Source organism: Sinohyriopsis cumingii, chromosome 2, assembly GCF_028554795.1.
Source record: "Sinohyriopsis cumingii isolate HCF-2022 chromosome 2, ASM2855479v2, whole genome shotgun sequence".
In the NCBI taxonomy this organism is placed as follows: domain Eukaryota; kingdom Metazoa; phylum Mollusca; class Bivalvia; order Unionida; family Unionidae; genus Sinohyriopsis; species Sinohyriopsis cumingii.
In genome coordinates, this window is record NC_142962.1 from 52,876,878 (window position 1) to 53,021,056 (window position 144,179).

Below are 144,179 nucleotides of genomic sequence, written 5' to 3' on the forward strand. Positions count from 1 at the left end.
CATATAAATCTGTTTTGGTTTATGAGTATGAAACCTAGTGTCCATTGTTTCAATTTGATTGCACTTACTCTGTCTTAGAAGACTGAAAAAACTTCTTGTTTGTGACCACTGCTTTAGAAATATATATATTTGAAGAAAGTTCTAAGAATCCAAACAGACAGAATCTTTTCTTTTCTATCAGATAGATTTGTTGTAGTATCGTACTAAGAAGAAGTATTGCTATCTGTGGTGTTCAGAACCTAGTGAATCATACTAGTCATGATCTGTCAATATTGATGACTCGTCTTCCAGCAAATCTATAGTTTTAGACCCAACATGATTGTTCAAACTATTTGAGTTTAAGTAGTGGAACTTGTTATTTATATCATATTGGACTATTTGAATTTAAGTCCTGGAAAGTTTTATTTATATCATTTGGACTATTTGAATTTTAGTTATGGAACTTGATATTTATATAATTTGGACTATTTTTGACTCTAAGTCCAGGAACTTCTCATTTATATCATATTGGACTATCTTTTTAAGTCCGGGCTTCTGTACTGTTTCTTTGCCATTGATCCTTCTGTGTAACTTTTCAGTTTCTCCGACATACTAAAGGTTACAGATTTTAAAAACCGCTCGTCTTCTTCAATCGCCGCCTTCTTACCTCTGTTCACGTGAGTTTAAGTCTCGGACTCGGCAAATGTGGGTATGTGATAAAGCTTGCCGCATAGCTTCCTGTGGGTCGGTGATTCGCACAGGGATTTTCCTTGGTTCTTCCTCCATCAGTTATACTAGCCGTTATGTATAGCTATCGTGCGCTGAAAAATGGCGTTAAACTCATAACACCAATAACTCTTTAAGTAAATTATTATTATTATTAGTAGTAGTAGTAGTAGTAGTAATAGTATTAGTAGTAGTTCCTCAATTGCTTTCTTTGTTTCCTGAATTACATGTGATTGCTTTTTTGCGAATATTTTAAAGAGATATTTTCTGTCTACTACATTCTGCAGTGGGGGGGGGGGGGGGGGATCAGTTGAAGAAACTTCAAGTCCCTTCATTGAATCCGTAACGTTGATTAATCCTCATTGCCAAATATATGTATCATCAATACTGTGATACATAGTTTACTGATGTTGCTATTCAATAAACATTGCTTAAAGTAAACTAGTTTATCCACCAGTTCACCTCCATCTTCGCTAGCAGCTTCCTTTAAAATATTTTCAAACTTGTCGAAGAGTCTTGTCTTATCTTGCTACTGTTTAAAGCGAACGTTGACACCGTCCGTCTCTCCATCTGCTCTTCACAGGGATTCGGTATAAATATCTTGTAAAGTTTTTATTGTTCTTCGATTGCTTAAATATCATTTCCATTTTGTTTATTATTTCCTTTTTTATATGTCTCTTTTAGTGTTCTTTTCGTGATTTGTTTGCTTGTCTTACCTGCGTCTGATGACTGCTGGATTCCTTGTCTTTCCTGTTTATTCAACCATAATAAGAGTTTCTTGGACAGAACATATACACCAGCCCTTCATAACTATTGCCATCTGATCAACAACAAATGAATACAAAGAATGTATCTATTATTTTGAAACATTTAAAGAAAGGTAAAACACACAATAAACACCCAGAAATCGATATTTGACCGTACTCCCTGCGTAACCAGTGAGAAGAATTATCAAGCTTAACGAAATATTAAAATATTGATTGGACATGGCAACAAAACACCCTGGAAACAATTGAAACTACTCTGCAACGGTCATATCTAATTTTAAGTCATTGTAACAGTTGCTTGTTGATGTATATGAAGGGAAACGTTTTTATGAAATATGGAATTTTATTAAGCTTCACGCAATCCCAACTCCATGAAGTATTTATTACAGATATTTCATTGTTCTGAGACCAGATCGATTGTAGTGTTCCACGGGCTACAACCTATGGACGAACCACGTGTTTGGCAAAAAAAATATCCGAATAATTTAAACGTATTCTGTTAGCAATCATGCATATGCAACATCTTCAGAACAATATCTCCTTATTTGTTGGAGTTTCAGCCACAAAATTTTTAATGTAATTACGCAAACAGCTAGAAACAGGATTATATTACATTTGTGCTCATTTCAAATGAAATTTATCAAACGAGTTTATTAACACGACATCTGGATATCAAAAGATTATAATTATTCAAGAAGTTTTAAAACTTTTAATATAGCACAGATATACGTTTTATCGTTAACGCATAAAAATTTACGTTGGCAAAAAAAAAGAACTTTAAATCTGAAGTGTGCAATTTTACGCTTCATTTTGTCTTCTCCAGAAGCATATAAATAAACTTTCAGCTCCTTTAAAGGTCACCTACATTCTTGTAATGCATTATGCTATGTGGAATCAGTCAAATTACTTTTCGTAAAATGGATAATAAAAATTGTGTGTTTTGTAGTTTATAGTTATAATAATGTACTTGACGATTGGTTTTATATTTTTAGTTACCAATGTATTCCTACATTTGCATATTGTACGTAAAAGTCAGCATATCTCAGTGTAGACAGCCTCTTAGTTCAGACATCAGTACGGACAACCTTTCAGTGTAGACTTTAATGCGGACAACCTCTCAGTTCAGACATCAGTACGGACATCATTTCAGTGCAGACATCAGTGCGGACAACCTTTCAGTTCAGACGTAATTGCGGACAACCTCTCAGTTCAGATATCGGTATTGACAACCTCTCAGTTCAGACAAATGATCATAACTTATTGAATAATGCTCATGGGGCCGCGAGTGGCCGAGTGGTCTAAAGCACTCGCCGTTATGGATCACTGCCTTCTCACCTCTGTCTGCGTGAGTTCGAGTCTCAGCCTCGGCACGTGAGAAAGCCTGCCAGTAGCTTGTCGTGGGTCGGTGGTTCTTCCCGGGGTTTTCCAGGGTTCTTGCTCCACCAATTATACTGGCCGCCATGTATAGCCTATCTTGTGCTGAAAAATGGCGTCAAACCCTACAACAACAACAACAACATTGCATTGTCTATACATTTGTAATGGAATGGAGTTGATGCAGATGGAAGTGTGTGTGTTCGTGTGTGTGCGTATGTGTGAATCTGATAGAGGTTTTTCTGCAAAGAACAAAATAAAAACACGGCACTCAGAATTCTCGAAAAACCAACACTATGAGAACATAAAGCAGCATGGGCTTTAAGACCGCACTCATCTGGTCCTATTTGCGAGTTCTCCCAGAATTCAGTGTGCTGTTTGTCACGTGTTTCGTCTTTCTTCCAAGACCTATGTGTATCATTTTTAAGAGAGAGAGAGAGAGAGAGCTTGTGTATGTGTGTGTGTGTGTGTGTGTGTGTGAGTGTGTGTGCGCGCGCGTGTAGAGAGAGAGATATATATATCACAACTATTGTTTACTTTTGAAAAAATATATATAATTTAGGAAACAATTAGTTGAAATGACGCTTTAACAATATCACAGATTTTTTTTATTTGCCAATTGGATTTTGGGGGTTAAACAAATTAAATGACAAAGAGTTGAACTTGTCTGGGTCGAAACCGCTGCTTGCGCCACCGCTCTGACCGAGCTTGGAACTGGATGGATCTGTGAGGCTTGCTTGGATCTGATTGACGTTGTTACCGTTGTAGTTCGGGGCCTGAGAATCCTTTTGTGATGACTGCAGGTTTTGTTGGGCCATTGCTGACTGCTGCTGATAAAGTGAGTTGGGGTCAAAACTTGAGGCACCACCCGCTCCGCCACTTGACCCGGAGGAGGCACTAGATGCACCTGTCCCGGAGGAAGCACTTGATCCACCTGTCCCGGAGGAGGCACTAGATGCACCTGTCCCGGAGGAAGCACTTGATCCACCTGTCCCGGAGGAGGCACTAGATGATGAACCTCCACCACTGCTCCCGCCGCTTCCTTGACCATCACCCATCTTTGGCTGGGTTTGACTCAGGTAGCTCTGCATCTGGGAGCTTTGTTGGTTGTACAGAGCGTTTGGATCAAAGGAACCAAAGTTAGCTTGACGCTTGAATTCAAAATGTAGAACTCCATCACCTAACGAAATGTAAAATATAGGAAAGATTTACACGCGTGTTTCGACAATATCTCGCATTATTTTCCTCTCATTATTTTTCAGCAGAATGTTTTTGTATTTTGACACTCGTCAAGACTCAGGCCATTTTTATTAAATGCTAGTATATTGATAAAGATATATTAGCGTTAATTATTTTCTTATTTTATTTATCTTCGAATGTTCCGAACAGGTCACTGGAAGGTTACAGAGTATTACACTGTGCCGGGTTCCTATTTCATTTCACACTGAGTATCTAATCATGACACAGCCAATAGTACATGACTATCTTTTACACCCCTCCACTTCACCATTTTTCTCAAAATGAGCGAATGCTGTTACCCATGTTCACCCGACCGACACAAATTTGTTTAGCTCTTTTGGATGCAAGATATATATATATATATATATATATATATATATATATATATATATATATATATATATATATATATATATATATATATATCATGGTTTCCTAAAAACGACTCAGCGGCCTGGTCTTGAAGATTGTGGGAAAGACAAATCCAAGAACAACAGCTGACTGCATTAAGTTAATACCCTTTTTCACGTCATTCAGAGATCTTTACTCGATCATGTATATACTCAATATGGTGACTTCAATGATGTCCACATGCCTTGACTCGAAAGAAAAACTTGTATGAAAAGTTTGAATTGGAGAAATTTATACGAGACGCGTTGTCTTTGTGTACGGACGCTGCAGTGATTATTCCCAACTAAATTCCCGGGTACAGTTTTCCTCAAACTGCATCTAACCAGATACCAGAGCAGCAGATATTGTTTCGGCTACGTTTATATGCCAAGGATCAAAGTGGAACAAAGTAGCCCCACAACTAATGGCTAGAAAATATCAAACAGACGGAGAGAAAAGGGAGAGGTGGTGCAGTTGCACTTTCGTGTCGAGAAAGTGTACAGAGTTCAGTAGTGTTGGTCTCAATGGTTTCCAGGTTATGATCCATGGTTTAGATCCAAAGAGTAAGGATAACCATAGGGGTATGATCCAGTGACAATGTTTGTTAAGAAGTTCAGCGTTAACTTACGCGACATTTCAATGATGGAAGCATACTTCATGACAATGTACAATGAATTTTATAGAAATTAGGGAATGGTCTTTGAATCTCACACTCCTAAATGTGTGAATGATATTGTTTTACAGTGTGGAACGCCATTGCAGGATAGTTCTGTCCTACCTCACGCGTGACCTTTATTCTTGCTCTTGGACTACTTTGACCATCTAATACGAGCATTGCGCACATAAAGTAGCAACTAATTCCCGATTTCCATCGTCACTTGAACATTTCTTTCACAATAATCAATATAAACATTATTACAAAGGTTGTTGAAGTTAAGTGTCCTGCACTGATCGACCTAGCTACATGTACTGCGTCTTTAGTTCAATTTCGAGTGGAAAAAAAGATGTTTTTGTAATTAAAAAAAATTAAATTGCTATAATCGTTATTGTTACTGAAGGAAAAATTAAATTCTAGACCAAAACTGTTTCGAGGACTATTTCATTTTTATGTATGTCTCGGTTTATCTTATGAACATGAGCGGACTTTATTTTTTGATCTGCTCACATTTGCTATCATTGCGCAAGCTATTTGTAAGTACACATTTGTTATCATTATACAAGCAATCTGGAATACACATATGGGACGCAGTGTATTGACATCACAAAAACCATTTCAACTGTTCTTTGAAAGCTAAAATGTGTTTAAACGTCATTTAAAGTTTATATTGTATAGCTGACTTTCTACGCTCCATCGTACGAAAAGGAATTTGCAATTGGTGTTTGGTTGTTTCAAAGTAACACGAGTATTTACAAGAGGTAATTTTTATTTCGACCATCAGTCTTCATTCAGAAATGTGAGAAAAATAATCTTTCCTCATACTACAGTGTAGGATTGGAAAAATTTCAATCATGGGATCAAATTTTGCACCAGACACTTGGCAAAGCTTCGTGTCTGACGCAAAATACTGACTCTTGGGTGGAATTTTTCCTATCCTGCACCGATGCATATCCCATGTGGGAGGGAAGTAACTTTGACAATGAAAGTAAAGCAGCTTTTCAACTCCCTACATATTCAGTATAGCAAGTTTCATAAAAAGCCTATGTGCTATAGGTAGTTTTAGAGTTATGGTCGTGCATTCGTCATTCAAGACTGGGTTAAACACTATCACCATGTGTAGAAATTAGAGGGAGACCTTTGAACTCCCTCCCAACTTCCTCCTTTCTTAGCGGGGTTGGGGATACCGAGATAGTAATAAAATCTACTTTGTTGCCACTCCCTAATTAATTCGGCATGGCAAGTTTCAACGAATTCTTTTGGGTAGGTTTAGGGTTATGTGCATGCATAACAAGTTTAAAATTGAGTTGAAGCCGCTACGGGCAATTGTTCTCGCTTAATTTGTTATTATCAAAACAAGTTTTGTTTAAGTTCTTGTTTCAATATTTCACGATAAAAGAACTGCAGAGTTTCGTCATGTATTCATATAAGAAAAATAAAATTAAAGTTCCACAAACCTGTTTGTACTGAAGGGAATCCTTGAGATAAATTCACTGCTAAGAAGAGGAAAGCGATCAAGATTTTCATGATGTATTTTCTGGAATGGAAGAAGTGAAGACAAATAATCAGAGGGTTTAAATTACCGATTGACGACCACGCAAGAACATGCAACCTGTCATCGACCTGATATGGAATATAATCACCTGTGACTGTTTAACGATTTGTCCACAACTCTCAAGGTCGTAGGCGTTAAAGTTCGCTAACAATTCCATACGAATGCCAAACATATGACATTGCATAGTATGGTTGAGGACCGTTTCAAACAACTAAAGTCTGTAAAGCGTTGAAACAATAATATGTTTAATTGTTTGGTATGTTTTGCAAAATAAAGCATGTTGGAAATAATACTGGTTTTTAAGAAGGTTAATGATTAGGTATGTATGGTACAGGCACCTGAACATTGGCTGATAAGAACAGTGTTATCTATGGTTTTAACCTTTTGGTCTTCAAAGTGCGGAGGTCATCAACGCTCATTTACGCAATCCGCCCATACCCATTTGCAGATCAATGGAAGTTGAAGATACATGTACTTAATTTTGACTCTGTCATGTTTTTCGCCTTGTGCCATATGTTTAGCTCATTATTAACCAGCGCATGTTGCTATGCTGGGATATCATTTTAAGTTCTTACATTTTTAAAGTTATAGCAGTGAATTCTTCTCTTTTGGTACAAGATTTAAAATTTTATAAAAAATAAAAAAATTTAATTAATTAAAATAAAACTAGTCTTGTTCCCAGAAAAGGAATGCCGCTCCAGAGTTACTTACACGCTGAATTAACCGTTCAAGGATAATTCTATATTCACTTCCACACTCGTGACTGGACATGAAATGGCAGTTACCAATTTAGATTTGAGACGTTTGCGATTCGAGCGAACTAAAATTAGGTAGACTCGTGATAAACACGAGTTCGATGCATTTTTCTATGCTTTCCTTTCTTTGTGTTTTCTAACAATTTAATTACACATACATACATACATACATACATACATACCCACGCACTCACGCACATATACATACATACATACGCACGCACGCACATATACATACATACATACATTAAAAATAACATGGCTTTTAAAGTGTTCGTATAAAGCAATTTGATATATCAGTACTATTGGTACATCAAATTGTGATCCGCCCATGGCGTATTAATATACGCATGTATAAATATTGTTTCAACATTATAATATATTGCAACAGTATGTTATCGCTTCTATATATTCTCTAAATCTGTCATGAATTTCCACTGATTACTCATTAGCGTTGTAATATAATAACGTGTAATATAATAACAATAAAAGAAATAATCCCCGTCTTCTAAATGAATTAAACATGGTGCAGATTTTCATAGAAATCCTGTCCCCCACCCCACCCCACCCCCGCCCATAAAGGAGAGAATACGAGGAAGAATGTGGAATGAGAGAAAACAATATGTAAACTGAACTTGCACCAAGTACGTACTTGGAACAATTTACTACCTCTTTACAAACTTAAAGTTTTTCTTTCATACACCTTTTGTTGATTGGTAAAGTGGGCCATTTATTTGCATTTTAGGACCCTAAAATTATTTGTAAATATCATCTTTAATACCTTTAACTTATTCTTAAAATTTGTATTAAAGTTAAGTAAAGGTCAAGCAAAGTTTGTCTTTCTTTATCTTTTAAGTACTAGTAAAAATATTTTTTCAAGCAGTGTACCTTGCAAGAACTTTTGACCAGGGCCGGATTTAAATGCGGTGAGGCACTATACCTATGGGAGCTGTAGAGACCCTGTTTGGTTAACTGTTAACAGAGAAGAAGGATGTGTAACAACTGAACTTGACAATTTTTTTCTAATTATTACAATGTAAATTATGTTATTTATATAAAATATATTGCATAGATAATAACAGTGAACATATTATGCAAAAAAAATCATGGGTTAAATTATTACTTAAATATAAATTATAACAAAACTGTATCAAATTAAAAAAACAAATTCTGAAATTTTGAGAGGCCCCTCCAGACTGTACGCTGTAGCTTGTTTAGCTTAGGCCTAAATCCGGCCCTGCCTTTGACTTAGTAACGGTTAGTAAATGTCTAGGCATATACTCCACATTTAATTTTGTTACGAGGAATATAAAATACTGTACACTATTTAATGCTTTGTTTGTTTTCATTTCTTCACGTTCGATGAAACATATAAATATGGCTCTAGAAACATTATTTACTATTAAAATGTCCGAAGGCCGCTCTACCTACTCTATTACTGTGTGGATTGGTGAGGCGTCAGACGAATCGACCAATAAAGAGACGCAGGAATGGGCCATGAATAAACTTATTTATGGTAAGTCTCTCCAACCCTGCCACTCGGGACCTATGATTGATGGGAAGATGTAGTCACACGAAGCAACGAATATGGGAAAGAAACGGAAGATAAAATCATTTGTATGGTCGATAGCAATGTTAATTAAATAATAATCATTATTTTGATGAACTGTAAATGCATTTAAATGTTTTAACTACCTTCGCTGAGTCCTCATTTCGCTTTGCTTATATTTCCAACCCGTTTCAATCTGCTAGCCATTATGTGAAAGCCTGCGCGTTCAATGTTCAAGTATTTATCCATGTTGTGTTTGTAGTGCTCTACGTTCTTCATTTAAACCATCTTTCTTATTTAAATCACAAGTGTGTCTTATATTCATCTAATCAATATGAATGAAATTAGAAGTTCAAAAACCCAATGAAACAAAGAATCAATTTGCAAATGAGACTGCGATTACTCGCAAAAGGTTAAAACTTACATTTTGTAACGGACACACTGGCCAGTTTTTTGTGTGCATTAATTCCATCAAAATCATCAATAAACAGTTGCTGGTAGCTAGTCTTAACTGCGTTGGAAATGCAAGTAAGCCTATTTAAATGTGATATAAATAAAATATATGTATAGTATGTACGTTGTATCTTTGATATACCACTCGTTGTATAAATTTTTCTATTTCCCTATTAATGAGCATTTATACATCTAGTGGTATATGAATGATACAGCGTGCATACTATATATATATATATATATATATATATATATATATATATATATATATATATATATATATATATATATATATATATATATATATATGTATGTATGTATGTATGTATTTACAAATAACATGGCATTTAAAGTGTTGATATGAAGCAGATTCATCCGCCCATGGCGCAATAATACGAATATATAAGCATTCTTTCAACTGCAGGCTATAGATCAATGATGAATTTGCACTCATTAATCATTAATGATGTATGGAAATAGCGATAAAAAGTATTAATAGTCCCCGTTTTCTAAATGAATTTAACATTATTTTAGAGTTGATAAATCTTCATTTTTGATTAATTGAAGTAGTTTGTACATCCTTGGTTTCTGCCAAAAATAAGGATCAATAAAAGACTTTCTAAGAGAGCGGTATAGAGGGCAGATTAATACAAATTGTATTCCTCTTTGATCTCATTTTCACAAAGTGCACATATCCTTTCATTTCGTTCTTTTCGTACATGTCTACCAGTCTCAGTATATAATGGGTATAATGAATCCCTTAATTTACTTAAAGCCTCTCTATTGCTGGCATTAACAATCGTTCTAGGATAAGTAGTGGTGTCCAACACATCTGTTACATTTTGATATCCGTATAACATTGCCGAGGCAACTGCTGAACGCCAGTTAGAATGAAATACGTCTTTTAGTTTTTCGGTAAAAAATGCGACAAGAAGGAACGTATATGGACTGAATTAGGGTAATACCAGAGTTTTCCAAATCATGAACCCAAATAGAATAGTTCTCATACTATAAACCCAGTTTTTATAATTCTTTCTTTCACATACGGTAAGCTTCAGTACGTCAATAAGTGGATACCTGCCAAACTCCCCATATATAAATATATTGTTGGTAGAAAGTGTCCCATCGAGTAACCAATAACCACTTGAAATATTTTCTATGCACCCGTCCAATATTGTCTGTTTTTCAAAAATTCCCAAATTTCACAACCACAAGACACAAATGGAGAAACAAAAGAATCAAATAAATCACACATTATATTCACTGGACATTGTAGATTGGTAGTATTATTCTGGATCATGTTGATTGACACCTTCTCCAGAACAGTCTCTGTAGCACATCAAAACGACCCTAGGTTTCTAAAACACTAGTCCTAACTAATTAAAATTATCTACAAAGTCCAAAATTACATATCCGTATGTGTATTGTCTACCACGTACAGTTCCTGAAATGGAGGGCAACTGACAGCATAGACGTTTGAACATTGTTTGACGATATTACCTTAAGGAGGTCTTTTGAAAGTTATCAGCAACTTTGTACGAGAACAGTACATTTTTAATCAGCCGTTTATAAAAGACGTGCGAATTTTAATTGTATTCTTTCAAAATCAACATAATCAACTGTAATACATTTTCTTTCAGAGGGTATAACTTAGCTGGCAGAGCCTCTGACTTTAGCCGCTGGACCACGAGTTCGAGTTTCTGATGCAAGTAGCCTTTTCTAGTATCTTTAAGCATAGTACCTTGTCTCGCCGCAGTTTGTTAAATCTGCCCTTGTCGCCAAAAAAGGCTGATGACAGCTGATTGTTGTTTTTGGAAAAAGAAACATCCGCACTCTATAACGACGACGACGATGATGGTGATGATTATTGTTATTATTCAATGGAAATTGTATTTTAAGTAATTTAATAATATATACTCAAAGATACTATTTTTTAGAGCACATGTATATTTAAACTTCTCACATACCTAACCTGACTACTATGAATTCTTGTTCAATCCAAACCAAAATTAATGATGGCAAAAATCATGTTCATTTATAACCTTCTTCAACCTTAATTCTTTACTATATAGTCTGTGCCGCCAGATAAAAACATAATGTAAAATATTTTTCCACGAACTTTATTTCCATTTCTTTTCAACGGAAATGATAGTTAGTTGATAATAGTATGTTGAATTAAACAACTTGTTTCGACAATCTTGAGCCTGATGTATGTGTGCGAGCGTTTTTTTATGGTGTGTGTGTGTGTGTGTGTAATTTTAATTTTTTATAGTATGAACTAGTAACAGAGTGGTTATTTTTTTCTTGAAGGCAGTACAATATATCAAAATTTTGCTCAGCAACCACTGCGCGTTTCACCCATATCCGATGATAATTTTATCCCATCTACTTACCCACACAGTAATTCATTTTAAAGCTAGTTATTATGGAGGATGTATATATAGATTCGTAATAAAATATTGGCGATAAGTGAAAATAATTAGTCATGTAGTGAAACGCAAACACACATTCATTATAGATTTACAAGATGAACTCTGATTTATATGGTTTAAGTGTCCTCAAAAATAATTTAATCTTATATGACATTGTTTGTTAATGAGTTGGCTTGGTTATCTTTGCTTTTTTAGCGTACAAGTCAGATTCTATGAGAACACGGCAGGGAATCTCCAGTAATGATAACAACTGGCTATATATATATATATATATATATATATATATATATATATATATATATATATATATATATATATATATATATATATATATATATATATATATATATATATATATATTGTTGCTGTGTTTGTGAAGACAAGAGAGGCGAATTTAGGAAAAGCTTGGGGGGGGGGGAGCGTTGTTCCTTAGGAGTGAGTAAAATCTTCAGGGCTTCTATTCTCGGCAAGTTTGGTGTGTGTGTGTGTGTGTGTGATTTGGATTTTTAACTAGCTTTAACAATTTTTCAGTCATATCGCTACGATGTCTGCAGTCTGGCAGTTTAAAGTGATGTCTCGCACTGGTATTTACGCTGGAAAAGCAAACTGTTTTCTATTTAATGCCATACTTGCCGACTCTAATGAGTCAGATAACGGTGCCGCAGACATGTAGCATTATATTCTAGCACTAACCTCTTAATGCCGAGCGCCAAGCGAGGCAGCTGTTAAGTACCATTTTGAATGTTTTCGGTATGACTATGTCGGGGATCGAACCCACGACCTCCCGTATCCGAGGCGGACGCTCTAACCACTAGGCCACCGGAGCGGTCGGCAAGTATGGCATTAAATAGAAAACAGTTTGCTTTTCCAGCGTAAATACCAGATATATGTCATCTTGTTAAAATATCACCTTTTTGTGGGGGTAACACGCTATGGAATATATCCGGTATTAACGTAGGAAAAGAAAATATCCTGTGTATCTTTACTTTTTATTAAATTATTCCTTTTTATTATTTAATAATGTGTGAAACACAGAAAATTATTGGTGAAAAATGTTCAAATGTTTCCATTCCTGTATTTTTACAGGTGAAAAACATGTCCTTATTGATAATTTCGAACTGACGTCATCATTGGTGTTCAACCAATCAATACACGGTTATCTGACTCATTAGAGTAGGTTTTTGACTGTTTTAATCCTTTTAGACCCTTGTCTTTAATAGCGAAGAAAACTATTCTAGGTTGCAGTTTTTGTTTTAAAGCTATATATTTATCACCAATAACATTTAAAAATGTATTCCCAAGATTTTCCCAGATTCATTTTGAGAAACTCTATGATGACGAAATTAAACTCTTGTTTGGCAAGATAAAGGAAAAAGCGTGAGAAAACCAAATGTTTTTTCATACCACATACGGCATAAAGCCTGTTGTAACTCGTGCGGAAAATTAATTAATATTACCATATGTGATAATACAAGCTTTCGCATAATGCCATGAAACGCCTGAATGAGGGTGCCATTTGGAAGTTATACCTGCAGCATCAAAATGAGCACTTTGTGCGCTAGAACCAAATAAATTGAAACTGCATTACATTTCAGGAATGAGAAGTTGTTTGCTGAAGAAATCTAATTCTATACTGTTAGCGTATTTACTTCTTTTTTTAAGTTATTTCCCCTCAGTCTATATATATATGTATGTATGTGTGTGTGTCTGTGTGTGTGTGTCTGTATAAAATTGTACTTTACTGCAAGAATTTATATATTTGTATGTATGTATATATGTATGTATGTATGTATGTGTCTGTGTGTGTGTGTGTGTGTGTGTGTGTGTGTATAAAATTGTACTTTACTGCAAGAATTTAGGTTATCCTAATCCTATCACCCTCTTAAATCGCGGATATTTATATCATCAACCAAAGAAAGTGAGATAAAATTACGTAAATAGGGGTGGGGGTGATGTACCAAAAACTACGTTTAATCTTTTAAGCTTTCATTTAGAAGCACGTCGGTATATAATAAAATGAAACGTACATCACTTAATAAACGCCGGATATATTTCGTCTTGTTTTAAAAAATCTCGTTAAAATTTCACTTTAGTAGTATGATAATAGAGGTGTTGCATTTTGCTTTTGAGACCTAGGTTCAAGTCTTCCAATCCCGATGCATTTCTCCTTCTATTACGAACACGTGATCACGTGTGTACAGTACCCACATATGCTTATGGAAGAGGAAAGTCACGTAGGGTAGAACACTTTAACCTAGGTCAGTACTCAGTAAAGTCAATATTATCATACTAATCTACTCGATCACTCTGTAACTGTGCTTGGAGTCGCCGGAGGCTTTTCATTTCCGCCAACACGTTGTCGACCTCAGCCATGCTAATGTTTTTTTTAAAATATATTTTGAAAGTCCACATTGGGTGTTAGCAAATTTCTAGTTTGATCTTAGAAAATCACAAGCTCGTTCAAGTCAACATCAACAACAACGCTGCTGATGAATTCAGTGTAATCCGCTTTGGTGGAAACCTGATTATATAAACATCAGCGCCACGTGGTATTTTGTATCGGTACGCCAAGAAAGGGACAAATACGTTCAAACAAGTTGTTGCGTACACGAGGGTCTACTTGGAAGCCACATGGGCGTGGCGAAGACCAGAGATAGGTTGGTGTGGAAGTTCTACGGGTCAGGAGTGTACGGGGATGTTCGGAGGTTTTGTTTGTTGTGCGACAAGTATTAGTGGGTGACACCGAAAAAAAAACCTCCCCCCATCGCCCGGTGCCACTAGTAACCACACCACTGATTGACGAACCTTTCTCGAGGGTGGCGACGGACATAGTAGATCAGATAAAGCCGGCGGCAGAAAGTTGTAATCGTTATATACTAACGATAGTAGATTATGCCACCCGGTACCTTGAAGAACATTGACTCAGTCACGGTGAGTGAGGCCTTGTCATGAGTTTGGTCGAGAGTTGGTGTCCCTGAGGAGATCCTGACTGACCAGGGGATGCAGTTCTTGAGCAAGGTGATGGAAGATGTAAGTAGATTACTGTCCATTAGACACCTGACGACTATCCCGTATCATCCGCTGTGTAATGGTTTTGTGGAGCGTTTCGATGGAACATTGAAACATGCTCTGAAAAATCCCTGTGTGGGTCGACCCAGGGATTGGAATCGATACCTTCCCGCGATACGTTTTGCGTATCGATATGTACTATAGGCTAGTTTGGGGTTTTCGCCTTTTGAGTTAGTCAATGGAAGGACAGTCAGGGGACCCATGGATGTATTAAAGCAATTATGGACGAATGAACAAACATCTGAGGAAGTGCGGACAACCTACCAATATGTTGTTGATCTCCGCAACAAGCTGGAAGAGGTTTCTAAATTGTCTCAGGAGAATCTCCGCTAGGCAAAGGGGCGTCAAGCCAAATATTACAATAAAATGAAGAAGGAAAGTCACTTCGAAGTGGGTGACAATGCGTTGTTGTTGTTGCCGTTAGAGCACAACAAACTTCAAGCCTCATGGAGGGGAACATTCGTTGTAACAGAGAAAAAGGGTAGACCGAACCAAGGTATATGGGTAGCAAACAAGGTGAAGTTGTACCACGTAAATCTCTCGAAACGTTACCTTGGACGAGGGAAGAAATCTACGTCGACGATGTCCTTGACGGGACTTTAACGTCAGAGCAACGTAAGGAGGTGGAGTCGTTATCCCAAGATTACCCAAGTGTCTTGCCAAAACAACATGGCAAGATGGAGCTGGAGGAGTTCATCCTGAAGTTACTGGATAAGAAGCCAGTGAAGTTAAAACCATATACTCTACCCTATGCGAAATTAGAAGCTGTCCGGAATGAAATTCAAGCTATGATAGACTTGCTAGTTATGCCAGTTTAGTCGGCATATAGTTTAACTGTGGCGTTAATACAGAAGAAAGACGGTACGTCGATTACAGGAAGTTGAACAGGATCACGGAATTCCAAGTAGAACTTTTACCTGACTCTGAATCCGTATTTGCCGGGGTGGCCAGTGCGAAGTATTTTTCGAAAATCGATCTGTCCAAGAAATGCTGGCAAATTCCAGTTCGAAGTGAAGATATAGCAAAACCTGCTTTCGCATCTCCAGATGGGACCAACCAGTGGGTAGTCATACCATTCGGGGTCTAGAATGCGCCGAGCGTCTTCACGCGTATGATGAGAAAGTTACTTGAACCGTTAAGGGGGACTGGAGTTTTAAACTTCATGGGCGATTTACCCTTAGCGACAGCTACATGGGACGATCATATAATTTTCCTTAGGAAAACATTTTAGAACGACTTCGACAATCGAGACTGACCGCACGACCATCTAAGTGCCATATAGGGTTTAGAAAACTAACTTACATAGGTCATACCCTCAGCGAAGTCACGTTAACCCCAGATGGTTCAAAGGTCGACTAACTTAGGGACACAGTACGACCGACAACTAAGACGAAGTTCGATCTTTCTTGGGACTGGCAGTGTACTATCGTCGATATGTTGCTAACTTAGTGCTATTGCTAGCCCATTGACTGACTTGAATCGGGAAAAGGCTCTGACGAAAGTTATATGGACAGACTCATGTGAACGAGCATTTCAGACGTTGAAGGACAGACTGACGTCGGAGGCAGTAGTGAAATTACCTGATGTGACACGAGATTTTGTCTTACCTACTGACGCTTGTGATAGAGGTTTAAGGGCAGTGTTATTACAAGAGCACGACATAAACCTATTCCCAGTTACATACTGTAGCAGGAAATTGTCAACTGCAGAACGCAATTTTTCAATCTCTGAGAAAGAATGCTTGGCAATTATCTTTGGCCCATATAAATTCCAACGTTACCTGTATGGACGAAAATTTATTTTAGAAACTGACCACCAGCCACTCGCTTATTTAGCTCACGTTAAGCTAACTAATGGACGATTAATGAGATGGTCATTACTTCTGAAACAGTACCAAGTCCAGGTACGGTATATAAAGGACAACGAGAATGTAGGGGCTGACTGCTTCAGTAGACTTAGGACGTCTGAGGTGAAGGATTCACATGAGGACGTGTAAATGAATAAGATTAGATCTCCAAACTTTGGAGAGTAAAATCCCTGAATTTACTTTTCAAGGAAATGACTATGTGATGGGGCAAATTTATGTCGATCTACAAAAAGCATATTAGTTTGGACCAGAGAACCAATAATTAGATGTATGGGTACAGGCGATTGTTAAATCGCTATACTGCAGTGATTTCTAATGTCTGGTCGGATAGAGGTAGAGATTTTTAAATTAAGCATTCGTTTACTTAACCGCGAGACGGACTATTAGGGACACGGCTAACTTCGATTTCATAGTGGAACTATCAAACTTAGAAAATTCTAGAAACAGTTATTCGAAGACCTAGGTCAAGTTGACCCCAATTTTGACGCCTAGAGGAAAAGGCGGTAAATGTATTTCATCCTGATTGGTTACGCTAAATAAGGGGCGTGTTTAAAACACGAAATTTTCTAGCTGTAAATATCCCCCCCCCCCATTGAAAAATCTGATTAGTCTAAGTTTTGCTGCAAGAGTAAGGGTACAAAGGACTCTGTTAGTCAATTCGGAAGACATTCTCTCATATAACATTTGTACAATGGACCGGTCGACGGACACAATTTTGGCGGTATAAACGAACAAGGCTTGAAAGCAAAACAGGTATTTGCGTCAAATTCATGAGATTCGTAGATATTAATATAATGTTTTGCTTGAATTATTTGATAAAATGTGCATGAATTTAGTTGTTTCAATTTATAGATCAATTCCCTTAATATAACTATAAATGTGTTGAGTATATATATATATATATATATATATATATATATATATATATATATATATATATATATATATGAAATAGGATCTAAGAATTTCATGTCTTACTTTAGTTAATATGAGTTACGAGAAGCTGTGTAAATTCATCGATCTTAGATAATTTCATATATGCTAAAGATTTGAATGTGTGTATTCGCTGAACATAAGGTACTTCAGCTATGTAGTGAATTTCATTCATTTATTTGTTTAATTCAGACGAGAGCGGAACTGTTATATTTTGTGTATGTTAATGCGAAGTGGTGAATAAGCCATCAGGAAGTACATTAATCTTATGAAACTAGGTTTGTCTAGGTTTGCCATGCTTGGCCCGATGAAATAGCCTGATAACGAGAGGGGAGTAATGATCTATTTCCAGTAGGATAACCGACAGAAAATTTAGGTTGTTCTCAGTCTGTGTTAAAAGGAGGGAAATAGCTCTTCAGACGTATTCCCAGAAGTATTCTCAAATGTACCTGCGCACTGATGTATTCAAGTATCTGTGTATCTACATGCTTACATATCCACCTACCCACACACAGTTTGAGGGCCGAAAGGAGGCAAGACAGTAGGGAGGTTGGGAGAGAAAAAGAAAGGAAAAAGGCGAAAGGACAGAGAACAGCTACAGTGAAATTGGAGTGAACCAGAAATAAGCAGGTTATGCAATTGTACAATGCAACGACTGCGATTGTTCACTCGATCGTATGATGAACTAATCCTATCAGTAAAACAGATCAGCTATTTTTGTAAATATATTTGTGTTTTGAAATTCGGTGAAAACTTAATTCCAAAAGAAGTGTATCTTCCTTATGTATTACCACCATCGTTTATGTAATTGATTAAACTTTGATTTTTAATGTACGGGGGCTCGAGTCGTTCTGTTCTATATATCTGCTCAGATCACTATTTATTCTACCTATAAGTTTACTCCATCCGGGCAATAACACCAAGGGCGATCATCTCCTAGATAACGAGAACCGAATGGGGCGGACACCTTGAAAGAAGGTACAATCCGCCAATCAACCCTCACCCTTCACAAAGATTGGGGGTGGGGAGCATTTACAAGAACCTAAGGCAGCTGGCAGCTCAAAGGTCAGGAGAAAATTACCAGTGCTTGTCAAATCCGTTTATTATATGCAATTCTTGGGTTTTATCAGATTAGCCCAGAAAACTTCACAAGATACACGTCTTAATATTGTTTTTATGAATTGCCTTCAGCTAGTATTTTTTTTTTTTTTTTTTTTTTTTGGCGAACACGAACGCTACAACCTTAATAATGACTTTATTATGTTTCAGACGGATATATTTGCATGCTGTTTTTATTCGTTGAAATTAGATTTGTAAATTTCGTCTCTCATTTCTAATGCGATCCTTCGAGTCTCGGATTCAGCGAGTGTGGGTATGTGAGAAAGCTTGCCGGTAGCTTCTCGTGGGTCGGTGGTTCTTTCCAGAGTTTTCCAGGGTTCTTCCTCCACCATTAATACTGGCCGCCATGTATAGCATATCGTGTGTTGAAAAATGGCATTAAACCCCACAGCAATAACAACAACTAATTCGATCCGTAAAGTTTTGAGATACTCGGTTAGGGTTAATCCAGATGTTGCCACCGTACTTGTTTCACGACATTTTTCAAATATATGTTAAAGAACATTTGTCCATTCTTGAATACACTGAATTTGAACACTGTCGTTCACAGTCACTAATCGCCACTCATCCATATGCACGGTCATTGACAAGATCTGTGTCAGTATCTAGGTCATCGTTGATGTCCTTATCAGGCACTTTTTCTGGCAAGACAATTTTTGATTTGCGAACAGCGTTCTGTTGTTTCTTTTCACCCTAACACAAAGAACATTGTTCGCGAACGTTATTGACGGAATAAGAACTTACACCACCTCATAATACGAATGACAAGAAAAGAAGATGGAAGAACACACCGAGTATAATTTGCCATGTTTGTTGTTCTGAGAATAACTCTAGTCGTTACCGCGTTTTTGGACGCGCGCTACCAAGAACATCAGAGAACGTACATTTGGCGTTAACCAGAAATCTGCAAAACAGGTCGCAAAGTGATGATAGTTGATGGTTCTTTCACAATATTCGCACGATTCGGAACCCATAGGATCTTCAGATTGCTTCTTTGTGACATCTCTTCCAAGTAATCAACCTCCAAATATCCATATATAGTTTCGTAACCAAGAATTTCACTATTTCAAACTAAATTCACGACCATCTTTGTGCATTGTTGGTGGCGTATGTATGTATGTATGTATGTATGTATGTATGTATGTATGTCTAAAATATGTTTAAGTATCCGTTTGTTTTTTCCTGCGTGCCTCTCACGAACTTGTGAGTGCAGTATATCCTTCCGACAAAATGAGTTCATATTTTCCCATACAAATGCAGTAACCTTTTTATTATATGCTCATTTTTTTATTCTACCTAAGGTTTAATTATATAAACAAAATACACTACAAGGAACAACGTAAATGAATGAATGCCGTATTCCAAACTAAATACACAAGCGCAGATTTGACATTACACAGTGACATCATTATTAATGCGCACATAACTCCGCCCAGATAAATTTGAACTTAGTCGCGCGGTCGACATAACTTTCGAAAGAAAATGGCGTGTCCAGTTAAAATTGAAATTTGCAGTCATATTGTGAATGAATGCGCATTGCAACAACTTTTCCATTTGATCTGGAATGAATATATTTTGGTATTTTGTTTCGATTCGACGAAAGGTTGTGATTTTGAACTGGATTCATCTGTGCAAATTATACATGAAATACATCGGATTGAAGTGGCGCGGGAGAAGCAAGTTTACGTCTGCAAATGTGTTTCTGTTTCTGTCATTGAATGTTTGAAATCATAACGTGGGAAAAATATGAAGTCTTTCAATTGCAATTATCAAAAAGACGCTATGGAATTTAATGTTCATTTCATTTTGAGTGCAGTAAGGAGGATGCAGTTGCACTTACCATCGAAATTACAGCACACTTTCGAAATGTGTAATCCAGATTGAAAACCTATGATATGGCTCATGTAATTCGGATTTGCAGAATTAAGAAAAAATATTTTAAGGAAATTCAGGATGTAAAACTGTAAGTATATTTTATTTTGCCATTCTTATCACCAGATAAAGAAGAATGTATATGCCTTGTCACTTGTATGTTATTTGTAAGGACATAATCTTCCGTCTTTTATATAATGTAGCTAGCCTAAATCTGTAAAATTGTGTCAACGCGGAATGTGCCTAAACAGCTGGGTTATTTAGCAGTCCACGAAACATGTTTTAGTTCATTCAGAAACAAATTTAAATAACCACAACGTAAAGAGCCTCTACGCGAGTGTATATGATTTGTTTACAAATCAAAAGTGCTGGTGTCTGCGTCATTGTTTGTTTACAATAGAAAGTAGTTCCTTTATTCACGTGAATGCTATATGTGTATTGTCGCGCGCGTTCAGTATCGGGAAATATTGAACGATTCTGACAATGTAAAGTTAACGGGGAAAAAAAATGAGCATATAATAAGTCCAGATATGCAACTTTTTCACACATATGTCGTGCCCATGAGTATTAGAAGATTCATTCTCTTATCTTGTATATAATGTTTTTGATGAAAGGAATTTAATTTCAAGTAAATATTTCATTTACCTATAACATAACATGGAACTTTCTTGACGTTACAAATGAAGAAAATACAATTTTGGTTTGCGGGGTGTCTTATATTAAAACTATTCCAACTTAATGCGTGCAGACGGGAATTTTCTTTTTTCATTGTGAAGGATATTAATTGACACATTCAAAAACGTTTAAATTAAAGGCAAAGCATGCATAAAATCTGACCTCGTTTATTTGCTTACGACTCATTTATTTACCTAACTGATTTTGTGGATTGAAAAAGTTGAATGTTGCAGAGTTGAAAGTGTCCGGGTTGAATCCGTTTCCTCCTCCGCCGCTAGTTCCTAGCTTGGACTGAGAGGGATCAAGGAAGTTTGTTTTTAACTGGTTGACCTGGTTGGCGTCAAATTTTGGTGCAGACCCACTACTACCACCGCCGCCGCCGCCGCCGCCGCCACCGCCGCCACCACCGCCACTCTGGGCGCTTGGGTTGAAGAAATTGAAACTCACTGAGTTGAATGTGTCCGGGTTGAATCCGCCTCCTCCTCCTCCGCTAGTTCCCAGCTTTGACTGAGAAGGGTCAAGCATGTTGGTTTGAAGTTGATTCACTGCATTAGGATCAAAGTTAGGTGGAGACCCGCCACTACCACCTCCACCGCCACCTCCACTGCTACTACTGCTGCTGCTGCTGGCTGCCTGTCTGCGCCAGTTGAAGGGGGCTGAAAATATATAAAAACAGTTTGGTAAATGAGAGAGAGAGAGAGATGACGCTTATTTAACTATCAGAAGGAAATAATTTGTTTATGTTGGGAAGATAACAGTAATTGTAAAGTGTATTAGCTTATTCCTCTGTGCAAATTGTGTTCAATCTTATCTAGGTTTTATGACTGTTTAGAATTTATGAATCGTTCAGTGTGCATAAATAGAACAGTTTCAATTCGACGGAAAACAGATTCTGTAGCTATTGCACTGATATCCATTATGAAATCTACTCTGTGTTTGTTGCCTTTGTGCATACCATGCAAAAACACACTATATTTAGAATAAATTTTCTTCCATTTACATTTTGAATACTATTTCGAAAAATGGCATAACTAACAAGAATACAGTTGATACTTTCTTGTGAAAAATCGCTACAATCATGAAATCAATTCAAATCAAAGATTTTTCTACAACCGATTCCAATGTTCTCAGATCAAACAGGCTTAGTACATGTATGTCGTGATGGATCTGAGCATTGTGATGTATGTATGTATGTATGTATGTATGTATGTATGTATGTATGTATGTATGTAATTATGTATGTTAACATATCAAATTCCTTATATTTACTTTTGTCATATTTTAGTCCGCACATTTCTAACATTTATTCTACCTACCCTCTGCCCCGTCCTGGATTCCATACTACCCTCTGGCTAATTCTGGATACCCCCCTCCCCCCTCCCTCTTGTCTGTCCTGAGGCTCGAGAAACTTCATATACCCACCATTTCATCAAAATAATTTTTACTAGGGTGAATAATTTTTACTAGGGTGAACAACAAGATGGAAACTAGGACAGGCCAAAATGCTGATGGTGAAAAATGATCTTTTTTAATGTAATTACTATAATATTTTTAGATTACAAAAAATGCACTATCCAATAATATCTCAAGTAGTCGCCATATTGTGTCTGACTTGTAATACATGTATGACTATCTAATGTTCTAGAAAACTAACTCATTTTCGACATTTCCATTCCTGATTTGTCTCTCATTCAATTTTAGTCATGACCAACTTGTATTTTCTTCTGTAATTCCTCTCTTTCTCTCTTAAAAAACAAATAAAAAAACAGAAGAAGAAAAACCAACCAACCAACAACAACAAAATAATTGAAGATGCTGAACTATAGAGTTTTAATCATTTTGGTCATTAAATATAAGCTGTAAAGTACTATACAACAGCTGCTGGTAGTGAGATCAGGGTGAAAATCTGCATTCGAGAGCAAATATATAATGTTCCATGTTGTTTTTAAAGAATAAAATCGCCATCTGAGAATTTTGATCGCTATTGGACATTGCAATGAAGAACGTAGAGTGTCTTGACGTACATAATTACAACGTTCTGGGTGGGAGTAAAAAGAGGAGTAAAATGTATTAATGTAGATGAATACAGGAAAACATAATTTAACTTTTCGGTCTCTTCTCTCCTCTCCCTCACACATCAACGCTTGGTAAATTGTTAATAATTATAAGATCTAACTTGCTCAGGAAATCGAAGATTAAACTCACTCATAAGAACAAGACGTTTACCCCCACCCAATTTTCGTAGATTCACCTCACTTTCATAGCCTGGTCTTATAAATATACATGACTTTATAAAGCTGTAGGATTTTGTTGGCCTGTTGCGATAAATTAATTTGTGTCATTTTGTAAACTATTTGACCCTCTCTGAAAGCAATGAGTGTCCGATTCAGCAAAGCACCACAGCCGGATTATAAGGGGAAATAACTTCAGAAAGTGTGTGTGTGTGTGTGTGTAATTTAGATTTTTAACATAGCTTTAACAATTTTCTAGTCATATCGCTACGATGTTTGCAGTGTGACAGTTTAAAGTGACGTCTTGCACTGGGACATCATGCCGCAGACATGTAGCATGATGTCCCACCCAGTCACATTATCCTGACACCAGGCCGACCATTCCTAACACTAACCTCTTAATGCTGAGCGCCTAGCGAGGCAGCTGTTAGTACCATTTTAGAAGTCTTTGGTATGATTCGGCCGGGGTTCGAACCCACTACCTCCCGCATCCGGGGCGGACGGTCTAACCACTAAGCCACCGGAGCGGTCAACTTCAGGAAGACGCTAACGGCGTATGGTCAAATTTCTTTATCAAATATTAATTTCCATGTCTGAAATGTAAGACAGTTTATATTTATTTATTCTAGCTCACAAAGTGCTCGTTTCTGTTCTTATGGGTACAACTTTTGTAAGCACACACTATCAAGCGTTGCATGGCATGATAGGAAATCTTACATTTTCAAATGTGACAACAAGAATATATTTTTCACATCTGAAAATATAAAGTTATATACTTTTATTATGTGAAACTAAATGAATAAAACAAATTGCAATTATTTCGATAATGCATCTCTATATGTCACATTTAAGCTTATAATAAATGATTTTTTTAAAAAATGAAATTGTAATTTTAGCCAGTGATTATTTATAATTTTAGATGACGGGTTTAATGTTATGTGCTGTTTGTGGTTTTTAAGCATTAACAGCAAAAAAATCCACAAAAAAATAAGATGACTTGAAAAATTACACTTTCCTACAAATTGAAACATTGAAAATGAGCATAATTACATTATTGATGATAATATTAAATGAGTATATATGAATAAACGTTTAGGTTCATTTGGGAAATTGCTTATTAGACAAAAGCAAAGGCAAATTGAAGCCCATGTATACAGGACCAAAAGTCCGAAGTGTTGTAGACTATGATGTTCTAAAGAAACGATATGCCAGTACTTGATTGTTCTGGTCATGATACTATGGAATATATCGATCTTTCACCATTGGAAATAACTTTTGAAAATATTGCTTCAAGTAATATGCGTAGAGTATTCAATGCAGTAATTTGTATATGAATGACAATAATGAAAGTTTCAGATTGTACTATTATATTCTATGGAATAGGTGTCCCCCAGTTAAAAAACCAAACAATTTGTATAAGTGATTATTGTACTGACTGATTATACACAAAATATGATCAAACCAAAGTTTGAGCCAAGACTGCTCTTAAAAATCACACACACACACACACACACACACACACACACACACACATATATATATATATATATATATATATATATATATATATATATATATATATATATATATATATATATATATATATATATATATATATATATATATACAGAGAGAGAGAGAGAGAGAGAGAGAGAGGAACCAAAGCTGTCTGCATAAACTAATAGTTTTTTCATGCCTAGTAGATATATGTATTATTTGTCTTTTCTTTAATGTAAACAGAACAGCGCTGACAAAATAAAATGTATCAGCTGACTAAATGAGATTTGTGACCGGTAGATGTAGGAATTGTCAGATAAAAACAAACTTAGTATACGTTTAATGTCTGATAAAAATGAAGCTTCGGACGAATATCATTTTCATTGTTTTGTAGCAAGTATTCTTTGCTGAGAACATATCTTATTGAAATATATTATTTGAAATATATTATTTGAGACACCCATTGGTGAAAAAAAAAACAACAGTAAAGAGCTGATGATCCGTATTCGAAAGAAAATGTTATGCAATTTAGCAAAATATGTGCATTTAACATTGGAGTTGAGAAAATAAGTTTTGTCATGGCATTACAAGCGCAACTGTAAGTTGCCATTGGAATCTGAGCGCAATCGTGTTTCAGCATTTCCTCCGTTGAATAATTATTTCAATTGTTCCTACCTTATGCTGAATACGTATGTAATGCTGAAAAGGAAATAAAAAATCTCTTCTTCTTCTATTATTATTATTATTATTATTATTATTATTATCGCCTTGACTTGTTTGATGAGTAGTATTACTTTAAATACATGTTAAAGCCCAGATGACCACACCCATAATTAAATATGGATAAAGAAATTTCTATGGAACCATTTTATCTGGATTTTGCATGAAAACACCACAGCGTGGAGAAAATATGACATTAAGTAAAGACAAACCTGCGTGTGCGCTGAATACCACAACGCAGAGGAAAACAATCAGGGTTCTCATCGTGTCTTGCCAAATTCACCAAGTAAAGTCAAACGGTTCAGCCTGGCTAAATTATATGGGGAGTTATTACTTATCTTGACGACATACTTGAACAAACTTGAGTTTTCGTATCTATGCAGCATTTCTATTGGCCCATCTTCGCGTGTAGGCTGGAACAGGTGTACCAATCAAAAGCAAAGTATCTCCGTAACAAAGGTAGTATGCAATTGTTCGAACATAGAATTGGGAGTTGATTTATTTACAAATTGGTTTTAGATACAGGATTGGAAAAAATAACCTCTAGTTCTTTTAATCATATATGCATAGATAATGCTAGTGGATCTGGGTCTGCATAAACGATGGCATCAAAGTAGACTGACACACTATTAAGAATGGAATCTCGACATTCTTACACGTGGCCTGATAAGAACGTCGTGCACGTGACTTGTGTCCATTTGCTATCTAGTTAATGACTAAGGAGTAGCTTAAGGATTGACCAGTCCTGTGGCTTTAGTTTGTCTGATGCAACCTTACTTCGATTTGTGGCATAGGCTTGCAGGAAAAGTTTTTATATATAGCAAGGTTTTAAATTCGGAGAGTTAGTTGACCTGTGCCTTAAGTATATAGGGTAATAAGCCATAATTAAAACAATCATAAAGGGATTTAATTTTATAATTGACAAGTATATTGGATGCTAGTAGGTAAAATAAATGTAACTAGAATGAGAAAATAAGCAAATAAGAAAGTGAAGATAATAAAGATGGAAAAGTTTTTTTTTGTCTTGATTTTTGTAGGAGGGTGAAAGTGAACGAGGAAGAACTCTATGAAGTTTACAGGAGTTGGAAATCGAGAATTGTTGAAAAATATACACGTTGAAGAGAAATGCCATAACATGTTGTATTTTACGTATTTAAATATATTTCAGAAAAGGATCACCTGGTCAGGAAGTCTGTTGATGACTATAACAGTACATATTTCTTTTAGATAATTTCGCAGTATATTTTGTCATGGTCAGTGTGACACGTAAACATTAAGACCAACGTATAGGCTAGGCTCTCAGCAACCTGGCAGCTCGTGATGGTTAACTCTCTTGTTTGGAAGGCATACCCTCATTTTAATTCGAGTCCGTTCGAGAATGGTAAGACAGAATGAAAAGGCTAAGGATAAAGTAGGGTCAGACAGCGGAAAAAATTACAAAGATGAGACGATATATATATATATATATATATATATATATATATATATATATATATATATATATATATATATATATATATATATATATATATATATATAATATGGGGGTGGGGTGCGTGTGGGGGTGGGTTTTTTGTGAATAATGCAATGCTTCTTGTCTGTACAAGATAATTACAGTGTTAAATAGGGGAGATAAAACCGTCATGTTTTAAGAGCAGATAAAATCAGTATTGGCATATTGGAGACCATTACATAGTTCATTACTAGGCGTCGGACATTGCTCATCACAGCAATCTGTCTGCATTTTCATTTATTATTTTGCAGAAAGAAGTATGTCATTTTGATAAAGGTCTTCTCTATTACTGACCCAGTCCCCGTTCTGTTTTTGATTAAGTGATGTGAAATTACGTTTGGCTCCATACAAAGGAGTCACTGGAGTCATTCTGTTTGTATATACGCCTTATTGTCTAATGTTATATTTTTTCTATGTATTTTGATTCCGTCACTTTGCAACAGTAGGCCATCATACTGCGCACAATTACTTTTTACTGTAATAACTGGAGCAGTAAAATTGTTGATAACTGACTCTGACCGCTTGTTTAAGACTTTGCATTGTACGAGATCAGATAATTCAGATGGCATTAATAAGGAATGTGTGACTGGAACACAACTGTTTAATTTTGTTTTATACTTGCATATATTTGACCTCTTTTTACACTGGACATATCTATTGCCGAATCAAACCTTCCCTAGCATGTTGTCTGATAAACCATAGCATGGCCGGATGAGGTCATGTGGTGAGAGGGGGCTGACTTCAAGAATTTTAAAAAGGCCCTGACTATCCTCTAAAGGAACCAAATAAAAAGCCTATGTGTCTATTTGCTCAAAGCGTGCACAATACCCAATAGCCGCACCCAAGAAGACACAACGATGGTCAAATTTCAATTGACGAGTGACTGTATGTTTGTGCGTGTTGGTTTTCTTGGGCCTAGGGTAGGAAGTAAAGGAAACCCTGGACCCCACCCCATTTCCCCAGTCTGGCCCTGCATAGAACAGTTGATGCATTGTTGTATAAAGGCTCAATATTTTCCTCTGCCAAATATGGTCCGCTCTTTTATTACAGATATATTCTATAAAGATATTATTTCCTCTGTTATTAACCGAGTCTAAATTATATAACAAATGATAGTAGACCTTTTCGATTCGTCAACCTTGTTTTGCAGCTAATTATTAATTACCTAACACCTATGGGATTATCAGCGTGGGCCAGCTACGGCTAGTTAGTATAATGTTACCTTATTTGGGTCACCATGGAGTAAATGTTCCCACGTCCTGAATAAAGGTACAGGAAATATAAGATCTTTATGCAAAAATATCGCATAATCTTTTGCTTGGATTTTACTCAGATTTTAAAATCGGACTTCTATTTGCTTTTCCAGTAATAAGTTTTTAAAATTTAATGTTTTTGTTGCATTATGAAATATTTTTGTATTTTACGAGCTTGGGCGTGGTTTGGAAACAACAATCAGATAGATCCATGTCAGTAATAAGGTAGGAGTGTCACGAAGATAAGAAAGTTGTTAATTGTAAAATATCTCTTAATACCTGGCGATACATGTGGTTAATATTGATTTAATATTTAAAATCATATTATTGAACAATGTATTAAATTTGCCCTCTATCTTCATCTGGTCTTTGGTGAGTGATATATTTGATACACCGACCTATTTTATATATCAGGTACGATATATTTCAAATATCAGGTTTGTAATATTTGCGCATGTCCGCTTCTATGACTGGTTGCCTAGAAATGGTTATGTTTATCTCAAAAGCGTGGTCAAAGAACGATACATACCAGGATATCTCAGGACAATTATGAATTTATCTAATAATTATTGCAACATAACACAATCAGTAAAATCTAGAAAACAAATATTAAGTCCTGCAAGCATCTTTCTATCCCGTAAAGGCCATCCTTGGGATTATTGGATGGGAGCATTCAATGTCCGTTATCAACATTTTCCTTTCGTATCGACGATCTATTTAAACAGAGGTCAAAAACAAGATTATTGCAACTATACATTGTGAACGAGTAAGCGTTTTGAGGAGCGTGATCAATATTATATTCTAAACCGTAGTTTGACTTTCATACCTTTTGTAAAAATATTGAAATTTCTTTTTAATTTTTTATATTCAACATATTTGACTGAAGTGTGTGCCCGTGCATGTGTGTGTGTGCTGAATCAGTATCAGCTTAAGTCAGTAAGATATGACAAGGGGTGTCTCCAATAGTCTGTTTAATATACGACTTATCAGTGAAACACAACACTGGAACCGTTGGCCACGAACCAGAAACCGTTGGAAACAAACACACATTCTTACTGTCAAACGTTCGCGTAGCAAGAGGAAACACACAGAGATCAGATCATATATATATATATATATATATATATATATATATATATATATATATATATATATATATATATATATATATATATATATATATATATATATATATATATATATATATATATATGTGTGTGTGTGTGTGTGTGTGTGTGTGTGTGTGTTTGCGTATGTAAATGTATGCATGCATAGATGTAACCGTATCTGTATATGTTAATGACAATGATATCTTCTATTTGGTACTTAAGGCCACGTAAAATAAATTTTTACAATATACAACTCGTGGTATAATTTATATAATTTCAGAATGGATCAGAGCACCCAGTGCTAAACCATACTGTGATATGTTCAAGTATTCTGTGGGGAAACACACTGTTTAAATATTGTTTAAATACTTAACATTAAGATTTACGTTCAATATGGGTCGCACGAAATTAGTTTGATATCTAGAAAATATTTTCTTTACTAAAACGCATAAACAAAAGTGTCAGATAAATCTACAATACTCGTTGCTTAAATAGTCTTGAGAAGTGAGAAATTTCTACTACAGATTAAATAATATTGGCCGGAGTATGAAATAAATTTAGATCTTTCCAAATTTTATCAACGTACCAAAACGAAACGATAGTCGTCTTCTATTTATGAAACATCACTTGCGGTTGGTACACATTTATACTTTAACTGATTTTTTATCTACCATTTTCTTTCGTAGTAAGTAGAACATATGAGACAGACAATTTATTTCCTAAACTCTAATTCACTGAAATACAGTATTTAACAAAAACAGGTTAGTGATATTGGATTAACTTCTGCCACTGTGCGCTTTAATTATTCAACGAGAACACCATTTGCCTTTCCACCCAACCCCTGACTTTCCAGTACAGAATATTTGGAACGTTTTGAAGGTTTCTCATATCTTCTTCGTCTGTGTGCCTCTCACTGGTATCATTAACATCATCGCCGAAGGGAAAGGAGGCTGCACCGACTGGGAGAGCATTGTATGTGTACTAAAATGATTATACCGCTCTTTACATGTCATATTTATACTCATTGACTTTCCTGTATGTTAAAGTGTACTAAAATGAGTATAACACTCCTTACATGTCATATGTATACCATCCGACTCGTTTAATATGCATGACTGTTTTCCAAAACAATGTTGGATTGGTCCGTGCTGTACCTAACACGCTGTAGGGTTTATTCTTGCATTTTTTCTCCTTCATTTGAAGCAAAATATAAATTAAATTTTTTGGACTATATGATGTGAATTTACTCTCCGTCTACGTTTCCTGCAGTGATTAACGCACTATGGTTTGTTTCAGGATGTGGGTGCGACTGCTGGTATGTGACACATTTGATTGTTTGAGCTGACAAGTGGTGCGTACTGACAATCTTATTGATGGCTTCTTCTAGACTATGCGGCATTTAATACAATAGGGTACCTTATACTGCTAAATCATTACGAGAAGAATCATTAAACACATGTTTACTTTCAATCCGTCTAAACTGTTTAAATCTATTATGAACTCTAACCATTAATCAATAATCTGACACTCAATAAAATGACTCGTGTTTATTTCATATGTTAGTAGAAACCGAACCGATTCTCAGCTGTCTTCGACTTCAAAACTTTGTTATGTAAAGAAATAATTCAGTTGAGGATATGAAATAATATACAACACTTGTACAAAGCAGGTAAATTTTAATTTCATCCTAATGAAATCTACCACAGACAGTGTAAATTGTATAGGCTTTACAAAATTCCGCGAGTAATATTCAGAAATTATTGACCTTTGATCATTAAAATTCATTTGAAGGTTAAACTTGTTCGATTTGTTATAAAATACCAAATATAAAACTCGATATCGTCAGAAAGAATCATATATTTCATGTAACCTCACTGTCTACTAAAATCTCCTGACAACACTAAATATGCATTATTTTTATTATCATAAGAAATTAATATTATTTTATTTTGAATAATTTAAAAACAGTTCTTATTTTTACCACAACTGATTCATACTCTGGGTGAAATGTAAATAGAGCATCAAGTTTTGCCATTTTAAGTCAAAATGAAAATGAAATGAAAAATAATAAAACCAATAAATTTTACAAAACCACGTTTAAATATATATATATCTTCTAATGTAGATCAGATAAATACCGTTTCAACCCAGGAATATTTACCTTTTATAAGTCTTTTTAAATTTTTTTTATAATACAGAACAAAGAATTTAAAAGTCACGAAAATGCCTTGCTAAAAGATAAGGTTCTGTATTTCAATATCATATTTATATTTAATAAGACACATGAGATACCGACATGATGTGATGATTAAAATTACATCTGAGGCTTCAGCCTGTACCTTATTTGTGTGAATCATCCACATTGGCTGAGAGCTTGTTTTTGTCAAATTACTATCATTAATGTAATCACAGACGAGCCGCTAATGGGCCCACCTTGCGTATCTCTTAATTCAATATTACAAAATGATAATCAACATTGTGAGATCCAATGTCCATTTCTAAGCTTTGAACTATTTCATACGTGTCAGGTTGGAAAATTTGCCGAGGCCTCATATATACATATATCTTCGATGGTTAATTCGTCTAGGGTCTTTGTTAGACCGTAGTCAAAGAGCTAGTGTACCTAGCTAGGATGCTTGTTGCAAATCGTCCGTGACTCCCTACTGACATGAAAAAGATTCAGACTGTGAGAAAATGATAAACTGCGTGACCAGCAAGTGTTAGGTTAATCAAGTCAGTTTCAATGAGACCAGACCAATCAAAACTAGATATTCAAATTTAGGGCAGATTCTCTACGCAAGCAAGCCGTTATTTTCGGGTGAAAACAACCAAGGAAGGATCGTATAAAGTTTAGCTTATATTCAGAGTGGCCGAACTTGCCACTCGTAAAAGAATATAGGAAATACTGGTGGAATTCGAGGTCGGGATATGCGAACGAAAGCTTCTTAAGATAACATATCTTCTCCCGAATATTCGTACTACTTTCATAAATAGGACTCTGTAAGATTGACACGTTGTTACTTATAGTAGATTGTTGAACTGAAATCTAAGTCTAATGTGTCATTTACTACTTATGTTGCATCGTAATCTTTCATTACTCGTAGGGTGGAAAAATACATATGATTGCTATTGATGATGTTAGTTTACTATATCTAGAAGTTAACAATTAGGGATGTGTATGCAGGTATTTGAACTCGTTAATAATACTGTTATTGTAGCACAATTATTGTATAACAAAGCGTGTATGGAATACTTAGGTGTGAGTCGTGAGTTGACCTGTTAATTTATTCGTCATTATTCTAATGAATGGCATGTGAGAGAGTGGTGAATTTTTCCTTACAGTATAGTATCGCGACCAGACTTTACGTCAGTGACGAATGGGATGAAATTTACAATACAATTTCATTTAGTTATAAAATCTATATATTTATTCGAACGTTAGTAACGTAAGAAATGTAAATGGTTGACGGGTAGGATGGGGCGGAGGCTTTCTATCAGTTAAATCCTGCTTAATCTGTTCAAGGCGGAAAATTGCTTTGTTTGCTTTTACAGGATATTAATCGATCCTTAAATGTTGGTATAAGTAAAAGTTCAACCATACATTAGAACAATTTTTATTTAATTGCACACAACTCTTCAAATTACCCTAGCTGATTCTGGGGATTGAAAAAATTGAAAGGTACGGAGTTGAATTGGTCAGGATTGAATCCGCCTGCTCCTCCTCCACTAGTTCCTAGCTTGGACTGAGAGGGATCGAGCATGTTTGTTTGTAATTGATTGACCTTTGTGCCATCAAATTGTGGTGCAGAACCACCGCCACTGCCACCGCCGCCGCCACCACTCTGAGCGCTTGGGTTGAAGAAATTGAAATTCATTGTGTTGAACGTGTCGGGGTTGAAACCGCTACCGCCGCCACCGCTTGATCCCAGCTTGGATTGGGAAGGGTCAAGCAGATTCGTTTGAGGTTTATTGACAGAATTAGGGTCAAAGTTAGGTGGAGATGCACCACCACCACTACCGCCTCCACTACCACTACTGCCGGTGCTGCTGCTGCTTGTCTGTCTACGCATTCGGACAGGAGCTGAAAGTACAATGAAGGACATTCGATTATGTACATAGATTTTTGGCTAATGCTCAATTTTATGATATTGTGGATCGTGACAATAGCTGTTTTATAACAGATTCTACATGACAGGCCATGATTTTCTTGACTGAAAACTCACCCAAATGTACGTCTATTAACGATTACTGGTGTTCTTCTCTCTCAAATAATTTTTTGGGATATAACTACGATATTGTAATAGTCAGAAGTGACCTGTAGTCATTCTGGTCGTTTGAAATAAAATATGATCATAATATGCACAACAACAAAAACAAACACACACACACATCCACACATTGATATTTCGTGTCACGTATTCAAGTTTTTTATAGCATAGGTCAAGAACGCACACATGCCGGAATTAGAGAAATTTAGTTTACACAAGCCGTGACAAGAAAACAGCTTCCTAGCCTTTGTCTATGACGATGAAACACCCATGTTCTTATGTGGTTGCTCCTAGTCATCACAGTGAGGATTTCTTGCTCCAACTATACAATTTCTCCATGGCTGGTGCTGTATCCATTTGACGAACCGGAGTAAAAACTCTGTATTTCACTAAATAGTTAAAATGGACTCCCATACAATTTCAATATATCCTTTAAACGTGTCAGTAACCATAGCCAGTGTAACCTAGCTGAATCCAAGTAACTTTCCATTTTAAGCTGAAGTCATCAGCCCATTTTTTATTCGTAATTCTGTTTCTATATTATTTAGACTTACCAAACCGGCGACCAGTAAATGCTCCTGGATTGAAGAAATTGAAATTGTTCTGATTTACAGCATTTGGGTCAAAGTTTCCTGCTCCGGATGTGCCTGTCCCAGATGGGCCTATCCCGGATGTGCCTGCTCCAGATGTGCCTGAATTAGTCAGGTTGAAAGATGGTGTTCCACCGGAAGATGTCATTGAATTGATCTTGTTTGGATCAAAAAGTTGTGATCCTGAGCCGCCATTGGGTCCCAATTGAGGTGCCCGAGTAGAAAGTGAGCCAGTCATTCCACCAAGAAAACTAGAAGGGTCAGTAAAGGCGGTGGCTCCAGACTGTTGTCGTCTTGCTGGAATTCAGATCATTATACTTCAGTAGATTGTGATTGATCGCTAACCAAACTTTTAGTTGATCCTTCCCGCACGCAAAGTAAGTAAGGAAAAATATTGACTTTTGGTTTATCATCAAAGGTTTCATTGGACCAGAGTCATTCTGTTCATGTATCTCGTGTTGGAAACGCATTTACTGCAATAATTAATCTCTACTTGTTTTGTTTTTCTGGAACTCCATGAATAATGCGTAAATAATGAATAATGCGTAAATAAACATTGTTACGCCCGTGTTCCCATTAGATGGCCATTTTGAATAGATTTGTAAATACTCTGAACACGTTCAGTGTAAATATAAATACCCTAAAAACGGTTATTTACTGTAAAGCTTTGGCAAGTACGGGTTTAAATGGAGCAGAAGATGCCATGGAGTGTTGTCGGTAGTCTGTACAATATTGGCGAATGTGATTTTCAGGGGACGAAATGGTCGCTTGGTAACCACGGATTTGTAACTAGAATATTACCCGCCATCAAACAAGCATATGTAGATAATGTTGTAGATTTGGCGTAAAAACAAAACGAAACTGAACTGAGGGTTGAAATGAGAAGAGTAGAAGAATTACATCTACTTACTTCCTGTTTAGTACTCGCTTTGAGAAATACCACATTATCTTAATCTTTCCATTAGCATAATGTATCTCTCAAAATACTGAATAAATGGACGACTGTGTACTCCACTTTCGTTCAGAAGGCGGTGATATGCATTTTAACGAAACTAACTAATTTTAAAATAAAATTTACCCTAACCAATACATGGAGAATATTTATGTTTTTTTAAGTCGATGTAGGGAAATATTTCATAAGTGAAGTTGAGACGCTTTGTCACGAGTGGCCAAGTCATTCTTGAGAACAGAAAAGTTTCCACTTCAAGAGTGATACATCTGCTAAAACAGAATTTCTTTATGTTATATATTTGACCGGAAGTATTGTGTTGGACAGGTCTGCAAAGTGTATCAGATACGAAGCAACCGATAAACTTTACGTTAAAGCGACCATTAAAACAAAATCAACAAGGTGCTTAAATGGTACATGGGGGAAATGTGTGGAATGTCTTCTTTATGGTGGTGTATGTTATGAGTGGCTCATGCGCAGAGAGTATTGAAAACTTAGAAGGGGATCATCGAGGGGTCAGATTTGAACCCCAGGTAGTTAGGTACCTGGTGTTAATTGGAGAGGGTATAATTATTATTTGTTTATCCTTGGGCACTGGCCACAAAACTCTAAACACTCTCAAGAGCTACCACAAGCCCGGCAACAGAAATGTATCAAGTCAGGCCTGCGTTCTTCAAACTTTGTCACCATCCCACCCCTGCATCCGTCCCAGTTTAATCAAACATAATGATGCAATTACAATTTAAAATTCCTGCACTTACCCGTCATTGATTATTTATTCATCAGTCCATACGTTATTCCTCAAATTTTCATGTTGTGTATCAGTGCACTAGTAATAGCAACACTTGCCATATTTCCAGGACAGAAAATATAAATTTCTAAGAAAATCATTATTTAGAAATCTTCTCATATACACTACACACCGAATAGTGTGCCTACCATATAACTGTTTCCAAATTAGAACTTATGAAAGTTAAAAGTTAACAGTATAAAATATATTTCATACGTATTCCTTTTTTCAGATGACATCCATCGATTAAAGTTGACAGTACAGTAATACTGTAATATCAAATTGTTTATGTCTCTTTCTTCTCACATCATGAAAAATGGAATAAATGACCATTTTAACATGATTATGCAAAGCCAGTACATCATCCTTGATCAGTAAATTAAAACGATATTTACTAAAAGAACTTTCGAAGTTTCCTATTAAAATGGTAAGTAATTTATCCCTATAACCCTTTGCATGAAAGCTATTTTCAGTAACGACATGCGAGAATACCAAACGCATTCACCACAAAAGCTGATTACGTCATCCATCACTTGATTTAAGCCGAGACACGATATTTCGTTCCCTTTATTTAACTCACCTATAGCACGTCTGCCAACAGTCATGGCACCAGGATTGAAGAAGTTGAAGTTGACGCTATTAAATGTGTCAGGGTTGAAACCCATTGCCCCTGAGCCCCCCTCTCCCAGCTTTAACTTTGAGGGGTCAAGGAAGCTGGCTTGCACATTATTCACCTTGTTTGGATCAAAGGAAGGCATCTGACCTTGATAAAAGAAGAAGAGAAAGCATAGTTTGTATAAACTATACATACATACATACATACATACATACATACATACATACATACATACATACATGCAGACATACATACATACATACATACATACATACATACATACATACATACATACATGCATGCATGCATGCATGCATGCATGCATGCATGCATACATACATACATACATACATACATACATACATACATACATACATACGCGTGTGTGTGTGTGTGTGTGTGTGTGTGTGTGTGTGCGCAAGGCGAGGTAAATTAGTTTGCTGCTATTGCTATTTTTTTCCCCCCACGATAGTTATCCACCTGACGGTTTATGTATGTATGTATGTATGTATGTATGTATGTATGTATGTATGTATGTGGGTTTAACGCAATTTTCAGCACAAGATAGGCTATACATGGCGGCCTGTATAACTGGTGGAGGAGGAACCCTGCAAAACCCAGTGAAGAAGCATTGACCCACGAGAAGCTACTGGTAGGCTTTCCCACGTACCCACGCTAGCCGAGCCTTGGACTCGAAGCCATGCAGACAGAGGTGAGATGGCATTGATCAAGCATGTATGTATGTATGTATGTATGTATGTATGTATGTATGTGTGTGTGTGTGTGTGTGTGTGTGTGTGTGTGTGTGTGTGTGTGTGTATTTCAGGCAGATGCGATTTCATTTCGTAGGGCAAAACAGATAAAATGCTAATATTCAAATTCACCTCCACCGCCACTGCTACTTGAGGACGGAGAACCACCACCGCCTCCGCTACTCGTCGATGGAGAGCCACTACTGCCGCCACTACTGCTGCCGCCGCCTCCACCACTGCTCGGTGCAGATCTAGGAAAGATATGGTATCATATGGTTCAAAGTGATATTCGATATAACCAAAGGGGTCGTCCATCAATTATGTCAACAAAATGGGGGGGGGGAGGGGTTTGAAGAAGTTTGACAATTGTTGACACGGGAGAGGGTGGGAGTTCAAGATAAATTGACGTCAAAAATGTTATTTTTTACAATAAATTTAATAAATCAAACAATAGGAAATTAGTCGGTGCGTTGGTATGGCACACACTCGCTCGCCCGTCAACAGCCCACCAGTTTAATCCTAAACCGGTTGAGCTCTTGCCAAGGAAGTCATAGTCTTGCATCATCATATTTTGTTTTTATTCAGCGTAGATTGTAGACTGTAGACAGATTTTTTAAGGAAGCTGTTACTAAATTCAAAGACTGCACTGAGCCATAGACATCTAAATAGTATAGCTATCCATGGACTTCTATTAAATAGCATCTATATTATATGTATAGATGCTATATATATTGAAGTCCATGAGCTATCCTCCAAGGATGGATAACTGAGCCTAGGAAACTTGAGAGCTTGACTATTATACAGTCATCTTTAACATAATACATAAAATAAATTATGTAGCCTACACAAGCATACAACTTCTTCAACCAGATGCAGTAACCTTAATGCCTCACACAAATATTGTACACTTTGATAACAGACTCTTGTTCATTTCAGGCAAATGCACCCCCCCCCCCAATTTGCATGTGCTGTAAAATTGCTGGAGCCTATATACGAAAATTAACATTGCCCCCCCCCCCCCATTTATTTGCAGACCTTTTAATTTCCATAATTCTATTTTTAGCATAAAAGCCAGCCGTATGAAATATTGTTAGTTTGTAGGGGGGTGGGGTACAAAATTTTTAGGGGGGTCACTGAAAGTTTGACAGTTGTTGACAAGGGGGGAGGGCGAAGGGTAAAAAATTGCCTAAAAATTGTTGACATAATTAATGGAAGTCCCCAAAGTTTAAAAAGGCGCAAGAGTAACCACAGGTGAAAGCATGTTTGGATATTAACTATTGTAGGGCAAGGATAATTTAAAATTCTTAAGAAGTATTTAGATAGTATTGTAAACAGACAAAAGCAGTACTTCACATTAGGCACATTGGATATTGCATGAGCTGCATATATTGTTTCAATGGCATATGCTTTGAGCGCTTGAAGACAAACCTATACAGGTTTACATTCCAAAATAAACTCGACGGTTCTGTTTGTTTACAGAAATGGTTCCCAACCATTTTTGGCCTCGACTCTAAATAACATTTGTTCTGAGCGTCACTGTCTCGTTTCCACATTTTGCTAAGTATTTCCACCCATAAAAACATCCTGGCCACCGCCAGAACGTCATCGCAACCCTCTTTTGGGTCGCACCTGAGGTTTAAAGCAACTGGTCTACATGGTTTTAGACTGGGAGAAATTACGTGACTCAACTTCACTAACAAAAGTTATTTAAAAAATGTTTTTCTCCAAGTTTTTAATCGATAGTAACTCATTGACTTGTCTGAAGCTTATGTTTGTCAAGGGTCCTAGAGAAGAAATAAGTGTTTTATTATAGAGATATGTGCATACAATACATTGAAATAAATTATACGACAAACACGAAAAGTAGCACTCAGCAACATGGATTTCCATCCATCCATACACACATACTTACATTCATACACAATTACGTACATACAAACATAAATACAAATACAAACATACATACATACATACATACATACATACATACATACATACATACATACATACATACATACATACATGCATACATACATACATACGTACATACATACAAAATTACATATATACAAACATACATACAGGGGCCCCGAGTGGCCGAGTGGTCTAAAGCGCTCTGCGTTACAGATCACTGCCATCTCACCTCTGTCTGCGCCGGTTCGTGTCTCGAATTCAGTCAATGTGGGTATTTCAGAAAGATTGCCAGTAGCTTCACGTGAGTCGGTGGTTCTTTCCGCGGTTTTCGCGGGTTCTTCCTCCACCATTAATACTGACAGCCATGTATAGCCTATCGTGTGCTGAAAAATGGCGTTAAACCCAACAACAACAACAAACATCCATCCATCCATCCACCCACCCATCCATCCATCCATATAGACAGACACAATTACATACATACAAACATACACACACACGCATACAAACACACACTCACACACACACACACGCGCGCGCGCGCGCACACACACACACACACACACGTGTGTGTGTCTGTGTGTGTGTGTGTGTGTGTGTGAGAGAGAGAGAGAGAGAGAGAGAGAGAGAGAGAGAGAGAGAATTAACCGAAATAGGGAATATGCAACACGCTACCTCACGTATTGGATATTTTGTGGACTGTAAGGATGCAAATTTTTGTCGATCTATGAAAAGCACATTACTTTGGGCCAGAGTACCATTAATTAAATGTATGGGGACAGGTGCTTGTTAAAGTGCTATGCAACAATGATTTATAATATCTGTGTCGGGAGACGATGTGATTCTTAATTAAGCCTTCGTTTATTTAGCAGACAGACAGATTGTTAGGGACAGGGCTAACTTCGATTTCATATCGAAACTGTCCGAATTGAAATTCTCCAGAACAGTTATTCCGATTCTCCAGAACAGTTATTCCGGAAAGTACAGGTCAGGCTGATCCCAATTTTGGCGACTTGTTATAAAAGGCGGTAAATATATTTCATCCTGATTGGTTACGCTAAATAAGGGGCGTGTTTCCCACACGAATTTCTGGGTTTTAAATTGCCTCCCTTGAAAAATCTAATTAGTCTGCATTTTTCCTGCAAGAGTGAAACTATAAGAGACTCCGTGAGTACATTTGGAAGTAATTCTCTCGTAAAACATTTTTCAAAGGGGCCGCATGTCTGGAAAGTCAACGGACACAATTCTTGCGGTATAAGCGAACAAAGCTTGAAACACGAGGTATTTGCGTCAATTTAATGTAATTTGTTGATATCAATATTATGACTTCCATGAATCTTTTGCTTATATTTGCATGACGTTACTTGTTTTAATTCGTATATCAATTTTCTTGATATGAGTATAACTGTGATATGAGTACAACTGTGTTTGAGTTCATCTGAATTCGTACAATAATCTTCTTCTTATACGTTTGAGAATTGGTTGAAGTTGTCGTCTTGTTTATATATGAATTGGGTAATCTAAGATTTCATGCATTACTTTAGTTGATATGAGTTACGAGAATCCGTTTGTATTCACCGATCTTAGATGATTTCACATATGATAAAGACTTGAAAGTGTGCACTTGCTTAAAATAGCGTAGTTAAACGATGTAATGAATTTCATTCATTTATTTGTGTAATTGAAGCGAGAATGGAACTGTTATATCTCGTGTGCTGTTAATGTGAGTCAGGATCGAAAAGCCATTGGGAAGTACATTAATCTTATGAAACTATATCTGCTTATGATCTGCCATGTTTAGCTGACCAGATAGCCTTGGTATATGTCTGAATTTCTATAAAACGATATCTGACCATAATGAGAAGAGAGTAATTATCGACTCCCAGTAGAATAACTGACAGAAAATTTAGTTTGCTTCTCTGTTTATTTTAAAAGGGGAAATAGTTCCATTGACGTATACAATGACGTATCCACGTGCCAACAGATACAATTATCTAGTATCTACATGCTTATGTATTCACCTACCCACACAAAGTTGGAGGGCCGGAAAGAGGCGAGACAGTAGGGAGGTTGGAGAAGAAAAACAAAACAGCGGAAGGACCGAGAGGAACAATTACCGTGACGTTGGAGTGAACCGGAATGCACAGGCTATGAAGTTGTACAAGGCAACGACTTCGACTTTTCAGTCGATTCTGTGATGAACCAAGTCTATCATTTAAACAGATCGGCTATTTATATCAATATATTTGTGTTTGAAATTCGGTGAAAGATTTATTTTTAAAAATAGTACATTTTTCTAATGCAACGTGTCATCACAATTGGTTATGTAATTTATTAAATTGTTGTTTTTATATACGGGGGCTCAAGTCATTCTGTTCTATTTATCAGCTCAAATCTCTATTTATTCCACCTATAAGTTCCACAGTTTATATTAATATTTACTCGATCCGAGCAATAACACAGAGGGCGATCATCTCCTAGATAACGACATCCGAATAAAGCGGATATCTTGTAAGAAGGTACAATCCGCCAATTAACCCACCCCGACAAAGTGGGCTACATGTGCATTTAGTGCTTTTGTGATCAGACTGGTTTTAATTTTATTTCTTTAAATCTCTTTTTCATCAGATAATAAGATCTCCTCCTCCTCATACTGCTATTGATCTTGACTCACCCTCCGCCCCCAGTCATAAATTGAGATGGGTTGATAAGAAACGATGGAGGCTGCATGTTCTGTGTCAATGGTTGCGATCCTGACCCAGAACCCGATCCTGATGGAGAACCCGATCCAGATGGAGAACCCGATCCAGCTGGAGAACCTGATCCAGATGGAGAACCCGATCCAGATGGAGAACCCGATCCAGATGGAGAACCCGATCCTGATGGAGAACCTGATCCAGGTGGAGAACCCGATCCTGATCCAGAACTAGAACTGGAACTAGAGCTTGAAGTGGAACTAGTGGGACTAGACCCAGAACTGCTTGTTCCATTGCCAGCTTGTCTCTCTAAAATACATAAATGTAGCACATGTATATACCATGGGTAATATATATATATATATATATATATATATATATATATATATATATATATATATATATATATATATATATATATATATATATATGTGTGTGTGTGTGTGTGTGTGTGTGTGTGTGTGTGTGTATACATATATGTATGCGAGAGAGAGAGAGAGAAGATAGAGAGTAATACAAAAATCAACATTGCTAATGACTTAGCCAATTACTGAGCTTTCTCCTGTCCCAGAATTAAGATACCATTGATTATTATATATGACATGATATGGGATTGAGATTTACAATAAGGATTAGTTACATTGCAAAGATAGTTAAACAACTTCTTTTCAATTATACTGTATTCATCAACCGGGACACTGAAATGGTCAATGTTACACTCGGTGCAGAGTTCAGTTTGTCTTAAATTTCTTAGCAGACAGTGAGTCTTCCATTTGAAAAGTAGTTTCCGTCGCTACTGACACAAGACGGCATAGATAAAAGAAAACTATTTTGATAAAGTTTCGTTGAGGTATATAGTTCACACACAATATATATATATATATATATATATATATATATATATATATATATATATATATATATATATATATATATATATATATATATATATATATATATATATATATATATATAATCCAGGGATAGCACGTTCCATTCTGTCTGGTGTATGTTCATAATTCATAATTCTCTCTATTTCTCTCCTTATATATATATATATATATATATATATATATATATATATATATATATATATATATATATATATATATATATATATATATAAAGAGAGAGAGAGAGAGAGAGGGAGATATATATATATATATATATAAAGAGAGAGAGAAGAGAGAGAGAGAGAGAAAATTATGAACACACACCAGACAGAACGGAAAGTGCTATCCCTGGATTATATGGGCGAATGCTTGATAATAGTAGGTAGACACTTAATATTAAATATAAATAACACTATCATACATGTTAGAGAGTTTTAGTTCCATCACGACTATGTAGATAGATGAGAATGAATTACTAGGTCATCATGTAAGTGTGTCTGCTGCACACAAGTGTATATAACACCGACTCATGCGCATTATTTTTGGTTACATGTGCTTTATAATATGATAATTGTAATATGTTAGTGGAACTTTATAAACTCTAACTCTTTGCTTGTTGGAATGTACTTAAAAGAGAATGCTGTCGAAAAGCCGTAAACATTTCGTTATTTATATGCGTTCATTTCCATTCTTTTATATGGTAAACTTACTTCCAATTAATGGATTAAACGAACCAGACGCTCCCTGATGATTAAACATATTTGAAAACATGCTGTTCAATTTATTTGGGTCAAAGAAGCCATTTGTTGAAAAACCCGCAGTATTTTGTGCAGCAGAGTTGGGTACGATGTTCATTGGATTAAATCCATGGACAGTTTCATTTTCGCTACCGGAAGAAGACATTTGATTCCCAGAAGCGAAACCCGAATTGCTCAATTGACCCATTGCGGTGAAGGGACTGAATGGGTTAGATCCAGAATGGGTTTCGTTGGACGATCCAACTGTGGTCTTATTTAAGGTCAAAGATGTTGTGCCTCCACTCGCGAAACCAGAAGTTCCCATTTGTCCTGGGCCGGACATGGGGCTGAATGGCATGGATCCTGGTTGATTTACTTCAGGCATCTTTCCGAATAGTTGTTGGGGCGAATTTCCCATACCGCTCATTTGTCCGGAAGTAGAGGGGTCTCCAGGTAGTACAAAAGGCCCTCCTGAGCCAAAGCTGTGGTTACCCATGAAGTTCAACGGGGTGAAACCATGTGAATGGGTGGAAGAATTGAAGGGTGTGTTACCAGATGTCTGCCGATCTGTGGACAGGAAATTCTCTAATAAGGATAACATAATGCATTATGGGAATAACTATTGGTGTTCATTTTAGTTCTATCACTGATTCTTTCTTCTTTTTGTATCTTTCCTGATTAAAGCTCTAGCATGCTCAGTATTGTTCGTATATTTAACATTAGCCCTCCAAACGAAATAAATTATAATCATCCTGCATTCGAGCTGCTCTGTTTGTTTTAAACCGTAAAATAAATATTGCAAGTCGCTCATAGGCGTTATAATCAAAGACATAATGTTAATGTATAGCTTTTAATCTGGCAGAAATTTCAAACGTATCGAGTCAACTTTGTCACAAGAAAAAATCAGTCTGGTTGCACGTGATATTTGACTGATTAGAGACGAACAAAACTTCATCTTTAGAAGCTGTGAAAGATAATTGCAACACTTTACTGGATGACTGATGGAAAAATTCAAAAGGTTCATTCTAGGCAGCGAAAATATGTTACAAAATTAATGTTTAAATTTATTGACAACATTTATCATTAATCCAAAACTTGCTGCAATCGACCAAAATGATTTCAGAGATAGTCAAAGGAAAATATGCTTGTCTTTCATTATACATCGATGTAATACATACATCTATTTGAATCTTATGTCGGCACAGGACGAAAGTTAATTTCCGTTCGACCATCTGAGTCCGATGGGAATTTTTCAATCTATCCGATCTCAGATAAGAATTGGATCATTCGTTAAATAACGACACTTCGTGATGTTCTGTTAAGAGGAAGAACCAGTCTGACGTGTGTGAAAGATATGACAAGTGACACACACATGACTCTTCTATCTCAGCATATTACAACTTCGTAGAATTTTGTTATATATATATATATATATATATATATATATATATATATATATATATATATATATATATATATATATAATGTGCCTAGTTTTGCCATGTAAATAAATGCTTCTAAAACGCGCCTCAGTACTCTAACCGTTTTCAGCAAATGATGTCGTAACACTGTGAACTACATGACTAGTTATTTTGCTTGAAAAGTCTCAGCTCGAATGCATTTTATAACATTTTTAAACCAAGCAAGGTTTGTCTATTGTTATACGAAATGTGTGCAAATAATACTAACAAATGTTACAATCTACTTGAGAGTGGAAAAGACAATGGTTTTCAAACACAATATTTCATTTTGATTTGGTATTGACGCTTTGCAAATGCACCCGAACTTGTAAGAGACACACCGACTACTCGTGATATATATTTTGGAACGTTTATCGAAATGACTGTTACGTTTATAAAGTGAGATGGACTTATCGGTAAAATCTACGACATGCACTAGCTGACACATTATATTAAGCTATAAGAAAGAATCGTGTAATGAAAAAAGTGAATGCTGTAAAGTTCTTCTATTGACCCTACAATTTTGTTTTACATGCCTAAATTACCTTTCTAAAATGAGGAGCTTTGTTCTAATATGTGCGTTAATTTCCATATCTGGTACTACTACAACTACAAGCACGACAACTAAAACTACTATTGCTACTACAACAACTGCTAAAACAACAACTACCACTGAAACTATTACTACTACTGCTACTATCTCATCGAGTACATATATATATATAAAGAGAGAGAGATGTTCACGCACGCTGCGAATCTTTTTTTCTTAATTGATGTTCGTCTGGTCATTACGTCAAGAAGAAACGCGTAAATATTCACATACAAACGTTATGATACACTTCGCCCTTAACACTTAAATTATAATTGTATCGTCCCTAGTTTTACTTTACTTCCGTGAGGCAATTCAGATTAATAGTAACCATCATCATTAAGTACCAATATTCATATTACCATGACAACTAATTATACAAAATTACTTCCACAACTAACATTGTTGCTATTGGCTGATAGAAAGGCTTTTCAACACAAACATAATTTATCATGTCGTATGTAAGATATTAGGGTTTTGAAAAAAAATCAGAACAAGATTGGTCCATGGAATTCATCTAACATGGGTGTTTGCTATGCTGTTCTTTGTTTAAAAAAGATGTTGGGCTGCTACTAGGGTCAAGGTGATTTAGGATTTTTTGTAAGTATTTTGTATCGTGTGGTACGCAGACTGTTTGTTTTATAAAAAAATGATGCAGATAATGCAAATGATCAAAACTATTGAAGTCATAACGTTATATACGATAAGACGTAATCAATGTGCTCACTAGGTGCCACTCATAATTATGGAAGACGCACTGCAACAAGAAACTAATATCTTGACCAGTCTGGCATAAATACTTGTTCAAGATTTGCCTAATCATTTTTAGATATTAACATAATAAGAAAAACATAAATTATTTCACAAGACTCTCAAAAGAAATCTATTCTTCTACTCATCTCCTCAATGTTTGTTGAAACGATCACACATGTACGAACAACCAAATTTATGTCTTTGTAGACGAGAGGGAGGAGTTGGAATATACAACGAAGAGAGCATCCAGTATTTCAACATGATTTCCTGAATGTTTGCCCAGCCGTGAACAGTAAATTCTCTAATAAAAAATATAATATAATTCATTTTGGGAGTAATTATGTATGTGCCTTTGAGAGCTATTCTCTTTGCGACTTTTCATTGCGGTATTAGTGCTGTTATGAGACCCAGCTGATTCAGTATTTATCACCATGCTAATAATAAGGGATTCAAGCCGACCAATAATTTAAACCATAAATCATTTTTGCGAACTGCTTTATAGGCTTAATAATCAAAGGGTTGAAAGTGAACCAACAATATTCTATTGGCAGAGGTCTCATACATTTTGGAATCTAATTAGCTACGTAAAAGCTAAAAACCTGTTACACGTAATGATTGAATAATATAAATTTTGGAATATAATTAGCTACGTAAAAGCTCAAACCTGTTACACGTAATGATTGAATAATATAAGAAGTGCAAGATTTTGCCTTAATAAACGGTTTTCTTGAGTAGATAGATGTACATACATACATACATACATACATACATACATGTATATGTATAAGCCCTACTAGTCACATTCGTCCATTTGAGTCACGTGAAAAAGTAGAGAGAGAGAGAGAGAGATTGTTCTACAGAAGATGGGATGTTTCCCTCCATGTAATCTCAGTTGGGATAGTTTGATTACTTGAACAGTGACATTTCGTGATATTCTTTTTCAAGAAGGAGCCAGGGTGGGTTTTGATTCGTCAGCAAGATAGGACAGGTGAATACACACGAATCAGCTATGTCGACACGTACCAGGAAGTTAAGTACACCATTTAATTTCAGTATGGACTATTGAGTTCTTATGGTCAAGTAAATTCGACGAAAGATGTTTAATAAACAGTTTAATAAAAAGTTATTGACCTTTGATTAATGATTAGTTAAGTATTTGAGTACTAGTATACATACAATGAGTATTATTATATGATCTTGTACACACACAACCCACACACACATACATTGACACGAAATGAAAGAGTTTTGATGAATTTTGACTTTTTTGGACCAGCGACCGATACATGTTTCATAAATGCTTGTGTTTATCTCACGTTTCTAAGCAACAGATGTTGATATTAATTAGAAGAAAAAAAAAAACAACTAAACTACTTAACCACTTTTCCCAGAATGTTTCGATTTGAATACATTTTATACAATTTGTAAAGCAAGCATGTTTATCCAGATTTCACAAAACTTTTCCTTACATTATCGCGAGATTTAAAAAAAATCTTAAGAGTGGACACTGTAACAATTTGTTTTATAGAAAACATGATTTTGATGTGGCATTGATGTAGCATTTAACCTGACGAAGGCACTAAAACGTGGTAAGCGACAAAACCAAATGTTAATGATATATTAGTGGGAAAGTTCGATCGAAATGATTGTTATAGTTTCAACTTAAAGTACAGTGGCCTCGAAGGTACAAGGATGTTCCAAAAGGTACGAGGATTTTTCGAAAGGTATGAGGATTTTCCAAAAAGGTACGAGGATATTTCAAAAGGTGTTGTTTCCATCAGAAGCTCCTCTTCAGGTTGCTCTGTCATTTCTCTCTAGACGACACTGCCATAATAAGTTGATTTTGGCTACACCCAAGCAGAAACGCACACTCTTTTGACTGATGTTTTAATGGATTTGCACCAAGAAACGTAAAATATAGCATCGAACCAGCAATTCCAGCACCGTTATTGTTAACATTTTTCCTTTGTCGCCAAATATTCGACTCGAAAATGCCCGCAATAATAAGTGAAAACGAGACTGACCACTGGGTCATAGGGGCTGTGGAGGCAGTTCCGATCTTAGTCTGATTTTCAACCATCAATCGGAACGCTCTCGTCCTTGTCCGTCGTATTAAAAAAAAAAAGAACATAAGGATAGTTCTCACAGTGTGTTTCCTCCCCTTGGTAGTTCAACAAAACACTGCATTCTGGAAGAGCATTAACTTTGAAGAGCGCGAGACCTCGGATGTAAATAGTGGCTATTTTAAACTGCTCCACCCCGTGGTACTTAATATGAGAGAGATTTTAGTTTGGTTTTGTGGATTTAACGCAAATGTTTTAGCACATGATAGGTTATATATGGCGATCTGTACATTGATGGAGTTAGACCCCGGGAAGACTCCTGGAAGAACCACTGAATCTTGGGAAAGCATTCTCACATACCCACGTTGACCTAGCTAAGTCTCGAACCCACGCTGACAGAAACGAGATGTGAGTAATCAGTAAAGGCGAGCACCATAGAACACTCGGTCACTTGGGGCTCCGAGTGTGGGATAGGCAAAGCCCAGGAGAAACGAGTGTAGGTTCAAACGTTCAAAGTGCTTTGATAGTCAGACTTTATTAAGATATTTCTTTGAATCCATTTCAGAAGTTGCTTAGCAGCAGTTTGATTCCTTCAGTAATATGGGAAATAGGATAAAATATGGATGTCTTGAATCTTGGCGGATAGTTGCCAATATTGAAATAAAACTATTCTCATCTCTGGAAGATTCTGCATGTATTCTTTGTCAAGCAGTCTACATATCCTATGTAAAGCAGTCTACATATCCTATGTGAGGCAGTCTACATATCAGTGGTTGGTCATTCTCTTTTGTATTAAACCTTAATTAACTCAATGAAATAGATAATTTTGAAACATTATATATACAATCTAAATGTATAAAAAAGTAGATATTCTAAAATTATTGCGAAATTTCAGAACTTATTTTTATCGAGGTAATAGTGCAGTCGTTGGAGCGATCATTCAGGCAAAATCGAACGTTTTTGGTTTATAAATATATAATCAAAATAAGCTCTACCTTTTTTTAACACATACAAGGAAATATTGCACGAGTCAAGTAGAAAATTTCTGCATTGTAATTGTAACGATCGTGAAAAAGAACGTTTCCGATTCACTCGTGATATATTTCCTTATCTTTATTAAAAGACCCGTACGTATCCTCTACGTACTAACTTCAATGATGTCACGCCGACTCGACAACGCGTCATCACTAATAGCAATACACTGTGCCTGTTTAAGCCCATGATTTCTTCCATTTTTTTCATGGAAGAATAGTTTTAATAATTGAAAATGTTGGTATTTGTTTAACATCTGTTATTTTATTAGGATAAAAAATGGACCAATTTGGGAATTTTTCCCTACGATTACGAGTCTCAATAAGGGAATCAAAGTTATTCGACCAGAATCGGCAGTGGAGAATGATTTTTTGATTAGTGCTTTTCACAAACAAAAATTGTCAGTAGAATCTGTCCCTCGTATATAACACTGGACAACAAATTTTTACAAAAGTCATGTTACTGAAATAAAATTAGTCAATTCTTATCAATTTTTATGTGCTGAACACGAATATGACAGTCAAATTGCAAAATTGGCTCTAGTTTTTTTGTAATCTGCAAGAAATTAATGTTTACATAACGAAATGCATTCCAATAGTAAAAGGTCAACTGTAATAGCCTACCTATAAAAAATCAAGTCATTGACTACATCTTAGATTTCTTCGCCTGTCTCTTGTACAGCTGTTCGGGAGCATCTCTGAGGAGTGTCCAGCAGTAGTCAGCCAGCATTGTAGTGGACCATTTTCCCTGGTATCTTTGTTCCATTGTTGCGATATCTTGATGAAAACGTTCGCCGTGTTCATCACTAACAATACCACAGTTGCTAGGAAAGAAATCCAAATGGGAATGAAGGAAGTGAATCTTTAGAGACATATTGCAGCCAAGTTTCTTATACTTCATCAACATGTCTTCTACTAGTTCCTTATAGTTTTCTGCCCTAACATTTCCGAGGAAGTTTGTAGAAACTAGGCGAAAAGCATTCCATGCTTGTTTCGCGTCACCTTCCAGCAAGTTGTTGAACCGGTCATCTTTGAAAAGCTCTCGAATCTGAGGACCCACAAAAACTCCCTCTTTAATCTTTGCTTCGCTGAGTCGAGGGAATTTTTCATGCAGGTATCGGAATGCTAGCAAAGTCCGGTCAATGGCTTTCACGAAGTTCTTCATCAAACCTAGTTTGATGTGAAGGGGTGGTAGCAAGATTTTCTGAGCCTCAACCAGAGCTGGGTGTTGGATATTCTTCTCTCCAATGGCTACATTCTGCCTGTGAGTCCATTCCTTCCTCATGTAGTGCATTTCCCTTGCTCGGCTATCCCACTCGCATAAGAAACACATGTATTTTGTATATCCTTGCTGCAGTCCCATTAAAAGGGCAACTACCTTCAAATCACCACAGAGGTGCCAGCTGTACTTGTTATACTCAATGGAATTCAGTAGCTGCCTTAAGTTATCGTATGTCTCTTTCATGTGGACAGCATACGCTACTGGAATAGATGGAAGAATGTTTCCATTGTGCAAAAGCACAGCCTTGAGACTCAGTTTCGAAGAGTCCACAAATAGTCTCCATTCTTGTGGGTCATGAGTGATTTTTAAAGCATTCATGAGGCCCTCAATATCGGAACAGAATATCAGATTACTTTCCTTTCTGAAGAAAGGCTCCAATTGCTGGTGGCGCTTTCGATATGCAGTAATTGTGACATCTTCTTCTAGAAGATTCCATTGTTGGAGTCTTGATCCTAGCAATTCTGCCTTGTTCTTTGATAAGTCCAAATCACGAATCAGGTCATTTAGTTCTTCCTGTGTTATTCTGTGTGGGGTTGATGATGCACCACAGTGAAAATCTGGATCACTGCATGCTGATGGACCAGGAGAAGAACAGGTCGACTCACCTTTGTCTTCGTCAGATGAATCAAGAGAATATTCTGCTGGAGGTTCTGGAATAGGAAGTCCCTCACCATGTGGAACTGGTCTCAATGCAGACGGAATGTTTGGGTAGACTATTCTCGACTTCTTTCGCTTCGTTATTCCGCCGGAAAGAGGAGGAACCAAGCAGAAGTAACAGTCATTTAGGTGGTTGCTTGGCTCTCTCCACACCATTGGGACTGCAAACGGCATTGATGACCTTTTGCAATTCAACCACTGTGAAAGCTGTGTTGTACATGTAGCACAGCATATATGCGGAGCCCAAGGCTTGTCTTGGTCACCAACCTTGCATCCGAAGTAAAGATGATGTGCCTTCTTCACTTGAGAATTGATACTTTTCTTCTGGTTGGCAAATGTCACTTCCCCACAAATATAGCAAAAATTGTCCGCGGTATTAACACACTTTCGAGGCATTGCTGTTCTTTATTGTACGTAAATGGATAAAATAATAAGTTTTATGTAACAGTAGCTTGAACTGTCTCGCACAACGTCTAAAATATTTTAAATGCTGAACCTATCTGATTGGGCTTTATATAGTACACTGCTTACGTCAGCTTCAGCAGCCGCCTGGCATTAGTATAATAGGCCTACACATGTATAGTACACTGCTGACGTCAACTTACTTCAGCAGCCGCATGGCATTAGTATTGCATTGCATCAGAAAATGATGCAATCAACTGTGGATGATGTGAGCATGATGGTATTATGCAATGTTACATCATTATTCCGGATGTTGCTGCAGTCCTACTGGAGAAATTTACACAGTGAAACATAGAAAATGAGGTATATGAATATCTTCAAAACGAGAGCCAATACAAATTTTTCACGGTTATATTCGTGTTCGGCACACCAAAATACTACAGATTAGGGCCTTTTCAAGTCAGTAATGATTTCACTGTTGACCAGTGTAATCGTCCCTCGCATATGTAACACGATATACATTATGGAAAGTATCACGACGATTACTGCCAAGTTTCTTTTAGAGAGTAGAAGATATTCGACTCGTATAAAAAGGAAACGACTATGTTCTGATTGGTCAACAGTGTGACGTGAAACTGCTTTTTTTGCTATTGTTTTTGGATTTTGTTTACAGAAAAAACAGTATTTGAGATTGTCGAAACAATTTCCAATGCGTCTCCGATGCCTACGGTTTAGCGGCCAATTACGTCAGTGGAGACCAGTAGCCGTAAGAATGAATGGGATTCATTGATTAAGAATTAACGTGGGCGAAGTGTTTTAAATTATTTGCGTCAAGATACAAATTATTATTTTTAACATTCAACATTATGTTTCACTTCTTATGTAACGATCTTCAAATTAACATTGTTATGTATTTATTTATCTTGAATTATATAACAAATATGTCACTGAATATGTACTAGCAAAAATACTGTAGGTCATTATTTTGAAAGGTCAACTCGCCAGCTCGTTAGCCAATGCTACAACTATATGTCTACATATAATACTTTTCTTAACAAAGTTAATAACTAAAATTTGGCACACGATTAAAATATTATTAGGTGAATATGAGAGTTTCATAATTATTCTTTATCACATAGTCGGTATACTTTACATATAGTGTATTCAGTTTAATCATTCTTATATGACAGCACGTTAACATAATACTTTGTGTGATCCTAATTGGTCAAAATAAGCCCATAAACTTCTTGTGCCGTATTCTCTTTACTGATTGACTGCGACCGTGGAAATTTTCCTTACTCTACTTTCTGGAACTTACGTTTACTATTACTATGGGGCACGGAGAAAAGGTTACATTTGTCGGAAAATGGCCAATTTACCTTACAGGCTATTTGTAGAAACAAAACTAAGGGCATCTGTCAATGGGTAGAGGGCTGGGGGTGGGGACGGATGGGATGGGTGACCTGTAACATTGACTTTACCCTATGACAAGAGTGTTTCAAATGTTAACTTTTTGGAATAAATAAACTCTTCTCTGTATAGAAAAGAAAGTGATAGAATGTTATCTAACCACAGCATTTTTAATTCGGTAAAATAGCCCTGGTGACGTAACGTTTCCTATTATGTAATATAATTCCGACTCTAAGTAAAATTTGTCTACGTCTGCTGTACCGTTACAAAATCAAATGATGAAGTATCCAGTCAGAAATATATTGCTGTACATTTATTTCTTCATCAGTAATCGTCCTCCCACATGAATATCCAACAACTGGCATGCTTATTAGTGGAATAGATACACCTTATTTGGAACAATTTAAAAAAAAAACAATATCAATGAAATAGAGTTATATGGCTTGACTAACCTAAATCAAAACAACTCTGTGACATCACAGGGAAATTTTCGTGCTTTCTGCAGATTTAGCCTGTGTCAAATGTTCTGTTGATTTGGAATCAGAGTTGCTCTATTAATTGCAATTTGTTATTAAAATTAGCTATTCGATGTTAATGGTTATAGAACTGCGGATTATATTTTACGCTCAAGAAATAAAAAGTGCATCGTCTGAATCATCGTTAAAGAAATTATTTATTCTTCTTTCTGATTAAACTAATTTCATATAGGTATTGCTTTAATATTAAAAATACGAAACTTGTTGAATAAATGCTAACTCATTTACTAAATTCAATATTAAATCATTATTCATCAGAATGGACTATGAAGAGAATACATTTTCGTGTTTTATCCCATAAAATTCCAGAAAGTAACTGCTAACTCGTGCTGATACTGCCGATTATCGAAACAATTTTTCCTTCCTATATCCGGAATAAAAAAATGTATATGTCTGTCATCTGCACACGAAATCCTATATTTTCGTAATATATTTCAACTGTATTAACACTTGCTTTTAAAGTCTACTTTTTAAAACACACACGGATAACTGTTTTGACAAATTTTAATGTAATTTGCATATAGTGTCTTGATCCGGTTTTTAACACGATATTCGAGATTCATGCTCAAGAAATTTCAAGAATAAAGGGTTTCAGGTCCTAATTAGATCATAAAGTGTGTGAATATGTATACATATTTTCATATATAATTCTAATATAGAATAAATATAATTTAGAAACTCTTTACCTGTCAACCGGGCACCATAACCCTGGTTCACAAGAAGGGCCACGCATAAGATCGGCACCCACATCTTGTTCTCTAAATTGGTAGTCTACTCAGTGACAGAAAGTTATATACACCTGATAAACGTCCTTAAAAACATGAAGTAGGTACATATGCGTACTAAACAGGAGTGGTATCATAACACATGGTGCTATACCAGCTGCTAACACCTAGAGAGGCGAGTTTTGTGGAAGACAGCGATAAATATTATCTTCAAATGACCGAATTTTAACTAGATGATATTCACGAACCGTTACAAAGTCAAGTGAAAATGAAAGGTGGCAAAATTAACTATACAGTTTTAAAGTGCAACGAATGCGGAAAATTAAATTGATTATACGAAAAAGTATTATTAATATTTATTAAACGAATTATTTAATTATTAAACTTTTGCCCAAATAATTTTCATGCCTTCAATCAATTGCTCCTCACTTACTGGCCCTGTTATGTGAATATTCGTTCTACATATTTAATGATGTATAGAACCTTACAATACAATGCTTTCGAGAATTACACTGCATATCACTGAGTTGAACTGCTGAGTTTTAAATAAAACTGTGTGGAATCTATTTTTCTTCTAAGCCTTTATGAGGCTTTTTCACGCACACGGACTATGGTCATGTAAATCATCTTTCAAGATCCTATCCTGAGTGACCAGATGACACATACTCAATGTGGACAAGACTCAATGTGGACAAGGCTCAATTTGGACAAGGCTCATTGTGGATAAGACTCAATGTGAACAACACTCATTGTGGACAAGACTCAATGTAGACAAGACTAAATGTGGACAACACTCAATATGGACAAGACCAAATGTAGACAAGACCAAATGTGGACAAGACTCAATGTGGACAAGATTATATGTGGACAAGGCTCAATGTGGACAAGACTCAGTGTGGACAAGACTCAATGTGAACAGGACTCAATGAGAACAAGGCTCAATGTGGACAAGACGAAATGTAGACAAGACTCAGTGTGAACAAGACTCAGTGTGGACAAGACTCAGTGTCGACAAGACTCAGTGTCGACAAGACTCAATGTGAACAAGACTCAGTGTGAACAAGACTCAATGTGGACAAGATGAAATATAAACAAGACTCAGTGTGGTCAAAACTCAATGTCGACAAGGCTCAATGTGGACAAGACTCAGTGCGAACTCAATGTGAACAAGACTAAATGATGACAAGGCTTATTGTGAACAAGACTCAAAGTGGACAAGATTCAATGTGGACAAGAGATATTATTGCTTAGATTCATCAAATTCAGTGAAAAATTTCAATTCTCAAATTTATAATAATAATCATAAAATACTTTAATTTAGCGATATATAAAACTTTGAGATATTTGTTTAGTTTTGAATTACTGTGCTTAATTCATCACGTCTTTTTCAAAGTTCTTCTGCCGTCTACTACGGTAGCGTTGTGACGTTATCTAGGTCATTCGTGAAAGCCCTACTACAGAAGCGAAATATGTTTTAGCGTCAATATGGTGTTTAGCTATTTCCTGTGAATGGAACTCAACCATCACCCTTATTGATTGCTAGATGGCATGGATGCACTCTGTATTTATGGACTTACTCTTGAGTTTATAATGCTTTGCTCATTAGAAAAGTTTATTCAAGAAGGAAAAAAAGGTCGATAGTAAACATACGCCATCCTGAGGAGTAATGAGTGATTGGACTCCGCTGGAAAATTAATTTGCAATGCTCTCTTTCCTATATTCCAGTACAGTTTTTAAAAGGGACACGAAGGCATCGTTATCTTAAACGTTTCCATTGACACCAGCGTCTTGTTATACAAACTACTCTCCAGGGTCGTAGGTAACAACGACGTTGCCCGCATACACTATGTGACCCCATATGCATGAACCTCGCTTTCAGTTATTATACTCAGTCATTTTAAATATCATGGATGCGGGGTCGCTAGTTTTGCTCTCTCTCTCTCTCTCTCTCTCTCTGTCTCTCTCTCTCTCTCTCTCTCTCTCCGCTGCCTCGCTTTTCGCTCAGCATTAAGAGGTTAGTGTTAGGACTAGTCGGCCTAGTGTCAGGATACTGAGACTGGGTGGGACGTGATGCTACATGCCTACGGCATGACGTACCAGTGATAGACATCACTATAAACTGCCACACTGCAGACATCGTAGCGATATGACTGAAAAATTGTTGAAGTTAAAAATCCAAATAACACATACATACTGTCTCTGTCTGTCATTCTCTCTGTCTTTCTGTCTCTCTCTCTCTCTCTCTGTGCTTACATGTTCTGTATTTTCTGCAAGCTTTGGCGATTTTGATGAAAAATTACTTAGAAATAAGAGCATGCCTTTCTGCAAGAAGTCGGTTATAGCAAAACTGTGGCGGTAGTGCATGTTGAGAGAAGCGAGGGCGCCGTCTATAGAGCGACTTTCTGGTCTCCTTTTTAATCCATAATGCACTATTAATTTATCACGTAGGTGACTGACTCGGATTTTATCCGTTTAGGCCTTTATCGCGGATAATTAGCATAACTTTCTAGCTTGCCTGAATTCTTCCAGCTCGCCTGAATTCTTCTAGCTTGCCTGAATTCGTCTAGCTTGCCATTCTTGTTGAAAAACTAAATATAAATTGCCTGGAACATATATAAATATATTCCTAAATTTGTCCAAGATTACTTTTGAGAAATTCTATTGTAACAGATTTTGTAATTATAAAACGAGATGAAAGTCTGAGCAAATCAAATGTTTTCACCTTCTGAAACAGAATACTAGCCCTGGGTAGCCCGTACTTTGAAATTATGGATACTTTTCAATGCGCTGTTAATGAAATATATTTACGCTCAAGTAGACCCCTTTATTAGATTTTGTTATTATCTAGGAATGTACTGGAACACTTGAAAGTGTCAGAACTTCCTTGCCATTTCTTTTTACACACCGTCCATTTTACCGTAGTATACTTTGTAAATACCCTGAACTTGTTTTCTAAATCATATTTCATTAGAAGCACTCCATATATTCTTGGCAGTACAGCACACACCTGCCTAAAATAGACTCAGTTCATAAATTGTCTAATTCAAGAGACCTTCATGAGAGCAACGTGATTCTATATTATTTTGGATAAGTGCAAATCGTTTTTATACAAAAGGCATATAATCTCAGCTGCTGATCTTTAGTGTGCGCTGCATAAACAGTTGTAATTTCCAATGTTATCTTTTGCCTTTCAGCTTGGCAATATATTTTTTCATTTGCAAGCTGTATTGTAAATTTGTTTTCTTAAAATAGTGATTAAGATCAGAGGCACTAATTTTATAGATATATTTTGACATTTTAATTAAACAAAACGTTGATACAGGAATAAAATTAAAAATTGATATTAGAACAAAAAGTCTTTCCAGGCGTACTGTCGTTAATGATGCTTCAATTGTACATTTTAAGGAATTATCTTTGCTTACTTTGTCGATTAGGTTATGACTTATTAATTCCAAGACAGAATAGACATTTAGAGCAGTTGAATCTAACGACAAAAATTTTCAAGGCGGAGTAAATCTATAGCTTAAACTTTTAAACATTGATTAACACTGTCCTTATTAATTGCACCATGAAGTATGAAGTTTATTTAATATTTCTGCAAGAAAATTAGGGGAAGAAAACGAAGTAAACGGACAGTTTGAGCTTCTCCGTGGCTACCTTTTAATACCAAAATCTAATAGAAGTTTTGATAACATGGAGTTAGTGTTACTCAATTATGAGTGTATCTATTACAGATGAAGAACGATAAGTTTTCTGCAGAAGATGGCGGTAAAGATGACCGAAAGAAAACAAAACAAATAGAACAAAGAAAGAAAGAAAGAAAGAAAGTTTAATGTTTTTCGAAATATTCCAGAGTCATGGAAAAGATCAAGTCTGCCAATATATAAAATGTTTGCCTAGTATATGTCACCTTTCAAATTTACAGCGTTCCGGCTGGTTTCTGCCCGGGGGAGTTGTTTGGTTTTGTTAGGGAAATGCATGACTGTATTTAGAGCAAGTGAAAAATTTCGAACTGTAGCCGTCATTGGATGGAAATGATCATATAGACGTAAAAAGAGGCCTTTGAGCCTTAAATATATTTAATGACACTTGTAAAGTAACAAATACGATATCTAATTTGAATTGGTGTTATTGACCGACGTTACATCATGTGTTGTGCTCGGACTGGTCTCCATATTAAGCAAGCCGCTTGTAGTGGGTTCGATGGAGCTTTCTTGTGTACTCTTTGTGGTCACCGTGTTTGTTTCGGATCCCATTGATGAATTTGGTCCTTTGTTCTGTTCATTTGCAAGATTTGCGGCATTTCCGAAAGGATTGAAAAGGATGTTGGCAAGGTTGCTGCCATCCACAGTGGTATTAGTGTTGAAAAGATTTCCGAACATAGTCAGTGGGTTAAAAGCATTCTGCTGGTCATTAATTTTGTTTGGGTCAAAGGTTATTGAGCCTAATACATCTTTGTTCATGCCCGGATTGTTTATTAATATGTTCATGGGACTAAATTGCATCTGAGCTGTGTTTGCTTTGTCTGCATCAAAAGTGGCTCCTTTAAGAATGTCCTTCGTCATGCCCGGATTGTTAAGCAGCATATTCATGGGGTCAAAGTTCATTTGGGCATTGTTGAGACTATCTGCATCAAATGTAGCGGTGTTCACTTTTGAGGGATCAAAAAATGCCCCGTATTCTGTATTTCCGCCAAACGTACCGCTCGCGGAATTTAAAAAGGGGTCCATATTATTCTGACCGTTCGTGGAACTATTCGTGTCAGTCCCACCGAATGCCCGATTGATCTTGTTTGGATCAAACCCGTTTCCTCCAAACCCACCACCACCCATTGTGTTGTCAACCTGCACACTTAATCCCATACTCCCACCTACCATGTCAGCATAGTTGAAATTCATCGCTTGTGTATTAACAGCAGCAGGATCGAATTGTGCATCCATTCCAAACCCATTCCCATATGGATTCATATTTTCATTTGTATCATTAGTGTTCATTATATGTCCATGATGCACAAATGGCGAGGCATTCACCTGATTCCCTCCAGCGGCAAATACATTGGCTCCCATTCCTAAATTAACTTGACCCTTTTCTCCCATCTTACCAACTCCTAATGCACCATCAACTCCACCAGGATTCGCAACCCCAAAAGTTGCTTGGTTGATAGCGTTAGGGTCGAAAACGTAGTTTGAAAATCCAGGAGCGAGCTGTCCTGGAACAAATCCCATTTGGTCCTGTGTTGGTGATGGAGCAAATAAGTGTGTACTCGATTCTCCATTTAGAGAGTTTATTTCAGATGTGTTAGCATGCTGCGTTATTTCGATAGTCTTCATATTAAGGGTTGTAAATGTTAGTGTTGGGGAGGGTAAAGGAAATGTGTCATTGTTGTCGGGTTGGAGAGCATCTCGTTTGAAGTTTGAATGACCTCCTATGAGAGAGCGCATCATGGCATCTGGGTCGAAAGCAGCCTGCGCAGCATTAACGTCGTTTGGATCGAATCTATTGGGATTTCGTTCATAGTCCCATAGTCTTGTTCCTCCGTTACCATCAGCTGGTCTTCCTGAACTGTTTAGGAGTGCAGACTTCTGCTGTCCGGCATTCTGGTTATTTTGACCGGGGTACAGTCTACCAGGAATAAATGACCCGAACTGCATTTGAGAGATACCATGTTCTGTCCCTTGTGAAACTGATTCCTTATTTTCACCTTGTTCTTCTTGACCAGAAACAGATGTATAACCTTTTTGGTCTTGATTCTTAGGAGGGCTAACCTTAATTGAATCAGGTTTTCCGTTTTCGATCGACCATGGTATATATAAATGGCCAGGTGCCAAAAGCGCCCTGTTCACTTCATCTGCGTCATATTTCGGCTGCCCATCGACGTGAACAGTGTTCGGTTGAAATCCACCAGTAATTGAATTTATTTTGCTAGGATCAAATAAAGTCTGAAAATTAGTTCCAACTTCTGCACCCGTCTGTGGAAGCATCTGTATTGGTCTGAAATTAAATGCAGCTGAATTCAATTTGTCTGGATCAAATGACGGTCGCTGTACATTGGACATCCCAGGTGGAACCTGTAGCGGCATCGTTAGTCTGTCCTGAGATATCGCATGATTCACTTCATCAGCATTGAAGCTAACTCTGTACTTTGCATTGTTAGGGTCGGATCCTGTTTGGGGTGCCATGGCCTGCATGAATTGTCCGGGATTGAACATTTGTTGCTGCTTGTTGACAGCGTTTGGATCAAAGCTTTCTCTTAAATCGTTTGGATTTGAGGTGAGTTGAACATGCTCATTTCTGGACATTACACTAGTCATTGAAATAGGATTTGCATGCATTTGGGAGCCATGGGCTAAATAATTATGTTGTACTGATTCTGTTGGTTTCGGCAAGAGATGATTTGCCTTTTGGGAGCCATTATTGGTTCTTTGTGTTTCTTTACCGGTTTGATGCAAACTGCCTTCTTGTTTATGTTCTTTATGTACAATTTTAGAGCTTTCGTCGTAATTGTGAACGACGATTCTAGGTGGAGGTGGTGATTGGCTAACGCTCAGTCGTGAACTCGATAAAATCGACTCTGATCCATGCCTCTCTCTGTCATTGTTGGAAGAATGTTCTTTGTCCTGCAAGCTTATACCAGAAATGTATTCTGTCTGTCCCTTTGTTCCCTCACTTTTGATCCCAGATAACTGATGTTGGGAAAACCATCCGTTTGCCTTGTCATCGTGATTTGAAAGGTTCTGGTAGGCTAGGTTAGGACTTTGTAATGGCATTGCGGATCCCTCGAGTAGCGCGTCTTCGCCATAAACAAGCCTCAATACATTTTGGACTGGATCCAAAGTGGTTATCGTTGTGGTCGCCCTAGACCGGAAATCATTGCTGTATAAAAACGGCAAAACATTTATCTCAGAGTGGTCACTGCTAGTAGGTATTTGGAAAACGTTTCTCTCATTTGCCGAATCTGAATTCAAAATAATTTGGTTTGAACCATGGGCACCGAATGTGTTAGCTCTCTCTGAGGACGAGAACACTTCATCATCGAACTTGTTTCCGGTCGAAGAAACAGGGTCAATTTGGACATCTTCTGTGATGTAATTGTCTCCCTTCGTTACATCTGTCTCCGCGTGAGCAAGCCCATGCAGTGACGTAACTCTTAAATCTGATTGATTAGTATCTGATTGTCGCTCGTAAAAGTTGTCATGTGGAAGCTCTATACCTGGTAATGGAATGGCTAGACACACTGAAATGAAAATGGCCAAGAGTTACTTGCACGGTGAACAATTTGACTAAAAATTGTGAATTCATCATATTTAAATTTTGAGACTTTTGTGTGGTCTAAAACAGAGGAATCCTGTTTTGTTAGTTATCTTCGCTAATAGCAAGCAGCGGTTCCTTTTTCGGTTGTTCTTTACAAATATATATGAAAATAAACTGTTATATATGGTCTGTAACCATGTTTCGTTTTTCCCAATGCTGAGTACGTTTGTGTTAGTAGCTTAGAAATAAAGATGCTGTAGAAATCATAGTATTCAACAAAATGCAGGACCGTGAAACTACGTTAGCTTTACGTCGTTTGGAATCGAGTGATAGACACTACAAAAATTTTGACTTAATTATTGTACTATTTGTTCACGGTTGCCTTTCCCAACCTGAAAGAATGGTCACATTTGGGCATAGATTCGTGCCCCATATCTTCATCTAGCTTGCCATAAAAAATCATCGTGTTCAAACCAAAAAGAATATGATATTTATAGGTCGCTGTTAATCGGTTTCCGTGATCAGAATTTGGGGTTTGAGCTATAAATATAGCTATTGAATATAAACTCTTTATTGAAGTTATTTGTTTATACTGTGATTACATTTATTTTTAGTAGCCTACTTTGTCATTCATTCCTATGAATGAAGCATCTGTATTCATGAAGTGTGTTAAGTTATCTTCATAGTAGAACTCCATTCTCGAATTGTATTAATCAAACAAATAGGTTCTGCAATATCACTTAGCCACAAATCTGAAACATTAGTTAAATGATTGATACTCGTAAATGTGGAGATTTTAATCGGAGTAATGAGAGAAAGCAATGTATGTGTCAATCCAGTTAAACAGTGTCATGAAAATAAAATCCACTTTTACACTTTAAGCACCATCATTGCACCACAGTTCTCACTCACTTCTATTAAACTAGTGATTGAATAGTCATTCAAAATCTCGTCTACTATTGTTTTTGTTTTCACATCACAAAATGAGTGGAAAGCAGTGTTTGTGTGCAAGTATGTTTGAGGATTTTAGTGACTAATCGATTTGAGAGGTGATAACCTGAGACGTACTCTTCAACTTTAGTCGCGATAATTCTTTGAAAAGGCAGTGAAATCTGTCGTGAAATATGAATCCAAAAGACAAGTCTACATTAAAATATAGCTTTTTTCTCTTACCTGAAAGTTTCAGTACGAGATAAACGGAGAGTTTCATGTTAGTTGTTTCTTGACCCCAGTGCTCCTTCTCCTTAAGAATAAATTATCAGCACCAAGTAACGGGCACCTGTCCCTCACAACTGATGAACTTTCGATATCTTACTATCTGCAAATTTTACTCACTTTTCCATCCTTGCAATATACTTTCATAAATTTCAAGACAACGAATTTTGAAACAGTTTTCGAGAGCTTACAGAATTCACTAAATATATTTCACTGCATCTTGGTTTTAGGATGCAAATCGATTTGACGGGGTCTTTTACTGTCTATACCTACGTCATAGTTAAAGAGAAAAGACTCCTGATATCAAAAGTGGATACGAGAAGGCATGACAATATTGATAACATCCTTATAGGATGGGAACGATATTCATAGTTTTGCCTACGTTCAACATCAGAGATTATGCGTCAAAAACACTTACCATAACTCGAAAAACGGGGCAAAATATAAACAGATATTGAATATTTTTAGTTTTGTGATCAAATTATTATCATGTATTACAATTTATTTAAAATTCTCTGTTTTAAAGATCGCATTTGCCAAGAAAACAAACAAAAACATTTTGTACATTGAAGCAAACTAGACCGGTATTGGAGATCATATTTTTCGCGGGCAATTCAAATTCTTTTGAAACAGGGCAATAGATTATTAACATTTAATCTTGGAATAATTTCTTTTTTTCAACAACAGGAGAAAAGTATCATCAAGCTTAGCATTCAGTGGCATTTAATAATCACGTGATTTATTAAATATTTATTATGAAACCTAGTTCATATTATGGATGTACAAATTCCTGTTAAATGGTTCATAATATGTGTAGTATTATAGTGTTAGAAGTCTCTTGAAGCGTTCTGATTATGAACTTTGGGCGGAGTTTAGATATAAAAAAGGCGAAAGAAGCAGATTTTTAAGAACACAAACAAAAGAAATAGTTGGTAAAACCTAATCCTGAAAAATAACGAAATGTATTGTATTGTATTGCATTGTATTGTATTGTATTGTATTGTATTGTATTGTATTGTATTGTTATTATTTCTCGTAAAAGAGGAAATTATTGTTATGGTGTGTCCAATGAAATTATTCTTATGATACGTAGGTAGTTGAGCCTCAATGAAAAAAAATGACTCCCAAATATGGCCAATGTGCAAGCCATTTTAAAAAGATGTTTAGGTCTACTTCTTTTGAAAGGCTGGCAGCATTTACAGTGCTTTTATTTTATTCAAGTACTTATCTGTCATGTGTATTGTGTCCTATATTAAAATAACGCCAAACATATGTACTAAAATGTCTATTTTGACCTCTTATTGTTACTTCTCACTAAAAGCAAGTTTTATTGACATTGGGTTTTGTTTAACCCACTGTAACTATATGTTCCTGGTCCTGAATGGCAATGATGTTATGACCTCCAGTGTGGCAGCCATGGTGGCCAATACTTTCCCTTGAGCAGACACAAAATTTTGCGTTTGTATAGATCCTTAATAGACTTTAAATTGTTTAAAGATCAAACAAACAATAAAAGTTGGGATTTTTCTTTAGAGAAAAACGGTCCATCTACAGAAAAGAGTGCTTACTTAAAATAGAACAAAATACAGAAATAAATCAGTTTGTATCGATTCTGCCTTTTATTTAATCAGAAATTTTTTTAGACTGAGTTTAATCTAAAAAAAGACTACATTAGCATTGACCTCAGTCTAGGGTATGAACGGACATTCATATGTACGGGAAACGCACATTTATGCCAAAGTGATCACACTATCAAGCTTCCATCAAAGCTAGATCGACAAAAAGTGACTATATAAATAAATGATTCATATTAACTTTGATATAGGGATAGGTTAGTAAAACAATGTTGCCACGTGGAGTTCTTCATTTGTCAAGAGCCAAATCCCTGGGTAACATGTTCATAATCTAACATGAAGAAAAGAGATACACATATAAAGTACACTTACTATTAAAGCCAAGCTTTGTATTGCTTAAGGCGCATGTACGTATATATATATATATATATATATATATATATATATATATATATATATATATATATGTATATGTATACTTTGAGGTGTTGCCTTTATTTCTTTTATCGATATATTGTAGACTGTGCCGAACAGCGGTACTAGCCAATTCACCAAATGCCCGCAAATCTATCAGAAACTTATCTTTGTAGGTCATTTCATATAATTGTTCTAGATTGGTTTCGCCTTCTGCAAGCTTCAGACAGATAGACTGATAAGTTCGTACTTATAGAGCTAAACCAGTCTTGCAGTCACGAGGTCTTGTCACCAGCATCATTCTGACTCGTTTGGCGTAGGAGTACGCTAGTCGATTGCCGGCCACAAGCTCATCATCTTCGGAAGAAATATGACGTTAACAATCATCCTTCTTGTGGCACTGTGTGCGGTAACCGCGGGACAAAGTAAGTTACATTAAGAACATGTAATATGAACTTTACACCCAAAATTTAAGCTCCCTGGTATCAGTACTACTATCTATATACAGTTTATTCCACGTTAACGTATGACTTAAAATGACTTAAAATTGTGTGTATAAAGCAATTAACGATTTTAAAAGATAGCAGTAAAATTGTGTGCAGTAAAGCGTACGAATATTGAAGTCAAATAGATAAAATGAGCATTGTTTACATAAAAGTATCTATACAAAAGACAGAAAGGCTGATTGATATTATATGGATAGCAAATAAAGGCTAATTAGAAGCTGACATTTTTCAATATCCAGGGTTTCTTTGTTTTAAAAAAACTGATAACATATACACATACTAGAATGGAGCAATTTGTTTGCGTAGTTCAAATTTGCATGTGTGTGTGTGTGTGTGTGTGTGTGTGTGTGTGTGTGTGTGTGTGAGTCAAGTCAAGGAAGGTATAATATGGAAAATAGAAGATGTTATCATCCAAATAATGTCTTTCTTGGTAGGTCGTGTTAGAAAAAAATCAAAATACTGCTATAGCAAAATAGCTGTATCATATTTATTAACAGTTGTTTGTGAAATCAGGTCTAATATATGCAGTTATATATATATATATATATATATATATATATATATATATATATATATATATATATATATATATATATATATATATATATAGATATATATAGATATATATATATATATATATATATATATATATATATATATATATATATATATATATATATATATATATATATATATATATATATAAGAATTTCGCACGAGGATATAAAGATATGTCATACTTTGACGATTAATTAAAAGTAAGATAGATGATATTTTTATTTTTGCAAGCGTTAACGCATGTAAAAACTTGAGTTTATAATCTGTTTCTTAGGCTTCGATCCTAATGCCCTGAATTTTGGTAGCGCCTCCGGTGGTTCGTCCGGTGCTGCTGCTGGGTTTGGTGCATCAGGATTAGGGTCGGCCACCGGAGGCGGAGATCCAAATGCTGGATTCGGTGGAGCAGGATTTGGCGGATCTGGAGGTGCCACTGGAGGATTCGGTGGGTCTGGTGGCAGTGATGCGAACGGAGGATTTGGAGGGTCTGGATTTGGGACAGCGTCCGGGGGCAGCGATGCGAATGGTGGGTTTGGTGGAGCAGGCTTTGGTGGATCGGGAGGTGCCACTGGAGGATTCGGTGGGTCTGGTGGCAGTGATGCGAACGGAGGATTTGGAGGGTCTGGGTTTGGGACAGCGGCCGGGGGCGGTGATTCGAGCGGTGGGTTTGGTGGAGCAGGCTTTGGTGGATCGGGAGGTGCCACTGGAGGATTCGGTGGGTCTGGTGGCAGTGATGCGAACGGAGGATTTGGAGGGTCTGGGTTTGGGACAGCGGCCGGAGGCGGTGATTCGAGCGGTGGGTTTGGTGGAGCAGGCTTTGGTGGATCGGGAGGTGCCACTGGAGGATTCGGTGGGTCTGGTGGCAGTGATGCGAACGGAGGATTCGGAGGGTCTGGATTTGGGGCAGCGGCTGGGGGCGGTGATTCTAGCGGTGGGTTTGGTGGAGCAGGCTTTGGTGGATCGGGAGGTGCCACTGGAGGATTCGGTGGGTCTGGTGGCAGTGATGCAAACGGAGGATTCGGAGGGTCTGGATTTGGGACAGCGGCCGGGGGAGGTGATTCGAGTGGTGGGTTTGGAGGAGCAGGATTTGGTGGATCGGGAGGTGCCACTGGAGGATTTGGTGGATCTGGAGGAGCTGATCCGAATGCTGGCTTCGGTGGATCGGGAGGTGCAACTGGAGGATTTGGTGGATCCGGAGGTGCAACTGGGGGTTTTGGTGGGTCTAGTGCAGGTGGTAGCACAGGCACAGGCAGTGCTAATGGAGGTTTTGGGGGAAACTTTGATCCAAACGCCATGACTGGCAGCTTCGGCGGCACCGGAGGGGCAACCGGTGGCGGTGGCACGAGCGGTGGTACTGGTGGTGCCAGTGGGGGTTTCGGGGGAAACTTTGATCCTAATGCATTTGGAGGGAAATAGTCACAAATAAAGCTAATTGGTCACGAAATTTGTTCTTTATTTTATTTTATTTATATTTTTTGATTAACTTAATTACATTTTTAAATTAAAACTTGGTACACACAGGCTGGTAAAGGATATAATTACAGCTTAGATCATTAGACTATTTCAGTATAGAGTATTTCACAACTAAAAAATGGAGACAAAAATCTCTTGGTCGACATATTTTCAAAAATTGTATCATCAAGTTCAAATCTGATATATAAATCTTGTACAATTAATTTAGTCCCTAAGATACGCCATATAAAATGTGCATATGTTTAAAGCGGGTTTGCAGAGATCGTTATTCTTTTTGTCTTGTTGCTGGGTTTTTTGCGCCACTTTTAATGCAGTATGGGCTATATGATGTCGAGAAAATGGGAGCCACGTTCTTTTCCTAAGGACTGAGGCTAGAGTAGATGGCTGTCTATGACACATATTAAGATAATTTTGTATCGGGATATTGGACAATAATAATAATAATAATAATAATAATACTGTTTATTTGTAATACAGGTCGCAGGCCCATGATACATACCCATACATGAAAGCAATCATTATTGCATCTTTCGAATTGGGTGACATACAAGTATATATTACACAGTAAATACACAAGCTAATTTAAGGAGGACCCTAAATCCGGCATGTAGCACGTTTTTGTGATATTGATCTGGAGTCTTATGAAGCAGGTGTTGATGAAAAAACGGTTTCTCTAATCTTTAAGGCTTGTAAGTAACATTGTTAAATTAGTCATCAGAATTTTACTAGTATCATTTTGTATAAAAGTCCTAAATTTTTCTAAAGTTGGATTTTTATATGCAGCGGTGGGTAAATATTTTCTTCGTTATTCTCCATATAGCGGACAAGCAGTAACAAAATGGAATTCATTTTCGAAATTAACGTTACAAATTTGACATAATCTCTCAACACGCCAAATACGTTCATATCTCCCCGTCTTACCTCAGATTATAGGGATTATATTTTTAAAAAATAGCTACCTCCTAACAATTTTAGATATCTTTAAGAAGTGAATTTTACTCCCATGGACCTGTAATAACACAGTCTTTCTATTGACTTAATCTCATCCCGCAGCGTTAGCCTAAAATATCCTCACATCTCTGGCTGAGCAATCTAAGAAATGTATTTTCATGAAATACGCCTTAAGTACACCAAACATTGCCAAATAGAAGCTTTTTTTAACATTGTTATCCCAACAATCACAATTTTCCCCATCTGAACTGTAAATTCTAGCATTGTTTAGGATATCTGTCTTCCGTAATGTTTAGAATTCTAAGCCAATATTTACAAATACGTTTGTATCTTATACTCGCATGCTAATTCTTCCAAATTCGTTATACACGAATGTATTTGAAGTAGACTTAAATGTACCAAGAAGATATTTGCAAAATGACAAATGAACTTTTTCTATATCATTGGCATCGTAAAAGCCCCAAACCTCAGTCCCACAGTTAAGGATGGGAATTATCTTCGAGTCAAACATACGCAACAATCCTGGTTACGGGTTCTTTGCCAAATTTTGAAAGACTTTGCTTCATTATTTTCATAACCTTAGAGCCTGCAAGGACTAAATTTTCTGATACATATATCAAGCGTTTTTTGGAAGAAAATATGAATTTTAAATATATATAATATGATTCAATCTGTATAGCCATAGTACCACTTTTCATAACGTTTGAGATAGCCACCTCTCGAAATACAACCGCCTTTGTTCTTTCCATATTCACTTCCAATTTCCACTTTAGGCAACACGCATGAAGCCTATTGAGCACATTTTGCAACTGGTTGGCAGTGTCAGCAAAGATAAATAAAGACAAATAAACCATCTGCATACAACAGTGAAACTAGTTCCAACCTTTCTACCGACACTCCCCTGTTTCCTTCAGCTACAATGCTTTCACAAATAAAGCAAACAGCAAAGGCGATAAAACACATCATTGGCCTACGACCTAAGGACAATTAAACACGTCCGTTATAAGGTTATTGGTCTTAACAGATGGTTTTACCTCATTATAAATCGCTCCAATGAATCTTAACATTTTGCCATTTTGGTACAGTAAACGTCCCTCTATCCCTTCAAAGGCTTTTTCATAGTCAATAAATACTGCATAGCATCGACCCCTACAATGTCTTAAATATTTACAAATTAATGTACATAATATAAATATATTATCTGCGGTAGAAATACACGCACTAAATCTGACTTTCTCTTCGCCTTGCAATTCCTTTTCGCACACCCATTCATTTATCGAGTTACTTGCTACTACTACTACTACTAATAATAATAATCATAATAATAATGATAATAATGATAAAATACACGCTCTAAATCTGACTTTCTCTTCGCCTTGTAATTCCTTTTCGTACACCCATTCATTTATCGAGTTACTTGCTACTACTACTACTACTACTACTAATATTACTACTACTACTAAAAATAATAATAATAATAATAATAATGATAATAATGATAAAATACACGCTCTAAATCTGACTTTCTCTTCGCCTTGTAATTCCTTTTCGCACACCCATTAATTTATCGAGTTACTTGCTACTACTGCTACTACTACTACTACTAATAATAATAATAATAATAATTATAATAATGAATGCAATTATTTTGGGTATGTATTATTTTTTTTTGGGGGGGGGGGGGCACCAGACAGATGCCTCACCCCCACTTATCCAAAACAGGAAAAGGCGTTTTATGTGTTGTTGTTTCCAACAGGTATGTTGTTTGTTAATTTCTGTAAAAAAGAATTTTGATCCAAAAGAAAATTTAATGCATTTTTGATGGGGTATTTGTTATCTCGTAGTGTTATATATAGGGTTGTTCATTCGAGTTCGGTTTCTATCACCTTGCTCTAAATCTCTCTCCTGGGTTCTTAGTTGACCTTGACTAGAGGTCTCCTACGTCCCGTGTGTGCTATGTGTATATATGCTATATTGTGTGTGTGTGCTATATAGTTTTGGTGTAGGGACAGCACGACTTTTTCAATTCATCCCAGTTGTCTTCATATATGTTTTTATTTGGATATCACAGATCCATTTGAAAATTTTGATAAAATTTAGATATTTAAAATTTTAATTAATATTTCTGAATTATGGCGAGTGAACGGTGTACTACAGGTTTGTCATTAAAAAAAATAAACCTATTGTTTTATATGCCTGTTGGTATGTGTCGTCCTCGCATTAGTTACATTCTAGAATGAGGCCGGCTGTGCTCGAGTGTGTGTCCACATTTTCTTTATTTATTTGTATTTCTCCCGACTCGAGTTTGGCCGCCTCTTTTCTGCTTAAAATATTAACCAAAAGATCCAAAAGGGTTTTAAGAAATTTCCATAGGAGGGAAAAGAACTATACAGTAAGGGAGCTGTATAGTTAGATATTTAGTTACCAACTTGCCTATTCTCCTGTTTTTCTGTATGGTCTCCTAGTTTTCTACGTGGGGTGTTTTTCTCAGACTATTTCATGGGCCTGTTCACTTCGTGTAGCGCCATGTGACATAGCCCCATGACGTCATTGCCTCGTACTTTCCCCCACATAGATTCCCTGTCTCATACATTGGTTTCTTTTTCTTAACCCTAATAAAACTTAAGTACATTTTAATTTAGGTCCTGCTTAAGGGGTGGAATGAGGGCTCCAGCCCGCACACTGGCGGTGGCAGACCCCTAAAGGGTAGCAAACCGAAGCTCCCGTCCCATCCCCCTCCCATTCCTTTTCTTTATTTCAGTAATTTTAAAATTTGAGATATTACCAACGGGATTTAAATTGGCTCTTAATTTGATAATTTGGATGCTTAAAGAGAGTGAGAACACATGTCTGAGTTGAGGAATGAGGTGGGGGCTCTTGCCTGTGCACTGGCAGTAGCACACCCCTAATGGGTAGCAAACCAAAGCCCCCCCACCTCCAATCCCCCCTCATGGTGTCTCACACATCCTCCATACATGTTATACATATATTTATTAAGCCTACTTGTTTATTTGTATTATTTGCCCGCATGCCGTCGTGATCTCAATTATGTATGCAATGACCTTGTGCTTCTGTCAAAATCTCCATCTAGGAAGAGTATGTTATTCCTTCGGTACCGTTCTCTTTTGCAGATCTCTGTAATTAATTGTATTCTTTGGTCTTTCCTTTTTTCGCATTGTGTGATTACATGGTGTTTAGTAAAGTAAGCTCCTTTGCACAAATGGCAATTTAGTATTGATTTTATCATATTTTTCCTTAATGCAACATCCCCAGTTAGCCATGCATTGTGAAGGTATTTAAAAATTAGGCTTTGTAATTTTAGTGATTTGATTTGGGACCAGTGCTCATACACTCTTGGCCAATTGACCCCCCAGTTTTCTTGTTCTATTTTACATCTAATCTTTTTATATGTTTCCTCTTTCTTTTTCTTACAAAAATCCTTTATTTCTCTAAAATTTAATTATGAGATCCTTAATATTCCTAAATTTTCTTGATACCTCCTCTTTTTTCATTAACTGATTGTTTTTGTATATATCTGATCTGTTTTTAGGCTAAAACCAAACCAGTATATATATATATATATATATATATATATATATATATATATATATATATATATATATATATATATATATATGGCTTCCCATGGAGTCATTGGTTTTACATTTATCGTTTTGAATATGTTCAGTAAGTTTGCGCATTTTAGTAGTAGTGGGATTGGTAGTGATAACCCCACTTTTCGGTTTGACCTATACAGAGTTTTCTTTATTATATACTGTGTTTTAAAGCCCCATATAAAGTTTATTATTTCATTATCTATTTTATTCAATACTTTATTTTCTATATCTACTGATTTCATGATGTAGTTCATATTCGAGAAAAAGTATGTTTTGGCCACTTGGGCCCGATCCATTATGCATAATGGTATTTGCGCCCAGATGTTTATATATTCCTTTATTTTCCTCAGCATACTCTTATAGTTTTCTTTACCATCATTTTTCCCAAAGTAAACTGCTAGTGCTTTTACCCTCTTTTTCACTAGGTGTTGTTGGCGTCCTGGTTGGTTACCCCACCCGTTGCCTATTTTTAATATTTCTGTTTCATCATGGTTTATCTTAGATCCAGATGCTTGGCCAATTTTTTCAAATTCTTCTACTAGGTATTGGTAGGATCTGGTATCTCTTATAAAGCTGGTGCAATCGTCTGCAAGCTGGAGCATTTTGAACTCATACCGTAAGTTGGGGATTTTTATCCCTTCAATTTCTTTCGTGTTTCTTATCCTATGGCTTAAGATTTCAATCGCTATTACATATAATAGCATATGCAGTGGGCAGCCTTGTCTCACTCATCTTTGTGTGTCAAATTCTTTCGTCATAGCGCCATTTACCTGTACTTTTGAGGTTATCTTTTTGTACAGGATTTCGGTCCACCTTTGAAATATTTTTCAATACCAAATTTTTCTAAAACTTTTTGTGTGTAGTTGTGTTCTAATCTATCGAAAGCTTTTTCTTGGTCGAAAAGTACCATATTACCTTTCTGACCTGTTTCATTTATGTAATCAATTACTGCTCTTATATTTAGAATGTTGTTTTGAATATCTCTACCCCTTCCACCACACGTTTGATTTATGTTTAAGATTTTCCATATTCCTTTTTTTACTCGATTCGCTAAGATCCTACTTATATTTTGTAATCCAGATTTAGGAGGGAGATAAGCCTCGAAATTTTAAGATCTTCTTTGTCTCAATTCACTTTGTACATAATAGTTACAAATCGTTGTCTTTGTAAAACTTTACATGATTATCCGGGATATAATTTACGCGTACATAAAGTTACATAAAATAACAGATGACGCTATGGCTCATCGATTTGTAGGTCAATATATAATATATTTCATCATCCGCAACAAGTCATAGTCATGTAAAGTTTTACAAAGGCAACGGTTTGTCTGTTTTATTTGTTTGTCTTGTCTGTGTTTTGTATTTGCCTTTGAAAAAGAATCATTAAGAGTCGAAAGCGCTTAGGCTAGCTATATACTAGTTTTGCACTGTTCGTAGTCAGTTTATTACGTTTATCTTAATTAATCCCTGACACACGTGATCCCATGCTGCATCCAGTGCACTTGAAAGAACTGTTATTCGCCATATTATTTGTATTCGTTATATATAAACACACATAATGGACTAATACGACTCTACAAAAATACAGTCAATGAAATTGTCAGATCTTATCTCCTACTTAGCCACCTAAGTTGTCAACTTTATAATACTTTCATCTTTACTCCCTCTGATGGAAAAGTCGAATCGGCACAGATTGAATTGAAACCATTATAGCCATAATTACTCACAAACACCACAATCTAAAAAATTTAGTACAGATCTGAAAACAAAAATAAACAAAACTAAGTATTTTGTGCACATGAACGATATTTCCAGTGGAGGAGGGCTGTCTCTTATACTTGAATATTTTGTTTGAACCAGCTCATAAAATTATTTGTTCAATAAAACTTACCACAAGTCAGATAAATATTGACGAACAAATTTCATGGCTCTGACACCTCTCTCTCTCTCTCTCTCTCTCTCTCTTTTATGATGAACTAAGTGGAGTTGAAGTCAGCAATTCTACTAACAGCAAACCTTTTAGTTTCTAATGCGAAATTTGTTTTCAAACTTTTCTAAACATACGATGTATAGTAGTGAAGTTATTACTCGCAAATGTTTTCAAAGGTTAACATTATTAAGAACAACGTTTTTGCCCAGTAACTATTTACAGTAAGATTGGTAGAGTTCTTTCGTAGGTCCAGGGGAAAATATGCCTCTAGCTGCATTGAACTATATTCCCTAAAACTTGAGTTCTTTACCTAAACCAAATGTAATGATATGAGAATCAATGTCATTGTTACTTAAAAATGATTATGATCATGCGTTAGATTTAAGTTTACGCTCGTATCTGAATACAGATTCTATACATCAGATATAAAGTGTTCATAACTTTTACATTTTAACTCGTGTAATGTTCGACGCACAGCACAACATACGATTTTAGAGTTGTGCATAAGCTCTTGACAATGTAAGTCCTGGTTTTGACATAAAGTTTCACAAAGAAAAAAATAACATAAATTGCCATGATGACTATTGGATGAGATGTTTTGTCCCAGAATTCATTACAGTTGCTGATCTTAGAATAAGAAATTGACCGAAGCTTTGAGGTCGGATTTCTCGCACGCATTTGATCATAACCAGAGAAAATATATGCCGCTTTTTTATTTTTCCTTAAAATATCTCTGTAAATTTGTAAATTGTTGCTGGGTAAGAACTGTGATTTCTGCAGCCTGACTTTTTTGGTGCAAGCCTTTTACGTTTTATTAAGACAAGGTTTTTGTAATTTCTTCCTTCACAGTAATTCAGCAAATTGAACAGCATTGTATATATTTGAATCAGATTTACAACTATTTATTTTATAATTCGGGTATGTATTTTCTTTTTGAATGATTCGTACCTGGTTGGATTTGTGTTTCCAGGTTTCCTTCCGTTCATTGTCCATGCCTAAATATATTTATACAAGGTTTTATATTACTTGTTTAGGTTCGAATAAACAGTAACAAAAGAAAGAGTGAAAACAACAAGTGTCTCAGTGATTTCTGAATCATGGTCAGAAACTAAGTCAGAAATAGAAACAATGTCTCTATTATTAAATATTTATGAAAAGATTCAGGTCAAACTTAATTTTCTAGTAAACAAAATTACATTACATTGACATGTAATGAAACTAAAAATATAAAATAAATAAAACTTCCAAGCAGACAATCAAATTAAATCAATATCTATTAAACTAAATATACATAACAAAGGCCTGTACTACCCTCCTCAGGCAATAGACCCTTCGGGTGATTTCATTTCCCTGATAAAGTCAGTGATCATTTCCTTGGATCACTTCTTTTGTGTCTATTTATGTGTGCGTATTGAATGCTGTTTAGCAATAAGTGTTTATGTTGGGATTGACATTCATAGATCATCAATTATTTTTCTTATTTCTCTTAGTTTTATTAGGTGAAAAGAAATAAGTCACTTGGAAGGAGGACACAAATTGAAAAAATAGAAGGTAGAATATTTCGGGCATGTGGGGTGGTAAAAGGCGACACTTGGCTGTAGCGGTTGCTACTGGTGGTGTGGTACTATGAGGTTGTACCTTTTTACCAGGTGTCCGCTTTACTTGGCTATCGTTATGTACAGGGTGATCGCCCTCGGTATTGTTGCCCGGATCGAGTACATCATAAAATAAAGTGTGAAATTATAGATGGAATAAAAAGAGATCTGAGCAGATATATAGAACAGAATGACACGAGCTCCCGTACAAGGAAAAACAATTTTTTAAAATCAATTACATAAACAACTGGGATAATACATTGCATTAGGAAGATACACTTCGTTTTGGAATAAACCTTTCACCGATTTCAAACACAAATATATTTATATAAATAGCCGGTTTGTTTTAAATGATATAATTAGTTCATCATATAATCGAGTGAACGATCAAAGTCATTGCCTTTTACAGCTTCATAACCTGCTTATTCCTGTTCACTCCAACTTCACTATGGTGGTTCCTCCAGGTCTTTCGCTTTTTCCCTTTTCCGACCTCCCTACTGTCTCGCCTTTTTTCGGCCCTCAAACTTTGTGTGAGTAGGTGGGTACATAAGTATGTAGATACTTGGATAATCAGTTATATGGATACGTCAGTGGATAAGTCGATGGAGCTATTTCCCCTTTCAAATAAACAAAATCAACCTAAATAGTATGTCAGTTCTCCTACTGGGAACAAATCATGACTCTCCTCTCGTTATGTCAGATATCGTTCTATCGGAATTCGAAGAGACCAAAGGCTTTCTGGTCAAGCTAAACATGGCAGACCATAAACAAACATAGTTTCACGCTATTGATATACTTCCCAATGGCTATTTCATCACTGATTCACATTAACATTACAAGAGACATAACGGTTCCGTTTTCGTCTCACTTACACAAATGAATGAATGAAATTCTTAAATGCTTTAACTACGTTATTTTTAGCGAATACACACATTCAAGTCTTTATCATACGTGAGATCATCTAAGATCAGAGATTTCAGAGGGATTATCGTAACTCATATCTACTAATAGTAATGGATGAAATATTTAGATTCCTATAACAATCAAGACGACAAATTCAAACAATTCGTCAAACTTCTATAATGAAGATCATTGTACGGAATCAGATAGATTAACTCAAACCCATTTAAGAGAACTGATCTACAGATTTAAACAAATAAATTCATGCGAATATAAACAAAATAAATTCAAGTAAATAATTATATTGGTATCAATGAACTACATGAAATTCAGGCAAATACAGTGTGCTCTCAAGCTTTGCTCGCTTCTACCGATAAAATTGTGTCCGTTGACTTTCAAGACACCCGGTCCCTTTGACCAATGTTTTACGAGAGTATTTTTTCCCAATGCAGTCTCAGAGTCCCTTTTATTTTCACTCTTACAAGAAAATTGCAGACTGACCAAATTTCCTTCGATGAGGCAATTTAACCCCAAGAAATTTTCGTGTGGAAACCCCGCCTCTTATTTAGCGTAACCACTGAGGATTACATATATTTACCGCCTTTTATAACTAGGCGCCAAAATTGTGGTCAGCATGACTTATAGAATTCCAAACAACAGACCTGGAAATACTTCAAATCTAACATTTCCAATATAAAATTTAAGTTAACCGTCCCTTACTATTCGTCTAACGGTTAAGTGAACGAATGCTTAATTAAGAATAACTTCCTCTTCCGACACCGACATTAGAAATCATTTCAGTATAGCGATTTAACAAGCACATGTCCTCATAAATCTAATTAATTGTTCTCTGGCCCAAATTAATGTATTCTTCATAGAGTGACAGAAATTTGCATTCTTACACTGGCCTCTGTGACCTGGTCTTCATAACATGCTTCCTTCACTTTATTCTACCCCTAACCTCTGCCGTGAGAAAGAATATTTTTGCACTGAAAGTTTATGTGTTAATAGTTTTAATCTTGAAAACTCTCAGGTGTTAGTTTTGTACTTGTGTTTCCCCTAATGTTTTTGTTGTGTAACGTTTAATATTGCAGGGCCAGATGAGATAGAGTCCGGACCTACAACCTACCGCTAAAAGATAAGAAAGCATACACACAGAAATGTACAGTTGCTTTTCACTTGAAAATTTATCATCGTTTTATTATTGCGCACGTTTATTGGGTATTATTGATACTGGTTAAACATACACATATACTTTTGCTTTGGTGAGCTTTTGTGGACAATGAGAGTCCTTTCGAAATTTTGGACCCCCTACCATCACCACTTGACCTGATCTGGTCCCTGTATTGTTATTCCCCACCCCCCACCCCCCGAAATTCCGGTGTGAGCGTTTCTACTTCGCGTTAGTAGTACTGGTCCTACACCTCCATTATTTCTTACTTAAAGGGGCACTTCTTTCTGTTTCTTTTGTTTCCTGCATGTAGTCATCATGCAAATCTAAGCTAGGATCTGCAATTTTCTTGTTGCTGCTGTTGTTGTTGTTGTGGCTTTAACGCCATTTTCCAGCACATGATAGGTTATACATGCCGGCCAGTATATATGGTGGAGGAAAAATCCGGGAAACCCATGGAAAGAACCACGGTCCAACTGGAAGTTGTTGACGAACTTTCTCAAATACACCCGTTCGCCAAGTACAAATTTCAAGACATGCGGAGCGAGTTGAGAATGTTCAGTGATTTCAAAGGCTAGCACCATAGACCACCCGGGGACCGGAGCCCATGATTTTTCTTTTTCATTGTTATATTGTTATCTGGAGTGTTTCTTTCCTCCCGTTCCTGGCGGGGAAGCCGTGCAGTTCCTATCTTAAGGACGCCCTCTCCTGTTGTGAGAGGTATGTCTGACTGCCCTTCCCAGGAATGCACCCCGCCTCCAATACCGCCACCCATCCCACCCCGCTGCGTTTCAGGCTGACAGGACCACACACTTAATATATATTTGCTTAATTAATTACCCGTCCTAGGACAGGATTAGAAAAAAGGTAAAATGAGTTAAAACGTCCAGATCAGCTAATTCAAAAGAAAATTTGAAAATAAAAACACAAAATAAAGTTTTAAAAACGTGTATGCCACCGCGAGATTCGAACTCGCAACCACTTGTTTGGCAGCCTAGACTCACAGAAAGACAAACATGGGTGTTTATATATAAGACGAGGTTAAATTCCCGTCCTAGGATGGGAATTAAAGAAGTAAAAATAAATAAATAAATAAATTGGGATAAGCGAGTTTAAAAGAACATTTGTGGATTACTATTTTGGGATGCTGCCTCTAATTTCGCACTCGTGACCTCTTGTTTGGCAGCCGGGACACACATAAAGACAAATGTTGCGTGTCTGTATAAGATTTGCCAGGGTTTCTACCGTGTCGTATTTCTTCTTTCAAGTGAAAATATGGCTCTACTATGCATGATCATGATATCTATAATGCAATTTATTTCTTCATACAGATGTTTGTTATTTATATCCGTTGTGTATAGTAGGCTTTCTGTCTGAAAGGAACAATTCTGAGTTGTGACTTTTGCACTTAAATCTTTCTCTCTTCTGCATGTGTTGTGCAGTTCAATGTCGCATGTTTTTTGTGTGTGTCTATGCCTGTGTTTTACATAAAGGGTCATAGACACAGACCCCCTTTTATCCCGTTAAAAAATCCTATTTAAAATATGTTCTAATTACTTGTGTCTAAGGTGTGAGATATTTTGTCCTGCTCCATCTTTGCTTCAAATACTTATTCTGCGTGTGGGTAATATAATTTCTTGTCAATGGTATATATCATATTATCCTAAAAATTTACCGAATTAAACACATAACATATTTTACTATACATATGTCTGAACGACCTATATTCGAGCTATTATAGTCAAGTGTGCATGTGACTACACTTGGAAGTTAGTTCTTTAGTTAGTTTTTCTAAAATTTGGTTAATGTTTATAATCATAAATCCCCCCCCCCCGTCACTCATAGAGCCTTTACATGTGTCGTTAAATGCAAGTACAGGGTGGTTCCCTCGCCAGTCACCTAGCAACACAATTTCAGTTTTTGGGTGATTGATTTTTTTCTCTTAGTGCTTTCCCAAAGTCCACAAATTCCTTTTCTAATTGTTTGAAGAGGTAGATATCGAAATAAACTCTGTATAGCCATTAACATACTGTAACATTTTTAGTTCCTTTTTGAGGTTGGGGATTTTTATTTCCTTTATATTTGTATTGTTATGTATTTTTATGCGGAGGGCTTCTAGTGCTATTAAATATAATATCATCGATAAGAAACAATCCTGTCTCGCTGAACGTTCGATATTAAATTTCTTATCGTGTATATAAAAAAACTATATCGATGTCACTATGCTCTATTCTGTCAAATGCTTTTCTTGATCTATAAGACTAAGGCTCCTTTCTCTCCTTTACTTTTTAATTTTACGATAATTATGTTTCCAATACATGTTTTATTTATGTTTAACAAGGATCTGACTAATATATTTTATAGTCTGTATTTAAAAGATATATCGGTATCCAAATCAATCGGTCTTTTACATCTCCTTTCCCTTTATACATAAGTGTTTTAATCCTTTCTCTCGTCTTGAACGTCATTCCAAATTCAAAAATAATGCGAGAATTATCCAAGCATAACATTTTAGTAGTCCCAATAACAAAATGTTCTACTGATTTCACATTCGAACCCCGACGAAAAATCCAAGATGGAAAATGACGACGTATGCTACAAACGGAAGTGTTGATGTCTACATTTCCTCGTAGAAATTAAGAATAACCACTCCGGTTTCTGATTGCTGAATAAATTGTTATAAAAAAACTGTCATTGTTCCACAATATTATATGAGCACACTTATTTTCCAGAAAAATAACAGAATTAACCCTTTTGAATCAAAGTAATTTGAAATACCTCCAAACCAAGTAATTTGAAATAACTCCAAACAGCACAAAATAAAACAAACAGTTTAACGGCCCAACTTCTACTGAGATTAATTCTCCAAAACATGGGTTATATGACAAGGGTCACATGATCATCTTTTTGAAGTTTATAGAAGCAAGTACTTGTTACAGCTCACGTTTACCCAATGTGACCTATACGAAAACCAATCACTTTACTCCAAGAAATAAAAAAATAAAAAATTGTTTATATCATAAAGAGAAGGTTCCATCATGACATTGGAAACAACCAATCATTTTAAAATAAAATAGAACTTGCTTACGAAGATTGCTGCAAATTCTGGAACAAGGTCACGATTTAGATCAACACCTGGAGGTTATGAACTAACAGTCAAGGTCAAACTATTTTCTAAAAAAAAGTATCATCTCTAGTGAATGACATTACATTACAATATCATGTAATGAAAAATAATTTTAAAAAAAACTGGCAAACAATTAAATTGAAATAAACATATATTAAATCAGATATAATTAAATAAAATATGCATAACAATATACAGTCTCTAATATTGGAATTAAGAGACGTTTGAAGGTAATATAAAAATCTAACGTTAAACCACCATAACCAGGTGTTTTGCCTTGTTGGAGATGTTCGAATGCTGCAGTTATTAATTTAATGTTACACGTTGTTCACAGTGATCCATAGAGTCATGTGGTATTTGCAAAAAATTGTATATACCCAGAGAATTTTTCTTTCTATCCTTGTGAAGTATTTTGTGTAATGTTCAGTTCTTTGTAAAAGCTGTATATTTCTTCCATTATGTACTTTGGTTTAGTTATGGTAACGTTATCGTTTTCTAGCTATTTCCTTTTGTTATTTCTTCCCTGATGTATATCTCTCTTGCTGTTATATATAGACTGGAGACTTTCCCTGGCATTTTGTTTGTGTCAGTTAATTTGAAGTCTATAAAGCTGTGTACTCTTTCCTTGGTTTTATTTTATCCTCATTCTTTTTGTATTTAAATATTTATTATTTTATTGCATTCTCTTTGCCTTCACCGTCTTATGTTTTGTTTGACTTCACAACATGTTCTGGTTATTGATTTAATTTACTTCTTTTAATGTAATGTTCCTTATTTAAAGAAAAAAATTCTAACACTACTGCAATTTGGGATTTTGTATTCAGCGTCTTCTATAATTAACGTATTTAATTTCCATAGGTTCTAACCCACTCTTGGCCGATTTCACTTGGTAACAGAATAATCGTAATTAAATTAATGGTCAAATATTTCCGTTTTCTTGTATTTCTTTGGGCTTTTGACAGTTTTATAAAATTCTGTATTTCAGGATACCTGAAATGGCTGTAATCAGTTTACGAACTGATGGCACTAAAAGTTAAACTTACGTTTGCTATTATGGTGCATTTTTGTAACAGCTAGCAAAACTATATCAACTATCGAAGTATAAAACTTTCATCCAACTTCTAAACCATTATGTATTTATCATTAAATATTCTTAAAGACAGTAAATATCCCTCTGGGTCGTCCCCTTGCCAAGAAATATGGAAATTATAGGCAATGTATATAAAAATAAAGGTATGCTGCTTTACAACAGACATTTGTTTCTATCGAATGAAAAACAAATACGTTTCATTTTTGTGAGTGTAAAACTCGAGTATTTTCTACTACTTGATGAAATGTATCCGTTATTCACTGGATAAAATCCCATTTTATTTGCATGTTATGCTCAGACGTTTTGGATAGCAATATGTCTAACCAATTGGAGCAGCAGATGTCTTACTGGATAATATCAGCTGATCACCGTTCATGTTTTGCTGTGTTTTTATTGATATTTACATAGAAAATAGAAGTAGTAATATAATTCTCTTTCATAACTCAACATTAAAAATGCATAAACAAAACGAAAATTGCTTGATTCGAAACTGGTATACATGCGTGTTAAATGGCAATGCTTATCAGACTAAGAATACTACAAAAAAACTTCGAATTTCTTGGTCATAACGTTATCAATGTATATCGACCACACTGGGAAAAATATTTTGTTCGGTTAGTATGTGTACTGCATAATTTTATTTGGCTCTATATGACGGCCATGGTAGGTGGTGGAAGAAGAACCCGGGAAGAACCACCGACCCACAGGAAGCTAATGGCAAGCTTTCTCGCATGCCAACGTAGGTCGAGTCGAGACTCGAACCCATGCAGATATATGTTAGTGTCAAGATCTGAGTGACACATGTGACCCCATTCATAATTTACTTCATTTAATTATGAAAACTATTTTAAATGGAAAATCCACTAATTCACAGACTAGCATATAATAAAAATATGTATAATCATCTAAATTTATATACATTATATATGCTATATACAGTTAAAAAAATACCTGTATCTCCTACAAAATATATAGTATAGCGATTTTTATCTAAAGAACCAAGTTTCTCTTCAAGATTGAAATTTTATACAGTCCGAATTAAAACCATTACGCTATTCCTGATTACAGTCAGTTATATTAGTCCCCTTTAATAATTGTCCTCCATAACGCTAATACAGTCGCGTGATTACATGAAGTAATCATCTAAACCACTACCTTATGGATGCCGACATTCCGATATTTAGAACGCCCCACTTATGCGATCACTTTATTTTAGTCTCGCTGATAGTCGTAAATGCGAATTTTCATTGTATATAATACCATTATGTGACACATATAAATTATATCTGAGCGAGATATCTACTAAACCTTTCGGCAACACACGAACCATTCGGGGACCTGTAGCCCAAACGTTGGTTATATGCATGAACGTACATCGTTTCACCTTTCAGCGATAGTAAATGGGCAACAATCGTATTCCCAACAGTAATCATTATATAGTCACAATCATGATTCGTATATATTCAGCATACATAGATGGCTCCGAAAGGTGTCTTTGTCACCTAGATGTCGAATTTGTATATATATATATATATATATATATATATATATATATATATATATATATATATATATATATATATATATATATATATATATATATAATAATAATAATAATAATAATAATAAGCGTACATTTGTAATATTTGAATTTATTTAAGTATATAACAAATTTGGTATCTAGATTTAATCCTTTAATACATAGTTGTTAAGGTTTGGATGAAATAAACTTTTCATCATCCTCTGAGTTCTTTCCATCTCCTAATGCACTACTAATTTCCTATTTCATTTATCTGGTTAAAACAAATAAATGTCATGCAAAGTTAATATATTATTTTTATCGTTGTTAAGTAGACGGAATTTATTGTTAAAAATTGCACTAAATTATATTATAATAACTACAGATTACTTTATCTATTACAGAGTATATTTATGAAGAACGAATGAGATATAGGAGGACAGTATGTGTAAGATAAAAATGAACACTCTGGAGGAACTAGCCCTATTAGCCCGTTTTATTTTAACTCATTTAGGTTGCAACTGCGTGTGCATCTTCGCTAGCCAAGGTTCCGATACGATAACCCTATCTACACCTTGGCAGATTTAACTGATATTTTAGTGATTTTAGTGATTTGTCCTAGCGATATTTATTGGATTTCTGGACTTGCCTCTCTGAGTTATGTAATGCCATCTAACCAAAAGATTGTAACAGTGGTACATCGAAAAAATGATGATATCGTAAATCTAACAAATGATATTTGGGAAATCACATCTTATGCTCTTGAAACTTAACAAGGTGCAGATGATGGATATAAAAATACTAATGACGCTTTGAGAATCACACCAATCACATACCGTACATATAAGCATATAAGACAAGGAAAGGAATTTTTAGAAACATTAGATTGGAAAATCAAGGCGACAAATTCTAATGGCTACATCCTCTTGAGGATACACAGCTCAAATATCAACCTGACACTATTGATGTACAAAGATGACCAAAATGAGTACATGAAGAAATGGAGCTACAAGCAATTAAATACAAAAGAACCATTTGGTGAAAAAGAGAGCAATTGATGAATACCACGATAATTTCAAAGTGGTTAGCCTTCACTTGTAGAGCGCAGATTATTCACTTTACAGTAGGAATATCAATGAAAACTGAAATTTTAGAACGATGTGCTAAAATGAAGTAAAACTGACGATATAATACAAAAGAACGAGTTCTAAACAGAAAAATTGTGGAAGAACAGCGGAAAGCATTGAAGATATAAAAGCGAAATTGATAGTTTACGGAGAAAGCATGGTAAAGGATAATGAAATCTTAAGGAAAAATTGGCATAAAGAGAAACATTGCAACAGCATATGGCAATATGAACTGTCCATATCAAATTATGTGAAGGACCTGGTAGAAGGACGGTGGTAGGGGAGGTGCTGCTGGATCATGAGATAAACATGATTCATTCATTCAACATAATTAAAAGGGGCCTAATAAATATTACACAATTTATCCTGTGTTATTGGCCCTTAAAACAGCTGGACAGGGTGTTTGTATTATTTTATTTATTTCGGGGTTTGTTTATAGCATATTTTATTTGACATTTAAACAATGCAATGGATATGATTCTGTATTTTATAACTTTCAAAATGTAAACTATAATAGTTCCCCTGACCATAAGTAATCATTACAAATGCTTGTTTGTTTATTGCATTATATACATTGTTTGTCTATTTTGTAGTTTCTAAGTTCAACTTTATCCACACTTCCTTATTATTAAGTTTCATTAGAGTATCGGATTATTAGAAACATTTACAGATCTGAAATAATTATCATTCATCCACACGAGGATATTAAACAACAGCAATGGTTTAAAAGATAATTTATTTGTCAAATTTTCTTTCTGAAAGTTTGCAGGCTTAATTTTGATATTAGGGTATGAAACGTGAAATGGGCTTCATCCCCTATATAATCGTAAGTTTTAGTTCTTCTCCTTTCTTTAACCTCCCCCATCCCCCGGTCATTTCTTCGTATGTTTTAGCTACGCCATCCCTCTGTATATCTTGATCGTCGTGTAATATTATTTGGATAGTGCTTGGTGTTTATAAGGAGATCTGGAAACTTATAGTCAAAATACAGAGTTAACAAAAATTATCGTATTTTTGGTTAAAAAGAAGCATGTGTATAAATTAATATAAGCAAGGCCTATGTTGATGCTCTACATGGATATAAGTCTTATATTCCACAAGGATGGAAAGTTTTCTAGCGACCTGAATAATCTAGTATCCATAGCTAATAAAAGAATGCATTTACTTTAAAAGCGTATACACAATTTAGACTTTACTATTGATTGTCAACTGAAACTGTTCGATTGTACCGATTGTTATCATATGATGATGAAATTTGGAGATTTATGAAATCTGATATAGTCGAGAAAACTCCCCTTTCTTTACTTAGGCGTAAATGGAATGTTAAAAAGTGTATATGGTTTATGGCGAACTTTTGTCGTTTCTTCTTCGTTATTAATATCAAAAGTCACACGATAAACTACTGGGCTAAATTGGTTATTGCTTATGAAGAAAAATTATATTGTGTTATGCATTATCTCTTATACAAACACTTTTGTGAAAATTCGTGTGACAATAATTGGTAACTTGAAGTCAAATCTATATTAGATGATGTTGGGTACGTTACGTATGGATACTCCAAAGTATTGTTACTGTTAAACGCTTCGCAAATTCGGGAGAACACGACAAAAAGATTAATGCATACTTGGGCAGCTAACATCAATACTTCATCTAAAGGTCTAACTTACAGGTTATTTAAAACTAGTTTGGATTTAGAAAAGAACTATTTCTCATTAACAAAAATATATCTAACAGTTAAATTAAGTTTAAGACTGAAAATCATAGGTTTCTCATTCATACTGGTAGGTGGCCTAATGTTCCCTATAACGAAAGATATTGCAACATTTGTCAGCCTGAAGAAATAAGGAATAAATATTATTATCTTCTCTCATGCTATTGCTTTCTCGATGATAGGCAAAAACTTATAAATCATTTTTACATTTGCAAGACTAACATTTATAAATATAATCACTTAATGAATATAGGTAACGTATGACTTTTACAAATATTTGCAGGTTTTTATATTGCCTTTTCCAAATATTTAAAACCCTGTTAAGTATTGCGCAACATCACCACACGCTATACATTCGTGTTCTTTTTCTTATATACCGGCATATGGTGTAATCTTTACAACCTGAGTGTAATAAAGTCTTGACTTGTCTATAAGGAGATACCGGCAATGTTCTGAAGGGTTGGCTGTATTTTAGGCCACGTAGAACCCTTCCATGACCTCTGCTGTTGCTGATAACACTGCTTTACTGATAGAGACGGGTTGGCCACAGTGAGGCCAACTACACCAAGATAAGGAAAGAGCTGGTATTTGACATATATAATAAGTGCCAATGGTCAGTTGAACGTTAACATACGACCAGAATGGTTCGCTGCTGCTTGCTGTTGGCGCTTCTGCCATTGTGTCTTGGACAAGGTATGATAAGAGGTTTTGAAGTTAAAGTCGAAAACATTTCAATGTCTCTCATGTGACGTTAAAATAACAGCACATAAAACAATCCGTTTTTGAACGAAACTAAAAGATAATTAGTTCCACCAGAGGTTATAGAATTTTGTGTTCGTGTCATCCAAGACATATGCCACTTTTAGGCCCTCGTGTTCCTAACATATTTTATATTAAATATGGAATGGCAACTAGTTTCTTGATAAAATATGTCTATTTTATATAATTGATTTACGAATGCAATCCTCACTCAGGTTTCACCACATAGGTTTAAATATTTCTTTAGTAATGAGATGGATTGACTTTATCTTGCACATGGTGATCTGTAAAATTGGAGATATTTTCCAATGTCTTAGATTGGAAGTTTCAGATAAGTTTTGGCTCTCAGTAGAGGATTTTATGACATAATAACATTGTATATAGGAAATACAAAATCATATTTTTAAGTAATTACGACAAAATGATGGACATACGCCATACTAAGTTAAATAGTTATGTTTAAAATATCAGGTTTATTGACATTACCTTTTTCGATGGCTTAGTGTTCCGTATCCCGATTATAATGGATAACCAGAGTAAACCCTTCAAATCTCGCCCTGACCTTGTCTGGGCCGAGTAAAACTTTACTACCTGCTCGTCCCTTAACAACCACCAAAGTTCAACATCACTTAACATTTACCATTCATCAGTTATCAATATTATAAGTCTATTCTGCTTTCAAATTTTCAATCAAGAAAGAAAACTAATTTGTTGTTTTTACAAATTTACCTGATGTAAGCTTGATACATTGAATGGGTAAATACTAAATTCTTTCTTTGCCATTTCAAACTTTACCCTCGATTTCGAAATGATGTTTGCATCTACAGTGACACGTCTCAGTAAGTTAGTCATCGTTCTAATGCAGTGAAGGATTCCCTTTCAATGAACTTTCAAACATCTTTATTAGCCAAACTACTGAGAATTAAGTGACAGAGAATGTTAAAATGTCTGTAATTTTTTTATTTGGTCAGGCAATGGTACTATTGCTGCAGGTCACTGGTACTTTTAAGACTGAAGATTTATCGATTGTCACGCCAAAAGGAAGATGCTAGCAGATATTCTTATCAGCATATATTTATGTTTCACAAGATAAATGTTGCCAACTTACATACGAACTCGATATTTTAAGTGTCTCAGTTGGTAACTACTAACTTGTACACGATGCATGCTATTTATAAAGCAGCTAATACCGAGACAACAGTTGATTAGTAGAAATCTAGTTATAACCAAAAGATTCTTTAAGCAATTCTTATGGCGCTCGTGTGTAGCTCTCTAGAATCGAGGTTTGACCAAATTTGATCACTTATTACGAACATTGGTGGAAATTGGGACGGTTGAAATTCTTCCTTCAAATTCAAGTTACTAACATCTATCTTGTAGAAAGTAATTACAGACTTGAATAAATACATGTTGGTGTCTTTACTTTTGTGCGACAGTGCATTAATATGAACTGGGGTCTTGAAGCAAGCATAACAATGTCTGACTAGATGAAAATCATAACGTTTTTAAATTTTCTTTCTTTTAACTTCTCTTATTTCTAACTTATCAAGATGTGATACCTGATTGAACATTAAAATTAAGAGAATTAAGACACATAAAATACTGAAATGTTTCGCTGTAAAATTAGAAATTAAGGACTAGATGTGCAACTGCAATTACGCGAGTTACATGTCTTGCGTAATATTATATGTTTATTATGAAACCATGTAATAGAAGATATTATTATCTTGATTTTGACCGACTTTAGAATCTAGCTTGAATCATATACCTGTGGTATTTGGGTACAAGCGTAAGCAGTGTAGTGGAGAAATGTAGCATGTCGAATATGATTAGGGCAAAGACGAGAAACTCTTACAGTACATGGGAATTGTCGTCTTGAGGTAATGGATCTGTGTGTGAGTGTGTGGGTGTGTGTGTGTTGTTCACCATGTCAATGCGAAAGACTGGCTAACCCGACTACAGTTATTATATTCTGAAAATAGTCAGCGAGTGAGATTGGCATGTTCATGCGCACGATCTGTCAAAATGAAAATAGTTTAACAGGGGTGGGGATTACGATTATTAATTTAAATTATACTGCAAAAAGTGCTAGACAAATGCCTAAAATTACAACAAAAAATGAACAAGATTTCTTTACTCGCACGAAGGTATTATACAATATTTACATACCATTGCAGTTTTTGTTCTCTCTCTCTCTCTCTGGTAAATCACGTGATTTTAGGATATAGAAAATGCATTTGCTAAAAAAGCACATACATTTTTAACAAAACTAAGAAAATATAAAAATGAGTATTATTTATGTTTGATCTTCTGATATAAGCTAAGAGATAATGTGAAGGTCAAATGTGCAGTAGAAACATTTCGGTAAAAAGTTTTTTTTCTTCAATTATATAGCCCGATCAAGATAACTCCTAACCGATACAACGAACAATTATTGTTATATTGGCGCCTGTTATATAGCACCTAAAAATAGGAAAAGAAACATCTATATGCATGACTAGTTTCACTCGTTTCTGAATGCATGAGGTTGTATTGTTTGTTGATCATCTCCAAAATCGCAGATTAAACATAGAAAAAACCAAAATATTTGAAATAGAAAGTTTTAAATTAAAAAAGAACTTGATATTTTCAAGTGAACAATGTTTACAACTTGAACTTTTACAACCTTAGAAAACGTGTTTGTGTTTAAAACGTTAACCCAGAGGCAATGAGAGTGACACAGCAATGAGAGTGACACAGCAAAGTAAATTTGTTTTTACTCTATCTCCTCTACTCATGCTCAACGGTAGTTGAATGAAACTGATGATTATAATCACCACCATCATCATCATGCTAGCTTTATCTTTCTTACAGATTTCGATCCTAACAAAGCAAATGCAAACTTCGGATCCGGCGGATTCTCCGGTTCTGGGTTCAACACTGGTTCTGGTACCGGCGGATCGTTTGATCCCAATGCACTAAATCAAAATTTTGGTAGCGGTGGATTTGGTACAGGCGCCGCAGCTTCAGGTTCAGGTTCAGGTTCTGACTCTGGATTCGGAACAGGTTCTGGATTCGGATCTGGCTCAGGGTTTGGTACTGCGTCTGGATCCGGCACCAGTGGCGCCTCTGGAAAAGGTTCTGGATTCGGATCTGGCTCAGGGTTTGGTACTGGATCCGGTACCAGTGACGCCTCTGGATCTGGAGGAACTGGTGGCAGTTTCGATCCAAATCAGTTTATATCTGGCGGGGGAACATCAGGCACATTCGATCCAAATAAGCTGTCGTTTGGCCGACGAAAGTAAAATAAAAGTACAAATAAAAGAAAGTAGTCAGTGACTCCTTTGTGGATTCCATTGACCCTGTAATAAATGTTTTATCTGCAAATATGTCCATTAATATGCGTAAGTTATTGTTGCATGTGCTGTTGTAACACACAATATCTAATCCATAAAATTAAAAAGGCACTTGAAAGAGACACAAGTGAGTCTGAAACCGCTCACCTGCCTGGCCTCTTGATTAAAACCAAATACAATGGCAGCTGAACAGGAACTTTATATTAGTACGATACTGTGTGATTTTTAAAGTTTTATCTTGTAGTAATCCATCCTTCTTTGACGGCAGCTGGGATAATTTGGAATAAAATATGTTTCTCTTCATTTCAAAAGTTTTATTATATGATGAACTTTAGTCCACGAGCAAAGAAAAATGAACATATATTGCAAGCTATAGATGGATTGGAACTTGCTGAATTGTTTTTCATTTGCAATAGCTATTCCTTTTTTCAATATTTACAAAGTGCTAATAAAAACAAAATTACTTACCATATGCATAAATGCGTTCCAAAAATATATCTGTAAACATTGTACTTAGCTATAAACTAATCGATACTTCTTTCATTTGGACCTAAAATAATATTTTGAGAGGAATTGATGGAGATAAAAACCTCCATAAGTCTATAGTGACCCTACATTCAGACAGTAAATATTAAAATATACTTTTGTTCACGTTTCAAAATGGATCAGACAGAAACGTACCCACTAATCTAACTATATGCAGGTATTTCCTTGTTGTCAGATGTCCTGCAATACTTTGTATAAGAATTGTCAAAATTTGGTTTCAGTGGCGCACGTGACAGTGACGAAGTTAAAACCATATGAGATCTTACAATCATCGATAACATTCATCAGTCTTGTCTTATTTACTTCATGCCATAAAACACATAATATTTTCGTATTAGCCATATTTAAAATATGTACCTGCACCTTTTAATGTTTATTAAGCTTTTGAACTGTTTTGTGATAAGCAATACATATATGTATTGTGGACTTCTAAGGCTGAAGTCGAATATGTTGTCTTAATGAATCATATCAAGGAAAGTGTCAAAAATTCAATGCGACAACCCAGAATGAATTTTCAGTGACGGATCGTCATCTTTCATACAGATTTGAAAAGCCTTATGTCACAATGCTTTCCGTATAATTTGTTAAATTTCCGTTGACTCCGATTTTGCTGTATTTAGCAACAATGACCATATTGAACAAAAGTTAGCATCATTTACGAATTATTAGAAGGTATGCCATGCAAAATTTTGTTCAGTACTGTTTGTTTGTTTTTGGAGAACAACTTCGTTTAATTTGTATTTAGTTTTTTTTAGCAGGTATTGAGGCCATGTTTTATGGAGGATCGGCAGACCTTTACGACAGAATGCTTTCTGTTAATTTTGTCAAATTGTTTGAGAGATTTTTGAAAAGAAGTCCAGTAAAGATTTTTGGATATTTAGCAACAGCGGCAACGTTTAACAGTAGATTTGCATCATTTTTAAAAATTCAAAGTTTTTGTCAGTTTTGTCATGATTTTTTTCATAAAATTTGATCGTATGCTGTTGAGAAGATTCTGAGAAGAAGTCATTGAAAGTTTTAAAGTATTAGTAACAACTGATATATATATCTTTAGCAAGTTAGTATTATTTGTGCAAACGGTAAAGGCCCTCATAATAGAATGTTTTCTGTCCAAAAATCTTCTCATTGAAAGTTTAAAAGACGAAATAATTAATGTTTTTTAGTAGCGACGGTCAAAGCGGATGAAAGTCATTTACACACACACACACACACACACACAAGCTTGAAAAGCATTCATGCTAAAGCTCTTTCTGTCAGGTTTAGTTGAAACTGATCCTGTAGTTGTTGTGAAGAGAAAAATCCACACGCTATTGGCAGGATCATGCCATAAGGTCACTTGGCCTAATGGCCAGGTATTAACGCAAATAAAAATGCGTCACAATGCATGACAATAGGGAACAGCAAATATATTCTCTCGGGATTACGACTCTGAGATCGCAAAATAAGCTTATTGCATAGAGATTTAAGCATAATAAGCAGAATACACAGAATGATATCCCCTATTTTAACAATTATAATTTCACCCTACCTTATTTGGCAGAATACAATTGTACCCTACACCTCTTGAGTGATCACAATCATGTCCATCTCCAAATTACATTCTTTACTCCCTGCAATAAATATTTGTCGATAGCAGACAAAGAAATAAGTTTTATAATGAAGAACTAGTGAAGTACAGGAAAAACATTTAATAATAATTTTAAAAAATGCAATTTTACTTTATTACTTATACACCGAAATCAATTCATCATCATTAGATGGCATTCACAATTAATTTCACTTCTTATCAAAAGCAATATGTTTATACTAAAGGTGGGTATCGCAAACACGTATAGATTGCGATATATTGCCATACAGAATAGTGTATTGCGATGTATTCCAATAATTCGTTGATATCTCTGTAAATGTACAATAATTGGAACACTTTCTTCCACATGAATGATCTCGATTTATATTAAATAGGATACTGTTTAATTTCCAACTGAACTCTGTCCGTATTGGGAGCTTGTATGGGATGATGTTGGGGAACGTGGGAACTTTGTCTTCCCATCTAAGAACTTCTCCAGTGCATTACTTTCCCATTTAATTTCAAGGTAATCGAGTCTCTTTTCACAGAATTTTGGTCAAAGTGCTGCCAGACAGATGGTTGTATATTTAAGCAGGCTCCAGTTCATACAAAACTTCAGATTCCATATCCGTCGAGCGGAATAAACTACATGCCAATGGTTTTCACGTGATACTTTTCCTTACATCCTTTTGCTGAGTTAGAATGGAAGGAACTCATGACATAGATTAGAGAAAGAAACATACAGCCGATAGGGGAGCTGACTGTATCACGCACGATACACTTTTTTCGATGCTTGAACTGGTTAGGACAGGGTGGTAGTAGTTCTCCTAGTCACACGGAGATAGAACTTTATCAGTATGGGTCCATACAGCAAGAATCAGCAGCAATTTCATAGACAGATAACTGCCGTTTAGAACAAAACAAAGAAGACAACCCAAAACCTGGTGTGCTGCCGCTTCTGTCAGTATGTTTAACTTAAGAGTTGGCAATACCTAAACCAGAGATGTGCAACTTTTCTAACAGTTTGCCTGCACGGGCAAGCTGACTGGAAAATCGAACCTGCTTTTGGGAAAAGAGAGTTTTACCCCCCAAAATGGTGAGAAAATTTATAAATTAAAAAAAAACCAAAGTTAATTTAATTTGAATCATTCTTTCATACATAACATTATTCTTTATCTTTCCAGTTAAAGTTCAAATAATCATGTAGATTTAATAATGCATCCAGTAGGAAAACAGGGTCAAAATAAGTCCAACACTGAAACAGTCACAAAATTGTCAATGATTTCAATCTATCGTGTTTTTTTGGGGCGTGTTATCTTCACTGGCATATCTGCTTCCGCTTCCATATGTCATCCAATTTTCTCTAGCATTTTCTGTATCAAAGTGCTTATTTTCTGTCAAACAGTATCATTAGAGCTGGAAATTTCGTCAAGTTTCCCTTTTTTGGCCTAATTAAAACAGACTCATTTCAGCAACTGAATCAAGAATAATGAAAATTAGAATCTTTGCAATAATTAATTTTTACTCGCAATTGAAAGATTCATGAACATTGATTTTAACAATGTACTTCACAATTATCATCTTGGCACCTTGAAATCACCGACATGCATCAAATCTTTGACAAGCTGATATTTTAGATTGAGGACACTAATGTTAATCCTTTTACGTGGATGCCAAGCAGTATTCACATATCGGTGTCTTGTCAGTTACCACATAAACAACAGATCATAAACGCCTTGTGAGAGTCTTACATTCTCGACTCACCGATCATGCTATGAATGAAATCCTGATGATTATTTCTTAGTGTCGAGTGCCATTTATTCCAAACACACCTGTCAATGGAATTTCACAAGATATATTATTGCCAATTAAAAATTACTCACCAAAAGACGGTGACATGCATACAAACAATCTTTATACGCGGTTAGCTAACAAACTGCCCGGGGCTAGGTTGGGAGCCTGAAAGTCGGCTAATCACGGTGACGTAGAAATACACAAGTGTTTGTTCAATATAAGAGAAATCTTACTACAATATTAAAGGTAATTTATAAAATGCAACAATGCTTCTCATTCAAAATTGATAAGACGAAAAGGAAAAGAGGAAAACCAGCAATGCAAAGATGGTTCCTTCATGAACATCTTGATTGAGGACGAGCAACATTTGTCTGCTTATGTGGTAGGATCATAAAATACATCTATGTCCACCAGAATGCTAAAACTAAAATACACACAAAATTAGTAAATATAGCATACATTCAAAACAGGAAAGACAAAACGATAACCAAAATAGTGACAAATCCAATGCTTTACCATTTAACCAAAACAAACCAATAATAAGTGTACTGTCAGTAAAAGTATAATAGAATACAAATAATAGTGTTTACGTCAGACTCCACCTATCAACATTTCCTGTAAACCCCACCCCTCTTTCTCTCTCTATACCTAATAACAAGGCATTGAATGTCCCTGTCATGATGCTTTAGGTTATTGATTCTTATAGAACGTTATCAGTACAAGACTGCGAGTATATACATAGATGAGAAGGGCGAGTAGGGGTGAGGGTTACTCCCAGGCAGATTAAACGGGCACTCATAACAGAAGAATCATTGACATCTCATACAACTGATTAATTTGCAGAGAGATACAGTGACACAGACTGTTAGTATTCGTAACATAATAGACGTTGATATCTATTTAAAAAAGGTACTGTATTACAGGCGAGAAGTAAAAACTAATCCACGCATAGACCAATAAATAATTACAGCGATAGAGACTAACTGAACAGCATAGTTAGTATATGCATTGCATTTCAAAGTCAAATGTTTATGGTTCGAGACTCATATTCACCAAAATAATTTGCACATCAAATGCTGGACACATATAAAGCAGATCAAAATAAAATAAATTAATAAATTCGTAATGAAAAAGCTTTACTAATTTTAAGACATGCCAAAAGAAAAATCATGCAGCTGACTTGTAATGTAGGATGATACAGAAGCTCGCATATATTTACGAAAATCCAGTGCCCTGGACAAACGAGGTGAAAAGCAATGTTCTAATGAAAGATAAATCATGATGCAGAATCTTGTGTATTGAAAATTTTCTGAAATAATTAAAAGCATAAAGTAGATAATTGACATATTTGATTTTTTACATTTGACATTGTGAAGCGATAGTTTTCAGTGGAAAAAAGTGATTTACCGCAGAGTTGATAAATCAGTAGGCTTGCGTTAAATGAGAAAATTACGGATAGTTCATACTGAACGCCACTGAATAGTGTGCTTATGTAGAGAGGCAATCAAAATACAGTTTGGTTAGATGCTGAAAGTGGTTTGACAAATGCCTTGTAATTTTACTAGGCATAAGATAAACTGAATTCAATTTTGATATATTCGTAATCTGTACGAAATATTTGAAAATAAATACACTAGAGTGACAGAAAACGCAACAGATAAGCATGTGTACGTGTTGATTCCATTTGAAGCAATGGAAAACTAACGTTATACTAGCATACAAGATTTATCCAAAATGGTATTGTTGTTGTGGGGTTTAACGCCATTTTTCAGCACACAATAGGCTATGCATGGCAACCAGTATTATTGGTGGAGGAAGAACCCGGGAAAACCCCGAGAAGAACCACCGACCCACGATAAGCTACTGGCAAGCTTTCTCACATACCCACATTGGCCGAATCCTAGACTCGAACCCACGCAGACAGAGGTGAGATGGCAATGATCCGTAACGGAGAGAGCTTTAGACCATTCGGCCACTCACCCCCCGCCCCCCCCCCCCCAAAAAAAAATGGTATCGTCACGTATAAGCGAACATGATGGGAAGAAATAATTATGTTAATAAATGTTTGAATTGATTAAATTCACCTGAAAAATTAGTACATGTAAAAGGTTTGTAACAGTACATATAATTACGTGTCAAATTTAGAGTCTATGAACACACCGATCTTTCTCTTAGAGACTGTAATTTTAATCTTAGATAATCCAAATATATGCCTGTATTCATTTAAAATTTGCTAGGTTATGACAATCATCTGTCAATCAAAATCCTTGCAAACATTTTCAAGCTGAAAAAAATACCATACCCCAAAACGACGAGAAATACTTTTAATTCAACAAGGATTTCATATTAGACAGGTGAATGAAGGACGGCAAGGAAATAATAGATTAAATGGTAATTATATTTGCACAAAGCTATCAGTTCATGGGTCAGCCATTAAAACAGCTGCACAAAAATGAAAATGATAATAAGGTTGCTGGGCCTATGTAACAGTTGGTTGCTATGATACATATATTGTTGAGGTTTACCCACATGAAAAATTTGAGAGTTTTTGGAAGATTTAAGAAAAATCTGTATCACACAAAGAAATTATTGAACTCACTAGGTGAGTGTCACAACTGCTAAATCAAGAAAGACAACTAATTCTTTGTCAGTTTTGAAACCTTCGAAAGAATTGTTCCTTGGTGCATATCAACTAATGTCTCTATACTCTTATCTGATTTATATCCTGGGTCTAGCCATAAAACTCTGGACATAAACAATGTTCGGCAGACTTTCCATAGTCACTGATGTATTATTACTTCATTATGGTCTTCGGCTATTGTAATAGAAAGAAGCAAAACCAACAAATTTAGCAAAATCAATAACTAATTTTCCCCTATAATACAAAGTAGAAATTTACGAGACACAGTATTGCGGATTAAACCACAAATTAATCTTAAATGTTATATCACAAGTCCAGAAATATACAATGTTTGAGATGAATTCCAATAGCCTTGAATGTCTTGATGTATCACAATCATACAATCCAGAATATCAATAATCCCAAAGTAATGTCTTAGTCCAATGGGTCAATAAGAACTTTGTAATTCCAATTCATTATTGAATAAATTATTTCTTTCAAAATAAAACTTAAAATAACTTTAAACTCTGATCATAGATTCTCAAAGACTAATATAAAAACAAGAAAAAATTATTTGCTTACCACATTCTTTATATGCAGACCCCCCCCCCCCCCGACCTATGACGCAGTAAAATGCACTGTATGTGGGTAATTTAGAATGAACAATTCCATTAAATTAAAAAATGCCAGGGCTTGAATCTAAATTCAAGGAAGCATGATTACAAATAGTTAGGCAGACAATATAAGTAAACATATTTTTAAAACAATGTCAAATGTCAGAGAGGCCGAAACTCTATCCTCAATATCGGACAAAGGTCAAGGACACAATGTAAATTAAACATACATAAAGGTCAAGGACACAATGTAAATTAAACATACATATCACCTCACTTCATAATGAAACAGAAAGACTTATAGAGGTTTATGCATGAACAGACAGTTGAATAATATACTGAAATTTGGAGCTGAAAGAACTGTTGCACCTTAACGTATGGCCTTTAATTTGTTAAAAGATTCCTGACACTTGTCAGAAAATTTAAAACGTGAATTACGTACTAAACTGATTTGAACGAGTCTCGGTAATTATAGTGAATTTTGAATAAAATCTTCAATGTTATCTGGCTACACCTAAAAAATCGAATCCGTTGCGTTGTATTCATATGCACTGGGAGTTCAGAGATATCGTTGATCTTAACTTCTACAGGTTTAACGTTACCGCGTCTCACAATATGTCCTAAAATGCGACACAAGCAAGAAAAAATTTATATTTACATAAATTATTTGTCAAATTTGCATCATTGATTAAAACATTTCTGAGTGGTTTCCATCCCATCTTTCCAGGTATCGTTGTAGAAGATGACATCATCAATATATGCGTCGCAATTAACACTTTATATAGATGAAATCCTTTTGCAGTTACATATGCCAAAATGTAATTGGCTTTTTCGGTGATTGAAAATTGCAAAAAGCCTTTCAAACCGTCAAACTTGGTGCCTTATTTTGCACTTCCAGCTTTGTCAATGCAGGCAGTCATCGATTCTTAGTACTGGAAATTAATCAGTTTTGGTTACACTGATCACTATTTTACATATTGAATGTATTTTCTTGTTTAGGTACAATAATACACGGTGAAATGTGATCTGATCAAGATGTCGCTTTGCTTCATTATTCATATTGTTTACCGAATTTCATATTATTTTCTGCCGTGATTTTTCAGTTCAACAATTATAGCATTTAATCAAATCCACTTAATTATTCAGTAACAAGATTTCAATATGACGTTAATATGACAGTGTTTCGGTTGTGAGGTATATGAGAGAATTCAACCATACCACTGAAAATCCAGAAATAATTATCAGCAATAGGGCGGTGTTTTGTTTTCATGCAGTAGTAGAAAAACTGATCAGTAGTGGGTATGTAATATATGAGATAGCAGGCATTTGAATGAAGCAGTCGATAATGTTCGTTTTATCTGTTGTGCATTAAAGGTGGTGAAGATTAAGAAAATGAAGACACATTTAAATTGCAGTAGTAAATGGAATTTGAGTCCATCTTAAACTAAACTTCAGTGGGTTTGCAACATTTTGAAGTGTATATTAGTTCAGTTCCTTCTCCGATTATTGTCTTGAGTGATTACGACTCCCAACTTTCATTAACAAATGGAGAAAAAAAAACGGACCAGGGATTGCCGTGGTGGAGTTTGATGTTGCAGGAATACATGTTCATTTGTATAGAAGTAAATTATTGCTTTATTTTGTGTATATTGTGTGTCTTTCGTAAGATATCTTCCTATGTAATTTTAATTTATATCAGATCTATGTATAGTTGACTAATATGTGAAAGACCGATTTATAGTATAAAATATTTGTTTTTCTTTACTAAGGAAGAGATTATTATATTAACTTCTTTTTTGTGCATGACATATGTGCGTGACTCATGCTAGAGTTATAATATACCTGACTTTTGTCATTTTTAAGATCTGAGTTCAAGGCCTAATTATATTTACTACCTTTAAACGTTATATAAACCTCATCTTGGTCTTATGTAACGTGTTTAGGCTCTAATAAACAGTAACAAAAGAAAGAGTGAAACAACAAGCTTTGAAACATTTAATAAATAATTTATTTCCCTGGAAAAACAATGTAAAAATGAACAATAAAAACTTGCGGTTTTAAGACCCAAATCCCAAAATATTCCAAGAAAAATCCCCAAATTAAATTTTAGAAGTCATATTAATGAAATGTTTTAATTAATTCAAGTTCGAGTCCCGCCGAAAAATCAAAAATGGAAGGCGATGACGTATGCTGTATTCAGTTTACAGTTCTTTGTGAACCACAGAAAATAATATTCCGGTGTTTGAATTCCTAATAAAATTTAAATAAATTTCTTTGTCCAAGAATTCTGTATGAGCACTCAGATACTTCCAGGAAAGAGAATTAATCTTTAAGAATACATATTATTTGAATAAAAATTAAAATATAACTCCAAACTGGTCACAAACAAACACTTTCCAGTGTCCAAGGTAAAAACCCAAACTGAAATATATTTCTCTAAACATCACTATTAAATCTAAATACTGCGCAATTTCTGAAAACCCAGAATTACGAAACAGAGGCTGTTGACATCTAATATCACGTACTCCTAGTATGACATTGATAAAAACCAATCATTTTACTCTAAGAATAAAATAAAAATAGAAAGTTGTTTACTTGTCTCAGTGATTTATGAATCAAGGTCGGAAACTAAGTCTATAATAGAAACTGTGTTTCTATTATTAGGTGTTTATGAAAAGAGTCAGGTCAAACTGAGTTTTCTGGAAACATCAAATTCCTAGTAAACAAAATTACGTTACTTTGACAAGTAATGAAATTAAAAATCAAAAGATATTAAAACTTACAAACAATTAAATTAAATCAATTATAATTGGTACGGGTAGATTTGAAAACTTTTCTTTATGTAGCATATATAATTGTCGTTGAAGTGTATCACAAACTATTTTTCTACTTGCAACTATCATTTGGTCTCCATAAATTCGAACAATTATTAATAGGAGTTTCTGAAATTATTTCACGCACTATTTCACATTGAATTTTATTCGGTTGTAGTCTGGTTAATGACTTAAACTCTCTTAATTCTGGATTAAGCCATCTATGATCATCAGTATTTTTTTCTTCATAATAATCTACAAAATTCCTCGGCCATTAATGTGGAGACAATCCAACAAATGGTGGTGGTTGACCATGATCGTCACAAATTATTACAGCAGTATTTTTGTGTGTGTCAATAACCAATAAAGAAATGTTTTCAATGTTTCTAATTAAACAGTGAATATTTCATCCCAAACAATAATCCCTGGAATATATTTCTCTCCCATTCGTTCGGGAGTCTATTTATCTCCCTTCCATGGAAAGAATTTATGATAAGTGCATGATTTAATATTTCTTTCTCTCATTTCTCTTGAGAGTCTGTTTCTAGATGTTGATACAACTATTTCTGAGCAACTGTTCAAGAATAATTCGATCACACGAGTTGTTTTGAAACAAAAACCAGGCCCATTGAGATAAATTGTTTTATGTCTAGCTACAGGTTCAATTACAGATGGCACTGATGACAATTTTAATATTTGAATTATTTGGTAACAAATACCCTTAATTTCAACGTCGGCGGATTCAGAATAATTAGGTATATTTTCTTGTTTTATTCTCCGTTCACCCCATGAAGAATAAGTGCCGATAGGTAGTTGTTCTAGCAATCCTGTACTCTTGTTGATATAAAATGAATCCGTAGCGACTCTGACAGCAAACTCAGAAACTCTATTTATCCTGCTGTGATTGGAAATTTATATTTCTTTCCTAATTCAGCGACGTCTCTGAAAGTTGCTCCGGTATCTTTAACTATTTCTCTCCACTCGTTTAATATTTTACGTCTTTTATCCGTTACTCATTCGGTTACACAATTATTTTTGAAAATGTTATCGGTTTTATATTATTAACGCTGGGTTTATCATTTATCGGATAAATTCCATGAATAACCGCGATTACAGGATACGCTCTTTCCTAATACGGTTTTTCAATACAAGTCAACATTCCTGGTAAGGAAATTTTACTACTTACGCAATTTTTTAATTGTGAAGGACAGGGTCAAGTTTGTCACTGATATTCCAAGTATTGTTTGTTTCTGCTAATACAATAAACTTTACTCTGAAACAATATCATTGATCCTCGAGATAATTAATATTCGTTGACACACGTTAGTCGTTCATTGTAGTATCGACGACTTTGTCGACACGATCGGTGCTGCGTATGATTTTGAACGTCGACCACACATGAGATGCACCGTCCTTATTAAATTCTTTCTTGGCGCCATGAATATAATTAATCAAACTTTTATTTGTCGGATCAACCACACCTCGCATCGTAAACTCGGGGGATATTCTGTCAAGATTAAATTGATTTTTAGAAGGCTTAATTTGAATCATGGATTGTATCTCCTTCATATTATAATTAAGACAAGTATATATTTAAATTGATAAACAATAAACAAATGCAGGTGGCTTATGATACGCTCTACAACTCCTTGTGACAAATCTTGTGTAAACGAATTTTGTGGATATCATTTACAAAATATATGGAGAGGGAGTTTAGGACTTTAATCGTGTCTGAAGTGTTGTGTTGGAGTTAGAGGAAAAACACAGTTATGTGTGCAATGTGGTGGTAAAAATACAGAGAGCTCAAAAGATACTATGACAAAAAACAACGCCGATAATAATGATAAAGTTATAAGAAACGCTGATGATTATCTGGCTTGATTTTCCAAAATAAAACTTTAGGCAATTAGTCATTTAAACATATGATATTATTATATACAAATGGAACAAAAAGAATTTGTAAAGCATACTATCATCAAAATTTATGAAGCATCTCGTGTTGGTACCATCATACACTGTCGACTAAAAGGAAAACAGTCGGTTATGACAATAATACTGGGTATCTCATATTTAGGACAGGGAGAAAAAATATATCTTTGTCATAAATTTATTTACGAGTCTTTTCACGGGGCACTCCAAGAGGATCTTGTGATCGATCATACTGATGGAGAAAAACTCAATAACTCTTAAGACAGTTTACGAGCCATTACTTAGAGCCAAACATGTAGATCTGGTAATACAGGTAGCTTTAAAACAATTACAATTATGGACAGTGGCAGGTGCCAATAATTTTCCCTTGTGGTCAGCATGGACAGTAACCGATGCCAGTAATTTTCCATTGAGCTCAGAATGGACTAGAATGTGAAAAAATCACGCAGTATACACGTGCGAGTAATGTTCCGTGGACAGTAAGGTCTCAATCTCACTGAAAGAAAGGGACCCGACACCAAAATAATTCAGGAAGAATGTTGCCCATAAAGAAAAACCACGTGGGGTGAACACCGCTCATCATGCTACGGTTTATTTTTAATATTATATATATATATATATATATATATATATATATATATATATATATATATATATATATATATATATATATATATATATATATATATATATATATATATATATATATATATATATATATATATATATATATATATATATATATATATAATGAATTACGAAATATTAATGATATTATTTCTGCAATAAAAAATTAAATAAAGACGGAATAAAATTTCAACTTCATCCAGTAAAAATTATTTGTGATTTTGAATCATTGCAAACACGTAAATTTGAAGATAGATATTCACTACCAGCAAAGTACTGATTTATAAAATTCATCCAACAAGCTATGTTCCAATCTTTGGTTATTGTAAACGATACGGAAGTTAAAAACTTCGTATATATCTCAGGCGTGATCGAAAGAATTAGATTAGAAGTAGCTCACGAATACGAAACGAAGAAAATTATTAACACGTGCTTGGGGCAATTAAGAAAGCTTCTGTCAAATCGTGAAAATTAAAACAACGACAAAGTTATTAGTAAAAGTAGTGACGAAGTGAAAATGGGAAAGAGGATTTTGAAAGTATTGACAAAGTCACTGATGAAAATTAAAGTTAGGAAAATGTCGTGGTTAATTATCTTCTGACTTTTAATGTTCCTGACAAATAAAAAATGAATTTGACTTGACTTGTACAATTTTTTTGGTAACTTACCCATCAATCTGAAGAATTAGACAGTATATGTTTTAAGCTGATCTAAATCAATACAAGAATGTGCATAATTCATAATCTGATTTCTATCGCATGTAATCATAATAATATGTTCTCGCTGCAGTTCATTTAATTGTTCCTGCGTCAACAAAAATTTGTCATCGCCATATTCGTCAATGATTATAGTAACTCTAAATTATTCTGTATTGACTTGGAGTGGGGTTATTATTGTTCTGATGGCATTTTCAAGTACCTCTTTATTGTGTATAAAACTTCTCACCTCTTGATTAAATAATTTTAATTGTGAAACACTCTACATGATTAAAAATTGTTAAGATTTCACGCACAGATTTATATTAAAATTTTCATTTTTTAAATTAATTAAGTGTCCAATTTGATCAGTGAGTTTGAAATGTATCCTTGATAATAACGGATTATGACAATGCAGATAAAAGGGATTAATAGGCACTTGTACAATCAAATATCCAGGAGGTACTTGCGGTGTAAAAGTATATAAAAATATCCTTGTTGAGCTTGACTAGGTATTTCAAGATCTGTTTGACAGCTGCCATCAGTTGCATCACATATAAGATTAACTGCGATCGTTGAAGTTATATTTACAATTCCTGGTGAAATATGTCTGCCACCACCGCATGGATCATTGTTATACCTGAGAATATATGCCGGTGGGGTTATTTGTTTCCATGAGTCAAGTACGTTAGGAAAGTTTTCGTTGATAATATCGCTGAGTGATTTTTTTAGTTCATCGTCGTTAATCCGTGCAGTACACATTTTGGTTATTTTATAATGATTAAAAAACAACTATTTAAGGGTCATTGCGGTACTGGGTTTTTGTATAATGATTATCGGACTCATCGCCAAGGCGGTTCATATTCCGAATAAAGGTTTCGTTCATATATTTAAGATCTGACATAACATGATTTAGATGTTAAAGTATTTCAGTGATTTGTTGTTTTACATCATCATTGTAACGTTGTATGATGCTGGAAAGTAAATTTTGTAGCTTGTTGGTTCATTGTTTAAACTCGGAATTAATAAGGTCGGAAAATGATTTGATAAATGTTTCATCGACAATTGGATTTAGTTTATCATTATGGTGTACAATCACCCCTGTATTCTGCGCTGACATTCATCATTGATTTGTTCGATTTGATAAGTGCCTGTTGGAATTCTGACAACTTGCTAATCGGGAGTTCTATCGTCTTTATTTTTATTTGTAAATACAAGCGAATTATTCGCTTGTAATCCCCCAAATGATTTTGATCTGATATTTGGCCAACTATGGTATACTCATAATTGTGCTAACGCTATTTCTTTCGCTGGAATCGCAGTTGGAAAGTTAACATTAAATTCAGGATTAGTTGAGCTTACCGTTATCAATGATGTTTTTGTTTGAGTGTGTTCGTTACAATTTGATGAAGTAATTCGTTCCAATTTGACATTATTTTTATCGCGATTTTCTAAATCTGGAGCGGATTATATCAAAGTCATTGCTTCTTTGTACATTTTAATTATTTCCGTGAACTCAAAATCTGATATTTTTCCATCACTAAGACTTGTTGATAATAACGAGGATAATTTGGAGTATGCTAAAGCCGCTGTATGTAATTTTATTATATGATCATGCAATAATGTGTTTGTGCATGTGCATATTTTTTTCAATGATATTAAGAATACTGGCAAACATTGTTGCAACTGAAACACAAATTATTACAACTGCTGGTGCTATCACTGGCGATAATGTTATTGTTGATAATAATACACCGGTTCCAGCAATAACAACAAATGCTGAATAAACAATTAAGTCAACGACAACTACACGTCTGCGATAATTTTTACTTTTACTGTATACTCGTCAACGATATTTTTTAGTTTTGTTCACGTGCTTGATTGTATCTAAAACTTTGAACGTTGATAGGAATACTCATTATATTTTATTTAGCAATCAATTGATGTGTTTCAGCAACAAATTCCAGACACCATCAGTAAGACGCTGCGGTTAATTTGTTATCGAATGATTCCACCATAAACATTTCTTCGTCTCCTTTGTTTAACACAATAGGCACGGTTCCAAGAAAGTTATCGGGTGAATGACACCATGGATACGTGGTAAATATACTAAATTTTGCACCGCTGAACACGGACAGACTATACACACCAGTGACTTCCGCAGTATGTTTGATAGAGTTATTTTGCTGTGACCATGTTGAGAATACTGATGACACTGTGTATATACCACTTTGACAATTTGCTTGTGGGGAATTTTAATCAGATTAAATTTGTTAACGATATCAGCAAACTCCACTTATAACATCTTCTAGTTTTTTTCTTTTCTAATCGTTTCAATATCTGATATAGCTGTTTTAATACCGCCGAGTTTCACGTTGGCAGCGGGAGGACTTCCAAAGAAATTATCTGCGATTTTATTGAGTCTTTGAAAGTTTCTACGACGATTTAAAAACATACGTGAGCGTCATAGTCAGCTCGTATCGTGTTTAATTATGATCTACTGTATTATAGTTATTGTCTATATATTTTTTGTTGCGGCATCTTCATCAGATGCTGGATCTCTTAAAACAACTATTTTATTTCCATTCATGCTGGTTCACCTGTCAATATATCATCGGTAGATCATAAACGATTAGTAACACTTTTTGTAATTTCATTTCTTAAAGTTGCGATTGATATATTTGAGTCTCTGATTCTACCGCTGAATGCTGAAATATTATCCGTAGTAGCACATAGAACTCTACGAAATATGTCATTCCATTTGATATTACTAGTATTTAAAACACCGTATTTATCCAACAACTTCATCTCGGTCAACTCCAGAGAGGTTCATAATATCGGCAAGTTCATCTTTAGTCGCGTAATTTGGCAAATCAATATCATCTTTACTTTTTGTCCTTGATAGAAGAAGATCTTTTGTAAATATCAGCCATTATACTTTAAGATCTATTTAAAACGATTAACTTCTATTTGTATAACAGTGCACGACTTTATGAGGTGGTAATGTCGATGAAGATATAGCGTTGAGTACAGCAACTGCTTCAAATCCACATATTGGCAGATCGGTTATTTTATGTGTTGGTAATGTTGAATACCAGACTGGAGTTTATATTGTGTTTACGTAATTTAAAAATTCTTTCGGTGGAGCCACCCTATACGAATAAAAATAAACAATTCCACGTGGATCAATTGCGTATGCAACCCAATAAGTACAAGCATCAGAACTATTATCAAGATTAAGTCCTGATTCAATATTGTTTGGTTGTTTTGGTAATTGATCGCGCATAAAAAAACCTCTGAATTTTTATATTTTCAGTTTATTATCTAAATCAATTAAATCATAATTTTACATTGGACGGATTAACAAAGTGTTCCTGGAAGTCTCAGACCTTGTCTGCATCGATCGGGGAATCATGAAAGTCTTATGCCTCTTTCTCTTTTTTATTGTTCCTCCAATTCCTTTTTCAGTTAACTTTTTATCAGCATGTCCAGCAACACTACTTACAACACCAAGATCAGCTATTTTTTGCAGTCAGTTATGTACGTATCACTGTCAAACAACGCCATAATACCATTGTTAACAAAACCAACTATGTTATTAGCATAATATGCAGTATTATATATTGTTACAATTTGTCATTCTACCTCAATAAATGCTTCAGCAGGTAAGAAATATATGCTTGTATCTTGAACTTGTTGTTCCATTCGACCACGTTGATCTGATACGTGCGTCGTATGAATAAAACTGATAATCCCGTATATATTCACCTTTGAGAATTGGTGCGTCCATATTAAACGCGGGATCAGATATACATGTAAAGGAAATCAGTGGAAATATATAATAATAATAAAAGTACTATAGCAGAAAACCTTATTCTGAAGTATCATCTGCGACCGTAATGCCAATATTTAAATATTGCCTATCTTCTAGGAGCTGAATTTCCGTGACCTCGTATGCAAAATTGCCGCGCCTATTCGGTTACTTTCGGGATGTGATGTCATAGTAACGACTCCAGCAGCCCAAATGAGAGTTGACAGAGTAAAAGACAATGTCGTTTTGCGTTGCTTACGAGTGTAATATATCATTAAGAAAAGCCTGTGGACAACATTTTTTTTTTCTTTTCCGAAAGATAAAGGCATAATGAAAGAATGGATACATTATTACAAACGAGTCGATTTCAAAGCAACACCATACAGCACTCTGTGCTTGTTACATTTCTCAAAGGAATGTTACGAGAGGTTCATGAAAAAATGGCAGCTCAAGGATACCCAAATCCTAGGCCTAGACTAAAAGTTGGCGCTGTTCCAGACATACATTTGGACATTTTAAATCCTGGGAAAAGTGTTAAACGTGTGAGTTACGAAAATAGGGAGAAGGCCGAGTAAGTGACCACAAAATGCAACAATCAATTCACAGATCTTTTATCTACACCAGCAGTGCTAAAAACAAATCTGATAGCCCGACACCCTGGGCCCCTCTGGCTTTAGTTCCGGCCCACCCTGTATTCAAAGTGAGGTGCCCGTCAGGCTTGTCGAAACATAAATTGTTTGCCTGAGGAAACTTTGATCGCGCTGGTGAAATGAGTAAATGTATTTTCAAAATGTTGACATACATGCCTTAACACGGCACAATCTAAATCAAATCACCACTGTACTAGGTGAAATTTGGATCTGATTTTAATCAAATGGAAGCTTTGCTAAAAATAAGATTCTAAACCTGTCGTGTTTCGAGAAAACACAATTTTCAGTAATCTTAAAAAAATTTTTAAAATTATTTAAAAAATTCAGTGTGCACATACATGTAGTATGTATAAACGGTAACCCGTAATGATTGGAACTGATATAAAACTATCCCTTGGGCAGTTTAAATAGCAGCGATTAAAAGAAAAGAGGTCAAAGTTTTACATTAACTGACTGACAATAGAAACTGGGGGGAGGAGACTATTGACCCAACCCCTTGCCCCAATGTGCAAGCGCCCAAGGGACGTGCCTTTTCTCCCTGTGATACGCCTTATTATTCTTTCAGGACAAGCCCCTTTTGCATATTCTGGTCAGCTCTGGCTAAATTGCAAAATAACTCACGTTTTGATTTAAGTACACAAACAATAAAGCCAGTGTGACTAATGAACAACTAAATCCTTATCCTTGCATTTATCGTGTGACAAGGACTGCCCTTCGGACATACTTCAAATAAACCATGTTCGACAGTGTGTCTATATAAGCACCAGCAATTGATTGCCAAATAAACGATGCCTATTTTGTTTTTATTTACGATGCCATGGACTTCATTTTGACAGTTCAAATCTGCAGTCACAAGTTACCGTACACGTGGCAAATGTTTTTCCCACATTTTATGCCCCACCTCATTTACTTAGGTTTAAGTCCTAATCCATGTAAAACTGTTTGCTGAATAAAATATTTATTCTGAATTAGTTCTTTAGGAGCACATATACTGCATGGTATATTTTGTTTTATTCCGTTTTTAATTTATTCATGGTAATTAAACTTACATATACGGTAGAGGAATGCCAGGTGTTAACTGGCGATTTTGTTTGCAGAGAAAATTTCACAGCATTCACAGTGATCATTCATTTAAGCTAATTGGTGACAATTTTATTCTTTTAATTTTTTTATACTTTAGTACTCTTGTAGTTGTTTAAAAACATCTGAAATTTATTTGAATAATGTTTATTCTTCACGTTTTATTTACTGAAGAAAACAAATGGTGTGTGATGTTAATTATTTTTCACCCAGTGCCGGATTTAGACGTGTGTGCGTGTGATTTGAATTTTTAACGTAGCTTTAAAAAATTTCAGTCATATCGCTACGTTGTCTGCAGTGTGGCAGTTTAGACTGTGGATTGCATATGTTATATCTATTTATAAATGGTTTGGGGTTGTTTTGTTTTTTTCTTCTTCTGACAAATGGAAAATTTACAGACATATTGTAATAATCGGGACTTCGCTGAGAAAAATTAATGAGATAATACGAGATCGGGAGGTAGATGAGGAAATACCCCAAAAATCGGGAGTTATTTCTCCCGGCTTGAGAGTTGACAGGTATGAACAGTCCGGGCTTGTGGAATTTCAGTCAGGGCTTGAGTTTATTTAAGTCACCAGCCCGGGGCATGTGTCTACAAAATTTCTTTTAGCACTGACCAGTACAGTACATAAACTATTATATCAGACAGCAGATTCAACTTTTGAATGTGCAACCCAAATGTGGTCTCCTCTCGTTTGCCTCGCTCGCCATGTTTATGTTTGTATTCGAGGACTGGCTAGTATTGCGTTACGGGACCATGTGATCTGCCGTCTCATCAAAACTTGGAAAAACTCGGCAATTTACGGAATGATGGTATCTTCCATGCAATATAATCACTACCCACTTACGATATTTAATTTATAAACATGACAGTCGAATTAAAATCTGTAGAGAATTACATACGTAAAAGGAAAAGATTGATTTCTGGTCTCCTTTAAACATCTTATTATAACTATATTCGTCTAACAGGAAGACCACTTCCTGAAAAAAAACTTGTATATGTCGGCATAATTTCATTAGTCAACTTTGCAGGAACAACTTCATTAACAGCCAGTTCTGTTGGGTTTTCATTTGCAGCTTGATTTATTATTTGACTGATTGTTGCAGGTATAATTTCAGTACTGGGCAATTGTACTGGTTGTGGGGTTTTTCGTACTAATCGAGCTAATCTTTCTTTGATAGAAAATGTATGATTATTCCGACTAGATTCTCAATATTATATGTTCCTCTTAAATTTTCACTTTGTAACTTAAAGAAATAAATTATCTGTTAATTTTACTAAACTTGTTGGTTTCGCTTCATTCTGTAATGTTGAAGACCATTGAGTCGTAACACTTTTGACTTCAGACAGTAAACCTACTTAGAATGGCGTCAAAGTATAGCCAGATGTTTTAGAATGTTCATGAGAGAGAGAGAGAGAGAGACAGAGACAGAGACAGAGACAGAGATACAGAGATATAGATAGAGACAGATTTTCTCTTTTTCCACCAAAAGTACAAGATAGTTTTGCGGTCATCCTTTAATCTTTTGAAATCATACCAGTGACAAGGATTATGAATATTATTGTGCTGCCTTAATGTTTGCTACCTGGCTTCACGGTTTCCTTTCATCTGATTTTTGCAACTCAGACATCGGCTTTGGAAGTTTATACTCTGGTTTCTTTGTCGTAGGTATCGGTGTGGGGATCTTAAAAGGGAGAGTAGGTGGTACTTTGACTGTACTGGGTGCAATAGTGGTCGGTTTTTCTGTCATATATTTCGTCACTTGGGATTCGTCCATCAATTCGTTTGTTTGCATCGGTCCAGGCTGCTGCGTAATGGTTGGGCTCGAATTTAGGGTAAGTTGATGGGGTGGAATATTATACCCGTTTAAGGGTAAGAGTTTGTTATTCTCCTTGTCGATAAGACCTTTAAGAAGGAAGTACTCTTTTAGCAAGGTATTGACATCAATTGCTTGTTCACTTTCTTGATTTTGACTGTCCACACTGCTAGCCGGCTCCGTAGACGATGAGGAACTCGATAGCAAGCTCAGGTAATTGTTCTGAATGGGTCTAAACTCAGTGTTTTCATTGTTTAGTTGACTGAAATGTAATGGCTTGTTGAAAGAAGATTGATCTGGTTCGATAAGCATAGGCTGCACTTCAAATGGGTCTTTCACTTCCATCGAAAAAGCCGGGTCGACTGGTTCAATCCGGTCCGCTTCAGGAATATTCCCATAAAGTGGATAAGGTCGTTCTTGGACAGGAACGTTCAGACTGAAGGGATTATGCAACCTCCCATCAACCCCTGGATGATGCAGTCCGATGTTTCCCAGAAATCCAGTACCACCTGTGAGGGGTCGTGCATTAAGAACAATGTCCGTTGGAGTCAAGGATGCTTTTTCCTTGTTTGTCCATGACTGATCGATGTTTACCACCTCTGCATAAATGACAATTGGTCTCTCTCTGGGACTCTGGCTTTCCACATCAAGCTCATGGAACGGGTTGGGCCGAAGTCCAGGCCTTGGCCAAGGATTAAACAAGTTGGCAAAAAGCCCGTGTCTCGGACTTATATGATGTTCTGTAGAAACGGCAATGCCCTGACCTGCGTTAGGAAAACCGGATGTGACGTTAGTGATTCGGCATCGTGACGGCAATACATTTGTTTATATTGACAAGATGTAGGTATTTTTCCCTATATTTAAACAGAGCTCAAACTTTAATTGCAATTCAACAATTTTAACCATTTCAACTTTTGCACAGAATACATAAAAACAGTAAAACTTACAGTTCTGTTGTCATCGTTTGTTCTCAAAAAAAAAAAACAAACATAAGAAAATGGCACAAATATGCAATAATGATAGTTCCTGCTTTCTGTAGTATTGAGTGTGGGTGTAAGTTTTGGGCGAAGAAGCTTTAGATTATAAGGAGCACAGTTTATTTTGATTTTCTTAGCTGGACGCGTTTTGCAGAACTTGACCACTGTATATGTACAAAAAGTACTCCGAATCTTGACCACTATATATGTACAAAAAGTACTCCGAATCTACACATATTTACAAATACGATGTTATTCTCATATGCTTTATTGAATATCATTTCTATTAATCAATTCGTAGAATCTGAAAAAAGCGTCATCGTTCCAATTACGTTTTTAATGATGAGTAAAAGAATATAATTACCAAACAGTCAACGTAATGTTTAGATGTACTGTCCATCGAGTTTAAGGAATATTTACATTCGTTAATTTGTATATGAAGTCATTAGTATGATTACGGCTTACCATATTTTTGTCATGTTCAGAATTTAAATATTATTTATACGCAATGGTATGCCCTTCACATACTGCAACAATTGCTACAAAAGCTGTCTAAATATAGCAATTGAAAAATTTAATGCACAAGGAATTTAAAAACTAAAAATCAGTACAATGAAAGGAGATTTGAATGATTCCAACATGAAAAGAAATGTAAGTTTTTTTCTTCTTCAAATTGCGGTTAAACTGTGCGTATCTTTTTATTATTGTCTCTAATAGTTTTAATTCTGGCTGATTTTGCAATGCTTTTGAGAATGTATATATCGTATATACACCCCAAGACATTTTCAATGCATTTGTAAACTGAGAAAATTAATTTTAAAACTAAGTCATGACAAACGCACGTGAACGCGAATTAAGGCTTGTCTCACGTGGAAAACCGCCATTATGATTCGCTAACCTTGAGACTAGTGAAAAAGTAAAACGTTTCTTCAAACCATTTTGTAAAGATGTAGGTATAAGTGATCAATAGAGCAAGTATACTAGTGTACAAAGGTTTCTATAAGATGAGATTATCTTTAAGATATGGATCATTTTGAACAACAACATCCCATGTATTATCGCTAAGCAGCATTAAAGTTTCCATTTTAAATAATGCTGCATTGCATTTATTAAGAATTTATCAGACCTAACATAGAACCTCTGTTGATAGAAGCATGTTGCCCTCATCTGTACTATATATTTAATTGTTGCATTAACATTGAGAGAATGGCGCAATAAGGTTACATTAGAAACCAAAATAAAAACCTTTCAACAATAAATTATTGACGTGAACACAAATTGAACTTACCAAGTAGCACTATGATGAAAATGTACAACTTAAACATCATGTCTGATCACAAAGAAAGACGGTGATAAATTAAATGCTCATGCATTGAGTATCTTCTATTGCGTGAGTTTTGTAGCACAATGTACCACCACACCTGTCACTATAATCTTCATTGTGATAGTCTCTTACCACCTTTCGTTTCCATAACTATCACATACGTCTTACACTGTAAGACTGATTCAACCTGGTCATTTGCGTGCGAGTACGTGACATAATCAATTTTAAATATCAGAATTTCACGTGCATTGTGAATTCTTTCTTAAAATAAAATTCTTTTCCAAAGTGAATTCGTAACTAATTAATTTAGTTATTTAGTGTGTCAGGGTAACAATCATTTACATTTTGCTTAGTTCAAACATTTGTCGGAACATTCGTGCAAAAACTCGAACCATCATGTTACCATATTTTCAGGTATATATATTCCTTGATGTTCCGGCAAAGTATAATCCCCATGGTGTTTTCTTACGAGTGTTAGCAAGAGTGCTCTTACATGCAAGACATAATTTCAAACTGAGATTCAGTATTCAATAAAATACAAGTAAACTTTGAAAGGTATCCATATTACATAGATCCCCCAACCAATATTATACAATTAAGGGGCAAAGTATTTCGCCAAAGAAGCTGCCATAAGTCGATAATATTTGGTCAGAAAACATTAAAAATCAAACCTGGTCTAGGTTATGTTAATATAAATTTTCCATCAATGCTAACGTTCATAAATCATTGACGTAAATTGATGTACAAAGTTCTAAGCTAAACAGAGGGTCATGGCTCGGCAAAAGTTTGTCAGATTAAGGTGAAAATCGAATTTTACCAAATCTCATACTAAACTGTATTTGAACGCACGAAGTACTTCAGAGTAGGTTATTGAACACATACAAAATTTAAGAATAAAGCATGGGCCATAATGTCATATATTTGTTTCCTGGAAAAAGCTAAAGATTTAACTTAACTTAGGTCTTAACGTACAGCCCCACAACGAATGTGATTCAATCCATAAAATCATCCAAACGTTCCTGATCTGAATCAAAATCAAGTCAAAGCTGGAAGTCCAATGCTGCTGGGAAAAGGTGAAAATCGAACTTGGCCCAGGCGTTCTTAATGTAAAGGTTAACACCATATTTAATTTCCATTAAGTACGTCCTTGAAATGTTATTGAGCGGAAACAAAGTTTGCGACAGACCTGACTGGGCAGAATAAAAGAAGATACGAACCCAGGGTAAAGTAATGGACATGATAAAACTATATGTCCTTTCTACAGATATGAGAGGGGTGTAACCCCTGACGAACAGACCGATAAACCACCATCCATCAATCAGTGATTTTCTCAGATTCCGAAGACTTTCTGCTTTTCTTTTTTCTCAGAAAACAAAGGTTTTAAATTTTAAAATAAAAGGTATGTTCCAATGACTCCACTACTACTAAAATATTGCATTGCCTGAGGTAACATACGTAACGTAATGTAAAATCTCGGGATAAATGTTGAGAATTTTGTTGAAACTGGTGTCCTATTTCACTGTCGGACTCTAGTCCAACATACCTATCTGACCTCACCCACGTGTACACACCAGCAAGATCCTCTTCTGACAATCGTATACTCATTATTCCCACTATGAAAACAAAGTCATATGGACAGCGTTCTTTTGTATACCAGGGCCCAGCAACGTGGAATGAATTGCCCACTGAACTTAGACACAAAGACACAGTGATCACATTCAAGAGGGCCCTCAAAACTCACTTATTTCGACTGCAAGAACAAACTTAAAGACCTAATGTTTCCTACCTGAAATATTCTCAGCATGTTTTTTTTTTATTTTGTAATGTTTTTCAAATTTCACGTTGTTTGTTTTGGTAATAATATTATTATGTTTCTTATCTTATAGGTGTTGTCTAATGTTGTAAAGCGCTTAGAGCTTCTAAAGATTAGGTGCTATACAAAGTCCTCATTATTATTATTATTATATGAGATTAGTTAGGATTGGATTAATTAAATGTGGAATGAATTGCCCACTGAACTTAGACACAAAGACACAGTGATCACATTCAAGAGGGCTCTCAAAACTCACTCATTTCGACTGCGAGAACAAACTTAAAGACCTTATAATGTTTCCTACCTGAAATATTCTCAGCATGTTTTTTTTAATTTTTTCTAATTACATGGTATTTGTTTTTGTGATCATATCTTTATATGTTTTTATCTTATAGTTGTTGTCTAATGTTGTAAAGCACTTAGAGCTTCTAAAGATTAGGCGCTATACAAAGTCCTCATTATTATTTTCTTGCAACTAGAAACAACTCCTTAACGCAAGCACACACACACACACTCTCTTTCTCCCTCATATTTCGTATAATCGACGTATTGAATTTTAACTTTTTTTTTAGCAATGTATTGCCACACCATAGCTTTATGATGACTTTTATATTTGCAAGGAAGTTGCACATTATTAAAACTCGTTCCAGATTCAGGTTCTGTTTATTTCAATTTCTTGAGCCAATAGAAGTTATTTTAATGATATATGAAATAAAATTGTATCACAAATCAGGGACCGTATATTCAGGATAATTTTGTACATTCTTTACCCGCTGAATAAATGATCCAGAGAGAAAAACAATCACGAACAAAGTTGTATATGAAAGTTGAAACTGCTTCCGAAACCCTCAGGAAATAACTGTGAACTCTCTAGCTTCGATTCTTTGAATATTCAATTGTGTTCCAGTAAAAGTGTAAATTTGCCAGCCGTGTAAAATCTCTGCATTGTAAACAGTAAAGAGTCTTAACTTACGTCGTGTCAAATGTTAGGAATTTATGTTATGTATGTTTAGAATGTGGGATAGAAAAATATTTAATGTTTCAAATTGTTTGTAAAATCTACTTTACCAGGGTCAAATAAATGAAAGAATACGCCCGGATCGTAAAGTCCAACAGAAGGTAGCGGAATATCCAGAGGTTTGATTTTGTGCTTAGTGTATTTGATACGACCTACTATCACCTCAGATAGAACGTATGCATTTCATTTTACGTCAGGAATAGTTACTTAGAGATTACATTTCAAGTAACACCTTGGTGACATATGCGACAGAATATCGCACATGTTTATTTATCTTCGTATGCTATCTAAATATGCCTGACACTCGCTATCAAAAAGAGATCTTTTCACCAGCCATCTGACATGACATAATTATCCAAGTCATGACCTTAAAGTCTATCCATGTTGACCTTTTATGTGACACATTTGGATCATATTAGAAACAGAGAAGGACAATTTGAAACAAAGCGATTTTAATACTGTACCGATATGGCAGTAATTTTAACTCTCTTGGTGTTTCTATGGATTGTTTGTCTGGGACAATCCGCGCTAATACGGAACAGTCTTGGTAGGTGTATGGATATTTGTCATAATAGTTTTCATACTGAGCTGGCGTTTATTTCCTTTTTTGGAAAGAAATATAATTATCCATTTCACCCGGACCAGGACAATAGAATATTGAAACTAAATTACTTTTTTATTTAAAAAAAATAATTTTTGCAATAATTTAATTATTGATGGCAACTTTTCCCTAAATCTGAAGCTCTTCTCTTCTGAGTCAGTCATTATATGCACACAAATTAGTATTTGTTTCACTTGTCATGAGATGAATTGATTTTCGTGTTATTTGAAACTTGGCCTGAATTCAATGCGTTTTGTTAGTATTTAAACAACATTTTCTACAAAATAACATGGTGAAAAAGATTTAGTTTTTAAAATAATTAAACTTCATATCCACGCGAGTTTAGCTTAAAAAACTTCTCAAATTTAATTTATAGATTAATTAAAGCTTACACATGTGAACATTTTTATTAGACCTGCAACGGCGTGAGAGGCAGTCACCGGATGGAAATAATACAATTGCATCTACATCTGGTCCAGTGCTAGCTTCTACAGCTGGATCCACAGGCGGAAATGGATCTCCCTCAATGTTTAGTTCAGCGAGCGGATCCCAGAGCGGAAATAGTTCCACCTCGTCCACTGCAGCACAGAAGCAACCAGACTCATTCGTGAAACCGGACTCTTTCATTGACCCAAGTTTCGGACGTGCCCAGCCTGGAGCTGGTGGGAGCAGTGCCCCTGCGGGATCCAGTGGAGGCGCAGATGTGTCCAACAGTTCCTCATCTGGTGGATCACATGGTTCGCCTTTCCTATTGCCTGCAGGAGGTGGCTCACAGCCATTCATGCCATCGTTTTTGGACCCATCCAAATTCATGCTCGGTCAACAGCAATCGGGGCAGGAAGGTGGCGGTGGAATCGGAACAGGAGGAGCTGCTTCAGGGACCACATTGACGGGAAGTGGTTCAAATGCTGGATTGTCTGGAAATTTTTTTCATCCTCCAAATTTCTTTATGAATCCCTCTGGTGGAGGACAAACAACCGGTTTTAACTTTTTCAATCCAAGTGCCTTTATAGGAAAGTAAAATTCATTTTGAAAATGTTAAAGACATGCATTGAATCAGACACTGGTGAACATGCCAATAATACAATGTTTTAACGTTATAACAGCTATCCGATTTATAGTTTGACATTATTCATTACAACATTTTCAGTCATTAGTAAACGTGATTATCTGGGCAAAAGCCCTTAAGGTCTGTAATTCATCATGTGTTGCATGTGAAGTGTTCTTTTCTCCTTTATTTGAAGCAGCTATAACATATAATATACTTGTTTCGCCCCATTAAAATTTGAACATAATTTTTCATACAATCACTCTGGATTAGGCATCATGTTCATTTCGACAAGATGTATATGTGTTCTATCTAATGGTAAAATGGCCTGCTTATAATTTTATATCAATATTTTGTTTAATAAATGGCATAAATTTAGTTTAGGACTTTAAGTCATCAAGTGTTGTTTTCGTCTTTATTGGACGCAGTTATAACAGATAATATACTTGTTTCGCCTCATTAAAATTTGAACATGATTTTTCATACCATCGCTATGGATTTAGCAATATGTTTATTGCGACAAGATGTATGTGTTTTCTCTCAAATGGTGAACTGGTCTGTTTATTATTTTATATCAATATTTTGTTGAATAAATGGCATACATTTATATATTTAAAGTCTTAAAACTGTTGACTTCTCCTAACTGCAACCAGATAATGGAAACTGTTATACATCTCATTTTTTATACACAAGATGTATTTAGACTAATAGTTTTGTAATGGTTTGGAAATGAAAAAAAGAGAATTACCTAAAATTTAGTTCTTGTTAGTTTCTCTATTTATCCTTTAGAATTTGGCGGAAAGCACATTCGAGTTAGATTCCGTTTTTATTCTTATATTAATTCGAAAGTTCTGCTTTGTGTTCCGAATGTCTTTGCGAATCCCTTAACTGCAATTATTTGTTTATAAATATACATTTTATGTACCTGAAATTTATAGGAGAATAAGCGTACGTTACAAAGAGAGGTAAATGTCTTTTCTAAGAATGTTAAACGAACTATTATATTTAGAAAGAAAAAGAAACTTGTCTAAATGCTGGTATATTACTAAAGATATTTTCCAAAATGAGCTTGAACCGTTAATCAGTACTGAGATACAAAACCAATCTCTGTTCCTGATATGATAATGATTGTGGATTTACGATTCAGGAGGATTTTCGGTATGGTCCATTATGTGACGTCGAGCTCGATGATCATAATGATACGTGGAACTTTCTCTAAGTCACTGCTAACTGTCCATATATTGATTGCCACAAAGGTGGCAGTATAGTGTAAATCAGTCTCTCTAAACACGAGATTTCTATAGACTGATTTAATTTGTGGTTCCCAAAAATTGTGTTTCAGGAAAAAGATATAATAATAATAATAATAATAATAATAATAATAATAATAGTTATAATAATAATAATAATAATAGTGGTAGTAGTATTGTACATTGCAACATGGTATGATTTGTTTATAGCATCATTGCAATATGGGCTTGAGACAGAAATCAATAAATTAGTTTCTTCGTATTAGCGCAGAAAGTCTCACAAGCCATGCTTGTAACTTCTGAGTTGCTAATATACAACATTTTGCAAGAACAACAAATAAAAAACGAAACTGAACAAATGTGACAATGTTAAAATAAAGCAACCTTAAGACGTTACTAAGTTATTCGTGCGACAATGTTAAGGTAACTCAATATATAGAAGTAACTAAGATCTTAGAATGACAATGTTAAAGTAAATCAACCTATAAATGTAACTAACTTATTAGTGTGACAATGCTAAAATAAAACAACCTATAAATGTAACTAACTTATTAGTGTGACAATGCTAAAATAAAACAACCTATAAATGTAACTAACTTATTAGTGTGACAATGCTAAAGTACATCAACCTATAAATGTAACTAACTTATTAGTGCGATAATGTTAAAGTAAATCAACCTATAAATGTAACTAACTTATTAGTGTGACAATGCTAAAGTACATCAACCTATAAATGTAACTAACTTATTAGTGTGACAATGCTAAAGTACATCAACCTATAAATGTAACTAACTTATTAGTGCGATAATGTTAAAGTAAATCAACCTATAAATGTAACTAACTTATTAGTGTGACAATGTTAAAATAAAACAACCTATAAATGTAACTAACTTATTAGTGTGACAATGCTAAAGTACATCAACCTATAAATGTAACTAACTTATTAGTGCGATAATGTTAAAGTAAATCAACCTATAGATGTAACTAAATTATTATTAATTTTAGTGGGTTTTTTTAAAAATAAATCTGCAGGAATATCACTGAATGTACAAAATGACAATTTTAAGGTATTAGTGTGAGAATGATACACAAAAGCAATCTTTTTGACTAAAACTATTTGTAACACATACACTCACACATACATACATACATACATACATACATACATACGCACACACACACTCAGACATACATACATACATACATACATGCATACATACATACATACATACATGTATATATTCGTTTAAAATATCATTAATCTGTGCTGTATATGCATATCTCCATGTCAATTATCCGTTAAAGAAAAATACAATTCGGTTAAAATGTAAGCTATAACGTGATCTTGTTTATGTCATCATGGTGGTGTTGTTTATGTAATTATATATATATATATATATATATATATATATATATATATATATATATATATATATATATATATATATATATATATATATATTCGTTTATTCGTTCGAATTAAGAAACAACGAACCGTAAAAGGACAAAGCACTCCGCATAATAGGCACGTGGCTTTGCTGAGTTTCTGACGCAAAATTTTGATCCCGAGGATGGAAGTTTTATATTGTACAATGACGCCTTATGAAGACTTCTGTTTCTCACATTCCTGAATAATAAATGAGAGTTTAAATCAAAATGGAATGTTCACGTAACTTTCAAACAGCAAAATACATTGAAATGAAAGGTAGTTATTGAAATAAATACAGTGTACTTTAAAGGACGTTTGATCACATTTTAGCTTTCAAAGAACAGGGGTTGAAATGGCAATAGTAATGTCAATACACTACGTGCAATAGTACCGATAATTTTCCATCAGATTAATTGAGACAGACCACAAAAAAATGAAATAGTCCTCTATTCAACTTTGGTCAATAATTGATCCTTCAGTAGTAATAATAAGAATATAATTTTTATTTAAAAGAAATAACAATTTTAATAATGAGTTTTTAGACTCGAAATTTGAACAAAGATGCAGTACATATAGCTAGGTCAATCAGTCTGAAAAAGAACTGTTTGAGGGACACTTATCTTTCACCACCGTTCGTTACAACGTTAATGTGTTGCAGTTAACGTTTATCTGAATTTTGTGAAAGAATGTTCACATGATGATGGAACTGTTGGCTACTTTGTGTACGCGATGCCTGCAGAAGACGGTCAATATAGTACACGAATTAGAATAAAAGTCATATGTAAGGTCAGACAGAGTTGTCCTGCACCGGTGTTTCAAACTGGAAACATAAGCATACACATATATTGATGTAAGAATAGTATAATCATTCATACGCATCGATGTAAGATAGGAAAATGTACGCGGAGTGTCTGATGCAAACTCTTGATTATGGGTGGGGGTGTAATATTACTATCCTACAGTGAAGTATATTGAGGGATTCTTTTTCTTACAATAATGAACACAAAATGGAGGTCGAATTAAAAATGACGTATTGTGAATACTGACACTTTTCTAACAGTAAAACGTTCATTCAAAGTTTACTGACCTGATGATAAAAGGTAAACCATTTGGTTTTTACTAAATAATTTCACGTAATCTTTAAATGCTGTTCTAACACAGTTTAGCTTTCCAAGAGCATTGGATGAAACGACGATGGTAATGGCAATACCCAGCGTCTGAAATGTGAACTGCAGTAAGTTTGCAATGTGAACTGCAGTAAGTTTGCACAAGGAAGCAAATGTGAGCAGGTAAACAATAACAAAGTCCATTCTTATCCATAAATCTAATCGAGACAGACAAAAATTATGATTTTGTTTTCCATGATCTGGAATTGAGGTACCCTTCGTACACATTAATAAGAATAAGCATATTCAGTATTAACAATTACAACAACTGGTTTTGCGATTCATAATTGAACCAAAGAACCTGTACATTCATGTAGGTCGATTAGTGCGAAACGGCTAATCGCTTTAGCACCTAAATGTGTTGCACTGAACTTTTGTTTTTATTATTGTGAAGGAATGTTCAAATGATGTAAATCGGGAAGTGTTTGCTACTTTCTCCACGCTGTGTTAGGAGTATACGGTCTAAATAGTCCACGAGTCATGATCAGGGTCACCTGTGAATTAGGAGAGAGGTATCCTACACCGGTGTTAGACGCTGGAAAATACGATCATACACATATAAGAATGTGAGAACAAATAATTTATATGTGTTTACTTAAAATGATATTACAAAATTGATTAACTAGTTTTTTTTCTGTTCCAGTCTTTCTTGTTCTTTCATTTTTAATCGAAATTCAAGAAAACTCTTCAAAGAGTGTTTCATTTAAAATTCACATCTGCCGAGGATTGGTGCAAAGCAAGAGGTAATCAGTACTCCCCTATCACTAATGGGAAGAGTTCACACGTACAGGAGGACATTAAGAGTTGCCGTCTGCTACAGATAGGGGGCACCGTGACTGATACCGTATGTTGACCTGGGCAAGCCAATGATAAGCTTGACCTCAAAAATTGATCGGATCATCGCCTGTCTATACATCATCTACACTTCCTTGTCCAAAGTTTGGAGAGAAGCAACCATACTTACTAAGAGATGGGAGCCGGCCTGCTTTTTCTGCCATTGTTTCTGGCGTATTCAAATGCATTTTCTCTACACGCCAAAGGTAAGTGCATTTTCTTCAACATCTATTTATATTTTGATGTCGATTATAAATTTAAATGAGATGGTTTAAACAACGAAAAATATCTTGATCAAAATAAAACGACTGTGCATGAGAAATTTCTTTTAGTATTGAAATGGAGAGGAAATCTTAGTAATTGTAAAGAAACAAGAAAGTCAAGGACTGCATATTGATTCTTCGATGAAAGCATTGCTGAAAATATTTGAACCAAAACATTAACACGAAGATGTAACCCTTGTTGCAGAAATCATTGTTATGTCACGTTTACCATTAACATGATGTCCAAATTGTTAAGACTTCCTTATTTACAACATGGGCTCCACAGAAAGTGACCAGGTCGAAGCGATAAACAGGTACAACTTTGTATCTGCACTGTGCAGTGTTCAAGTCAGCGCCATACTTATGAATTACTAGCACTCAAGACGCATGCAATGCGATACACATTTCAAGAGATCACCTGGTCTCTAATGAGATTTGCACTGGACAGTCAAACGGACAAGTCATTCAGGTCTACATCTATGTTTCGACTATTTCTAACTTTGGTTTATTTGCTGGAATGTAAATAAATGGCGAATATTAGCGAGAACTAACAAAAAAGAAAACCCGTCTTACACTATTTTTCATCTTCGAAATTTCATGTACATCTGGTACATGTTCATCCTAGTACGCGCTAGAAAACAAAAATCTTATTTTCTACATCATTTGTTCAAAACTGAAAAATGTAGCTAATGCCTATTTAAATTTGCATGTCATGTACCATATTAAATATGCAGATATTCGCTGCTGCTCCTTCTGAAGTGATCGTCTCTTCGACATAAAATGTTCACACTTTTTACTAGCTATACTTAGTTCTAAACAAACGTAATGCAAGTCTGACCATCCAACATGACCATCACAGTGGTCATCTATGAAATCTTTAATATTTCATTCTCTTGAATGGATATATGAATGAAATTGTAAATAAACCGTTTCCTGCGATATATTGTTATCACTGTATGAGAATTGCGCATATTTGACCTCTAACAAGGCCACCTGGGTGCTTACAGATTTGACCTCTAACAAGGTCACCTAGGTGCTTACAGATTTGACCTCTAACAAAGTCACCTAGGTGCGTATCTTGCTTTGTCTAATTTTCTGAATGGATTATAATTATTGTCACTGAGATATCTGTGAAGGGCTTGAGTGAAGTTGGTCCTATATGAAAATGGCGAATATATGACCTCCAACATGGCCGCCATAATATCCATCGTGGCGATCTTGTTATCTCCTCTCCTCCTCAACTTAGTGGTATATCGAAATAGAGTTTGGACTCAAGGACACCATATGATATTCTCATTGTCCTAGTTTATATGTAATTGCTTGTGAACACTTTCAACTTGTGTTAAAACTTAAAGGCCATTTCGTACTTTTGATTTGTGTACACCACTTGAGTGAACACAATAACTTGTCCATATACCCATTGATCTGGACTGGACTTCGTATTTAGAGCTATTAAAAATATAGAAATACGATAACAACACTGATAATAATTCCAAGGTGAAGGTCGTGACTCAAGTTCTTGTCAATAGATGGAAGATGACCAAACCTTGTTTAATTATATATCTGAAGTAAATTTTCAGTGACTGCAGGTTAAAAAATCATAACGTTTTTGTTTGAACAATAATGGATGGAAAAAAAATGCAACTCAAATTAATAGCAATTAATGATTTCAGTCACACTTAGACATATAACCAAAACACTGTATGCGTCTACTATTCATGACATCATATCCATGGTCAAAAGTTATAATTTATAGTTTATAATGGCCTTTATATTGTGAAAATGTTATTTAAATAAATAAGAATGTTTAATATTCAGAAATTCACTGATGTTTTCTGATATCAAAAAAATATTTAAAATGATTTCTACACTCAACAATTCCAAGGCATGAAAGGAGGTAAGAAACTGACTTCTCGAGGAGATATCTCAAGAAATTCTTTTTAGCCAGCACAACATCAGACCCATCGAGGAACTCTTGCTTTATAACCTTTTTTTTTCAAATGCTGCAAAAAGACGACAATGTAGATAAAGAGTGGATAGCATAAACTGCAAGAGTATCAACAACGTAAATGCCAAATATGAAAGATAACGTCCCAGAATGAAAGAAAGATGTGTCGAAGTAATGTTCAATAGCAGAAAGAAATGCGATGAAAAAAAAATGAATTCTGTGTAATAGTATTTATAAAATAATTTTATGTCTTTACAGATGTCGTGCAACGGAGGGCCTTCGATCCTAATGCCCTCTTCCAACAACAGTCACAAGCAGCCCAGTCCTACATGACGAGCGGGGGTGGATCCCAGGCGCCACCAGGAGCTCAAGGGGCCGGAGGCGGAGGAAACACGGGAACATTTGACCCAAACAAACTCTATCAGCAGCAAGCCTCCCAGAATCAGCAATACATGAACAGTCAAAGTCAGGGAATGCAGCCTCAGAGTGGAACATCCGGTGGATCAGGAGGCGGTGCGGGTAGTTTCGATCCAAACGCAGCCAATCAGATGGCTCAACAGTCAGGAAGTTCACCAAATAGTCAGAGTGGAATGCCCTCAGCTACGGGCGGCCAAGGTGGAGCGAGCGGCACACAAAGCGCTGCGGGAAGTGGCGGTTCCGGAACTTTTGATCCCTCAAGTTTAAATAACCAAATGCTGCAGCAAAATTTGCAAAATATGAATAGTCAAAGCAGCTCATTTATGCAGCAACCAGTGTCACCGATGTCAGGTGGTAGCCCTGGAGGAGGATCTATGCCATCCATGGGCGGTGGATCTGGATCGGGTAGCACATCTGGAGGTGGATCTATGACATCGATGGGAGCTGGATCTGGATCGGGTAGTACATCTTTGTCATCAATGGGAAGTGGGGGATCCAGTACGTCTAATGGCGGATCAATGCCCTCATTGGGGGGTGGCTCTGGCGGAGGTGGTGGATTTGATCCTAATGCCTTAAATAGTCCGGACCAAAACAAGATAGATCCTTCCAAGTTTATGAGTGGAGGTGGTGGTGGAAGCTCTAGTGGAGGTGCTAGTCAAATGATGTCACCATCAGGTGCTAGTGGCAGCTCTAGTGGAGGATCGAGTCAAATGATGTCACCATCGGGTGGTAGTGGCAGCTCTAGTGGAGGATCGAGTCAAATGATGTCACCATTAGGTGGTTCAGGATCTGGAGGCACCTCGGGTGGCTCTGGAGGCGGCGCAGGTGGTGGATTTGACCCTAATGCCATAAACAGTCCGGACCAAAATAAGATAGACCCTTCCAAGTTTATGAGTGGAGGTGGTGGTGGTGGTGGTGGTGGAAGCTCTGGAGGTGCTAGCCAAATGATGTCACCATCGGGTGGTAGTGGCAGCTCTAGTGGAGGATCGAGTCAAATGATGTCACCATCAGTTGGGGGCAGTAGCAGTAGTTCTAGTGGTGGATCAAGTCAAATGATGGCACAATCGGCAGGAGGCGGCGGTAGTAGCAGTGGTGGCGGCTCCAGTCAACTGAGCAGCGGTAGTGGAGGTAGTGGTGGAGGATCCAGCGGAGGTGGCTCGGGAGGTAGTTCAATGGGAAGTTTCGATCCAAATGCGATTAATAAGCAACTTGTGTCTTCAAATTTTATGAACCCGTCGATGTTTACGGGAGGAGGAAATTTTGTTGGGAAAAGGAAATAAAGTAATAACAGACTGATTTGTTTGCAATTCTGTCTCATTAGGAAAAGGCCAATCCATTTTCTTTTCGAAAGGCGTCTCGTAATAAGCATATTTCACTCCTAATAAGTTGATAGAAATGTCACGTCGTAAATAGACATTTGGTACCAGTGTTCGTCATGTCAATGTATCACGATTATAAGTTCTATGCCCGGATTAATAAAAAATCTACAGTGGAGGGATTTTAGAAGGACGTTTCTTAGCAACAACTCCAAGCATTTACAGATAGGTCTATCACTAAATAAATGCAATACATATTGTTCTTTTGGTTTTTTTGTATTTTATTCGTTTAAATAAGTCCACAAGTTTAAAATCATTCTGAGGAGACAGCTTTCTATAAGAAACCGGACCCTTATTAATCAGTAGGCCCAGGTAAGACAGGGCAATTTTTGCAACTTTACCACCAAGAACTGGCTAAAATTTTGTCTCGAAGGAGTATAATGAACGTATTGATTGTTCGGCTGCAACCCACCATTGTACGTACACCTGTAGACACATTTCCGTGGGTATTTAAATACACGTAGCAATTAAGGGTAATTTGTTTTAAATCTCACCTCAGACTAATATCTCATTAGTGACTAAATAAACTACTTGTCCAGCAAGCATAACATGAACAAAAATCATGAAGTAGGAAGCAATTGACGTGTCGGTCTCGTTTATAACAAGATAACCGGGTGGGAGTTTGGATTTATTACATAACACTGTTGATGGTAATACAAATACAATGTTTACTGATGTATGATTTGAATGGAAAAAGAATTATGATTAATGCGTGCGTGTATTAGATCCAAATATTGGACAAAATTAACACAATCCGCAAAAGCCTAATAATGTAACATAAATGTGAATACAAGTAAATGACCTTACACAGTACAAGGACATAGGTTAATGGTTCATATTAATTTCATACGATGAAAAGAATAATGTGTTTTACTCAAATAGTACAAATTATTCACGGTAATTTCATAGGAAGAAAAGAATGACGTGTTTTACTAAAACAGTAAATATGAAGTTTTCACTCAAATAGTGATAAATGAGGTACTATACTCAAATAGTAAAATGATGAAACGATTGGACAGATATCATACAAAATATCTTTAGTCCCAAAACACTGGGTATAACAAACTTTAAAATTAGCCCAAGCTAACAGATAACATGTATGGAGTTACACAAAGCACTGCGTCACTAGCATACTTGGCTACCAGTCACACTGGTCAAGCCTGGCCCTAGGATGTGCGATGTCCAAGGCAGCATGTGGGGCCCAATGCAGCAAGCGATGAGCGCGAGGCCCCAATCAAAAACTGCATTGCGGGGTTGATTTTCTGAAAACGCGGAGCCCAAGGCGGTTGCCTCGTTCGCCTTGCCCTAGGGCTGAACTTGATACTAGTCACTCAAGCAGTCAGCATTAAAGGTAGTCACCGACCACCATTCATTTCTTTGGTCAATCAATCAACCAGCGCCAACCAATCGGTCGACAATACCCGATCATCTGATGCTCAACCAGCAACACACTGTTCAATCAGCTGAACGGCCGCCGTTCAACCAGCTACGTCGCCAGCTCCAGCGTCAGCTCCACAGCCGCTATGGCCAGCACCATAGCCGTCATGGTCAACTTCTGTGGTCAGCTCTACAGCTGGCACCTCGTCAATCTTGACCACCATGGTCAGTTCCACAGCTGCCACGGTCAGCTCTGATCACCACGGTCAGCTCTGATCAGCTGAAAATAAATCTAACACCGTGTACTAAGAATGAAACGGGCATATACTTTAAAACATAATGATGTTATATACGGTAAGCTATACAAATTACATTATCGGCACAACATTATAAAACAATAAACAGGTCCACAAGTGAACCTACATGTGTCCGATAAGAATCATATGGTACTAAGTATACTGCATTTACATATGTGCAGTGCATTTATAAACTGATGTAAGTATATTGCATTTACATAATGATGCACGTGCAATGCATTTACAAACTGATGTAAGTATATTGCATTTACATAATGATGTACGTGGAATGCATTTACAGACTGATGTAAGTATACTGCATTTACATAATGATGTACGTGGAATGCATTTACAGACAGATGTAAGTATATTGCATTTACGTAATGATGTACGTGGAATGCATTTATAAACTGATGTAAGTATATTACATTTACATAATGATGAACGTGCAATGCATTTACAGACTGATGTAAGTATACTGCATTTCCATAATGATGAACGTGCATTTATAAACTGATGTAAGTATATTGCATTTACATAATGATGTACGTGCATTTATAAACTGATGTAAGTATATTACATTTACATAATGATGTATTTGCAATGCATTTACAGACTGATGTAAGTATATTGCATTTACATAATGATGTACGTGCAATGCATTTGTAAACTGATGTAAGTATATTGCATTTACATAATGATGTACGTGGAATGCGTTTACAGACTGATGTAAGTATATTGCATTTACAAAATGATGTACGTGCAATGCATTTATAAACTGATGTAAGTATACTGCATTTACATAATGATGTACGTGCAATGCATTTACAGACTCAATCATGTTCGCCGTCTATCAGGTCTTCTTGCAGATTGTCTTTCGACTGTAAAATTTTGTTTTGCAAGACCTCATAAAATAATAAACGTTCTTCACAATTTGTAGTGAATTTAAGGTCTTCTGGCGATAACTCGTCAACTCATCGGCAAGGAATATCTAGTGTCGTTTCCTAAAACTCTTTGTTGTTTGCGATACTAATTCCAGTAATCTGTATCTGACGAAATTTTCAATACTTTGTTAGTTTTCAATCTAGCCGTAACTTGTGTTTTGTTTTCCAGTCTTCTAACATATGTTGGATTTTGTTTGCCAATGTTCGAAGTGGAATGGCAGATGACTAACATAATGTGGCATATGGGTGTGCAAAATTCCACCAACCAGATTAAAGAACTGTGCTGTGCATTCTAGTTTGCTTTAATACTTTATCTGTTGTGATACTCCTAAATCTAGACTTCGATGACCTTTGTACTATCTAAAGCTTTATCGTGCATTTCTGGAATTTGGTTTCTAACAGCTTCGTCTTTGAATCATAAACCTGCCTATTTTTTCATCTGTTCTAATCCTAAGCATGTTTTGTAAATTATCTGTAAACGAGGACCAAATTCAGAAGATTTATTGTCCGTAAGTAGGATTAAGAACATGAGTAAAGCTTGGAGAAGGTTTCCACAGAGTGTAAAGATTACATAAATGTGTTCGCAACTCCCTTTTCACATTTTCATATCCTACCTTATATTTTACCATTGTTGCACCAAGATATTTTTGTAGGATTATACGATCATAGTTATCGAACCACATGTTGTGTTTGCCATGACTTCAGGCAATGCATGAAACATTCAACAATCCATTCGTATCATGCTTTGGACAAGTTTCGTCATTTCTTCAGCAAAAACGTTAGAGTTTGAATGTCCCAGAAAAGCTGTTTTTCTTGAAATGCATGGTTAGTTTGGACATTAGAATCAACAAGGAGTTACAATGTGACACAGAATATGAAATCTTGTAATATAAGCATTAAATATGCCCCTCTAATCCATCGATGCATGCTGACAGCCTCTCCTCAGACTGTCTTGTTCTTTTTTCTAGACAGTTCTCAACTGAAGATCATATGTCTCTGGCTCAGGCTTGATATTATGTTGATAAAGGTTTGGAACCCACAATGAGTTGTTGTTCAAGGATCCGCAGATTAGGAATTGATAAACGTGGGTTATTTTACTCTTGTGAATGGAAGCTCGTTAATTGATATAAAATGCTTTAATTATCATTTTATAAAAATCATCCTTGACGATAGTCGCTTAAATATAGATTTGCAAAAGAGGCAAATGAACCGCACTTAAGTTATAACATCTCTGGTTTTAAAGCTTGCTGAAAGCTTTAATTATTTGAATGATCTATACTTTCTATACTAGGCAAAGACAAGAGGAGCTTGTGTGATAGTTCTTCTTACGGAATTTTTTGAGCACTATCACTCCTACACTTAAGTCATATGAACGCTAAGGCTGCAATATTGAAGATATACTTATCGATATTCTCATCCATGGATAGTCATATAAATATTAGTTTTATCTTCCAATATATACCTGGTGAGTAATGAAAGAAGTGTTGATCTGACGACCAACGTAGCTTTCGATACGTCCCTTGATTGAAGATATGTTGTCAGTACATGTTCTAAAGGGATCTGTGTATGCGTTTGCACTAAATTGCTTCTACTAAATATAGTTATTTTTGAATGAAATAGATGACGATCTGACCACCAACTTGACCATCACTGCAGCCATCTTTAGAAACTATTCTTTCTAGTTGGTAATGCACGATAATCGTGCAGATCTGACCTCCAAAAAGTCTCCTATCTTGAAATGTCAAGTAGTCCACACAAAAAACCAGCCCAAAATGAAAGACTTGTCATTCTTGTTGTCGGGTTTAACGCCATTTTTTCAGCACACGATAGGCTATAAATGGCGGCCAGTATTAATGGTGGAGGAAGAACCCGGGAAAACCCCAGAAAGAACCACCGACCCACGAGAAGCTACTGGCAAGCTTTCTCACATACCCACATTGGCTGAATCTTAGACTCGAACCGCCGCAGACAGAGGTGAGATGGCAGTGATCCGTAACGAAGAGCGCTTTAGACCATTCAGCCACTCAAAATGAAAGAAAAGTTTGCGAAAGCAGTGTTCAGTAGAAGAATGTATTGTAGTAGTAATGATGTTTCTTTGGAACAATACTCGTTAACTCGTGTTTGTATGTTTACATATATCATATGAGGGCTTCGGTCCTAGTGTTCTATGTAAAAAAATACAATCGCATAGAACCCACTCTTACATGATGAGATGGGGTTGTGTCAAGATGCCATCAGGAGTCTGAAGTGGAGAAACATGGGAACATATGATACAAAAAATCTGTCAGCAAAAAAAAGAAAACGTCTACGCTCAACAATGCATGAACTGTCAAAGACAAGAAATGTAGCCTGAAAGAGGAACCTCCACTGGATGAGGATGACGAACCGGCAGTTTCGATCCAAACTGTGGGACTTCAATTTGTTTTTGTTTTCAATTTTGGTGGAAAATAAAATAACAGTAAATAATATTTTAAAACATGACATGCCTTCTTGGTTATTTTAGCACAAACAATGTACAGAATATCAGAAAATTAGTGAGAAATACTTATCATGATCACAATCAGTTTGCCTGTATTTTCTTAATGATTGATATTGCTTACAGACGGTTGCCTGATTTTCATTTGGAATCTATATGGTGTACTATAGACTTTTCCTTACAAAGTTCTTACATATTTATTCCACCCCTCACACTTCCACCCCACCCCCTATTATCATAACCCTCGGGAGAAAATCCGCTGCTCTCTTTAGTGATAAAACAACGTAATGGATTTTCTCCTTGGTTTAACAACTACAATAGGTTACTACAAGTGTCCGCCATTAAGGTACTGGTTTCATATGTGTCTGATCCGATGAATAATGAATAAAAGGTGACATTCTAACCACTTCAGTATTCCTCTATTTCTATGAATAAACTTTTTTTTTCCGCAAATATCTATCCAAGTTTTCAATTTTGCACTCTCAAACACCGGAGCAAACAGTTACATTATAGAAGAAGCAAACAATCAATGACCTTTTAATCTTGACACGTATGCTCACTAAATTTTATTGTTTGTATTTTTAAAAGTCACTGTTCAAGAAAATTTATCAGTATCAAGACGTCCTAGTAATTTGAATGAAATTTAGAAGTTTATTCAAAAATAAGCGTTTAAAAAGTGATCAATTATCTGTCCCAAAACAGGACATAACTGCCCACGTTATCGAAAAATTACTCGTTTGAAACACGTGAAGGTTCAAGTTTTGTATCTTCGTGATATTTCAACACAAAAGAAAATACAAAATTATACTTATGGGTATTATAATTAGTTTTCCGTGTTCTTAGAAATCGAAAAATGCATATATTGGAATATGGTATTTTATTTTTAAACATTAGGATGTCTGATTTTTTTTCTTCATAAGGTAATACTTAGTAAACAAATCACAATTTTTTAAAATGTTTTTTGTCATAAGTCAATCATGATCTTCGCCATTGCTAAATCAGCTTAAAACATTAGGTGAAAAAGGATCATATAGATCATAGTGGTTTCATCGTCTATATTCTTTTCCCTTGCCTCCTAATTCAGTCATGATGAAAATGGTATTATCTATGTATTTATTTATTTACATGCGCAGTATTTATTCTTACAATATAGCAAAGATTTTGTGAATCATCACATTTATGATAGGAAAAATAGTTTATCTCTTTCAAATTTTCTGTTAATTTCAAAATTTGCAATTCAAATTTGTATTTAAAATAATATTATTTATTGCTTGACTAACGAATGAAATTATGTGTTTCATTCACTATAATTCCAATTTTTATTAATTCAACGCGTTTTCTGCAATTTGATTAGATGTAAAGGATCACGTGATACTGAACTCGAAGTTTTTACACATCGATACATTCTGCAGACTACTTTTGTGGTTCCCTGTTTCTATATCATTTGGTGTGAAGTTTTACACCCAAATAATAACAAAATCCCACCCACCCACTCCTGTGATTTCCAATCAAAATTTACAAACCACACATTAAAATGAACCATTATAAGTTAAAACAATGTAACTACACAGACCTACCTTCACTCCACCGCTCATCCATTTTGCCGACAAGGGCATGTGGTATGCTTAACAAGCCAATCTTCGGAAATATTGCATTTCACCTCAACAGCATGTTATAGCAGTGGTTATTAAATGTCAGGGTCATATGGAATCGGGTCACATTTAGTACTTCTAGTTCAGTACCAACGACTGTAGTTCCAGTCTATTTTTACATTTTTTCCTCTCTCATTTTTTGGGGTGGTGATAGATTTATGCTTTTTTTGGTAGGGATTTAAAGGTAATTTTTATTCTCGAGAATATGAGCTTATGGTGTGGTTGTCTTTGTGTATTTCGGCGACAGTGCACAGTGAGTAATAAGGCCTAGGTGATGGTCCGGAAGTGAAATCTGTTTTCTATTATATGTTGCTTTGTTTACAGTCCAGCCTCTTAAAACAAATGCCGGTGAACCTTTGACAAGAACTTCAACGTGATGTCATCTTTGAAGGTATTTTAGATTAACATATAGTTTGTTCTGATTGTCACACAGTGGAAAGTTCAGTACTGAGAAACAGATGTATTGAGCATATGGTAAAATGAATGATGTTCTATGCCCACATGTCAAACAAGGGATCTCACTAAAAATGGACACAATTTTGCTGTTGAAAGATCGAAATGTTTAGAAAGTAAAAACAACGTTGCTATAACATCACGTGCCATACGCAAGCGTAATTTTCGAAAAAAGGAATATCCTGGTTTAACCGCAACAACCATTTTTTAAAAAATATTAAAATAATGATTACAACAATATATCACTATCATGACCCGCTATGACATTCTACCCCATATCACTGTATAAAGAAAGGATCGACAAATCATGGCCAGCGAAGATCGGGCTATGTACTCTATCGCAGTTAAGAGGCTAATGAAAGAAAACTTCGATCTACATAAAAGTAAATGTTGTGTTGATGAAATATGCTGATCGGATGTTAGAAAGGAAGTAAGTTGGAATTATAAGGATTAAATGATTATGGTCGGGTATTTATCGATGTGTAAATTTTACCTAATCACTTACAAACTTTACATAAAGTCCTTCGGACTTTATTTACTCTATGAGTGATTAGGTAAAATTTACACATCGATAAATACCAAACCACGATCATTAAAACCTATAATATATTAACTGGAACCATGCGATGGTTCTTTTATATATTTATTTTTATTTCTGTTATTTTCATAAACTTTTACGAGAATTAAGAATAGAACAAATATAAGAACGAAAGTGAGGGTCAGAAAGTATGACTCATTTTAGCAGACATGATTCATAAGGCAAAGTACTGTGAACAAAAATAGTTTTACTGAAATTAAGGCAATAGTTTCGTGTTTAAACTATTATATCAACAATTGAGGAAAATAATAAAATCATGCATTAATGTCTCTGTCATAACATAAACTAATTTGAAGACATTTTATGGAAAAGACCCGAATTTTAGAAATGAAATTTAAAGGTACCGAAATTCACCAAATAATTTTTTTCACGGCGAATTGAATATTTGCGACAACAAAGACAGTTAATGTAAAGCGTTCAAACATGTTTTTGATATTTACAAGTTAGCAACAGCCATCTCACAAATACGTGGAGGTAAAAGTTCCACGTATTTGAATTCAGACTCGTTTTTCTTCAGTCTTATCTGTCTTCAAATATTCCAGTAGCATATCCGTGAATTGTCCAAATAAAGATATGCTTTTGATAGTTTACAGCTAAGAGACGAGAATAAAAACTACACAAGGAAGAAAACAAGTAATATATGGCCTTTAAAAGGCTGAATTAAAAATTATCTAACCTGTATGATAATAGAATTTATTTGCATTTTAAAGTTATGTTAATGTTATCAAGCATTCTCCGATAGGATTCAGGTATAGCACTTTCCGCTCTGCTTGGTGTATATTTCTCTCTCTCTCTCTCTCTCTCTCTCTCTCTCTCTCTCTCACACACACAGACACACACACACACACACACACTGTTGCATGGACAGTCAAGCTAAATAAGACATACGGCAATAACTGAACTAAAACGTGAGCCCGGTTCCTACAGGATAAAGATTGCCTTACGATACAATCAGTACGTTAGGGCCAGTAGGATTAAATGGCTATTCACGACATGTCAGAAAGCGAGCAAGAGAAGTAAGTAGTCAGAAGGAACTCCTTTTTCTGTAACAGTCCCAAAGAATTATTAGCTTAAACTTCTGATCTAATGCGTTACATGTCTCCTTTATTGCGTGCGCGTGTTTAGTATATATTTACTTTCTCTAGAAGGATGCCAAAGGTAAATACATGTATAATTGGTTCATCGAATATACGGCCGCCGTACAATATTTATAGACACATGCCTATGTAGACAATCAATCACTGACACCTGGTTATATTTTTTTCAAAAAAAAACACGTAGCTTATATAAGCTGTCTGTCATTATAATATAAAGCTTTATCACATAAACTACAAACTGAAGAAAGTGTCACTGATGTAGTATATTTACTCCAGGTGACTAGATATCCCTATTTTTCCTTAAAATAATCTTTAGGGTTCATACAGTTATGTAATATTGTATCAGGCAATAACAATTCATCGTCGCTTTTATCTGTGCATGCAAGCAAAATCACAAACGTGTTCTTTACTCGATCAACGGAAAGAACGAGTTTAATATAAAATAAGGTATACGTCAAGGCTGTCATGCCGAGACGTATTCACAGGCATTCTCAAACATCTTTCCCCAGATTCAGAACAAAACACAAATGCAGTTATACATTTATTATATAACCCCATTTTTACGATTTCTAAGTAGTTGTAGCCTTAATATCCGAGTTAAATTCAAAACGAACTTTAATTTGTACAAATTAACGTAAACGAAAACACATAAATTTCCAGTCTGGGTGTGTGATATGGAAATCTAGATTTGAACATTCGTATATAATACTGAATTAGCCATGTAAATACTAAAAGGGTATTAATAAAGAGGATGCAATAAGGACACAAAATATATAGTAATCTAAATAGAGATTGAACATCACATACCTCCGTTGTAAATAATTTTTCGCAAATTTATCAAGGATAATATTCTTGGTTATCAATAAAATGTATTAAATGTGGAGTATTCGCACGTGTCCAATGATCTTAAAGAGTCATGTCCATTAAGCTTATTATGTTTCTGCAAGTAATTTTCTGTGAGTGAAAACGAAATTTTAAATCAAGTGGAATTCTAGTTTAAATATTACCAATTTATTAATAACATTGAATAGAAATCATTCAGATATACATTATATAGTTAACCAGCGTTGCTAAAATGTGTCGGAGATAATATTATGACCATTTGAGATGGAGTAAATTATCTGCCTTTGCTAGCATTTTTAATTTTACATCACTATTTATTTTACGTTATTGTATTTTTGAGCAGTTATATGTTTTTGTTTCCCATCATACAATTTTCAAAGTCTTATTTTGTATTGTCTCTATGAGCCAATCGATGATTTTTTAATTATTGACCTATTGTTTATTGGATGTTAGAAATGAACAATAGCGTCAACTCTGTTATTCTTCGTAAAATATATTAAGGTATAACAAATATATATATATATATATATATATATATATATATATATATATATATATATATATATATATATATATATATATATATATATATATATATATATATATATATATATATATATATATATATATATATATAGATGTGTGTGTGTGTGTGTCAAGAATATTAATACTCTCATTTGTAGGCTGCTTCAAATAAGCTTGACATGTACATAAAGAATGACAATAAAGGAGTCAAGTCCTTCTTTCTTTTATGAAACATGTAATATACTCTTAAGAAATATAAAATTTTCTTCTCTAATATGTCATCATCGTGCAGGTCATTTTTAAAGGCGAACCTTTTATCAGAATGTTGAAATTTGAAGTCATTTTATTCCGATGTTTATACATCTAGGATTGTTTCCGCTAGAATTATACAGCGTGGTTTTAGACATGGTTCTCCTCTTGTTCAAATATTATATTGAGCAGCTCGAGTGCTGTAAAGTTTCGCCTCCCTAAATAAAAAATAAAACAAAATCATATTTATATGGGTTTATCACCAAATTGTAATAAAATAATTACTTGATTGAAGAGATTTCGACTTTGCAAATATATATCACCAGTTTAATGACAGGTATAATTTCTTTAGAGTTTTCGGACTGAATGGTCGTTGGTAACACATTATAAACCAGTAATTTATCTAATCAAATAGGAAAATAGACAATTACTCATAAATGTACCTTAGTAAAACAACAAACTAAGTTTGCAAACTTAATTTTGATATTTCAAACGTTTTTGTTGTTGTAGCCTAGAATATATTATTTAAACTACTTAGTATTTTAAAGGGTTATAGACAGATATTCTAAGATCTTTGATTCCAATTCATCCTAAATTAGGTGTAGGCTTGAATATAAGCAAAAAAATGGCTTGTTCATTTTGAGTATCACTCTCATTGACAACTCACCACTATTCTGTGATTTTCTGATAGCCGAAAGAACGGTTTCTTTTGAATAGCCATGCTCCAGCACGCTTTGTGCTGCAGGTAAGAACAGCAGGTCTTCACTATCGATTCTCCCTTAATAATAATAATAATAATAATAACAACAACAAAAATGCTAATGTTGATGATGCTATGAAGAATAAGGACTAGAACCCAGAATATCTCTAGCTTGTAAATATTTTTTTTCAAGATTAGGGACGAATTGTCCCGGTAATGAAATTAGTTCACAAACTTTCTTCCTGCTATTTAAATACTTATAAAATAAAAGATGTTCTAGTCGAAGGCTAACGTATCTTTCTCTATGATATACATCGTGGCAGATATCGTTACTCTTTACAGAGCAATCTGATGTTGGAACAATTCTTAATTACTATTGAGATTATACCTGTATGTGTTTGTCCTCTTGGAGTTGCAGTCTTTGTTGTTTCACTTGATTCGTCAGACTAATAAAATAGAAGACAATCTTTAAAATAATCAAGATTGAGAAAAAGGCATAGTAAGAGGTTTTGACCGTCTAGTTTCATGTAATGCACATTTACGCTCTAAACTCTCAAATATTGAAACAAACCCTAAACGGACACTGTGAATAAATGTTTTATTCCATAATCCCATTAGGCACAGACATGAAATTTTTCTATTTGCAAATTTCCATTCTCCTAAAATATTAGAAAAAGGCTTAGAAAAATTTCCTATTTTTAACAGTGTATTGCTTCACTTATTTTATGAGGGTTATGATGGGGTTTGCAGCCGAAGATTGACATTTTCACTTAAATAATCAATTTCGTTGGATGTGTAAAGTACTGAGAAGTTTTGTACGTATTGTCTCCCAGAATCTTGAATTTAAGAATTGATTCTCATTTGTGTTCATAGAAGTATGAAGGAGACGGAAATGTGTAAAATGTATGAATCTACTAAAATTGAAATCTTAACACAGTAATTGTAATTTTTAATGTTATTTCAATCTATGAAAAAATACTATATGTAATACTATCTTTAAAATGTTGAAATCCTAATTTTGTGCTGAAAATCGTCTTAACGGCTATAGTTAAAACATGGATACAAAATGTAAAATTCGTTCAACCCTTTAATGTTATCTACTGATAAGGTTCAAACAAGTACTTGATTGTACCCGTCACAAATTTCATTCAGTTTAAAAAAATAACTGATATTTATTAACAGTTGAGTTTGTAATCAAACGAGAACATTGTTGAGTACATATTAGACAGTTATTAGCAGTTGTACATGGTTGGAACTTGGAATAAGCTGACGTCCGAAACACTAGACATGGATCAAGTTGGCACCTTTCTACGGTTGGAAAGAGTTTGTGAATTATCGTTGGCGTCTGTTCTCAGGTTTGAAAGGGTTTTGATTACTTTTCGCTTTTGTATCACGTAACCTATGCAAGAATAGCTATTACTTCCCTGGGATTGTCAGAGATTAAAATCATAATTAGTTCCTTGCAGAACTCTACAGGTATGAGCACAGCATTTTAGTCGTCATGTGACGGGTTCTATTCGATGAAGTTTGAACTTTTTTTTATAAATAGTTGAATATTGTAATTTATATTTATAATGATACATACACTATTTGCTGCGGGTAACGCTGTTAGTATGCACTGTTCGTTATCGAGGATATCGTCAATGCAAGAAAAAACAAACAAGTTTTGGGGCAGATGCAGGACTTATTAATGTGGAAAATATATGGTAAATTATGTGAAAGAAAGATGCCGAATTACACGTACTTCTTTCGCTTAGAAATAGCAAAGGCAATTGTTGTCTTTTTTATTCATAACACACACACACACACACACACACACACACAAACACACACACACACACACACACACTTCATTGTTTGATGGACTCATAGAAATTACCATGATATTTGGAATTTTGAACAACCATACAAACTTTGCATATAAAGAATGTGACCTGAGTTAAGAAAGGACAAAAGAAAATATATTACTAAAATTGATTAATATTGCATAAATTGACTTACCGTCAATACATTGACTGCAGTACATATAATATCAGAATGCAAAAACATCAGTAACACTGCATATAATTAGTGATTTTTCCGTGTACGACCTATTGTTTTAGTCTATGTCCGAAAATAATGTTATTCAATGGTTAGGGATCTTAAGTGGCAACAGAATGCAAGAAAGTTATTTGGTTTACCTCCGTGTTGACTTGCATAACTGAACACTCTTATGTTACGTGTTTAGGCTCGAATAAACAGTAACAAAAAAAGCGTGAAAACAACAAGCCTTAAAAATTTTTTAATATATTTCCCTGGAAAAAGGCTGTAAAAACGAAAACAATATTAGAACTTAACGGTTTTAAGAATCAAATCCAAACGTAATCCAAGAATAATCTACAAATTAAATTTTAGACGTCCCGACAAAAAAATCCAAGATGGAAGGCGATGACCTATATTGTATCCTTTGTGGTGTTGTCTACAGTTCTGTGTTATTCACAAACAATAATCCGGTGTTTTAATTTCTCAATAAAATGTCATGAAATGTCTTTGTCCAAGAATTCTGCATGAGCACTCATATATTTCCAGGAAAAAGAATGAACCCTTTGGAATCCAAATAATTCGAAGAAACATTACAATAACTCCAAACTGACACAACAAAAAAACACCCTTACGTCCCAGTGTTTTTAATCCCGACTGACAAAAATGTCTATAAACAACCATTATACAGTAACTCAAAACGCAAAACCAATTCCCGGATGAGGGCCATCTTTCCAGAACCTTCGTGAAGTATTAACGTACAGAAGCACCTAGTCCCAGTATTATCTTGACAAGAACCGATCATTTTACTCTAAGAAGAAGATAAAAATAAAACGAACGTTTTAACTTCTCTCACTGATTTCTGAATTAATATCGGGAACTAGGTCAGCTTTGCGTGTATACAAATGAACAGTAAAGGTAAAACTATTTCCTGGAAAAGTATCGAGTTCCTAGTAAACAAATTTTTATTATATGCACAGTCACGATGCTCTCTCTCTCTCTCTTTCTCTCTCTCTCTCTCACACACACACACACACACACACACATACAAACACGCACACATACACGCTTTAAATGGGATACAAAATCATTATTTGGAAAAAAGATATATACCAAGAATTCATGAACAACGTTTGTACCGACAAGTGAAAGGACGATAGGACACTGTGGTGCCAGTTTAATGTGTTGTAGAAGGGGATCATCACAAAATCGCCAGTCTCGAAGAACCGTCCTACATCCTGAGCAGTACACAGAATCAGTTGAATCTGAAACATGAGATAAAAAGTATATATATATATATATATATATATATATATATATATATATATATATATATATATATATATATATATATATATATATATATATATATATGAAATGATAATAAAGTATATGTAATAAACAATTTCATATATGAATTATATAACGTTAAATGGGAGAATTGAAATGAGGTTAGGCGGATTTTTATTCAGGCTAAGATACACATTTATCTCCATATAACTACGTGTTTTTTAACTGAACTCTAAACTTCAATCTGCCTAGAGTTTATTCTTCTGCGGGCAGTATATATTAACGTTAGTCAGAGGGTTAGACATTGAGCGTATCAGACTGTTTTAGAGGAGTCACAACAACTTTGACTGATACAAAATAAATTGCACGAAGGCATCATGAAGGTTTGAACATGTTTTGGCTGTTAATGTTCGTACATTGTCGACATTAGAGTCTTAATCAACGTTGTTAATAACTCTAAAATGTTCAATCTTCCAGTTGCAGTATATCATTTGGTATTGTTTGTGCAATGAAATTTTAAGCGAAGCAATGCCGTATTTGAATACAGAAAAATTAAACGTTGATCGCGTTTGAAACATGCAAAACGTTCTTTTAGCACAACTTAGTTCAGGCTGATGTATGAATCTATCAAGAAGGATAATTCATCATTCCGAAAAGTAAGTAATGTAATAGAAAGAAAAGTTTCTAAAACTAATTTTGAGAGAAAGTCAGCAATCCGGAAAATATCGAGCTCTTTCAGTACCAATTCATGTAAGTGTCTACAAGTTACCGAAATACGACAATTAAATGTGTTACCATGTTTGGCAGTACTGTTCCGCACCATCTTTGGCAATAATCATGAGAGGCTGAGATATCGAGATAATTGATTAGGACAAACTAGTTAGGTTTCGGGATGGCGGAGGTGATTGATATATATATATATATATATATATATATATATATATATATATATATATATATATATATATATATATATATATATATATATATATATATATATATATATATATATACTGCACTATGGGTATATGTGTATTTATTAATACACGCGCTGTCTGATAAATTTGTTATGGAAAGAGGTGCAAAGAGACATTCTGATCTTCCTTGACTGTATTGATCATGCTATTAACTATAAAGGAATGAATAAGTTTTGATAATCATGATACTGATGAAGTCTGCTATACGTCGCACGATGATAACCTCGTATAATATCATTAATTTCAAAGGCAAGTGTATCTGCCCCAATAGTTAAAAGTTTCGGTCTGCAGCAGTGTCTTGTGAATAGTTATCCTGTAAGGAATTTACGAGCTTCCAAGTCACTCTAATACTACAGAACGCCATTATTGCAGTATTAACGTGATCTGTCTAGATTCAATAGTTTCGCCACATTGCTTATTCTGTTTGTGGTGTTAGAGAGTGTCGTTCCCATGTAGAGAGTTCTAGTACCATACTTACCGATTACCTATAAAGCTGGAGTAAGGTCTACGGAAAAGAACTCGATGGGTGTGATCTATTTTGACCAGTATATTACCAGATTGTAACTGAACATGTTCTGCTACCGTTGCATACATTCGGGCCTCATTTTTTGAATACACTGCACTGAGTGTGCAATATCCACATATTATTCTCAGTTATTGGCTTTTTATTACACCACAAAACGTTTACCTTTAGGGGCCATCCATTTAGTACGTACGCAAAAATCTGGCAAAACTTGACGCCTTTTCCCCCCGTACACATTATTACACACACCCCACCTGCGTGCGTACGCTTGACGCACCCACCCCAATCTACAGAACGGCTTATATTTAATCCACGCATAAGTCATAAAGGATTAATAATATTAACGTGTTTAATAAAACAGATGGTCCACAGACGTTGAATGTCTGGCTGCATCAAATAAATAAGCTGCGTAACTTTAAACAGTTTAGTGTCCGCTAAATTTCAAACGCCGAGTGAACCCAGTCGAACAGGTTACGTATTAGACAAATTATTATCGAGGTTTCACCACACACACACCCGTTTCCTATGCGTACGTACATTATCAGAAGACACCCCATACGCAAGCGTATGCATTTGGGTTACCCCTTCCCCTCTCCATGCATAAGTACTAAATGAACGGCCCCTTACTAGTCTTTGCCTTTACAAATTTCTGCTATCTGCTTGATTTCTGTCCTGTCTGTCGTCAATCTTCCTGACTGTATCTTTTGACAACGAGCTTTTGAGCATTCTTCTTTTCAATCCAAGCATCTCCTCACAGGCTGAAGCCAACATCTAGGTCAGCAAGAGTCTGGAATTTGTTGGTGAGAGAAATAGCGAACTCCTGTTGTTTCAGAAACCTCGTATATTGGGCGTGTCTACCGGCCAGTCTTCTTTATGCTTCTGAGTCTGGTCTTCAGTTGTGTTATCACCTGCTCATATATAGGCGCTAACATCTGTTAGAATCCATCTGCGGCAGACAGCCAGCTGGTCGATCTGATTCTCTGTTACTGAATCTGGGAATTTCCATCTAACCTTGATGATCCTACTATTAGGAAATACTGTCCCTCCAATTATAAGGTTATTCAACGCACAGAAGTCAGACATGAGCTCTCTGTTATCGTTCATTTCTCATAGGCACATTAAACCATAAATAATTCCCGTACGGTGTTCTCGCTTCCAATTTTTGCATTCATGTTGCCTGCCTATCACAAGTTTGACGTCTCTTTTTGGTAGTCGGCCAAACATGCTACAGTTGGTCTTAAATATCTTCCTGGGCTTATCGGTCTGCAAAGTTCATTGGAGGGTAGCATTGCGCTATGTTTATCTTTTAGAACTTTGACCGGCAGCGGGCTTTCGAAATACTCTTGCTGACTGGTACCCAATATATTAAGCTTTCTTTTGCTTTCTTGCTCAACATCAGCTCCATTCCAATCCTGCGATCGTCGTCCTGGTTGATGGGTCCTGATGCATAGGTGAATTTGCCTGA

General features: G+C 35.4%; 5 protein-coding genes across 6 annotated transcripts in view; 2 read left to right on the plus strand and 3 right to left on the minus strand.

Annotated features, from left to right (window-relative positions):
* Positions 1-3,454: 3,454 nt before the first annotated feature.
* LOC149804859 (uncharacterized) lies at positions 3,455-6,736 on the minus strand. Its single transcript, XM_089951248.1, has 2 exons — positions 6,588-6,736; positions 3,455-4,026 (listed from the first exon to the last, which is right to left on the minus strand). Exons 1-2 carry the CDS (start codon positions 6,655-6,657, stop codon positions 3,455-3,457), a joined length of 642 nt encoding a protein of 213 aa, XP_089807374.1. The 5' UTR covers positions 6,658-6,736.
* Positions 6,737-21,595: 14,859 nt separating this feature from the next.
* LOC149804860 (uncharacterized) lies at positions 21,596-54,870 on the minus strand. Its single transcript, XM_089951249.1, has 10 exons — positions 54,807-54,870; positions 43,911-44,522; positions 42,521-42,616; positions 42,286-42,421; positions 37,830-37,948; positions 36,910-37,092; positions 33,378-33,813; positions 30,991-30,995; positions 23,415-23,447; positions 21,596-22,038 (listed from the first exon to the last, which is right to left on the minus strand). Exons 1-10 carry the CDS (start codon positions 54,868-54,870, stop codon positions 21,596-21,598), a joined length of 2,127 nt encoding a protein of 708 aa, XP_089807375.1.
* A 10,645-nt stretch (positions 54,871-65,515) lies between these two features.
* On the plus strand, positions 65,516-67,776 carry LOC149804861 (uncharacterized). The gene is made up of 2 exons (XM_089951250.1): positions 65,516-65,724; positions 66,638-67,776. The coding sequence occupies exons 1-2, from the start codon at positions 65,670-65,672 to the stop codon at positions 67,774-67,776; spliced, it is 1,194 nt and encodes a 397-aa protein (XP_089807376.1). The 5' UTR covers positions 65,516-65,669.
* A 55,019-nt stretch (positions 67,777-122,795) lies between these two features.
* LOC149804862 (uncharacterized) lies at positions 122,796-126,615 on the plus strand. The gene is made up of 2 exons (XM_089935007.1): positions 122,796-122,897; positions 125,161-126,615. The coding sequence occupies exons 1-2, from the start codon at positions 122,828-122,830 to the stop codon at positions 126,597-126,599; spliced, it is 1,509 nt and encodes a 502-aa protein (XP_089791133.1). The 5' UTR covers positions 122,796-122,827; the 3' UTR covers positions 126,600-126,615.
* Positions 126,616-136,116: 9,501 nt separating this feature from the next.
* The window catches only part of LOC149804863 (baculoviral IAP repeat-containing protein 2-like), a 22,121-nt gene continuing 14,058 nt past the window's right edge, over positions 136,117-144,179 (minus strand). For both annotated transcript variants that reach the window (XM_089945383.1, XM_089945389.1), the window contains exons 3-6: positions 141,038-141,189; positions 138,294-138,351; positions 137,873-137,983; positions 136,117-137,423 (exon numbers count right to left, since the gene is read on the minus strand). In XM_089945383.1, the coding sequence (XP_089801509.1) occupies positions 137,356-137,423; positions 137,873-137,983; positions 138,294-138,351; positions 141,038-141,189 (389 nt within the window). In that variant the 3' untranslated portion in view covers positions 136,117-137,355. The remainder of the gene's footprint in view (positions 137,424-137,872; positions 137,984-138,293; positions 138,352-141,037; positions 141,190-144,179) is intronic.

Bases quoted from the DNA above. Each gene is read 5' to 3' on its own strand.
- LOC149804859 (XM_089951248.1), bottom strand. From the start codon at position 6,657: ATGAAAATCTTGATCGCTTTCCTCTTCTTAGCAGTGAATTTATCTCAA. The intron at 4,027-6,587 runs GTTTGTGGAACT...ACATTTCGTTAG, and splicing joins ATTCCCTTCAGTACAAACAG to GTGATGGAGTTCTACATTTT.
- LOC149804860 (XM_089951249.1), bottom strand. From the start codon at position 54,870: ATGTGGGTGCCGATCTTATGCGTGGCCCTTCTTGTGAACCAGGGTTAT. The intron at 42,422-42,520 runs GTTCTCCACCTG...CAGGTTCTCCAG, and splicing joins TAGTTCTGGATCAGGATCGG to CTGGATCGGGTTCTCCATCT. The intron at 22,039-23,414 runs GTTCTTCATTGC...GCAGACAGGCAG, and splicing joins TGTACGTCAAGACACTCTAC to CCAGCAGCAGCAGCAGTAGT.
- LOC149804861 (XM_089951250.1), top strand. From the start codon at position 65,670: ATGACGTTAACAATCATCCTTCTTGTGGCACTGTGTGCGGTAACCGCG. The intron at 65,725-66,637 runs GTAAGTTACATT...TCTGTTTCTTAG, and splicing joins TGCGGTAACCGCGGGACAAA to GCTTCGATCCTAATGCCCTG.
- LOC149804862 (XM_089935007.1), top strand. From the start codon at position 122,828: ATGGGAGCCGGCCTGCTTTTTCTGCCATTGTTTCTGGCGTATTCAAAT. The intron at 122,898-125,160 runs GTAAGTGCATTT...ATGTCTTTACAG, and splicing joins ATTTTCTCTACACGCCAAAG to ATGTCGTGCAACGGAGGGCC.